This window comes from Acartia tonsa, chromosome 5 (assembly GCF_053477335.1).
Source record: "Acartia tonsa isolate MP-2025a chromosome 5, ASM5347733v1, whole genome shotgun sequence".
Classification (NCBI taxonomy): Eukaryota; Metazoa; Arthropoda; class Copepoda; order Calanoida; family Acartiidae; genus Acartia; species Acartia tonsa.
Genome location: NC_137264.1, coordinates 50456097 through 50585747, shown reverse-complemented (window position 1 = coordinate 50585747; position 129651 = coordinate 50456097). Strand labels below are relative to the sequence as shown.

Below are 129651 nucleotides of genomic sequence, written 5' to 3'. Positions count from 1 at the left end.
CTAGCGGCTTCACCCCAAGCCTCAAGAGGTTTGATCAAACTAATTTTTCGTGTTTTAGTTTTTAAAGAAATTTTTAAAAAAATTTGGGAAGGATTTTTTTTTGGGGGGGGGGGTTGTCGACCCCACTATTTTATTTTTGGTTTTAAAAAAATCTTTTGGGGGGGGGGGGGTGGGTAATTTCAAGAAAAAAGTTATAAACCTTCCTAGAACCTATGAAAATCTACCCTGCTAAGGAGAACCCGATCGGTTCAGCGGTTAGCGAGATCCTTCGCTACAAACAAACAGACAGACAAACAAACAGACAAACAATCAGACAGACATCGTTCTACTTTGTATTATAGATTACTTAGAAGGGGCTTCGATATCTTTATTGGTATGTAATAGTCTATAATTATAATTAAAAATCTCCTAAACTCATTACTTATATGTTTTAAAGTATACAAAAAAAATACATAACTTATCTGGGATGATTTACATGCATTACGTTTTCAAATCTACCCTAAACATATTTAATGATTCACATCCTAACAAGGATGACAACATCCATAAAAGCGAAGCACTGAAACGGTAGGACAAACGGACATGAACACTTATTTAGTGTCAGAACTGAATAATCAGAATATAAATGTATAACAGTCGAAGCGAAACTGTAAGTAAATTTGATGAAAAACTGCTTTATACAGGATAATGTTTTTGGACATACTTACATATTTAGGACTTGAATATAGAGTTGCTTCGCTTATAACATTATACTTTGTTAACCCAGGAATCAATATACCAAAAATCACATCAATCGGATTATTAGATCATATAAAATTTTTTTGTTAAAAAGGTAAAAAAATCAACATGTTTAAAATGGACGTACGGAAATTATGGTAATGATTATAGAGTTGCTACGCTTTCTAAATCGTACCTAACTATTAAAGGAATTACCATACAAAATTTGAAAGCGATAGGACAATTCTAACATGCCTAAATTAACGAAAAAAGCTATCCTTTACGGACGGACGGACCTACCCTAATTATAGAAAAGCTTCGCTTTTAAAAACTAAACTAAAGATTTTATCTTGTCAATTATGTATGACAATTTTTTTGTTGTAACGAAGCCACTCCATAATTCATTTTGTCTGTCCGTAACGCTATCGGTTAAATGTGATTTTTTGTGAATATTCCCCTTAACATTAATCATCCATTATATTTATCTAGTCTGCAATAAAACAACTAAAATAAAAACAATAGCATTGCCTAGAAACACAAAAAGTCCTTTGTTTGTCACAGGTTTTAAGTCAGTCTTGATTTGATACACATCTATGTTAAAAGCGAAGCTTTTCTATAATTAGGATCGGTCCGTCCGTCCGTAACGGATAGCTTTTGTCCGTTAATTTAAGCATTTTAGAATTGTCCCACGATTTCAAACTTTGCATGGTGATTCCTTTAGTAGTTAGGTACGATTTAGAAAGTTGAGCAACTCTATAATCAAGTCCGTACGTCCATTAAAAACATGTTGATTTTTCTACTTTTTAACAAGCAATTTTTATGTGATCTAATCATCCGATCGATCTGATTTTTGGTATAATAATTCATGGGACAACAAAGTCCTAAAAATGTAAGTATGTTCATAAATATTATCCTGTATCCAGCAGTTTTTCAACAAATTTACTTGCAATTTTGGTTCGACTATTATACATTTGTATTTTGATTATTTAGTTCTGACATTATACAAATGTTAATGTCCGTTTGTCCTACTGTTTCAGTGCTTCGCTTTTATGGATGTTGTCACCCTTGTTTTTCTAGTTTTTACAGGGGGTGAAGGACAACACTCGTATTTTTCACAACAAATTCCCCGTCAATTCTTATTTTTCTTTATAATAATATTATATATAAAGTTTTTGGGTGGATTTTAGGATAAAAATGTCCAAAATAAGCGTAAAAATAACAATACATTACTTTCCCTCATGAGAACCGATTAATATCCACTTGATTAAAGCCGGTTCTCAGCCATACTGAAAAATCGAGTATTGCATAGTATTGAAGACAATTTTCCACAAATATTAAATAAAAATCATAAAATGAATATCAGTTTCGTTAGCCAGTGGCTTTGGCTCTTCGGGGCTACGAAAGTGTTTTTAAGCTTTTAAGTTTTTACGTGGTAAATTGCCTAACTAACTTGGACGGAGTTAAAGAGAAGCTGCGCTTTAAAAGATGAATTTATGGACTATGAAATTGATGTGAAGCATTCTCTAGGTTAACTTTAGGAATTATGTCATTTTATATCAGAGAAAGGACTAGGTAATAATTATAAAAATTATATTCTTGTATTTTAAAAGATTTAAACACACAATAAAAAAATTTTATTTCAAACTTAGATTTTTTCATAAAACCAGTGGTGTGCGGAAAAGTTTAGGGGTTTTAATGGTTCTAGGACAAACGCAGGTGTCCCAAACGTCGGAGTGGACAAACGCAGGAGTGTTAAAATATTAATTCTATTTAGTATTTCTATACAGATTAGGTTAGGTTAAGATATGAATGAACAAATAAGCCCCTCGCAGGAGATAGGTATTTAAAAAACCTATAAGATGGTCTAAAATAGGTTAGGTTAGGTTAAGTGTCCACTCCGACGTTTGGGACTCCTGCGTTTGTCGTAGGACCGTTTTAATACCTCCCTAAATCAAGATGCACGAATTTTAATTGTTTCACAACCCCTAGTGAATCGCTGTACACCTCCGACAATACATAAATGATTTTAATATTTGAATAAAACATGGTAAACCTTGTACCCTTTATTTTTGTAGTTTTTGTGTAAGATAAAGAATAAGAAAATATGAAGAAAAAAATATCAATCGACCCATTCCTAGACTTAACAACTATGGAATTTCCGAAAAAATGAGATTTAAAAAACAATCTTATTTATGACGTCGGTATAAAGTGACGTTATCATACTTTATTTTAGTACATTTTTCATTTAACATGTGTCTTATCGTTAGAGGATTCAACGTTTCAAATTCATTTAAAGGCAAAGTTTAATTCAAAGTTTTATGTCTATCTAATGAATATCATGTATATATTTAGTTGGGGACTTTCGACTTATGATTTTTGAATTACTACACTTTTAAAATTTTACCTAGTTTAACATCCCAACTAGTAAAAAACCTTTTCTGGACCTATATGCTTATTCACTGTAAAAAAAACCTTTTGGCCAAGCAGTTAGTACGCACCTTCGCTAAAGAAACACACACAGACAGACATCCTATTACTCTTATATGTGAATTAGTTTCTGTTTAACATTATATATATATTGCTAACTGCGGCTTGCTAAAAAATCTAAGCCCAACTTTGGCGGACGAGAAAGAACACCAGTTAAGTTGCGCGTAAAATTCATGAAATTGAACCGTCCTCTGTGCGCCGTAGCTACGGTCAACACAGTGATAATATCTCCGGTCAACCCAACAATATTATAGGGTGTGTATCTGCAGCTACAAGGGTTAGTCTTTCATTAAATCCCTTAGAATTCGGAGGTAAGCGGAATTAGATATTCTTCAAGTATAAAATCATTATAATAATGTAGTTTTCTAGTTTTAACAGCGAAGCTTGAGGGTCGGTCCGTACGTCCGTCACAGAGAGTTAGCTCTTTTCGTTAATTTAAACAGGTTAGAATTGTCCTATCGATTCTAAACTTTGCATGATGATTTCTATAGTAGTTAGGTACAATTTAGAAAGCGTAGCAACTCTATAAACAATACCAGAATGTCCGTACGTCCATTTTAAACATGTCGATTTTTAACTTTTTTGACAACAAATTTTTGTATGTTAAAATTATCCGATTCTTCTGATTTTTTGAAAACTGATTCCTATTACAACAAGGTACAATGTTATAAGCGAAGCATCTCTATAAACAAGTCCCAAAAATGTAAGTATGTCCTTAAACAGTATCATCTATTTATGCAGTTTTGCAACAAATTTTCTTAAAATATTGTTTGTACTGATGCATATATTCTGCTAATTCAGTTCTGACAATCTACAAGTGTTAATTTTCGTTTGTCCTTCCATTTCAGAGCTTCGCTTTTATGGATGTTGTCATCCTTGTTATTACTATAAAGATTCCATCGATATGTTAATAGTTTGTAGTAAATCAATTTTTCATAGCTAATTTCAAATTAAACACAGAAAAAAAGAAAAAATGATAACAAACAAGTGATTTAATTATTTTTAGGTGAATATTATATAGTTGTTTTTAATCTGAGGTGAATTCTGAAAAAACTTTTGCCTCACTAAAAATTCTTTGCCTCACTAAAATTAGTGGGGCTTGCTAAAAATTTAGAGGGATAATTTAGTGAGGCAGTGAGCCAAAAAAGTTTTTTAAGAATTCACCTCTGTTTTTGGATAAAATTAATTATTATTAATTTCATCAAATAAATGATTATTAACAAATCTAAAATCACAAATCTGATGAAGTTTTTTTTTATTGTTTTTACAATAATATTATTAAGCTTCTCATCGAAATACTAATAAGCTGTCTTTAACGTAGCTCTTTATAGTGCCTATAAAAAAATGACGTCATACAATACAAATAACCAATGAGAGGCCAATACAAAGATTAAATTATAAATGACATGCTTCTTCTTTAATATTTTATATTAGATGTATTTTCTAACCACTTTCTCTCTCAAACATCCAATTTAGATTATAATTAACTTTCCTTTTTCTCACTTTGCTTTTATTGTGCACTTTTTAACAAACAAAAACTGTTTGTAAATGAAATTTAATTATGTGAACTTCGGAAAATAAAAAATTAAGTTTTAATGTGGCTTCATTTTCGACATCATTATTTAATTGAATTTTTAAAAACATTTTATTTAAAAGACGAAATATCAGGGAGTAAGGGAGGGGACAATGGGCAATTAATTCAAATTAAGAGTTTTCTCTGAAAAGCAATGAAAACCAGATTTTTCAGAAAACTTGACAAAAATTGTAAAGGGATCATGGTAATATGATTTAGAACCAAAAATCGTTCTAAGAAAAAAATCATTTACTTGAAAATTAAATTACCAATACATCACAATGTAGTAAACATGCTGTAAATAATCACTAGAAAAATCACCCTTAGAACTTCATCAACCCTTCTCATATATTTTTAACTGCCACCTAAATTCAAGGAGTTCTTAGATTGTTTAATACATAAATATCACAGTAGAGTTTCTATACATGAATTGACATTTTCTTGGAAAAAATGTTTGTTAAAATCAGTCATTTACTACAAATTTTTTCTGTCTGCTATATTCAACACTAACTCAGCTAGTTAACAGGGCATTGGTGTGCTAGTACTCAAAGTCAGTCAGAACCTGCTGAATTCTTGCACATTCCCTTTAAGCCGGAACCCAAAGTCTGAGACTCTTAAAAATTGAATATTCGATTCTTTGTCCCCTCCCTTACTCCCTGCGAAATATAAAAGGGTAAATATCCTCTTATAAATTTTTTTTTCAATTTTGAAAATTTGAGTCCCCCCCCCCCCGACATAATTCTGGCCGCAGCGCTCGGCTCCCTAGCCTGCAAACCGCAGCGCTCGGCCCCCTTGCCTGCCTGCCATTAATAAGTTTATATATCTAGGTACTCACAAAGACTAGTGTAGAGGCACACAAGACCACTATTCAAGCTGGATACTATTAATAAGTTTATATATCTAGGTACTCACAAAGACTAGTGTAGAGACACACAAGACCACTATTCAAGATGGATACTATTAATAAGTTTATATATCTAGGTACTCACAAAGACTAGTGTAGAGGCACACAAGACCACTATTCAAGCTGGATACTATTAATAAGTTTATATATCTAGGTACTCACAAAGACTAGTGTAGAGACACACAAGACCACTATTCAAGATGGATACTATTAATAAGTTTATATATCTAGGTACTCACAAAGACTAGTGTAGAGGCACACAAGACCACTATTCAAGATGCATACTATTAATAAGTTTATATATCTAGGTACTCACAAAGACTAGTGTAGAAGCACACAAGACCACTATTCAAGATGCATACTATTAATAAGTTTATATATCTAGGTACTCACAAAGACTAGTGTAGAGGCACACAAGACCACTATTCAAGATGGATACTATTAATAAGTTTATATATCTAGGTACTCACAAAGACTAGTGTAGAGGCACACAAGACCACTATCCAAGATGGATACTATTAATAAGTTTATATATCTAGGTACTCACAAAGACTAGTGTAGAGGCACACAAGACCACTATCCAAGATGGATACTATTAATAAGTTTATATATCTAGGTACTCACAAAGACTAGTGTAGAGGCACACAAGACCACTATCCAAGATGGATACTATTAATAAGTTTATATATCTAGGTACTCACAAAGACTAGTGTAGAGGCACTCAAGACCACTATTCAAGATGGATACTATTAATAAGTTTATATATATATCTAGGTACTCACAAAGACTAGTGTAGAGGCACACAAGACCACTATTCAAGATGGATGCCATTAATAAGTTTATATAACTAGGTACTCACAAAGACTAGAGTAGAAGCACACAAGACCACTATCCAAGATGGATACTATTAATAAGTTTATATATCTAGGTACTGACAAAGACTAGTGTAGAGGCACACAAGACCACTATTCAAGATGGATACTATTAATAAGATTATATATCTAGGTACTCACAAAGACTAGTGTAGAGGCACACAAGACCACTATTCAAGATGGATGCTATTAATAAGTTTATATATCTAGGTACTCACAAAGACTAGTGTAGAGGCACACAAGACCACTATCCAAGATGGATGCCATTAAAAAGTTTATATATCTAGGTACTCACAAAGACTAGTGTAGAGGCACACAAGACCACTATCCAAGATGGATGCCATTAAAAAGAAGATGCAGGCTATGAAGGTGGAGAAGGACAATGCCATGGACAGGTAAACACAGTTTATGTGTGTGTTGTATAGTTACCAATTTTTGCTTTTGCCATTAATTTAGATTTAAATCAGTTATATCACTTTAACAGGTATTGTATAGGTAAGGAAAGTGATTTTTGCCTAATTTTGTTAATGGCCAATTTTTATCGCTTAATTTATACCTATACCTCTTTATAAAGGGGAAATAAAAATGCTGTTTTTAGCTTTCATTTATAAGCAGAACCTAATCAGTCAAGTAGTTAGGTATTAGATTCTTATTTAACAGATAGACAGAAAGACATCTTACCTCTTTTTACTAGAATAACTACTCAACAGTTATAGATAAGTTAAACTTAGCAATGTAGTTAAATATATGAGACTTGTACTTCTTCTTTTGTAAACTAATTTCTTGCTACTACGACAGATGCGTGTAAGCTGGAATAACTATAATTACTGCTACTAAGAGCTGAGAATTATAATGATAATAATAATAATCACTGCTACTAGGTCAGATGCATGTGAACAGGCAGCTAAGGAGGCCAAGCTAAGAGCTGAGAAGGCTGAAGAAGAGGTTACAGAACTTCTCAAGAAAGCCACACAACTAGAGGTAGGTTAACAATAATGGACAGACAGACTGACAAAGTAAGTTATCCTATTTCTTCAGTGATTATACCTACTGGTCCTGTGGTGGATTTAAGCTATTTTCTTAGGGGGTGGGACACCCCCACCCCCCCCCCACAAAAAAAATTCTTTTTAAAACTAAAATTAAAATAGTGGGATCAACTACCCCCCCCCCAAAAAAAAAAAAAAAAAAAAAATTTTTTTTTTTAATTTTTCTTTTAAATCTAAAATACGAAAAATTGGTTTGATCAAACCTCTTGGGGCAAAGCCCCTAGAGGTTAGGGGCGAAGCCGCTAGTATTATATAAAGTAATAAGCTTTTTTGTCTGTAGCGAAAGATCTCGCTAACCGCTGAACCGAAATGGTTCTCCTTTACAGTGAGGCTTCGTATATGTTCTGAGATGGTTTTAGTCTATTTTATTTCTATCCATAAGTCTGGGTATGGTTTGAGGCTATTTTTTCTAATGATCCAAATCCCTTCGTGTTAAAGCCCGTAGATGCTAGGGGCGCAGCCGCTAGTAGAATTATAAAGTAGATGATAATTTGACAAGAAAATATAAGAATATAAGAATTATATCAATGAATTATAGCAACCAAATAAATCACATTTTCCTCCAAAAAACTCAATTTTTCACAAATATCGTTCAAAATTACGTTCTTAAAAACGTCTTTTTGTAATATATATTTGTACTTTTAGATTCTTTATATAGTATCTCGACTACTCAAAATCTACTTGTATTTGGTTTGTTAGATAGTTAGCTTATTGATATAAAATTTACTCAAAAGCTTTCAATTTGGAGGTTTTAAAGTCAAACTTTTGACTATTTATATGTTTACTTTTAAACAGAACAAGGATGACAACATCCATAAAAGCGAAGCACTGAAACGGTAGGACAAACGGACATTAACACTTGTACAGTATCTGAACTAGAAAATCGGAACATAAATGTATAAATGTCGAATCAAAATTGTAAGTAAATTTGTTGAAAAACTGCTTAAAAACAGGATAATGCTTATGGACATACTTACATTTTGGACTTGATTATAGAGTTGCTTCGCTTATAATATTGTTCTTTGTTGTCCCAGGAATCAATTTACCAAAAATCAGATCAAACGGATAAATAGAACACTTGAAAATTTGTTGTTAAGAAAGTAAAAAAATCAACATGTTTAAAATGGACGTACGGACATTCTGGTAATGATTATAGAGTTGCTACGCTTTCTAAATCGTACCCAACTACTACGGGAATCATCATGCAAAGTTTGAAATCGATAGGACAATTCTAACATGCCTAAATTAACGAATAAAAGCTATCTATCTCGGACGGACGGACGTACGGACGGACGTACGGACCGACCCTAATTATAGAAAAGCTTCGCTTTTAAAAAATATTTTTGTGTTTTCTGTTTCATTTGGGTTCAAAGTAAATTAGGTCATTTTAAAGAATAAAAACAACAATATCATCATCTCTATTTTTTAACAACTTTATTACGTTACATTTTTAATATGACAGCTATAGATGCATTTTAAGGCTAACAAGGATGAAAACATCCATAAAAGCGAAGCACTGAAACGGTAGGACAAACGGACATTAACACTTGTATGGTGTCTAAACTGAGTAATCATAATATAAAAGTATAAGAGTCGACGCAAAATTGTAAGTAAGTATGTTGAAAAACTGCATGATACAGGATAATGTTTATGGACATACTTACATTTTTAGGACTTGATTATAGAGTTGCTTCGCTTCTAATATTTTTTTTGTTGTCCCAGGAATCGCAATACCAAAAATCAGATCAAACTGAAAATTACATCACATAAAAATTTGTTGTAAAAAAATGTTTAAAATGGACGTACGGACATTCTGGTAATGATTATAGAGTTGCTACGCTTTCTAAATCGTACCTAACTACTACAGGAATCATCGTGCAAAGTTTGAAATCGATAGGACAATTCTAACATGCCTAAATTAACGAATAAAAGCAATTCTTTACGGACGGACGTACGGACAGACCGTCCTAATTATAGAAAAGCTTCGCTTTTAAAAATATAGATTTTTATTATTAAATTTGACTGTTTAGTTGTGATTTATTACAGTTCATGCATCAAAGCTACTTTATAGATATTTCATTGTTATGCAATTTTGAATTTATTATAAGTCTGATTATATTAGAGCTTTTTTGGTTGCTACTCTAGAACATGCAGACCTTTAATCTTTAATTTGTTGCCATTCAAGTAAGATTTAATATTTAAATTGTATTTTTAAAATTTTAATGTCCTCATTTCAGTAGCGAAGCTACTCTGTAAGACTTAAAATTGTTCGTGTGTAAAAACGTGTGTAAAAAACGGAATGTGGGAAATGTGAATCTGTCAGTTGCTGTTCAAGATAAACAAGGATGACAACATCCATAAAAGCGAAGCACTGAAACGATAGGACAAACGGACATTAACACTTGTATAGTGTCTGAACTAAATGATCAGCATATAAAAGTATCGAAAGAGTCGAATCAAAATTGTAAGTAAATTTGTTGAAAAACTGCTTGATACAGGATAATGTTTTGGACATACTTACATTTTTAGGACTTGATTATAGAGTTGCTTTGCTTATACTATTGTTCTTTGTTGTCCCAGGAATCAATATACCAAAAATCAGATCAACGGATAATTAGATCACATAAAAATTTGTTGTTAAAAAAGTAGAAAAATCAACATGTTTAAAATGGACATACGGACATTCTGGCAATGATTATAGAGTTGCTACGCTTTCTAAATCGTACCTAACTACTACAGAAATCATTATGCAAAGTTTGAAATCGATAGGACAATTCTAACATGCCTAAATTAACGAATAAAAGCTATCTATCTCGGACGGACGGACGGACGGACGTACGGACCGACCCTAATTATAGAAAAGCTTTGCTTTTGAAAAAAATTGCATAATTTGTCGGTCTGTAAGTCATGATAAAAAGACGATAACATATTTTATATGTATGTAAAGTTTTAATGTTTTTTTATATTTTCTAGCTAGAGCAATATCTATTTTTTAACAGTGAACTTCTGCACTACAACTGATTTAATCCGTTTATCCACTTTTTTCTTCGATATTAATGCATATTTTCCTTCTTGTTGGACTTCAAATTCTGTTGAAATTATGATGACGTATATTTTGAATTATTTAAATACTGGTAAAATCTCGTATTTTGAATAACCCTAATAATATTTCAAAATTTTTAGTTGGGGGAAATCCTTATCCCTAATAAACAAGAAATAGCCAGTTTTAGATTGTCAAGTCAATATCTAAGCCAGAAATGTCTAGCACTCCGTTATTTTATCTATGGTAAAATAAATTATTGACATAAAGCACGATACCTAATACATAAATATGTACTTATCCAAAGATATTTTATGAATCATGACAAAAAATCTTTTATTTTCATTTACTGACTTCTTATTGAAAATGGATGTCAACAATTGCAGCATCTTACAGCCAAGCAGCGTTATTTCATCAACAATTTAAAGTTTTTGGGTAATATTAAAATATCGTCCAGTGTTATATCCCTGGCAATAAATTTAGATATATCTTATATTTTATATTGTTTCAAATACTTTACTAAGGTCCAATAAACATTATCTTTTTAGGTTATTAATAAAAATTTAAAAGAACAAGGATGACAACATCCATAAAAGCGAAGCACTGTAACGGTAGGACAAACGGACATTAACACTTGTATAGTATCTGAACTGAATAATCAGAATTTTAAAGTATAAGAGCCGAAGCAAAATTGTAAGTAAATTTGTTGAAAAACTGCTTGAAGCAGGATAATGTTTATGGACATACTTAAATTTTTGGACTTGATTATAGAGTTGCTTCGCTTATAATATTGTTCTTTGTTGTCCCAGGAATCAATATACCAAAAATCAGATCAAACGGATAATTAGAACACTTGAAAATTTGTTGTTAAAAAAGTAAAAAAATCAACATGTTTAAAATGGACGTACGGACATTCTGGTAATGATTATAGAGTTGCTACGCTTTCTAAATCGTACCCAACTACTACAGGAATCATCATGCAAAGTTTGAAATCGATAGGACAATTCTAACATGCCTAAATTAACGAATAAAAGCTATCTATCTCGGACGGACGTACGGACGGACGGACCGACCCTAATTATAGAAAAGCTTCGCTTTTAAAAACTTTCTGTTAGAGTTCAAATTCAGATGGTTTTAGGCCAATTTACTGCCTTCCCTCCCCTAGATGCTAGCGGTGCAGAAGCTAATCGAATATGAATCACTTATCTTTAAAATAATCGTTAGTTTTTTTCTCATTTAAATGTTTATCAGATTTTTAAAAGCATTCAAAAATTGACAGCAGTGTTTCCCAAAATAAAAATATATTTGTATTCCAAATATCTAAAGCGCAGCTACTCTACAATTTAAATAAAAATTGTAATGTGATATTTTTTGATTAATATTCAAGAGAGATGCTGCTCTATAACTCTTGCCCAATCAATCATTTTTAATTTTGGAGCCTTGCTTTCTAGAGAAATTATGCGGTATTACACGAATACTAATTTTAGGGATAAAACACAGGAATCTAAAGGGATAGGACATTGGACGATACATTGATCTACATATCCAATGATGTTACACAAGATTACCTTTAATGTATATTACAACTAGTGGTTGAAACGTATGGACCTTAACTTAATAAACCAACCAATCAAAATTAATTAAAACCCCCCAAAATTGTTGAGCCAACGAATAAAAAACGTTATTATAAAACTTTGGGGAGTAGTGTAATAAACAGCCACCAATTGTCCCCTCCCTCCCTCCCTGACTTTTAGGGATAAAACGTCCGTCATTATTTTGTTGTGAGTGAGTTTGACCTGTTACGCTCTGACTATTCATTCTAATGAATTACCTCTCTTCACATTAACAGAGGGGACACAAAATAACAAAATATACATCCTCTCATATGAGCTTTATAAATGTCGAGGTGGGTGGTTTTAGGCTATTTTCATATTTTCTCCACCCTCCCCAAAAGGTTAAGAGCGGAGCAACTGTTTTTTTAAAGGTAAAATGCGGCTGGAGCTAATCTAAAGAAATGCAACTATCTATAGAAAAATAATTAGCTATCAGCAAATGATGCGGGCTACTATAAGAAGAGGTTCACTTCTTTGCATTTTATTGCCTAATATAAAATTTATTAAACTTTCCTAAAAAGCAGTATTTTTTTGTCTGTAGCTTATAATTTCGATAACTACTGAATAATTTGAGTTCTTTATTTGAGAGATCAAAGCTTTACATTGGTCTCATAATGTTTTTGGGCTATTCATTTTCTAGATATAAGTCTTGAGATGGTTATATGCTATTTTTCTGCTCTTTCCTACCATTTCGAATACAGCGCTCCTTCAGATGCTATGAGCGCAGCTACTTTTTTATGATATAGCATTAGTTTTTATTAGTTTTAAAATGTTTAATTATTGCTAAATTTGTACCCCTCCCATACTTCTAAAATTACATGAATTTTGGCAAGTCAAAGGTTACCTTGTTATTTCTTACTTACAAAATTACGAGGGAAAAAAAACAATTATAAAAAAACGAAAATCTTTTAAAAAGGTTTAAAAAATGTTGATTTATTGAAGACTTTTTATCTCAATTATCATAAGAATATGACAGCCGAGTAAGAAATATTTTCCATACCTCCTTCATTATGGCATGGACTTTCGGATGAACACACAACCTGAGTTATAGTTTAGTTTTTCAATAGAATCTTATATCGAAAGCATTTCATTTCACAGTACGACAGTGTTTACCTGTCCGGGATTAATATTTTTTAGAATATATATCTCAACACCCTCCTATAACAAAAAACATGTATATACACTCAAAGTTCTTATTAAAGGAATTAAAATATTTGCCAACATGTTTCAACAAAGTGAAACATATTTTTGATTAGAACGACATTTTATTTTCTAAATTATGCATTTTAATACAAAAAAATATTTAACAGAATTAAAATCGGCAGCCGGAACCGTGGCTAGTGCACTGTTTTAGCAAGATGCATCCACTAAAACGTCATTATTTGAAAAGTCTCAAGGTGACTAATCACGTATGAAAGTTGCATGTTGAACCATTTTTTTGTACCAGTATCAAAAGTAGTACTGCAAGTCAATCAACCGTTATGTAATCGATATTTTAAACCCATAACAGTTCTTCCGGACCCCTGTTATCTTAGCTTCTTATAAAGTTAGAGAGCTGGAATATTTTTTTGTGTGTCAATCGTCCCCCTCCCCCCTCCATACCCATCGGACTATTAACTTGTTAAGGGTTAAAAGAGAAGACTTTCTAAAATCAATTGTTTAGATTGATCTTGACAAAGCATCCGAACAGTTGGGCACCACGACCCAGCAGCTGGAAGAAAAAGAAAAGGCTTTGCTTGCAGCAGAACTTGAAGTTAATTCTCTTAATAGAAGGATCCAGGTATGATTGATAGATAGCCAAACAGACAGGTAGACAGATAGATAACGAGCTGGAAGAAAAAGAGAGGGCCTTGTTGGCGCCAGAACTTTAAGTTATCCTTCTAAATAAAAGGATACAGGTATGAAAGACAGATATATTATACATAGATAGAGACAGACTGAGAGATAGATAGACAAACAGACAGATAGACAGACAAACAACCAGTTTGCTGGCGGCAGAACTTGAAGTTTAAGACAGACAGACAACCAGTTTAAAAAATGTGAGATATCGTTGGGGATAAACTTAAAGTGAACTCTTACCCGATTTTAATTGTTGACTTATAACAAGTCGGTCAGTTAAATATAGAGCAAGCATATAGGCCACAGTCATATGATCAATGATCATATGATTTTACATTCAAAAATCTAAAAATAGGATCTGTAAGATCCGATTACTCACCCGGGTAGGGGGGGGGGGGGGTATATAGTGCTTTACAAAAACTTACACCATTTTTAATTTTAATTTTACTTTATCTTATATATTTATATTCATACTCATTATATTCATTAATATTTCTCCAAGACTCTTTTCTCCGTCAATCATTATTTTCATCATTCCATCATCATTTATTTTTACCACCTTTATCCGAACATGCCATACCATTATCTCTGTCTCTGCCAGCAAAAAATCGTATAATTAAACACGGAAACATTCAGTTATAGAGTAGCATTGACGTCATTAAGTCATTAAGTTATTAAGTTATTGAGTTATTGAGTTATTGTGATGTTAAGATATTCCTCGACACAAAGACACAAGGTATCTTCAACCGCAATTACGAGAAGTTGTTAACATATTTAATTAAATTTATTAAATTAGATTGATTATTTATTTAAACAATTTTTCACAAAAAATCAAAATTTCAAGCACTCTTTATTTATTTATTAATGCGGTTACATAGGTACTAAGCAGTGGGGTGAATGACTCTAGTAGATTCTAACTAAAAATTGTTTAAGGAACGATTGGTTGATACATTTTTCTTTTGTTTTTTTATATTCATCACTACAAACTAGGCTATAACATAAACAAGTGTTCAATCTAACTTAATCCATTCACTCATTCTCTAGCCTCTAGCTCACTCTCTCTTTAATTTTTCTTTCATTCTTCTCAATCAATCTTCGGCTAAATTGTCGGTCAGTTTCTCCTCAGATCACTTAATCATTTAATCCTCATTAGCGTCAATCATTTCTGGTAGGTAGGGCGATCGGCGCCGCGCACTAAGAGTCTGAGCGCATCTTTCCGCGCACACAGCAAGTCTTCCTTCGATGATAAGGATGGCGGCCTGTGTGCGCCGTAAAGAGCACAGCCCGGACAGGTGGCCAGTCAAGCTGCGGGGTTGCCCGACAAAGATAAATGAGCGCAGCTCATTTATCTCGTCATAAATCCCAGCCAATTCGAGGTAAACTTCATCCTCAATTTGAACCTCCCAGAGATAAAACTCTGCTAACGAAGAAGCGTTTGTTAAACGCTCAGATAAGATACGCCAAGGACTGGCCGCCGCGGTCAGAACTCTGGTGCGCAGCCGCTCGAGCGTCGTAGTTGCCATCCCTGTCCTCGTCCTTGTCCTCCTTGTCCTTACTCTCTTTCTCCTCAAAAATCACCGTCTACGGTCAAAAAACTTCTCTACGGTCAAAAAACTTCTCTTCTTAACATCTTAATAATCTTTATACAAGAATCTTCACTTGAAGAACAATAGTAGTAAACTGATGTGTTTCTAAAATAATAGTTTTCATCCTCCTTTAAATTGAATTATACAAAAAACACAATCTTAATATCAAACTTAAATAAAAAATTACATCCCAAAGTCAACAAAGCCACTCTATAACTTACCTAGCCAAAGATATTTCCACACGATATAAAAAACTGTCAATGCACGTCGCCACTTAAACAAAAAATTCTTCTTAAGTCAGTTTTTCTCTAATATTCTCTAATATTCATAATCTTTTTTACTTCCTTTTCAATTAACTTTTCAAATATTTTCTTCATTTTTCTTCATACTAGGTACATACACACGCCCATCGTGAATATGTAATCCTTGTTATTGCAATCCAATGTTTGAATGTGGCTAAAAATCCATCAAGCCCTCAAGTTTTTACTTAACGTAAAACATAAATATGCAAATTTATTCTTATATAATAACGCCACCAGGGATGTAGGAATAAAGTGTCAGTTCGGAAATAAGTTAGCAGGTATCAAAGAAGTGTGGGATTAAATCCCACGGGATCAAAATACTCAGTTCTTAAAATCATTTAATCTGGGAACGATAGGGCGGTGGGGGTCGCAGTTTATAACGGGAATAAAAACATGGTTAACTTCCATGGCACCGATAACCTAATTGTATTGGTCTTATTTTTGGAAACCCCGTAAGGATTCCAGTGGAACGAATGTTAGATGGTATATTCAGCATACCTTAGTATAGTAGTTTATATATGTCTTATATATGTTTTAGTTATGTAACTTAATCTGATTGTTACAACTATTTCTTAAGCTCAGAAACGACTTGGTAAGCGCCGCGCAGAACTGCGGTTCAACAACCCCGGCCGGGGTTAAGCCATCCACTCGCTTCTCAGCTTGCTCAGTGTTCAATTATATATTAATTGTATAGTAAAAAGTAAAATGTAGGTGAACGGGGAAGGAGAAGTTCACTACAACCCTGAGCTAGGTACATAAATAGTAAATGTACTTTAGAAACTTAAAATGCTAATAAATTACAATGGATATTTATTACTGTAATGAAAGATATGTTCTATAATATGTATTTATTATCTTACCTGCAATCTCTTTCAGGAAGAAACTTAGTACCTTATTAATATGCATTCTCTTTCAGGAAGAAATCAATTAGTCAAACAATTGTAACTTTTATTAGTAACTCGCCCTAATTATATGCACCTTAGAGGAAATAAAATCTTATCTTATCTTACTCTTAAACCCTTAATGGTCGGGAAGAGGGGGGGGGGGGAGAACAAGGGGCCCGACTGTTAAGGGTTAATTTGAGCCTGTTGATAGGGATATAAAGACAAGACAAGACAAGACAGGGATATACAAGACAATGGCCGCCAAATTGATATACACAAAATTACCACTTCTTTAGATTACAATTATTGGTTGACATTCAACTTAATGAACCAACCTATCAAAATTCAATTCAAGTCCCCAGCCATTAAGAAACGTTATTAACAAACTTTGAGGACTAGTGCAATAAACAGCCTAATGTTTCCTCCCTCCTTCGTATGTTGGACACTATAAGGGGAAATGTGGAGATGCTTCGCAGAAAATTTTTGAAAACAAATCATTGTGGGTCAAAAGTGAGGGATTATAAACATTTAGTTTGTTTTTGACATTTGATGGAATATGAAATAAAAGTGTCCCAAACAATCTTTTAAAAACAAGGATGACAACATCCATAAAAGCAAAGCACTGAAACGGTAGGACAAACGGACATTAACACTTGTATAGTGTCAGAACTGAATAATCATAATATAAATGTATAAGAGTAAAAGCAAAATTGTAAGTAAATTTGTTGAAAAACTGCTTGATTCAGGATAATGTTTATGAACATACTTACATTTTTAGGACTTGATTATAGACTAACAATTCTAACATGCCTAAATTACGGACGGACATACGGACGGACAGACCGACCCTAATTATAGAAAAGCTTCGCCTTGAAAAAAATCTAGACTGTTCAATATTACTGAAGCATGACAAACTTAGAGAAAGGGAAAATATTCTGAATAATTCTTAACCACGTATGCATTTGAATACAAGCAAAGTTTTATTGGCCTTAGCTACAAAAACTTTAAGAATAAAATAAAAGAATAAAAAAGCTATAAAAGCACATAAAATTATTTTTATTACTTTAAACAAAACAAAAATAAAATCCGATGAAAAGATTCAATGAAAAAAAAAGGAATCGTAAGAGGTTAAAATTATATTTCCTTTTAAAGGCTTACAATCTGTATTCATATTTAATCAATGCCTTAATTCTAATTTAATATATTTTAACAAATAAATTTAGTTTTTCGAAAATCTTACTCACAAAACAATAATATCTATGATAAAATAACTATTCAGAGTCTTGAGGAGGATCTTGAGAAGAGCGAGGACAAGCTGTTGATGGCCTCGCAGAAGCTGGACAAAGCTGCCACAGCTGCTGACGATGCTGACAGAATGAGGAAGGTTCTAGAAAATAGGGCTATCCAGGTAATCTTAAATTAAGATAACAAAATTTGAAACTTGGGGAATTTTGGTAAAGCTTTGTATTAGTTTGAGCTTTTTTAGTAGTTAGGCAATTCTCTGTAAGAAAAATACCTTACATTCCCTCTGTGTCCTATCTATCTATCTATCTATCTATCTATCTATCTATCTATCTATCTATCTATCTATCTATCTATCTATCTATCTATCTATCTATCTATCTATCTATCTATCTATCTATCTATCTATCTATCTATCTATCTATCTATCTATCTATCTATCTATCTATCTATCTATCTATCTATCTATCTATCTATCTATCTATCTATCTATCTATCTATCTATCTATCTATATATCTATATATCTATCTATCTATCTATCTATCTATCTATCTATCTATCTATCTATCTATCTATATATCTATCTATCTATCTATGTAGTTTTAAAAGCTATTGATCCATCTCAACCCAAGACTACTTTATCAAACTAACATCTTTGTACAGGCCATATATATATTTCAATAACTAAGGTTATCATTCTCAATCGTCCTGTAAAGGAAAAAAACACAAATCAGTAAATAATACATACAAAAAGTCTATTTTTGAAGAATCTGAATAAGATATTTAACGTTTCTTTTTTTCTTTTTGATTTGAAGAATTGTAGAGATGCATCGCATCTTTATAAAAGGTTATGTAATTAGAAATGCTGTTAAAATTAAATTTTCATAATTCATATTAATAAAAACACATACCTATAAACTTTTTTGACATTTTAAACATATTTACACTCCCGCTACATATCTATTTATGGTCTAACAGCAGACCATTTCAAAACAAACAAACAAAAACAGCTGAAAGAAAGAGTTGAAGATTTTGAATGGGCGTAGCAAGAGGGGATTGTGGTGTGGTTGTTATTTTCATTTTTAAAAAAAAACATTGCAACTGCATTTTACATTTTAATATTTAATACAGGGTCAAATTTACGAATATAATATTTTTCTCTAGATAACAAAATCCAAGGGTCATTACTCTGCACTTGCTCTAATGGCACCATTTAAAAATCATTGGGCTGGTGTCCATTAGAAGAAAAATGAATACCTACAGCTTTGGTTGAATTTTTAATGGAACTGTTATGGGCATTAAATCTATCACAAATACGATTTTTTGTTTTGCCAATGTACTGTGGTTTTAGTCTACAATTGCCAGATTGTTTAACACATGTTATACAATAAATTACATTAGAAGATAAACAATTCATACTAGAGAGAATAGGAAATTTTTCATTTGTTGTTGATGATGTTAAATAATTTGCAAATCTGGGTGAATGTTTACAAAGATTACAATTTCTATTACAACAGTTAGGGAGTTGAATCCATTTTTATAGAAGCAGAAATATAATTTATGATTATGGTTTGGACCCTCTAAAACTGTAATCTACCCTTCCACTTTCCCCTCTCTTGGTGAAGATATCTTCAACGCCGATACGATTTTTGAAATATAAGATTCCACTTTTGTCTCTCTTGTTAAAGATATCTTCACCAAGAGAGGCAAAAGTGGAATCTTAAATTTCAAAAATCGTATCGGCGTTGAAGATATCTTCACCAAGAGAGGGGAAAGTGGAATCTTACATTTCAAAAATCGTATCAGTGTTGAAGATATCTTCACCAAGAGAGGGGAAAGTAGAATCTTACATTTCAAAAATCGTATTGGCGTTGAAGATATCTTCACCAAGAGAGGGGAAAGTGGAAAGGTAGATTACAGTTTAAGAGTGTCCAAACCATAATCATAGATTATATTTCTGCTTCTATTAAATGGATTCAACTCCCTAACTGTACAATGTTTAAACCAATCTTTTTTCTCTCTGATTTTCGATTATTTAAAACAGGAAGTTTGGCTCGAATCAAAAATTCTCTGAGATTTTTTGGCCTAGTCCAAGTAATCATTGGTGGGTGGGGAAAACTTCTTTTTAGTCTAGGATTTTTTACCATAACTTTCCAAAATCTAAAAATTATATTTGAAATAGAGGGTAAACGGGGGTCATATTGTAAAGATAAAACTGGGCGTTTTATTTCAGATTGCTTAGCAACTTTTTGTAAAGCAACATTTCTATCAATAATTTTCACTTTATCAAAAGCTTTTGTTATATAATTAACTTTATAACCACGTGATAAAAGCTTTATTTTCAAACAATCTAATTTGTTTAAAAAATCTAAATTTTCACTGCAAATACGTTTTAGCCTTAATGCTAATGAGTAAGGTATATTTTCTGTAATGTGTGAGGGGTGACAGGATAAGGGCGAAAGATAGTTGCATTTTTGCCCCGGTTTCTCGTAAAGACCAGTTTTGATAAAGTTATCCTTTGTCACAGAAATAACTGTATCCAAAAAAAACAACGGTTTTCTTGGTGAAATCATAACTGGCTGTAAACTTAAGATATGGATGGAAATCATTTAAATGTTTAATAAATTTTAAAAGCTCATTTTCACTACCATTCCATAAGAAAAATATATCGTCAATACATCTGCGAAAATGTCGGGGTTGTAGGCCTTTCCATCTTTTTAGAGCCAATTGCTCTACACCAGCCATAAATAGACACGCGAATGTCGGGGCGACTCTTGAGCCCATCACGGTGCCTATAGTCTGTAGGTAGAAAGTATTATTAAATACTAAAATATTACACGTAAGGACAAATGTAAGAAGTATAATCAGGAACGATGTTGGTACAGATTTATCTTGTCTCTGGTTCAAAAAGTAGCGGAAAGTCTCTATACCTTGTTGAATTGGTTTATTTGTATATAGAGACTGTACGTCTAAGGTGACCGGAATTGTGCCAGGCGGCTGCGGTCCGGCATCGTTCTCTGACTTAAAAAAACGCAGCATGTCAGGTGTATCTTGCCAGTATGACAGCAGGCTTTTAACAATGTCGTTACTGTGCATGTCAACAAAGTGTGAACAGTTTTCAAAAGTGGTAACAGATGTACTTTCTACAGGTCGCAGGGGGGGAATTTTGCTATTCTGTGGCCACTTCTCTTTGGCCACGTGATCTTTAACAAGACCATAAAGGCGGCCCTCTTTAGGTTCGTCTGGGACCAGACAATTAGCCTGCTCTTTATCGATCCATTGCATATTAAGAGCATTATTAACTTCACTCTTGAGGTTATCCAAGTCATTAAATAACATCTGGCTAGCTACATTTGGATCTAACTGCTCAAAATACTTGTGCTCTGTACCATCAGGGTCTTTGTGTGTGGCATTCAAAATTGTGTTCATTGAATCCACGTAGTCACAGGTATTCATAACTGCAGAGCCACCTGTTTTATCACAAGCCTTGATAACAATTTTGCGATCTTTTTGCAAAGAAATCAATTGCTTCATGGCTCTCTGTTCACGTTCAGGTAGATTTACATGTATCTTGTTGAGATCAGATCCAAGCACGCAGTTAAGAGACCCATTAATGAAGGTGTTGAGTTCAGGTGCTGCAGCATTTGTGGGAAGGTTGGTACTAACAGGTTACCAAGGTTTTTTCACGTAAGTTTTATCAGGGACAAATTCAGGGTCAGTTTTGTAAAATTCTTCAGTCCATGCCATGGTTCTACGTAGCTTATCAAACCCAGCTATAACATTTGTTGTATTAACTGTTTTTGGGGTGACACTATAGTTAAGGCCCCTATTAAGCAAACTCTGCATGTCTCTAGACAGAGGAATATCACTAAAATTTGTAACAAGAGAATTTCTGAGGCTTTTGTCAATTTTAACTTTTTTGCGTCTATATTTATTTCTCTTAACAAATTTACGAGATTTTTTTGCTGTAGAATCATTATGGCTACAATCTCGCTGTAAAAAGTTTGGTATTTGTCTATTTTCTTTACTTAGGAGGTGACATAATTTCTGTCTATGTTTGTTAGCTACTTGTTTATGTAATCTTGATTTATCACTAGAAATGCGCTCCTCAACAAAAAGGTGTAATTGAGGCTCGCTAATTAAACTATGCAAAGACACTTTTTCCGCCCTTAACTCGTTTTTAAATGTTTGTAAGTGTACTTTTTCATCTTGCAAGCCTAATTTTAAGTTTTCCAAGCTAATAACTTCTAAAGAAGGTGTATCAACTTTTTTTTTTATAGCTAGCCGGTTCTTTTAGTAAGTAGTAGATGTAAAATTTTTCATACAATTCAGATATGCAATCGGTTTTTTTGTAGACCTCTTATTTTTTAAGTAATTTAAGTTTTTTAAAAAAATAATTAAGTCGGTTTTAAGGTACTAAAACGCAACAAAATAAAAGAAGAAAATGGCCAGTAAGAACAAAAATAGTAAGATCTTTAATTTGACACCTTACTTTTAAAATTCTGTTGAGTAATTATTGAAAAAATCTATTTTTTTAACCTCGGTTTAATAAAAACTTTAGACCTAAATATTTTCTCAAACAGACATAAAAAACATGGGTTCATATATACCTTTAGAATCAGAAAAATATTACGAATCCATTGTAAGCAAAATTGAAAAAAAGTAAAAAAATTAAAAAATTAAAAAATGGCCAATTGTATTTTTTGTTCTGGCAACACTATCGTCTTCCCTTTTTTACCCCCTCTTTACCCCCTCTATACCCCCTTCCCATTTTTATACTCAATTAAAGAGTTAAGACGTTGCCTGTACAATATAATATGATATTTTCATATAATTCCTTTTATTGTAGTTTATATACTATATTGTAAACTTTTTTTTTCAATTTTGCTTACAATGGATTTGTAATATTTTTCTGATTCTAAAGGTATATATGAACCCATATTTTTTTACTTGTGAAATAATAAAATTGAGTTCAAAGTTTTTATTCTCGTGGGTTTAAAAAAATCGATTTTTTCAATAATTACCTGACAGAATTGAAAAAGTAAGGTGTCAAATTAAAGATCTTACTATTTTTGTTCATAATGGCCATTTTCTTTCTTTTTTTTGTTGCATTTTAGTACCTTAAAATCGACTTAATTTTTTTTTTTTAAACTTAAATTACTTAAAAAATAAGAGGTCTACAAAAAAACCGATTGCATATCTGAATTCTATGAAAAATTTTACATCTACAACTTACTAAAAGGACCGGCTAGCTATAAAAAAAAAGTTGATACAACTTCTTTTCACTTATTTGTCTTTGTGTATTAACTTGTATTCGCTCATTTAAATTGATCTTAACTTTTGAGTAGTTAGGTACAATTTTTAACTTTATGCAATTTTGAAGGAACCAGATTCTTGACTCCGATTTCACAACTTTATTGATCACTTTATATGTAGAAAAATAACACTTTTTATAGTTCAAGTTTTTAAAGAAAATAGACTCGTCACTATTTATGGCAATTATTATTTCTATAGGATGAAGAAAGGATGACAAAACTGGAAGAAGAGTTGAAGGAGGCCAGAAACCAAGCGGAGGAGGCTGATAAAAAATATGATGAAGTTGCCAAGAAACTGGCTCAGGTTCACAACATTGTTTCATTGCCATTGAATGAATATTCTGTTCTAATCTTTACACCTTTTCTTACAATTACAATATTTAAAAAAAATTATGATTACTTCATTTATTGCAATTTAGAATATTTAATAAATTAATTTATTTTGTAATGTCAGGTTGAAGGTGACTTGGAAAGAGCTGAAGAAAGGGCAGAAACAGGTAACATTCTCACATTTTTGTCTTGTATTGTATGTTTTGTCTTAGGGTAGCTGCAGTATTTAATATGTATACAATTTGTCATGAGGTCTAGTTATATATCTAATTGTTTGTGTCTTAGTTGCAGTTGTGAATTATCCATCGAACAAGCGGTATTTTAATTACTAGAACTATTTTTGTCAACGCCCCTAGTTATGAATATTTTCCTTCACTTTCTAATTTAGTTTTTAAATTAAAGTAAGTAAAATCTGTTATGGGAAGGGGGTATATTTTAGGAGCAATCTGGCTTATTATCCCCAAAATAATTAAGTAACTTCCTTAGACCCAATCTATAAGTGACTTCACTGAACTATAGGCGAGGCCAAGATTATGGAGCTTGAGGAAGAATTGAGAGTTGTAGGCAATAACCTCAAGTCTCTAGAGGTATCAGAAGAAAAGGCCAATCAGGTATAAACTATATCCTAATTCTCATAAAGGGATGGGATATTGGACTGTAAATTACATTGGTACTCAAAGTTGAAGCAGCATATAGTGCAATTCAGATGACCAATTACAGGCCAGTATGCAATGTAATTGACCAATATGGTAAAATTGGTCATTTGTATTGTATGGCGTCATTCTTTTTATCGGCACCATAAGCTGCTTTCTAAAGGTTTTATAACCATTTTATGTTATTCTTTGCCTCAAAAACTAAAGATAATTTTATTGCCTTTTGATTGCTTAATTCCTAGTAGTGTCCATCCTTTTCAAACAATAATTTTAATCTACAGAATGAATAATCTTTTTTACCATCATTTGGGATCATAGTCGTCCAAGGGGGGGGGGGGGGTAATGGGGCGATTACCCCCCCCAAACGATTTTGAGGGTGCCGTAGGCACCCTCAAAATTTTTTCCATTTTACCCCCCCATTTAAAATTTACCCCTACCCTGGGGGTGCCGTAGGCACCCCCAACCATTTAGGAGGGGGTATTTACCCCCCCCAAACAATTTTGGGGGGGTAAATACCCCCCCCAAAATAAAAAATCTCTAATAAAAAAAATATTTGCGCGCTTCGCGCGCATTTTTAATACTATATATTTAATGAAATTTAAATTACCCCCCCCAAAAATTTTACCCCGGGGGTAAATTTTGGGGGGGGGTAAACTAAATTTACCCCTGCCAACAGATTTCAGGGGGGGTAATTACCCCCCCCCCAAGCAAATTTTACCCCCGGGGTAAAAATTTTGGGGGGGGTAAAAAAAAATTGCGGCGCGCTTCGCGCGCCATTTTACCCCTCCCAAACAAGAATTACCCCCCCCCTAAAAATTTTTTACCCCCCCCAAAATAAAAAGCTTGGACGCCCCTGTTTGGGATGTATGTAATTTTATCGTCAAATGCATTCTAAGTTCTTCCGGATAGAGATATGAGCTTGCAAAAATGGCAGAAAACCATTGATTGATATATCAATATATAAGCTTTTCTGTATAATATAGAGAGAAGAGTCGTACAAGGAGCAGATCAAGACCCTGACAGCCAGGTTGAAACAGGCGGAGGCCAGAGCTGAGTTTGCTGAAAGATCTGTACAGAAATTACAGAAAGAGGTAAACTTATAAATCATAAATGGTTTTTTGCCATCTCAACAAGTTTAACATTTTTACTACTTTGAATTGTTCTATGAATGTCATTGTCTATCTTTAAAATAAGTAAGATGCATATATGTGTCTATCTAAATAAAATTTTGCTTATCTTTGGTTTCAGAAAAAAAAATTCTCTGGGTTTTGTATGGGTAACACGAAATTCCAACAAGGATGACAACATCCATAAAATCGAAGCACTGAAACGGTAGGACAAACGGACATTAACACTTGTATACTGTCAGAACTGAATAATCATAATACAATGTATAAGGGTCAAAGTAAAATTGTAGGTAAATTGTTAAAAAACTGCTTGGTTTGGGATAATGTTTAGGACTTGATTATAGAGTTGCTTCGCTTATTACATTATACTTTGTTGTTCCAGGAATCAATATACCAAAAATCAGATCAATCAGATGATTAGTTCACATAAAATTTGTTGTTAAAAAAGTAAAAAAATCAACATGTTTAAAATGGACGTACGGACATTTTGGTAATGATTATAGAGTTGCTACGCTTTCTAAATCGTTCCTAATTACTACAGAAATCACAATGTAAAGTTTGAACTCCATAGGACAATTCTTACATGCCTAAATTAACGAAAAAAGCTATCCGTTACGGACGGACGACTTTAATTATAGAAAAGCTTCGCTTTTAAAAATGGCAACAGATGGTGTGATAACTTCATGTTGTTAAGAACCAAAATTACTTTAGGTTGATAGATTAGAGGATGAGCTGTACCAAGAACAAGAAAAGTTCAAAGCCATCGGAGAAGAGATGGAACAAACATTTGCTGAAATGTCTGGATACTAACTCTAGCACTTTTTATCTTTATTTTATAAGGTAATTATTTCTTTTGGCCATTTGGCAAACATAGAGTGACACATTTTTTTATCTATAATACAAAGTAGAACGATGTCTGTCTGTTTGTTTGTTTGTCAGTAGCGAAGGATCTCGCTAACCGCTGAACCGATCGGGTTCTCCTTTACAGGGTAGCTTTTTATAGGTCCCGGGAAGGTTTATAACTATTTTCTTGGAGGGTGGGACACCCCTAACCCACCAAAAAATGAAAATTACCCCTCCCCCAAAAAAAAAATTCTTTTTACAAATAAAATTGAAATCGTGGGGTCGACTACCCCCCCCCCCAAAAAAAAAAAAAATTCCTCCCCCCAAATTTTTTATTTTATTTTTCTTTTAAATCTAAGATACGAAAAATAAGTTTGATTAAACATCTTGAGGCAAAGCCCCTAGAGGCTATGGGCGAAGCCGCTAGTAGAAATATATAACTTTTAAAAATGTAGGTATCTAATTAAATGGCACACATTACGAACAAAATTACCTATTACCTAACTCTAGAAAAGCTTCTGTTTAAGGGATAATACAATGGATGCTAAATTAATAAACATCCCAAATCATGTTAAGCAAAATCTTGTACATTAGAATTATTGGTTAAAAAATTTGGACACCGCTAGTTAGCAAACCAACAAATCAAATTTTAAAAAAAAGTTTTGGATCTACTGCAGGTCACGGTAAAATATTGCTGGTAACGAATATTGCCAAAAATCTATGAATTTTAAAGGCTGCTAGCTGCCAAACGACTGAACGTACATATCATACCCGCACACCATTTTAAGCGGTATAAGAAGGCCTACAAATAATCTGGAATAGCCAAGATCCAATGATGCACAGGGAAAGCTTCACTGAAGATAAAACGCGTAAAATAGGCCTTTTTCGCGCATTTCTCTGCACTGCTAGATAATTATGCATTATTGATTTATGGATATTCCCGATTATTTGTAGGCCTTCTTATGCCGCTTAAAACAGTGTGCGTGCATGATCTGTACATTCAGCCGTTTGGCAGCTAGCAGCCTTTAAAATTCATAGATTTTTGGCAATATTTGTTACCAGCAATATTTTACCGTGAACTGCAGTAGATCTTAAGTTGGATACAAAATTTGGGTACCAGTGTAATTTACTGTCAAACGTCCCATACCTCCCTTGACATTTAGCAAATATATTTTATTTTTTCAGATGCTAAAACATTATTTACCGTACAGTATGCTGGTGCACAAATAATTAATCTGTACACAAATTGTATGTGTACACAAAACATTGTGTACACCATGTACCTAAAGCCACAAGAATGAATGCCAAATATATTTCTTATGTGATTCTAATTCTAATGATAAAAGCTGCTATTAAAATAACTTGGCCCTCTGCATTTTTATATTTATCTCATCCCTGTTTTTTTGGTTATGTTGTTCATACGATATTATTTTTTGTTAACACTTTTTTTGTTTTACTTTACTGTTATAATCATTTTGTTAAAAATATACATTAATAAATTTATATGCAACATGTAATGGTATTTATTTTAAACATGGAAGACATCATCTATAAAAGCGAAGCATAGAAATAACAAGGATGACAACATCTATAAAAGCGAAGCACTAAAAACGGTAGGACAAACGGACATTAACACTTGTATAGTGTCAGAACTGGATAATCATACCAAAACTCAGATCAATCGGATGATTAGACCACATGAAAATTTGTTGTTAAAAAAGTAAAAAAAATCAACATGTTTAAAATGAACGTACGGTCATTTTAGTTGATTATAGAGTTGCTACGCTTTCTAAATCGTACCTAACTATTAAATGAATCACCATGCAAAATTTGAAATCGATAGGACAATTCTAACATGCCTAAATTAACAAAAAAAACTATCCGTTACGGACGGACGTACGAACGGACCTACCCTAATTATAGAAAAGCTTCGCTTTTAAAAAATTATCTGACTTGTGTAACACTTTTCCTAAATTAGGGAATCTTCACACGAAATTTCAGATTCCCGTAAACAGGAATGGTTGTCTAACTCTCTATCTGTCTATTTTGTCTGTGAGTCTGTATGTAGCAAAGGATCTACCTAACTGCAGAACAGCTATGCTTCTGATATACAGTTAAGCCATGGAAATTTGCAAGAGAAAACAGTCCCATTACATTTGAAAGTGGATTTTTTTCAAGAGCCCCGGGAATCCTCTAAGTAGTTGATAGTAAGTTTAGGTTGTGATATCTATGAATTTGTAAGCTGACCTAAAATAAAAAAAAGTGAAATTGAAAGAAATTTCCCTGTAAAGTTTTTTCTCTGAAAAGGGTAATATTTAAAGAGCCATCAAAGTAAATGTCGTCTTAATTTGTTATCTTTTTTATAGCTATTTCATTTATAGAGTAAAAATTGAACAGGTTATTATTAACTACAACTTTATACAAATTAATTTAAATTTTAGAATAGCAATATTTATAATTTGTTGAAGCATTGAACTCAACTCAACGGAAAAACACATATAGGTTTCGTGATTTTTCCCGAATTAATTTCATTATTGGTATAAGCTGCTTTAGATTACTAAATATTTGACTATTTCATATATTTATATTTACAGCAAGAAATTCATGGTTTTAGACCAATCTTAAGTTGAACCCATCTTATGAGAACTATTATAAAAGCTCAATGTATAATTTTTCTCATGGGAGGCAGGGCGAGATGGTACATTGAGCAGTTTATTACACTAGTCCCCAAAGTTTTATGATTTGTTGGCATAACAACTTTTTTTAGATTGTTTGTTTCATTGAGTTCAGTGTCCAAACGTATCAACAACTAATTCAAATCTACAGAAGGGGAAATTTTGTGTATCAACATTGGGTATATTCATCAATTTATCGGCCACTGTCTTATCTCTTAATGTCCCACCCTGCATGTATAAGGGGCATGTGACACTGGTTCAAAACTTCATAAAAGATTGGTATCTGTCTAGGGCAGGTTTATAACATCAAAAAGCTTTTCTTCTTATTATTTCATAACAAAATTTACTATTGATAAGATCGCTATTTCCCTCTGAATATAGCACAATGTCAATAGTTAATTTGCGGTTGTTTTGGTTATATTTCACCAAAAGCTACTAAAATAATTTTATTTTATTTTTCAGGGAAGTTTCATTTTGTGTATTAAATCTAGGTATAGTCCCATTCCTACATTTTCACATGGCCATAAATTCTTGTTAAGATTATCCCATATTTTGGTTTCATGTTGTTATTCTAAAGATTTATGACCAAAGAAAATAATGGAAGCATTTCAGAAGAAGGCTCGAACAATTGCTACAAAAATATAATTTTAAAACATTGGGAAAATGGATATTTCATTACTTGGATATTGCACCAAATATTCATGTTCTCGTGTTTTTTAATAAAGAGAAACCAGCAGCGGTCTAAATGTTACCCTCATCCCTTTACCCTTTACCACAAGCCCCCCTTAGATTCAAGATGATAATAACATGTTTAAAAATATAAGAAGCAATCTTAGAATAAACTAATATTCTAGTTCTGTGATTTTGAAGTAAAATCTTTAAAATTTAAATTTAAAAAATCTAGATACATAAATGACGTGAGTATGCATAGGAAGAAAAGTAATAGTTATTTCTCGCATAGTATTATAAACGGCTTTCCGCGGATATAGAATGTACAATTATGATATAAAAACTAGTTTTTTAGCCCCGAGGTGCCGAAGGCACCGGCTAAAAAACTGCTTTTAATCTTATTATTGTACATTTTTATATTCGTAGAAAGCTGGATTTAATACGATGCTAGACATAGTTTTTTCGTATGGATGAGAACCGGTTCCTATCCACCAGATTCGAATGAATACGAGAAAAACTTTTACTGATTTAGACGTACATTAACAAGGACGATTTGACAATTGCAAAGGGCCTAACCGTGTAACACAAAACAAGGCACAGTAAAATTTAAGAAAAGATAGATAGTGACATACACTTATGAAGTAGCCATGCTCCGAAAAAAAACGTTATTCAAAACACGTTTACTGCCTAAGAAAAATTGGGAAAAATATGAGGAAATGTAGTTTTTTTTGGAATAATCCTTTAATCGCCACGGGCAAACAAATATACCCCCTCCCTTCATATATATATATATATATATATATATATCTGAAATACTAGTTTTTATACTATTTTGTAGATCAAATAATGGATGAGGTTTTTTCACTAGCAATTAGACGAATATTGCAAAATGTATTTATTGTTGTGTTGACAGAAATCTAGAGGAAATGCAATTTTATGATATGCAAGCCATACGCCTATGCTCTCAACCTGGGACAGAGATAATGATCCTGGCATACACTCATACTCTCAACCTGGGACAGAGATAATGACCCTAGCATACACTCATACTCTCAACCTGGGACATGGATAATGATCCTGGCATACACTCATACTCTTAACCTGGGACAGAGATAATGATCCTGGTATATACTCATACTCTCAGCCTAGGACAGAGATAATGATCCTGGCATACACTCATACTCTTAACCTGGGACAGAGATAATGATCCTGGCATACACTCATACTCTCAGCCTAGGACAGAGATAATGATCCTTGTATACACTCATACTCTCAACCTGGGACTGAGATAATCATCCTGGCATACACGCATACTCTCAATCTGGGACAGAGATATGATCCTTGTATACACTCATACTCTCAACCTGGGACTGAGATAATGATCCTGGCATACACTCGTACTCTCAACCTGGGACAGAGATAATGATCCTGGCATACACTCATACTCTCAACCTGGGACAGAGATAATGATCCTGGCATACACTCATACTCTCAGCCTAGGACAGAGATAATGATCCTGGTATATACTCATACTCTCAACCTAGGACATGGATAATGATCCTGGCATACACTCATACTCTCAACCTGGGACAGAGATAATGATCCTGGCATACACTCATACTCTCAACCTGGAAAAGAGATAATAATCCTGGCATACACTCATACTCTCAACCTGGGACATGGATAATGATCCTGGCATACACTCATACTCTCAACATGGGATATGGATAATGATCCTGTCATGCACGCATACACTTAACTGGGACAGGGAACTAATCCTCGTATCCAATAATTTTTTAAAGGAAATATGAAGTTTTTTTGGTTTTTTAGGATTTAATTTTGCAAATATGTGTTCTCAGCTGAGCTGGATCTTTAAATGTGTAGCCGTTGGCGTGGCTGTAGCCGTGGCCGTAGTCATGGCTGTGGCTTTAGCAACGCTTTAGCCACACTAACGGACTGTGGTCACTTTTAGCGTGGTTAACCACGCTACGACTACGACCACGCGTTGCCAATATGATTTAAAGATCGCATTTTTTTTTGTGGCCACGGCAACGCGTGGTTAATATGATTTAAAGATCGCTATTAGGTTGGTGGCTGTAACTCTGACCACGACTACGGCAACGGCTACGCTTTTAAAGATCCAGCTCTGGTATCAAAGATAGACTGTTATGCTTTTTTTAGTATTTGCTTGTTTTTTACTTTAAAATTAAATTCAACTGATTTGTTACTCATGGATATTTGTTTATTGTTTTTCTGACATGCCTATTATTTCTCAAATAAAATTTTTTCTAGTGTATGAAAGAAATGTGTAAGCATATTTTATAATAAATGTTTAATTTTGAATATAAAAGGATTAATTTAAACAATTTTCTTATAATTTTTCCTGCAATGCAGGTATTGTGTATAAAGAGTTGCATGTTCCTCTGGGGGCTATTTATCATGTTTCTATGTGTTATTTATGGTGAAATTATATAATGTAATCATGAAATTAACAACACTAAAGATTACGGGTATCGCTACAAAACCTGATAATTTTCCGTCTGATTGAATTATTGTATGTTTTTTTTTCAGCAAGGTTTTTCTACTTAATTTAGTCTGTAAGTAACATACAGGTTCAGAGTCAATTTCTTCGATAAATTTATCTGACTTCGAGATAAATAAAATTTTGACAGCAAAGCATGTATTTATTGCTATTTTTAAAAAGTATGTTATAAAAATATTTTATATTTTTAGCATCTCATTAATCCCAGCTTTATAAGTTAGTACGTCTGACTTCGTCCATGTTTGAAATAATTTTGCAACGAATAAATAATGAATTAATTATTCTCTATTTAAGTGGTGCCTCCATAAAATAGATTATTTCTTAGTCTTACGTTTTACTTTAATGGATTTTACCATTTTATGTTTTATCCTTCAACCAAATTGATTTAATTTTATTATTCATTTTTAAAAGCAGTATTTAAGCAGTTTTTCAGCAGATTTACTTACGATTTAGTTTCGTTCGACTTTTACACATTTATATTCTGTTTATACAGTTCCGACACTATGAAAGTGTTAATGTGTTTCTCCTAAAATTGTGAGCTTCGCTTTTAAGGATGTTGTCATCCTTGTTTAGAAGTGCACTCATTTAAAATAAAATAATCGGAGTTTTATGAAAATGATCCATTGGCATGCAATTGAATATGTGGCGTCTTCATAAAGATATTTCTTGAATTTTTTTTTCAAAGAGCTTTGAAAATAAATTGTTACTAATTGTTTAAATAGTTAGCATGGTGCTCCTTGTATTACATTTTTATCACACTATTGTTTCTAAATAAAAAAGTTGTTGATCTTCTTATTTTTGGCTTTTGAAGCTTTTTATCTGCTTAAAGATAATATAAAATCCTTGAGTAGTTTTTAGGTTCATTTAGAATTGTAGAAATAAACATTATGCTTCATACTACCACTAGATTAGTTGGTATACTCAATGCAAATAAAGAGTAAGGCCTTATAAAATCAATTTAAGTATCAAAGGTTTTTGCAAAAATTAAGCAAAGAAAACTAAAATGTATATAGATGTAAGTGAAGTAATGTAATGTGTTAAAGGTTGTTAATGCATAATAATAAAGCGACCTAAAACGAACTTTTTGAAAAAGCGCATATTAATGCCAAATTGTTTTATTTTAAGTTAGGAAAAGTAAAGGTTAGAAGAGATGGAACCCAATAGTGACATGCAGCCTCCTACTTGACGGTTAGATTACCCCTCAGGAGCTCGGAAAAGATTTTTCCTTAATTGAAAATAAAATAAGGGGCTTTCGGTGGTCAAGTTATAGGTTAAAGTAAAACCACCAAAGCTTTAAAGAAAAGCACATCTAGTTAAAATAGAGTATGTTAACTTTTTAATGTTTATTTCTTAATGGTCCAATTTACTAATAATGGATCTAGATCTACTTTATCTATTGGGATATAAAATATTACATTTTTTTGGTTATATTATATGGACATAAGTGTGGCTAAATGACAAATGCAAATGTAATCAAATCCTAGTAAAAGTGTGTTACACTCTAGATGTGTATCAAGGAATATTCACATAATATATTAAAATTTAATAAACTGCGTAAAACTATCATTAATTAAAAGTAACAGGATCTGTCTCTGTCTATTTGTTTGTCTTTTTGTACCGATATATCTCGCTAATCACTGAAACGTTTTACAATAAAGGTCCTGGAAATATTTATAACTAAACCCCGAACCACTTCATTATGCAATCTACATTTTCCTGGATATTTTGTCTACGGTAGACCATAAGTGTACAGCTCTACAGTACATTGTTTCTATTTATTAAAGCAACACGTATGATAAAAGAAAAAGATTCTGTTCAAAGTAAAATGCTTATATTTCAATCAAAATCTATATTTTTGTATTTTTTACCGATCCACGTCATTATGCAAATCAAAAGAAAATCAATGAGAAAACGTTTGTTTTGCCCTTTTCTCCACTTTTAAAAATTAATTCTGATAAAATAACAATTTTTTAAGGGAATTATGCATTAATTATAATGAAAAACAGTTTAAGGTAGTTCTTATTGATTATTCTAAATAAGAAATAATTGAAAAAAAATAAATTCTATCCCTATCACTTTAGAGGACAGCTGCCGACCCACAGTCTTATGGATGAAGCTAAATACATGTAAAAAATAAAAATTTGCCTGAAAAGTATACAAAAATGTTTTTTGATGTGTTAAAAAAATCCATTTTAAAATCTTGATTTTGAGGATGATGGCCTTTAAGATGCTCTTACTGGTGGTGATGGTGAGCTAAATGTTATCAAACTGCATGCCCTTGAAGAAAACTTATATATTGAACTATGGTCCAATTTTTGTAGTCATAGCAGCCTCCAGCCAAGCAATATTAAAAAAGAAAAAAATTGAAATTTTAATTACTAAAATTCATAAAGTAAATAATGTAGTTTTTAGATAAAGGTTATATTTCATGTCGAGAGGCTCCACTGGAGGCTGCTATGACTACAAAAAATGGTACATAGGTTAATAGACAAGTTGTTGTAATGGTCATGTACTTAGATAACATTTAGCTCACCTTCACCACCAGTAAGAGCATCTTAAAGGCCATCTTCCTCAAAATCAAGATTTTAAAATGGATTTTTTTAACACATCAAAAAACATTTTTGTATACTTTTCAGGGTAATTTTTATCTTTAACATGTATTTAGCTTCATCCATAAGACTGGGGGTCAGCAGCTGTCCTCTAAAGTGATAAGGATAGAATTTCTTTTTTTTCAATTATTTCCTATTTAGGAAAATCATTAAAATCTACCTTAAACTGTTTTTCATTATAATTAATGCATAAATCCCTTAAAAAAGTGTTATATTATCAAAATCATTTTTTAAAAGTGGAGAAAAGTGCAAAACAAACGTTTTCTCATTGATTTTCTTTTGATTTGCATAATGACGTGGATCGGTAAAAAATAAAAAATATAGATTTTGATTGAAATATAAGCATTTTACTTTAAAAAGATTTTTTTTCTTTTATCATACGTGTTGCTTTAACAAATAGAAACAATGTACTGTAAAGCTGTACACTTATGGACTACCGTAGACAAAATATCCAGGAAAATGTAGATTGCATAATGAAGTGGTTCGGGGTTTATTTTGGGAGATCGTACAACCACCATAGATAAATTACCCCTAGAAAAAAAATTACTACCCACCGATTTTTTTTTTGAAAATAAAAACAAGACGTGGTTGAGAAATATGCCCTACCTCCTACAACAGATATTTTTTCTCTCTACTTTTTCTTTATATAACTAAAACTATAAATAAGTAAGTCAAATTCAATCCATTCTAGGTGATAACATATAGCATTAATCCATTCAAATGGACCCTGTCAAAGTGAAATTTTTGCAAACTCCTGTATATCAACTTGAATGAACCTATTAGAAAAACCACCTTGCTAATGTGTATGAAGTGTTACAGAAACTTTATATCTTCGCAACAATTTTTCCCCAGAAACTAAAGTTCACATTTCTTCAAAAATCTGTCCCTATTCTATGGTTGTATAAGAGTACATTGGACGCCAAAAACGTTTTCTAATTCAAAATTATTTTTGCCCTTTCATAGTAGTTCTAATCTACTATACTATTACGAATGTTTTGTTTTGCAAAAACCCAACTTGCGACAAAGCCCAATCTGTACTACTTTTGCACCACATTTGATTCCTCTGACGTCATATGATGAGTGAGATGAGAGGAAAAGTGGGAAAGAAAACCCCTAAAAAAGAAATGATTAGTCCCTCATTTTTATTACCTCACAGGAATCAAAAGTGGTACAGATTGGACTTCGTTACAATTTGCTATGTAATCTTTAATTCATAACAATACCTCCACCCCCCCCCCAAAAAAAAAAAAATTCAAATCCCACATTTTTCCCCTACCCGGACCCCCCTTTTTTTCCAAAAAAAACAAATTTTGTGAAACAAATCTTTACATTAAAATCATTCTTGTTTTGATATATATTTTAATTTTGCAAATAAATGAAGAATTAACATGCGCCCAAAATACATATTTCTGTTTTCCTCATTAAAATAAATGTAGGCTTTATGTAAATGTTTGAATATTTGATATTTTTAGCAATAAAGTCTAATTGTTATGTTCTGTGCAATTAAACAGTGATATTAACAAACATTTACATTTCACAAATAGATAAGTTTTGATAATGGGTAAAGGATATACGTGGATATATTGAAAACAGAGGACAATTTGTCTTCAATGATATGGTAATATGAACCTCATTTATTGGTCAGTTAGTTTATCTAGTATTAATGAAGGGGATGCGGTAAAGGGGTGGATGAGGGTATTGTTATTTAACCATCTGCGAGCATCAATTTATCAGAGTACATGAAAATCTGGTGCAACGTCCAAGTAATAATATATCGATTATTTTGAGATGCATAGCATCTCTATACGTTTTGTGGTTCCCTTTCTCACAGATGAATTTAATATCATGGGGGAAAGTCTTGCACAATAAGAATGATTTGTGACAATTTATACTATAATTCTCTTTGTCCATCAGTCCGTCTGACACTATGGATTTCCTTAGCTTCAACATTTTGATAAATGCTTTGTGATTTTTCCCTTTTTTATGACCATTTGTCCGTTAGTTGATCCAATGTTTCTTTGAGCTTCGCTACTTATGGATGTTGTCATCCTTGTTTGAATTTGTAAGCTGCATTACTTTTAATCAACAATACTTTATTGTACATTTTATCCATTTTTTTAAGAAAATTTAAATACAATACAATGAAAGATACTCTACTACAGCACTTAAAGTGTTTAATTTCTAGTCTAAAAAGTATGATTAATATAACTTTTTACGCATTTTGTGCGTACTGAAATATTCTTTTTTTTTCTAGCTGCTTTCAAAATAAGTAAATATAACAGAAATTTTATGTTTAATTTCCAATGGACCTTTTTTTTTGGGGGGGGGGGCGGGGGGGGGGGGGGGGTAGGGAGATAATTGTTAGCAAGCACCCCACCAAAAAATCTTTGAAATTAAATGAACGAAGAGAAGGGTTTGTGGTTAAAGAAAATTAATGGATACTTTGCATTAAAGTTTTTTTTTTGAAGTGGGATAAATCGAAATTTAGGGTATGAATGTCTAAAATACACCCAATTTTAAAAAGCTTTTAAAACATAGCCAAAAAAAAGTTATAGGCAAATCAATAAAATCGTTTTTGATTTTTAGTGGGCATATAGACACACATCCTGCTAATTCAGTATACAATAGAGTTGATTAAAGAATATATATATTGTGCTTGCCATAAATTTAAATTGACACTGAATTCTGTTTAAAAATTGTGTTTTTTTTTTAATAATGCATGCGATATAGAGCATAATTTTTGTGCGTATAATGTAAACAGTTTGATTAAAAGTTAAAGGTATGTGACTAAGCTGAGGCGATTTTTATCAATTTTAAATTGATGATAATTTGAAGTACTTGATTTTAAACTCTTACATTCTAACAAATAGTCCTATAGTTATGAAACCTGGTATACCTGTTTATTTTACATAATACTTTAAAAGAATTCTTCGTCTGTTTAGCTGATATTTTTTATGCAATTTTGTCTTGGGTCAATTTTTTTTGATTTTTTAGTGTTGAAATTATGTTTTTATTATTTATATGGAGATGGTTGTATACTATAACCCTAAAAAAAACTCCATTTTAATCAAAATAAGTTTAAATTAGATTTACTAACTAATTAATTGTCAAATACTGATAAAATTTTCATTTTCTTAGAGATCAGAGTTTGCTAAAATTCTTGTGTTTTCTCATTTTTTATTTTGTATCAACAAATAAATTATGTTTGCTGCTGATAAAGTAAAGAAAGTGTCCATTCGCTTCCACTAAATTTTACATGATGATACATATTTGCAAAATATAAAGTCAATAAACTTGAATATTGATATGATACAAAGATGATTTGTACAGTTTTGACGCAATTATCATGTTTAAAGCAAATTTTTTCTTCATTTTGGTTCGGTCTGTGACGAAGCCCAATCTGCAGGGGCGTCCAAGCTTTTTTATTTGGGGGGGGGGGGTAAAATTTTGAAAATAAAAAATTTGGGGGGGGGGGTTAATCCACAGTGGGATCTTTTGCCAAAAAACGGGACATTAAGGGTAAACAAAAGTAAACATCAATAAAAAAGCTTGTATTTGACGAAATGATGTAATTTCTTTTGCTTTAACTCAAAAATAACATAAATTTTGCTCCTGTTAACTTCTAATGTGCATTTGGTAAGTACGTCTGTCGGTTTTGGAGGAGCGAAGTTACCCTATTTTTAAAAAATCTATAAACCTTCATAACTTTAGTTAGGATAGGAATATTTTAACAAAATAAACGTCTATGTAAATATTTCTTCAATGCAAACAATGTTTGTGAACATGAATATAGCGTCAGGTGCACCCAGTTCGAGTCCCAGCATTTTTAGGTAGGTCCAGTATAAGTAAAATAGGACACTAATAAGGCATGTTTTCTAATGTTTTTTTTTACAGATATAAACAACAATAACATAATTTTCAAAACACTTTTGATTTTGTGTTAATACCTTTATTCTAAGTCTAGCTATCTTCATTTAAAGTTTGTATAAGAATATAAACATAATTGCTTCTATTATATTCTCTCTCAAACGTATATTTCTTTCTCTCTCTCAGACGCATATATAATGTTTTTGCAATATTATAATTAATCCCCGAATTTGAATTTCTGCTGAACCAAAACCAGTTAGAAATACAATTTTTTTCAGAACACATGAAATTTAGCAAATTTAATTGCTAAGATAAAAGTATTTATAAGTCATCTTTTTTTAAGGACTCCTTGTTCCCTTAAATGTCCATTAAAACCGCGAGAACGGCAAAAATCGTTAAAAATCACGCCAACGGCGGCAAATAACGGCGTAACGGTTGGCCGGAGGCAAATAATGCAGAAGTAAAGAAAGATCCGCCTCAAAAAGTTTGAAAACATTGCAGAGATGACTTTGGGCTCTAAATTGACTCCTTCCCCCTCTAACGGGGGAAAATTTGAAATTAACAAGAACGAAATTGTTCAAACCATGCAATGTAAAATGCTCAATTACTCAAAAACGGACAAGAGGCCCCAGGTTGTGAAAACTATTTAATACACAATACATGTTGTATATTGGTATTATTATTGCAAAACCCGGGGCCTCCTGTCCGTTTTTGTGTAAAATGGAGAAAACTGATTTTTTGGGGTTAAAAATCTTAATATTTTTGGTGAAATTTTCTCACAAAATGTCAATTTACACCACCAAAAAAATAATTTTTTAAAATTTTTCTTTAATTAGACATTGGTACAGGTATCTAAAAGTACCTCAATCAAAAATTATTTTCATAAGATGGACATAAATGTATTTTTTGATGCTTTGAAAAAATTGTGTAAAAAAATCTTGAAAATCATCAAAACTGAAAAGAATTTTTTCACTACCTTTTTTAAAAATGGCATAAATCCGCCAAAAATGAATATTTTTTAAAAATTTCTTTTCTAGCTGTCTACTTACAGCCATTATTAATTCCTAGGATAGATAAAAGTCGATTTTAAATTTTTTGGATGTCCATTTTTTTCCAAAAGATCTCACTGTGTAATCTTTATTTTATAGAGGCATTTTTTTGGGGGGGTGACTACGGCACCCCAAATTCATTTGGGGGAGGTAATCACCCCTTTACCCCCCCCCCTTGGACGTATATGCCAATCTGTACCACTTTTGATGAGGGATTCTCCATCTCTTTTTTTAGGGGTTTACTTTCCCCCTTCTCCTCTCATCTTCCTCATTTTATGACGTCACATGAATCAAAAGTGGTGCAAAAGTAGTACAGATTGGGCTTCGTCCGGTCTGTCCGTTATATGTCCTTAAAGAATAGCTCGTATTGTTAATTTAAACATATTTGACTTGTCTTTTCGATATCAAGCTTGGCATGAAGATTCCTGTTGAGGTTAGGTATAATTGAGATAATGTATCAACTCATTACCCATAAGTACCTGATAATTTTTTTCTTTTTTTAAAACCAACCCGACGAACCCCAAACTGTCCCAGTTTTGAGCAAGACGATTCCTGTGACGTCATTTAAAAAGGGAAGGGGGGAAGAATATCTCTTCCCTTTTCTCCCATCTCTTTTGAAGAGATTTTCTTCCCCCCTTCCCTTTTTCTTTCCCGAATCTTATATGACGTAACTGGAATCGTCTTGCTCAAAACTGGGACAGTTTGGGGTTCGTCCCAAGGACCAGTAGGTGCAATGTTAAAAGCGAAGCATCTCTATAATCAAGTCTTAAAATATAAGTATGTCTATGTTAAGAATTCTGTAGTTAAGTAAATTTGTAATAGATTTAAACAGATTTTTTTGATTTCTAAATAATGTTGAATATTTAGTAAATATAAGTGACTGTACCATTGTATGACTTTTTAATTTGTAAAGTTTCAATATTATGTATGTTGTAATCCTTGTTTTATTTGAGACGTCATAGTTACATATGTGGCATTGAAAGAACACTAGGTAAAATAATAGCTTCATTAATATTTAAACAGAAATATAATATGAACATTATAAGATATTTATTTGTTTTCTTTCATTATTTTGCTCTTTAAGTGATTAGTTTTTATCTTTAATTATTATTTATTTTATAACAAATATTATCTTACAAAATTATATATATGCAAGGTTTTAAAAAATTTTTTAAATGTTTATAATAAATTATAAATTATGATTAAATAATAAGAAACAGCTGAGGGTGTAAAAATTTGCAACAAAAAAAATTGATGTCAGTCAGTTTGTGTCAGGTCGTTGTCATATTGACTTTGTTCAGAGTTTATTTTTTTTAAAAAATAATTTGTAACAAATTTGGTGAAAAGATTTTGACGAATGCGCGACCACTCAATGATTTATATTTTCCGCCGGTATAAATGTATTTGTTTAAGCCGCATCCACGGAAAAGTTATATATAGTATCGTATTTCAGACAATTTTCCACGAATATTAAATATAAAATTAATCCAGTTTTGTAGCCTGGGCCTTCGACCTCTTCGACCTCTCCTTCCTTGGCGAAGCCGTTAGTAATCATATAAACATCTTAAAAGAACATATTAGATGTACTATCATTAAGAATTTATTATTAAAAAAAATCCCCAATTTTGTTAATCTTGTGACAATTGATTAGTATGATATTACATAAGGGAATTAAGTCAAATATAATAAGACAAAGAATTTAATTTAAATTTTTTTACACTAATATATATTTTGTTCTTTCCCACAAATTTCCTTGTTAAGCACTAATAACCCCCCCCCCCCCCAACCGTATTTTCAAATATTTTTTTTTCAAATTTTCAAAAAGCAGAGGGGGGGGGGTGTAGTGTTTGTTTATTACTTTAGGTCATTAAAGGTTAGGTTATATTGGGTTCTGTGTATTACCACAGGGTTAGGGACTAGAAAAAACTATCCCTTCCCTATTATTTTTAGTTTTTTCAAAAATAATTGAGGGGGGGGGGGAGGTAAAGGTGAGATATTTAACTTCACAACCGTTCTGGGTGTTTTATGGGGGTGTATTAGATGATAGAATTCTGAAGGGGGTGAATAGCTAGGGGTTTTATCACTATCCATCACCCATAATTTTGCTAGGGGGTGGGATAAACCCATACACCCTTCTTCTGCACGTCTCTGAAAGTCAGGGATCGGCAGCCGCGCGTAAGCCGCGTGTAAGCCTCAGTGAAATCGTCATTTTATGACTACAAAATTCAGCTGGGTCTATAAAACTGCTCTTTAGCAGACAATCCTTCTTTCTGAAATTTCTTTTTCTGCTCACAAGCAGGTTTAAAACTGAGGCTTATGCGCGGCTGAGACGCGGCTGCCGAACCCTGCTAAAAGTAACTGCGGTAATAAAGTAAAATTTAGTTTTTAAACAATAATGCTTTGATCAAGCTGCGTCTTATACATCTGAAATCCATTTAGAAATATGACAAAAACTTGGAATAAAATAAAATATTTGACACTTAAAAATTATTTCCTTCACATTTTCTATTTCATACATTTAAATTAAACAATTGACAGTCAGGGAAAAGGAAGGACGAGGAAATTTCTTGAGATATAAGATTCTTATATCCAGGCCTAGCTATTCTAACAATCAATTCTACAAAAAATCACGAAACCTTTGAAAGTAAGGTAGGGGTATATCTTTTTATGTAACTGAAGAGGGGTGGGTAAAAAGGGGAGGAAAGGGGGAAGGGGGTTGTGGGGAAATTTTCCTTTAGAATTGTTTGTCAGAATCCCATTCCCTTTTCCCTGCTTATATCCAATTATATATAGTAGTAAGGATTTTGTTTTTGTTTAAAGCTTACAATTTTAATAACTATTGCGGCGATTGGGTTTTCTTCATTAGGTAAGCTTTACATAGCTATTGTAAGTAAGATTCATTGGCATTCCAGTAATCCCTGTCATATATTTAAAGACAGATAAGGGGAATATTATTAAATAGTACATTAGAGTTGGACAATACAACATATTTGAAAGCTATAAAAGACTGACATAGCAAAATATATATGCTAAATATATTTATCTTCCAGTGTTACTTAAGATAACAAATTGGGTAAATATAGTTTTTTTTTTAATTTTAAGAATTTTCAGTTATGAAATCGAGTGGTAAGGTTGTTTGCTTGCAGTTTTTTCTCTGAGCTGGATCTTTAAATCATTTCAATGGTGCGCCAAATCGGGGTGAGCCAACTTTCCACCAATGAGAGCACATCATTTTACGAAATGCCGCGCTATGATTGGCTGAAATTCGGCGCACCCCGATTTGGCGCACCATTGAAATGATTTAAAGATCCATCTCTGGTTAGAACACGAAGGGATAGGACATTAGACTGTAAATTAATCTGGCTCCCAAAGTTTTACATCTGCGTTATCTTATTTGTTAAAAAACTTTGGGAACTTTAAAATATTGGTTAAAAACTAGCAGTTTCCAACGCTTTAAACCTTTTACTCAATTTATCGTCCATTGTCTTATCCCTTAAGATCCCTAGCTAGTCAGGGATTTAAAGGGATAAGATAATGGCCGATAAATTGATGCACAACCCCAATGAGTATACACAAAACCTACCATTCTGTAGGCTACAATGAGAGGTTGAAACGTTTGGGTACTATGACAAATAACTTTAGTTATCAATTAATAAAAATTCAATAAAAGTCCCCAAACGTTAAAAGTCCCAAAACTTTATTTAAAAACGTTGGGGATCATTATCCCCTCCCTCCCTAATAGCTAGTCAAGACAACAATTATCAGTATTTTGTAATTCAAATATGAATATATTGTCCACATCTAATATACATATCTAACATATGCAAAGGTAAAACAAACTAAACTCAATGTGTTAGGGGGGATAATGTAGTAACAGCTTGGCTTTCCAAACTTAAATCTCTTTCACATGTCCGCAAATACGCTTTCTATGTCAAAATATTATTCAAATATTTTAGTTCTTTTTAGGATTCCTCATAAATTAGAGGTTTAAAGCACAAGTGCGTGATAACATCCATAAAAGCAAAGCTTATTGCATTAAGTTACTAACATTTTTATCATTGCATTGTAGAGTAGCCTCACATACAATTAAAATTTTTGGTGGAAAAGTTTGGACACTGGAGGTTTATACATCCCAAATAAGATTTAACCATGGTTCCCATAGTTTTAGGTCAATTAATATATATCTTTAGGTACAAGCAAATTTTTTTTCTCCATTTTCCTATGAGTTTAACTTTTTTTGCTAAGCTTAAAATATTGTGACTTAAACTAATTTTATATAGGTTGATCATAGAAACTTATGAATTTTGCTAATCTTGTATAGTATTTTATGAATGAAATATCAGATCATCAGATTTTAAAATTAATAAAGTGTTAAATTATGTAATAGGCTAGTGATACAAAGTTAAAAAAAAATATCTTTATATATTTTTTTACCACATTAGATATTTAGAAAATTGGATATTTTTGCTTCTCAATTTTTTTATTTTAATTTATTACTACATTTTTCACAACAGCTTTGGGCTTGAGAATCAGCGAATAAGACAGGTTGAGTCAGTAAACTGTACATTGAATAGTAATATATGTCCTTGGGTAATATATAATATTAGCGGCTACGCCCCTAGAGGCCTCTAGTGGCATTTAAATGTTTTTGTTTTATTTTAAATATCTAATTTGAGAAATAATTTGTCTATGGTCAATCAGCTGTTAAATTCATGTCTCTACGCAGCGCCACTACGCTACGTAGAGACATTCATACGCTAGCGAAACTATGCGGCAGGAATATTTCAACTTTTTTCGATTTTATTGTGATTTCTCTTGGGAGGGTGGTGGTATCCTCCCCCAAAATATTTATAAACCTTCCCAGGACCTATGAGAATCTACCCTGTTAAGAAGAACCCGATCGGTTGAGCGGTTAGCGAGATCCTTTGGTACAGACACACAGACACACAAACAAACATCCTGTTACTTTAGTATATGGATACTTGTGTGTCCATCTATTCTAAAAATCAATTATAATTAGTGATTTCAATGGATAAGAGAATGAATTATAGATTTATGTACATCCCCAATATTGATAAAATTAATAAAATAATTATCTGTAGATTAAAAATATCGACTGGAACGTTTGAACACACAAAATTTAATTAAATTCCCAAAGTTTTTAAGCTATTTAAAAAGAAAACTTTGGGTACAAGTGTTATTACCAGTCCATAGTCCATGATTATGCTAAAGTTTGAAAGTACATTGACACAACTACTAAAGTATGGGAGGCTCCTAGTTATAATATAACTAACTACATATACAACAATGTGGTTGCATTTGAATTATTTTTGTTTTATTTTGGGTAAAAATTCAGTTAAATGGTTGGTTTAGTATTGGTATTCATTTTAAACATAGATCTTGTATGGTGTGTAATAATGTTGACATTATCAAATTATTACTATTGTTTCTAAATGTCATCCTTGATTGGTAAACAACAATAGGAATAATCCTTTGATTTGTATTGAATTCTTTATGGATCATTTACATTAAATCATACTAAATATGGTTTTTCAACAAAATTCAAAACAGTAACACTGACATTCACTGAACTTTGCCAGAGAGGTGTATTTCTTAAGGGGTTTAAAAATGAAAGATGATTTTCTACTACCTTCTTCTGCATACCTGAGATTTAGAACAATTTTTATCCAGCAAAAATGAATAGGATTCGGAACCATTCAAAACTGAACAACCAACATTAAGCATGTAAAACCCTATTATATAAAATACCTTTTTTAAAAGCGAAGCTTTTCTATAATTAAGGTCAGTCCGTCCGTCCGTCACAGAGAGTTAGCTCTTTTCGTTAATTTAAACAGGTTAGAATTGTCCTATCGATTCCAAACTTTGCATGATGATTCCTATAGTAGATATGTACAATTAAGAAAGCGTAGCAACTCTATAAACAATACCAGAATGTCCGTACGTCCATTTTAAACATGTAGTTTTTTATTATAAGATAAAAATGAAGAAGTGGAAAGTATCTTTGTGGATAAGAGAATGTCTGGCAGAAATTCTTGGAACAGGAAAAGATGATATTAATTATCTCCAAAAATTTTTTTTCAAAATCTTTACTATTGTTCATTGATTATTTACGTAAAGATAAATGGGTCTTTAACATTTTCTTTAAAATTTATCTTAAATAAATCAGGGCTCGGCAGCCGCGGCGAAGCTAGCCTACAATTTTGCTGTTAAGCTGCTTTATAAATTTTGTTTTAAAAAGAGAGATTGTCATATATGGGTCAAGTATAGACTTTCAAATTATTTTTATATTAGTAAAAAGTTGATTTCTCTAAGGCTTACAGTAAGGAAACACGCGGCTGCCGAGCCTTGCCTTCAATGACTAAGCATTTGAAAAAATAAAATTCAAATACCCAGTATTCTTAATATGTAAGGAATTACTTGAAAATACAAAACCTATTTTTTCGTCTTGATTCTAACATCCATAATTTAAATCAAATAATTTTATATTTTAATGTAATTATCTTCCAAACCAGGAATACTGCTGGCCTTTGGAACTGGAAGTGTAGCACAGGAAATCATTATAGATGCAGACTTATAGATTATTGCAAATCTCATTTTTATGCGATTTTTTTAGAAAGGATAGGGAGCTATAGAGTTTACACTTTTTCTATAATAACAAAAAAATTATTAGTTGATTGACTCAAATGAAATCCCTCCCTTATCCTTAATTATTTTGAACATATTATCAAATTAAAATTTTTGATCTAACAAAAAGTTATTTATAATGATAAATAACCAGGCTGTACTATCTGGCCGCCAGCCTCTTGACATGTTATCAATAAACATTGGGTGGGCAGCAGGAGTTATTCTTGGTATTCTCTCATCCGCGGCTGTTTCAGGTAAACTATGCAAGGATCTTAAAAAAAATAATGCCGAAAGTTGGGAAGCTTTAAAGAGTAACATATTTAACTAAAAATCATTTTTGCCATTGGTCATTTTCTTTTTAAAAAAAATACCATTTACCTTTGAGGAGTAATCCAAGTATATTGACAGAGCCCCTGGACAGGGCAAATTTGTCGTCAGTTTACCTTCCTAATATGGGCCTCATTTATTGGTCATTTTTTCATCCAGTGGTATGAGATGGGTTGGGTAAAAGGGGATGGATACGGACAAAGCCCAAATTGTTCCGAATTTGTATCACTTTTGAAAAGTGCGACTCCAGTTACGTCATATTTTTCTTTCCCGAAAAAGGGAAGGGGGAAAGAAAAAAAAGGGAAGGGGGGAAGAAAAAAGAGATGAGAGAAAAGGGGGTTTTCCCCATCTCTTTTGAAGAGATTTTCTTCCCCCCTTCCCTTTTTCGGGAAAGAAAAATGTGACGTAACTGGAGTCGCACTTTTCAAAAGTGATACAAATTCGGAACAATTTGGGCTTTGTCATGGATACGAGGTATAAATTATTACTTTATAAGGCTACATGAAATGCTGTTGCTACATCCAAATAATAATATATCGACTCCTGCAGGCTGCAGGGGTCAAACTCTAAATTCTTCTTTACCACATTTGTTTTCTTCTAAAAGAACAAAAGATTTAAAAAATATTTTGAAACATGTAGCTAAGCACTAAAATATAAGTGTATTAGAAATATACAACATGCAATTTACATAACCATTTCCTCTAGTCTTAAAAATTAGCATAAACACTAACTATCTATTTATATTTATTTTTAAAGTACCTCATTTAAGGAAAATGCGGTCTTAGGTGGGTTAAAAACTGGATATAATACGATGCTAGACATAGTTTTTTCGTATGGATGAGAACCGGTTCCTATCCACCGGATTCAAATGAATACGAGAAAACAAATTTTAAACATGGAAAACAATTGTAATAACCCTTTCAATGACAATTCTAAATATTTCAAAAGTTGAATATACCTATTTATTTGAAAATGATAATAAATTTTTCAAGAAAAAAAGTATACGTTCCTTTTTCTATACTTAATGTTTAAAACATAATTTAAATAATCATGTTTATATTTTAGGAGCTCATTTAAATCCTGCAGTAACCATTGCTCAAGCTGTTATGGGCCAGTTTCCATGGAAAAAGGTAGGAAATTATTTTTCTCGTATTCATTCGAATCCGGTGGATAGGAACCGGTTCTCATCCATACGAAAAAAAACTATGTCTAGCATCGTATTATATCCAGCTTTCTACGAAGATAAAAATGTACAATCATAAGAATAAAACCAGTTTTTTTAGCCGGTGCCTTTGGCACCTCGGGGCTAAAAAAACTAGTTTTAATCTTATAATTGTACATTTTATATCCGCGGAAAGCCGTTTATAATACGATGCGAGAAATAACTATTAAGTGTTTACTTAATAAATTTTTCCTTTAAACAAATTTTAACACAATGTAAATAAGTTAAAATGGAGGTCAAGGGTTAAACCATACAACCCCGTAATTATCGGTATCCTTATATAGTAACAGGATGAATGTTTGTCTGTTTGTACCGAAGGATCTGGCTAACAACTGAATCGATCGGATTCTCCTTAACAATGTAGCTTCTTATACGTCCCTGAAAGGTTCATAACTATTTTGGGGGAGTTTACCACCACACACCCCAGAGAAATCGACAAGATTTAAAAAATAAACTAAAAACGCCACCCTTCGGACATTTTTGCAATTAGGTAAAAACAGAACTAACACCATATATCGGCGAATAAAATATTTTTAATAAATAGTTGATCTTAAAATATATTTAAAAGAAACAATTTTACGTGTCCCTAGAGGCCTCTGGGGGCATATCCGCTAGTGAGTAAGTAAATAAACCATTAAAATATGACTTTGATCTCCCCTCCCACCAGAAGTAATATCTTGTGCATGCTCTTAAGGAGAGCAGGATTTTCTTTATATATGAGCATAGGAATGTTTACTGGTAATCTGGCTGCTTTTAAAACTAACTTTTTTAATGTAGCAAAGCTACTCTACAATTCACTTTATCTGTCTGTCAGTCAGCCCGTAATGCTATAGAGGGAATTATATTTTCCCAACTGTTATTCAATATAGACGGCTCTGTATCATTTTGTAAAGATTTCTGTAACAATAAGCATCCAGTATATAATTTACTTTGTCCGTCGGTCTGTCAGACATGCTAAAAATAAAGATATTAGAAAATATAAAATACTTGAAAAAGGTTTCGTGATTCTTGATTTGAGAAAATGCTCTTTAAACCTTCTTGTCTGTATTACCATACATGATTTTTTTGCTTCGCTACCTAAAGAAATTGTCACCCTTTTTAATTTCAGGTGCCACACTATCTGTTGTCTCAGTATCTTGGAGCCTTCTTGGGTAGGATTAATATAAAGTAGGATTTAGTTTCAACAAGGAAATATTTTGTTTTGGTTAATTGGAGAGAAGCAGATCAAGCGTTCTGGTCTAGAATTAAAGTGGATCACACGCATAGAATTTTTGGGACAAAAAGTATTCTTAAATCAATTATACCATATTTTTCGCGGTAAATTAATCTTTTATATGTTGGGAAAAATCAAGGTTCGGCATCCGCAAAACTACCTTAGCCCCAAATATATATCAACTAAATGAAATAGCTTGTGATTACAGCCGCAGTTAAGCCACCCACTTTTACATCAACAAGTATTCGAGTCGATTCTATTTACCCTTTTCAAATGACAAACTTCCGTTCTTGTTACTAATCTTGAGTAACCCAAAAAAAGACGGTTGCTCAATAGCCAGCACTGGTATTGATGACAAAGCCCAAATTGTGTTAAAATTGTGTCAAAAATCTTCCGTAATGTGACGTAATAAAAATGAGGGATTATCTATCTCTTTTTTTTTTAAGGGTTTTCTTTCCCACTTCTCCTCTTATCTCCCTTATTTTTTACGTCACATGGATCTTTTTTGACACATTTTAACACAATTTGGACTTAGTCGTATTGATTATAATTCATATTTCTAGGCGCAGGAGTTACACTTTTAACCTACAGGGAAAATATTCTTGACTTTGCTGGCGGTGAATTTCAGGTAGAGTATTTATTTGTGCTTTACCACAAAGGACCTGGCGAGCTCTGAAACCCCTCCATTGTTTAGAAATAAATTGAAAGTATGGGTGATTAACCTTGCAGAAATCAATAAGGGCACATCATATTCCTAACCAACAGCAAGAACATTTTTAAATAAAACGTAAAAGGCTAATAAAATTTTGCAGGTTTCAGGTGAAAATGGAACAGCTGGCATTTTTGTAACTTCACCTAAACCTGGACTATCAAATTTTTCTGGAGCTATTGATCAGGTTCATCTAATTATTGTTAAACCAATAAACCAAGCAATTTAATTTAAAAACAGGGGACTTTTTTTGAGAGGGGTAAATACAAAGTTTTAATAGTTATACAAAATTCAAAGTATAAATATCTTTGTATCAAAATACCTCAAAGTTACATATTGTATCATATGTTTTACTTATGTATAATTAATTTTTTTTAAATTGTACTCTAGAAATTCTAAGCAGATCTGGCCTTGGATTTGTTTATTTCATGGCAATGAATAATCTGCTGATCATATAATTGTTATTCAATAAATTTTGATTAATTGAAAATTGATAAATTCATTGTAATATTTAAAGGTTGTTGGTACAGCATTACTTACTCTGTGTCTTGCAATTCTAGGTATCTTTTTCATATCATGGCTTGATCTTTTTTTTAGCTCTCCTTTCCAAATTTGAGGGACAGAGCATCTATGTGAAACTAATTTAAAGAGACTCCTATTTAAGATTAGTGACCTAATGTAAATTATTTTCTCGTATTCATTCAAATCCGGTGAATAGGAACCGGTTCTCATCCATACGAAAAAACTATGTCTAGCATCGAATTATATCCAGCTTTCTACGAATATAAAAATGCACCTCGGGGCTAAAAAAACTGGTTTTAATTTCATAATTGTACATTCTATATCCGCAGAAAGCCGATTATAATACGATGCGAGAAATAACTATTACTTTTTCTGATTCACAATAGCAACTGGAAAATCTTCAAAAATATTTTCAGGAAATCCACGAAATGAGAAGTTGGTTGGTAATCTTGGACCTTTTCTAGTTGGCCTAATTGTTCTTGCCATTGGGGTTTGCTTTGGTGATAACACAGGGTATGTGTTTTATAGGAGCTTTGTTCTTATATATTGAAGATTATTAGCAGGGGCAGTGATTCAGAAAATTAATTCTGTTTGGAATTGTTACAAATTTAAATATTTGTAAAACTTGTTTTGGGTTGTAACTAAAGGGATGTGGGTAAGAAGTGAGGAAAAGTAATTGAGTTTTGGGGAAATGTTCAACTAGAAAAATGGCCCATTGTCCCTGATATTTGAATGTCAACCTAATTTTATGACTATAGTGTAATTATTCTAGCTGCAAAAATTAAATTTTGCAATCTTGCAGACATAAAAAAAGCTTTTAGGAACAGGAATTTTTATAGTTTTATTGACAATGCATGTACATTTTAAAATACAATTAAGATATCTACTTAATAGATATAAAATTTTGGAAGGCAAGATGAATTATTAAAAATTTTTTGTTTCTTTCAAAGCATTATGAAGATAATTAAAACAATGTCTTGGAACGCAATCTTTATGATTTTTTAAAAAATTTCTTTATGTTTCAGGTATGCTATAAATCCAGCTCGGGACCTTGGACCAAGAATCTTGTTACTCATAACTGGCTATGGAACTGAGGCATTCTCTGTCAGTTATTACTGGTAATCTTTAATTGATTAGAAAATTTTAATTTAAAATATTTCTCAACTTTTCAAAAAAAAAATTGTTTTTCAATTTGGAAGCCTGAGGCAATACAGCTTTTCTACTATTTAAAAAAATGTTCAATGTTAATAAGGGGTGCTTCGATTTCTACAATTAGTAAAATTACTTCTATCTAGATTTTTTTTAATACAGTTTTACTTAAAGTAGCAGAGATACATTTAGAAATGTCATTTATAATTGTTATCAGTTGGAAAATTGTTATAAAAAAAACATCATCTGTTGTAAAAATGCCATGTATCCGTTAAATGTTTAAGTCACTTTTTAAAAATACAAAACTGTCAGCGGCTGCCAAGCTCTGAAAAATGCTTATAATCTTAGAAGAGCAAAATATTTTCTCAAATAGAGACCTTGACTTCCACCTATATGTATCTAGGTTTTGGATTCCTGTAGTTTGTTGTCATATTGGAGGAATACTTGGTTCTCTCATCCATTTTCTTTTTATTGATGGATTTCATCAGGTACTAATTATATTAAAAGTAATGCAGTGCTTGTTTGTGTGTCAGACTATTTGTAGGTTTTTTTATTGCACAATCTTTGACAATATTTTCCTTTAAATAAGGTAACAAAGGAAATTGTAGAACAGTTTAATTTACGTAGTTATTGTGGATTAGGTCTGAATTTTGTCTATATTAGTTGTGCGCTCTAACCATGCGGGGCCAATTGCCTAACCCTGTCGGGCAATCACATAACTCAATAAAACAAAACCTAACCTAAAATAACCTATAAAAAGCCATTTTAAAAATACGACGAATCGCCCTTTAAGGGGCGTTACCACGAAAAGAACTATTCCAAAAATTTATACTATTTTACTTATATTACCAAAACTAATATAGCCAGGATGGAAGGGGACATTGGTATGTAAATTACACTGGTTGGCTAAAAAAAACTTTGGCTATTTGTAATGGAATTTTTGTATTGTTAAAAGCGAAGCTTTTCTATAATTAGGGTCGGTCCGTCCGTCTGTCTGTCCGTCTGTCTGTCCGTCCGTCCGTCTGTCAGTCCGCCCGTCCGTACGTCACAGTTAGCTCTTTTTGTTAATTTAAACAGGTTAGAATTGTCCTGTCGATTCCAAACTTTGCATGATGATTCCTGTAGTAGTTAGGTGCAATTTAGAAAGCGTAGCAACTCTATAATCAATACCAGAATGTTCGTATTTCCACTTTAAAAATGTCGATTCTTAACTTTTTTGACAACAAATTTTAAGTTAAGTTTATCCGATTCTTCTGATTTTTTGAAAACTGATTTCTATTAAAACAAGGTACAATGTTATAAGCAAAGCATCTCTATAAACAAGTCCCAAAAATGTTAGTATGTCCTTAAACAGTATCATCTATTTATGCAGTTTTGCAACAAATTTACTCACAATATTGTTTGTACTGATGCATTGATATTCTGCTAATGCAGTTCTGACAATCTACAAGTGTTAATGTTCGTTTGTCCTTCCATTGCAGAGCTTCGCTTTTATGAATGTTGTCATCCTTGTTTGTACGAAATTAGTTGTGTCCAACCATCAATTGTAATCCAAGAAAGGGTTCCAAGACAAACGCAGGAGTGTTAAAATATTTGTTTGTAAGTGTACAGATTAGGTTAGGTTAATATATTAATGTTATACGATTAAGCCCCCCGCAATAGTTAGGCATTTAAAATACATAAAAGATGGTCTAAAATAGGTTAGGTTTGTCCACTCCGACGTTAAGGACTCCTGCGTTTGTCCTAGGACCCACGAAAAGAATACTGTTGCGTTTCATCATTCCGCTGAAATGCAGGGTCAACAAATTTAATGACACTATAGCTTTAAATATACGACTAATAACTAATGCTAAAAATTATGCGTTGCTGATTGACATAATCGTTCTTGTTGTTTTACTTCTAACCTGCTAGACGAAGAGTAGAAGAGTAAAAACTTGTTTTCTCTGAAAAAGTTAAGTTTTATATTTTTCTTGTTCAAGTTGAAGTGTGTTTCTTTAATTTTCGTTTCCCTAACTCGTTGTGTATCGTTATGTCGTTAGGCGTTATGTCAGTAGCGGCGACAAATCAATGTCTTCAATGCATTCTTTTATACTATTTAATTATACTAGAAGCTTCGCCCCTAGCTTCTAATGGCTTTACCCTAAGAGGTAATAATTCCCTACTTTTATTTAGGATGGGGTAGGAAAGGGAAAAATAGCCTAAAACCAATAGTTTAGATATTCCTAAAGTAGAGAACTCAATCGACTAGTAATTAACGAAATCATGAGTTCAAACAAAAAGCTTAATACTTTATATAATACTAGCGGCTACGCCTCTAGAGGCCACTAGGGGCACTTGAGGAGTAGAGAGTCGAATTTAATAAACCAATTTCTTATTTTAGATTTAAAAGAAAAAGTAAAAAAAAATTGGGGGGGGCGAAATTTTTTTGGGGGGGGGTTGCCCCTTCCCCTCTCATTTTTAATTTTAATTAAACAAAACAAATTTCTGGGGGGGGGGATTTTTCATTTTTTTTGGGGGGGGGGGGTTGGGGGTGTCCCACCCCCGAGAAAAAAGTTATAAACCTTCCCGGGACCTATGAGAAGCTACCCTGTTAAGGAGAACCCGATCGGTTTAGCGGTTAGCGAGATCCTTCGGTACAGACACACAGACACCCAAACAGACATCCTGTTACTTTAGTATAAGGATGATCAAATCCTATACTAATATAAAAGATTTTAATTCGATTTTATTTCATCTTTACCTTCTACGACCGTGCGTAATCTTGTTTTTTAGTAGCGAAGCTACTCTATAATTCACAATGTCCGTCCGTCTGTCCGTCTGTCCGTCTGTCTGTCCGTCCGTCCGTAATTAATGAATTGGGGGAAACGTGATTTTCTCGGCTCCTATATAAGATAGAGAGCTGAAATTTTTTGACAACATTCCCATTATTAAGGAGCACAATTAACTATTAAACATCAATGGCGGTCGGACTGCTTTTTAGCAGGTTTTAGGCTATTTTTTATATTTTCCAAATTTTCCCCATATCTTTGGTGTTTATGGTCCGATTTTCAAAATTTTTTAAGTTAAAGATATCAAAATTAAATTTCCCGTCATTTGAAGAAAACAACAATGAAGGACAGACTTTCTTTTTGCAGGTTTTTGGCTATTTTTATATTTTTCACATTTTCCCCATATCTTTGGTGTTTATGGTCCGATTTTCGAAATTTTTTCAGTTAAAGATATCAAAATAAAATTTCCTGTCGTTTATAGAAACCAACAATGACAGTCAGACTGTCTTTTTGCAGGTTTTTGGCTATTTTTATATTTTTCACATTTTTACCCATATCTTTGGTGTTTACGGTCCAATTTTCAAAAAATATTCAGTTAAAGATATTAAAATTAAATTTCTGGTGTTTTAATAAAAGAAACAATGGCGGCCAAACTGCCTTTTAGCAGGTTTTTGGCTATTTTTATATATTTGACATATTTCCCCATATCTTTGGTATTTTTGATCCAATTTCAAAACTTTTTTGCATTAACAGTTTCAAAATATTTTCCCCAATGTTATGTGCATCTAGTATGTAATTTACTTTAACCGTTTTCATTATACAAAATAAAACAAGGTTTCGTGTTTTTTTTCTCCAATAAATCTATTCTTGATTTTAATAAATACACTTTAAATCTACTTCTACGTATTCCAATCCACAATTTTTGTGCTTCGCTACTTATGGATGTTGTCATCCTTGTTTTTCTGTCAAATGTTATATTTTACTTCCTTATTGCTTTTAGTTGTTGTTTATTTACTTTTCCTTAAAATAATATACATATATTATATTTGTACACATTGAAAGGTGTTGTCTTTCTGACTTTATTGTCCTTGTTATTCTAGATTTTTAGGAGACCTTCTGTTCTAAAATAAGCATGTCCATACGCTTATTTTATTGTGTTTTTAGTCCCACTAATCAACAAAGATGACAAATAGGTGGGGGTAAAGGGTTGATTACTCTATATGGATGTAAGGACAGACAAGCCCTTAATGTATAAAAGAATAGGTAATTTCAACTCACTTTTTGTATTTCAGAATGATAGCTAGAAGATATAAAATTGAACTTATGAGCTTTAGAAAATGACTCTTAATTTTTACAATAATATGATATGGATTGTTATGACATTATTTAATTAATTAATTGTTTTTAACTTTTTAATAAAATGTTTTAGTCTTCAATAACTTACAAACAAACTAACTGAGTTATATAGCTTCGCAACTGAAACATAATTTTTACTTTTTCAATGTTTTATTTATAAATGAAACAAATGATATAATATAATACAAAGAATCTAAAATACAAAATAAAGCTACACACGTAATTATAATTATTGCTTTTCAGTCAATTTATCTTTTTCGTTAACAGTTCCTCGTCTAATAATATCAAGCATTGGCTAAACAGTATTTAAAGGTACAGAGATGTATGAAAAGCCAGGGAGTAAGGAAGGGGACAATGGATCGATTATTCAATTTTTAGGAGTGTTAAACTTTGGGTACTGGCTTAAAGGGAATGTGCAGGGATTTAGCAGGTTCTGACTGACTTTGGGTACTAGCGCATCAAATGCCGCTAACTCACAACGTTAGTTTTGAATATAGCAGACGTTTTGGGGGGCATTTTGGTTGCTAGAAGGGGGGGGGGGGAGATTGCCCAAAATGCCCCCTTCGGTTCGCACGCCACTGATTGAGTTCTCCATTTCAGAGAAATTTTACATAGGTCCCAGGATGGATTTAGACTATTAAAGTTTTAGTTATAAGTCTTAATATGATTTTAGGCTATTTTTCTAATATTTCCTATCACTTCGAATACAGAGACCCTGAACGTCAATTTATCGCCTTCCATTACTAACCAATCGAAGGAGAGGTAATCACCTAGAAATATTTTACTCAATGCTATGCCTAATGTATTCAGGTTTAAGTTCCACCGCCTGTGTTGTGGTTGTGGTTGTAGTTGTTGTGGTTGTAGCCTCTGTTGTTTTGCCATCATAGCTGGGCTTCTGGTTCTCTCTCATTTTATCAAATGCTTCTCCCAATCTAAAAATATTTAAGACTATGACATTCTTATAGTCAAAAATATCACATACCGCTGAACCTAGTTTTTCTTCACATGGAAGCTTCTATAATTCCATGGACGGTTTGTAGCTATTTGGGAAAAATTAGAAACAATTAGAACCCCCCCCCCCCTCCCCTCCCTTCTCTAAATTTTTAAAACTACGGGTCTCTTGGGGCGTAGCCACTTTTTGAGATGGAGAGTACTTACGTTGTAAAAATTCTTTCTCCCGCTTCTACTTTATAATCAACAGCCTAAAATAAAAACAACAATCATCAATTTGTAGATAATTTTTAGTAAATACATGGTTTTCTTTAATTAAACATTCTATTTTTAGATCTTATATTTTTTAAGAATAGAATGTTAGGTTACATTGAGCAATGCAAAGCCCCACATGGTTAGGGTACTGAAGATAAAGGCCCCGTAGTGTTAGAACAACGTGTAGGAGTTAGGCATGGGAAAAAATTAACACCCCTTCCCCTAATTTTAAATACATTTTAAAACTAGGGGTGGGGGGGGGAGGGAAGGGTTATTAGTCTGAAATCAGAACCCAGTAAAAGTGTCGGACTGATTATGACGTAAAAAAAATAATTAGCTAATGAGAGGCCACTATAAATTTTATTATTGGTCAATAATGGCCCCTCATTGGCTAATTTTTTTTTACGTCATAATCAGTCCGACACTATTACTGGGTTCCTGAAATCACTGTAATTGTATTCATAAAACCAAGTAAGTTGGTAGTCTATTAAAGAACCTTCTGAATACTAACGTTTATACTACTCTTATTATAGAGGGCACTACTGAGCTGGATCTTTAAATCGTTTAGTGGTGCGCTAAAACGGGGCGATCCAGTTTGGCACACCTAGATATTATTAAATTTCAATCTTTAAATCAAAATGGAATGGGCAAACCAGCGCGCCCAGTGGCGCGGTACTGGCGTGGCAATGGCACTCAACGAGTGTCGTTGCCACGCCTAACTGGGGTGAACTGGATCGCCCCGATCTAGCGCACCACTAAAACAAAGATCCAGCTCTGAAAAACATTAAACTTACCGTTTTAATTAATCCAGCACCATCGATTACTAAATTTCCAACGCTCCTAAAAACAAAAATTCAATGATTGAAATTAAAACTAACAAACCTAAATGTAAACAACACCCATATATATTCTACTTTATAGTGCTTCTTATATGTACGTAAACATTGTGTTTTACTGAATTAATTAGTTATATGTTTGTCTAGTAAGATCTAGTAAACATCTGAACCATTCGGTCGATATTTACTATTTATTAATGTTTTTCTTGTAAAAAGATAACTTTAAAGAAAATCAAACAAGTTTAAAGTTTTGTTGCAAATACTTTGGCTATATTGCAGAGCAATATAATTAAAAACAAGAATGATTACATACATAAAAGCCAATCTCGACTAAGGCGAATAATGAAAAGCAGCAGGACTTGATTTTATTCCGAGGGAAAAATTATATAAAGAAAAAAAATCATAATTGTATTAGGAATTACCATATACAATATTATACTTATGAACTGCTAATTTTTCAAAATCATAATTGCCCCGCTTTCAAGATTATACATAAATGTTACAAAAAAGTGCATGCGATGTATGGAATTGATAGGATGATTCTAACATGCCATAGCTGACCGTTAAGAACGGACACACCCCTGATTTAGAAAGCTGCGTGTTTAACAACTCACTCTTCCGCTAAAAACAAGTAAGCCTCTTAAAACTTTGCTTTATTTTATGTTCAAGTTTCTTATTATAAAAAGTATGCTGTGGTTTGGGAATCTTAGTTAGCTAAAAGTTACTCATAGGAGGATAAAAAGTTTACTAGTGTTTGACGGATCGTTGCTTTTGATAAATAAAATAATCATTCGATCGAAAACTTGATTAATTTTTCTAAAATTAATGAAAACATAAAAATTATTTCCTCATAGAATTTTTTGCCATTACTGTTGTTTTGACTTTAGCAAAGTATCTTTCTTACTCTCTAACTCACGTGGACACAGACTTAAGTGTTAAAATTCTCATGAAGGGAAATAATATAACGATTTAGATATTTTCTACAACTATATTATTATAATTTTTTAATATAAACTTGCCCGTAGCGATAACTGTAAGCTCTTGTAATTCACTTTTACATTACATAAACCGTTAAAAATGAGTTATAATCTTTAATCGGAAGTTCATCTAAAACCATTTACGGTTCTGTTTTAGCGGGCCTGTTTTATACATTAAAATCTATAGTCCTATCACTGAAACCCATGAAAGTATGCGACCACACTTGGAAAGATAAATGAGAAGTGAGAAATATAAAACCTAATTCCAAATCAGATCTAGAAGTTACAAATGACTGCACAGCCTTGCAAAGTCACTTTGACGAGCAAACACATACACGCACACACACAAACATACACACACCCACACTGACACACAAACACATACACGCACACACAAACATACACACACCCACACTGACACACAAACACATACACGCACACACAAACATACACAACCCCACACTGACACACAAAAAAACATACATATCACATAAAATGAATTTTATAGAAAAATGGGGGAAAATCAATTTATAATTTTGAATGATAAAAAAAATAAATAAAAAAAGGTGGCAATAGATCTCAAATAAAAACTAAAATTTCTGGTAGTATGTAAATAAATCACTAAATATGATTAATTCTGATTGGATAAACAGACAATCTTAATTGTAGAGTTGAAATAACCCCATCAAACTCTGAAACCTCTAAACTTACCCACCCTTAACATTTCAAAAAATACATGAGATTACCCCCTCAAACCATTACAACACTTCATTTTACCCCCTTAAAATAAAAAGCTTGGACGTCCTTGTCAATATCTGTTTTTTCATGACGGACAGACTGACGTTCAAAGAAATCCAAATACTTTGGTAAACCATTTATAAAATAGTCATAAGTCTTTCTAAAATAGCACTCAAGGAAATCAAATTTCCACTATAGTTTTACGGACGGACGGACAGACAGATAAAGTAAATTTTAAAGTAGCTTCGCTTCTAAACAGATATTGGTGACCTGGAAACATTGGCTAATTGTTTATCTGCCCCAACCTAAAAAGAAACACATTTTATTAAGTGCTTAATGATCATTAGTTGAAATCAAAAATCAAATTTGTTACAACTACTGCTATAATTTAAATTATTAAAAAATATATAAATGATTTAACTCAAGAAACATTTCTGCCTACAATTACGGTTGCTATCACTCAAAGAGCCTTTAAAAAAATGCCACCTCCCCCCCCCCCTTTTATTTTTTAAACAAATTGAAAGGGGGAGGGGTAGTTTTCCCAATGAGTAACCCCTATCACGAGCCCTAAACCTACGGGGCCACCAAGTACCTAATCTGAGCGAAAATTATACAAAAAAAATATTATAAAATATGAGGGAGGGGTTCTGTGCTCTACCAGCCACTTTGAGGGAAACCGTCTTACTACCATGTATAGTAGGATATATAAGTTGGAAGGAATTTTTAATGTTAGGGGGAGATTTGAAATCTGCATCAAATTTTGAGGATTTTTTTTATAAAATTCGTTTTTTTGTATGATTCTTTATCTAAAAGCGGAAATACATTTAAGTTAATTAATTTTGACGTCTGTGATTGGTGGATTGAAAACTTTCTGCACTCTGATTGGAGAAGCTTAAGTGACGTACATCATTCACCCAATTAGAGCGCAGGTAGTTTCTAATCCACCTATCCTATTGGTCAAAATTAATTAACCTAATTGTATTTCCGCTTTTAGATAACTAATTATACAAAAAGCGAATTTTATGAAAAATCCTTAAACATTGATCCAGATTTCAAATCTCCCCCTAACATTAAAATTCCTTCCAACTTATATATCCTAATGTATAGGCAGGACATTCAGAAAAATGTTGTGCACAAAAGATGTTCTTTACCTCTCTTGCAATATCAACAGATTCATTAACAACAGCTCCAACTGTATTAGCTACTGCACCAAAAAGACCTCCAAAGAAACCTAAATGTATTGGACTAAAAAGTTAATGTTTAGGTGCTTCTTAAAACTTCTTGGGTGTGTCGGCCAGTCATTTGGTCATTTTAGAATATTTCTATCGGTTTCAAACCTCGTATTAGGGTTTAGTAAAAGTTAAGATAAAATCTTGACTTTGTAGCAACTATGTAATGTTCAATGTACGATTTCTTATAGTTTAAAGAAATTTTGACATTATGATTAATAATTCATACGATGGTGATTCATTGTGCGAAAATCATCCGTATGTTCACAGTCAACAGAAGGTGTATTCAAGCACTTTTACAACAATTTAAAAGCCGTATTGTATGATTTTTTATCTAAATAATTGTATGTCTAAAGGGTGTTAAAAAATAACCGATCGCTCACAATTTGAACCACCATAAGTACTTCAAATCTTGGAGATAGACCCCATAATGTTTAGAATTTTTGATGGGGCATGACGGCTCTGTCTATTTCTAGTTCTTAATGATTGCCAGGTCTTTCTTTTTGATACCAAATTGGCTAAGATTGTGTTAGAAACCTTGTTAGGGTGTCTAAAGAAAGGTCTTACATCAAAAACTCCAAACATTATGTGGTCTATCTACAAGATTTTAAGTACTTATGGTGGTTTAAATTGTGAGCGATTGGTTTTTAAAAAGACAACTTTGTAATAAAATATGCACTTTCGGTGTAGGGCAAATTTCTCTGCAAGGGCTAGGTATTAAGCTCTAGGAATCTGGAAGGGTGAGTAGATTCAAAATTCAATATTGTTTTCTCATTGTCATTGCTTGGGCATGAATTGTATTATTTTTATTAATTTTGGACCAAAACTGTAAGGTTTATATTGAAAAAAGTGAAGCGATTGGTTTTTATTTTAACACCCTTTATATGACGCATAAATTATTATTGCAGGTCTGATTTTGTTTCCGATTGTTTACAACTTAGAAATAAATACTTTACCTACTACTGCTTTGACAGGCGACACAACTGTGTAATGTTCATTATAATGCACCTTCTTAGGTTTGTCATCTTTATACTTTGTCTAAACAAACATAATAAAGTTATTCATGTATAGGAACAAATAAATGTAACCTATTATGATTGATATATATTTAAAAGCGAAGCTTTCCTATAATTAGGGTTGGTCAGTCCGTTAGTTAATTAATGCATGTTAGAATTGTCCTATCGATTTCAAACTTTGTATGATGATTCCTGTAGTAGTTAAGTACGATTTAGAAAGCGTATCAACTCTATAATCGTAACCAGAATATCCATACGTCCGTTTTAAATATGTTGATTTTTTTACTTTTTTAGCAACAATCTTTTTATGTGATAAAATCATCCGATTGATCTGATTTTTATATTACTGATTCCTATTACAATGAGGTACAATATTTTCTATAATCTCTATAATTACACCAAAAAAATGTCAGTATGTCCTTAAACAGAATTCTGTATCTAAGAAGTTTTGCAATAAATTTACTTATAATTTTGTCAAAACTTATACATTCATATTTTGTATATTCAGTTTTGACACTTTACAAGAGTTAATGTGTCATACTGTTTCTTAGCTTTGCTTTTATAGATGTTGTTTTCCAATAATTTGTATGTCCCTCAGTCTATATCGCTCTTGGGGAAATGTGATTTTATCGTCTGGTATTGAAGATAGGTTTTTTAAATTGACTTTAAAGATTCCAAAGACATATAAGCATCGAGTCTATATTTTGTTTTGGCCGTCTGTCTATTAGTCAAGATTACAAACATAAACTTTATTTTGAAATTTTCCTGATTTTCTTTGAATTTTAGCTTCCTCTCTCTCTCTGTCTTTCTTTTCTTTGTTATTAACATCTGAGCTGGATCTTTAAATCATTTTAGTGGTGAGCCAGATCGGGGTGAGCCAACTTTCCACAAATGAGAGCACAGTATTTTATGAAATGCCGCGCTGTGATTAGCTGAAATTCGGCTCACACCGATCTGGCTCACCACTAAAATGATTTAAAGATCCAGCTCTGATTAATATCTCACTTTGTCCATTTGTAACCTCCATTTTTGTGCTTTGCTACTTATGAGTATTAACATCCTTGTTAGGTGAAACATTTTCTACCAGAACGAAAGAATAATTACAGTCTAAAACATGCTCAAAATCTTAAATTTTGTTTGGATTTAATGTATTTTTAAATTCATTCTATTTTTATAAATTTAAATGTTAAGATTTTGTTAAGTTTAGTGTATATGCAAATGATTATTCAAATGTAAATTGTGGTATAATGAGATGGAAACTTTGTTAATGTGGTATTTAATTCTTTGTACACTATGCTGCATATTTGCACACAGATTAAGGAATGAAACAATGGCCGATAAATTGATGTACATCACCAATGATGATACACAAAATTACCTCTTCAATAGATTACAATTAGTGATTAGAACGCTGGACACTTAATTTAATGAAGCAACCAATAAAAATTAAATAAAAGTCCCCAAAGTTGTAGAGCCAACGAATAAGAAGATGTTATTTGGGGACTAGTGTAATAAACATCTCAATGTCCCTTCCCTCCTTGTATTTATACAAAGATTAATTTTTTTAAATTTAGCAAGAAGGCTAAAAGAGCCCAAATTCAAAACAATTTTAAACCTTTGTAGCTATACTTTATAAATCCGACAATTTCATTTAATATAATTGAAATATTCAAGTAAACTATGTGCGTTAGAAATGGAAATTATTAAAATTAACACATTGGGCATTTTAAAGTTTTGTTGACAAAAAGCTATTTTTCTATTTCAGAGGCATTTTTTTAATACCCGGAAACGACTTTAATTCAGCGGTAATTAATTAAATTTGGATACTTGATCATAATACTTATTTCCTTCTCCATGATATATACAATTTAAAGAACTTTTTGCTTTAGAACAAAATTTAAACTTAAATTTAACATAAACTGAAAAGCTTTGTTTTACTGCAAGATACATTTTAACATTATTTATCTTAATCTGCAAATAAGATTTTACAAGGAGGACAAAATTTTTAAAAGCCAAGCTCTGAAATGGAAGGACAAACGAACATTAACACTTGCAGAGTGTCATAACTAAATAATCAGAATAAAAATGTATAAAAGTCTGAACAAAAATTGACATGTTAAAATTGGACGTACTGCATTCTGGTAACGATTTTAAAGTTGCTAGACTTTCTAAATCATACCTAACTACTACAGGAATCACAAAGCAAAGTTTGAAATCCATAAGACAATTCTAACATGTATAAATTAACGAAAAGGGCTATTTGTTCCGGAACTACGGACGGACCGGCCCTAATTATAGAAAAGCTTCGCTTCTAAGAGGCATTTTCTCAAAGAATAAGACAATTCAGAATACTAAAGGGTATTTAAAAAAAAACCAATTACTTTACTCTTTTCAACATAAACCCTACAGTTTTAGTCAAAAACTAACAAAAAATGACACAAATCATGTCCAAGCAATGACAATGAGAAAGCGCTATTGAATTTTGATTTCTACTCACCTCTCCTGAGCACTACAGCTCGAGTCCTAGCCCTTGTGTATAATTTTTCCTTACATGGAGATAAAAAATCAACAAATCGTCTTAAGTACTTAAAATCTTGTAGATAGACCCCATAATGTTTAGAATTTTTGATGGAGCATGTAAAGACCTTTCTATAGACATCTTAACCAGGTTTCTAACTCAATCCTAGCCAATTTGGCATTAAACAGACAGACCCATCAAACATTTAGACATGACGGGTCTCTCCAGTTCTTGATGTGTGACAGATCTTTCTTTTTGATGTCAAAATGGCTAAGATTGTGTTAGAAACCTAAGTAAGGTGTCTATAGAAAGATATTGACATGCCCCATCAAAAATTCTAAACATTATGGGGCCTATCTACAAGATTTTAAGTACTTAAGACGGTTTGTTCTTTTTTTTTAAAGACAGAGCAGTCATGTCTCAATGTTTGATGGGTCTGTCTTTTGGATGCCAAATTGGCTAGGATTGGGTCAGAAATCTGATTAAGGCGTCTATAGAAAGGTCTTAATAAGCTCCATCAAAAACTCTAAACATTATGGGGTCTATCTACAAGATTTTAAGTACTTAAGACGATTAGTTGATTTTTTATCTCCATGTAAGGAAAAATTATACACAAGGGCTAGGACTCGAGCTGTAGTGCTCAGGAGAGGTGAGTGGGGTCTATCTACAAGATTTCAAGTACTTTAGACAGTTTATTCTTTTTAAAAAAAGATAAAACTGTCTTAATTTGTAATGAAATATGCACTCTCCGCGTAGAGAAAAATTTTCCACAAGGGCTAGGACTCGAGCTGTAGTGCTCAGAAGAGGTGAAAAGAAATCAAAATTCAATAGTGCTATCTCGTTGACATTGCTTGGACATGATTTTGGTCATTTTTTGTTAGTTTTTGACTAAAACTGTAGGGTTTATGTTGAAAAGAGTAAAGCGATTGGTTTTTTTTAAACACCCTTTATCTGTGGTCCCATATTGTCTATGGAATCTACATAAATAATAATAACCTTGTGTTGATCTGAATGATGATGATCTACACTGTCTGATTTGTCTATGGAATCCTCAGAAAGTTCCACTTTGTAGGTAGAGTCTAAAAATATAAAGATAATTATATAAGTGCCTCAATTTTAAATCATGTTTTTTTCTAAAAAATTAAATTCCTAAAGATCGATTGTCTGTTTAGAAACAGGTTTAGAAATTCAACTGAATTTTAATGTTATAAAATGACGTTTTCACTGAGTCTTATAAGCGGCCTCCGAACCCTGGAAAATCGTGTTTTATTTGTCTAAAAATCACAAAACCTGTTTCTGAAAATTGGTATTTCCAAAGGTAAAAGTTATGGTAGAAAATTTCGAATCACTGAGAATTTCGCCATGGAGAAATCTTAAAAGAAGCTAGACATTTTTATAAGCAAGATTCAAATTGTCTCAATTTTAAAATGTGTAAATTAAAGTTTTAAGTGATAGATTTCAATGATCAAATTAACAAATTAAAAAAGAAATACATCATAAATAGTACCCCCCACAAAAAAAAGAAATTTAAAGGCAAGGAGCAAGCAATGCAGATTTAGCTAAGAGGAGAAAAAGATATTTTGTGGGTGAAATATCAATTCCTCATACTGCCTTTTTCATATTGTCAAAACATCGAAAAAATTTTACAATGAGAGAGGGGATACTTGACTGTAAATTACACTGGTACCTAACCTTACTACTGCGTTATCTTTTTTGTTGGGTAAAAAAAACTTTGAATATTTTCTTTGAATTTAAATTGGTTGGTTCAAAACTAGGAGTTTCCAAACTTTTTGACCAATAATTTAATAATATTAACCATGGAGATCCATGTGAAACAACCCTCCTTATTTACATCTCCTATATCAAAAATAAATAAAAGATTAATTATCTACTATTGTGTCTTTTTGCGAATATAAAAACGATGCGCAAGTGAATGCCCGGTATGTGTGAAAATGCATAATTCTGGATAATACTGGAACCTACTAAAACTGGACAGATGATGGAAATTATTATTAAAAAGGCAAGGATTCTAAAGGATAAGACGATGATGATGATAAACAAAACCTACCCCTAACTGATGGTTGAAAAGTTGGGAATTCAGATTCAATTAAAGTACCCAATGTTTTTTGGTCAAACGAATTGAAATACTGGCTTATAAAACTTTGGTTACAAATGTAATTTATATACATATGTCCCATTCCTTTAAAGTTAATAGATTTTTGTATATAATCGATTCTATTTTACCGTAAACGGCACTCAATCCGAAATTTTGAAACTAAAAGAATAATTTGTTCTATTAATAGTGGGTACACCACTAAAGGACTCTATAAAAGTTTTTTTATGGTCATTTTCTAGGTTCGATTTATATTAGGGATGTGATGATACTCTCCCTCAAAATAGTTATAAAACATTCCAGAAATAAAAAAAGCTACACTATAAAAGAGAACCATATCGGTTCAGTGGTTAACTAGAATCTTGGGTACAAACTGACAGACAAACATTTATTACTTTTTGCTTAAGAATTTGTTGCACTTTAGACAGACAAGATAAAGAAATATTAAGAAATTATATATTAACAAGGATGACAACATTTATAAAAGCGAAGCGCTGACACGGTAGGACAAACGGACATTAACACTTGTATAGTGTCAGAACTGAATAATCAGAATATAAATGTATAAGAGTCGATGCAAAATTGTAAGTAAATTTGTTGAAAAACTGCTTGAAACGGAATAATGTTTATGGACATACTTACATTTTAAAGACTTAATTATAGAGTTGCTTCGCTTATAATATTGTACTTTGATGTCCCAGGAATCAGTACACAAAAAATCAGATCAATTGGATAATTAGATCATATAAAAATTTGTTGTTAAAAAAGTAAAAAAATCAACATGTTTAAAATGGACGTACGAACATTTTGGTAATGATTTAGAGTTGCTACGCTTTCTAAATCGTACCTAACTACTACAGGAATCACCATGCAAAGTTTGAAATCGATAGGACAATTCTAACATGCCTAAATTAACGAAAAAAGCTATCCGTTACGGACGGACGTACGGACGGACCGACCCTAATTATAGAAAAGCTTCGCTTTTAAAAAACAATCATTATAGAAATTTAAATCTAGCCAGAAATATGTAAATGGAATTGACATATATGTATTTGTAACTACCTACCAGCTAAGCTACTAGTTGTAGTTTTCTGTGTCGTGGTAGTTGTGCTTGCTGAGGTGATAAGTTCGTTTCCTTCTATTTCATTCTCAGATGGTCTCACATTGGCTATCTAAAAGAAATTTTTAAGTGACGCAGCTAATAAACAATTAAGGTTTGTGTTAGAATGATCCTTGACATTTAAAACCTACTTTAAGTCTTAAAGAAGTAAATCAAGCAATTTTACCATAAATTTAAATCGATTTACAGTATAATTGTATGTTATCAACATTTAATTTATTAAGTTTAATTTTTTTTCTAATGTTGTCATCCTTGATCTAATTATTGTTTAACAATCACAATTAAAAAACTTAATTAATCGTATTTGCCATGTTCATGAAAATAATGTTACCCTAACAAGGATGACAACATCCATAAAAGCGAAGCACTGAAACGGTAGGACAAACGGACATGAACACTTATATAGTGTCAGAACTGAATAATCAAATTATAAATGTATAAAAGTCGAAGCAAAATTGTAAGTAAATTTGTTGAAAACTGCTTTATACAGGATAATGTTTATGGACATACTTACATATTTAGGACTTGATTATAGAGTTGCTTCGCTTATAACATTATACTTTGTTGTCCCAGGAATCAATATACCAAAAATCAGATCAATCGGATGATTAGATCACATAAAAATTTGTTGTTAAAAAAGTAAAAAAAATCAACATGTTTAAAATGGACGTACGGACATTTTTGTAATGATTATAGAGTTGCTACGCTTTCTAAATCGTACTACTACAGGAATCACCATGCAAAATTTGAAATCGATAGGACAATTCTAACATGCCTAAATTAACGAAAATAGCTATCCGTTACGGACCGAATCTAATTATAGAAAAGCTTCGCTTTTAAAAATGACGCACTAGTAAAACTATATTTAACACAACATTTTTAATATTCAGGAATACAGGAATAGAACAATCAATAAAGTATAATTCATCGAACTTATAAATTCTCTTTAAGGTAAATATTGTAAATCTGAGATCCTAACCTTAAAGTTAGTACGTCCATTTAAACATTGTGATTTGTTCTACCCTATAAAAAATGTGTTACATAAAATAGTTAAGATAAATTAAATCTTAAATTGTGAATTCAGAACTATTAGGCATAATGTTATAGCTGTAATCAAGCCTGCATTATAGATATTATTAGATATAAATCTTTAGCTTAGACTGCTTCATCTTTTCTGTTATTTTATTTGAATAGATTTAGTCAACCTTGTTTTATTTTTCCATTGTCATAACACTGTATTCATGTGAATTCTTAATCTGAATATGATTATATGTATATAATGTTATATATTTTCAAAGGACAAATATTTGCTTTGCCACATTTTGGTATTCAAATAAATATACCAAAATAAATTTCTTTAGCTCGGCAGCCTATTCTGCATTCACGCTTTGTAAGCCACCCAATAATAAGCCTCACTGTTAGCCACAGCCACCAAATTTTAAATCATCCAAACCAAGTCTCATATGTCAAAGCCAACCTTAGTTGCACCCACCTCATACGCGGCATTTTAGCAGATGTGACCGCTTTAATACTTATAAAACGGCTTATGAAACAAAAGATAGTAGCTGGATTCGAGAATGCTGAGTGGCTTGCAGAAAGAACCAGCCAACCTCAGCCACTTACCCATATCCTTCAAATTGAAATTCAACCAAATTCAGTCTAATCCACCATAAGATCCTAACGAATGTTCATATCAACGTAAAATTTTATTTACTACATATTAAAAACACCACTAGAAAATTACACTTACATACATGAAATGTTTTCATTAAGAGGTTTTTGGAAGTTATGTGTATTATAAGAAACGAAGCTACTATGGGTTTTCCTTCCCACTTCTCCTCTCATCTCCCTCATTTTATGACGTCACATGGCTAAGTTTTGCGACACTTTGTCGAGTTACAAGTTGTCAGCTTGTTACTTGATTTTAAAAATAAAAGATTTGTAAATTTTTACCAGTTTTTATAATAATTTGAATTGCATAATGGTTTTAAATACAACTTTTTATTTAATCCTAAATAACTGGGACCATTTCTGTATCTTTTTTTTGCGGAGGGAGGGATGGGGGGTGATTAATTTCTGGTAGAGCTAGATGTCGTTTATGCTTTTAACAAATTATTAAAGGAGTCTCGGTCATTATAAGAAACAAAGCGGATTCTCAGGCACCATTTAAAGTTTGCTAAAAAAACATTCAGGACCAGGACTAGCAGGATCATACCTGGAACCTGGAAATCTTTATTGTTGCGCACTATCATACGATATTTTAGTGTTTTTGACCATTTTTGAGTATGTGTTATAGTATCAAAGTGTTTATACCTAGATGAACAGGCAGGTTTGCTGGTGTCCTATGCCAGCCAATATATGATTTCAAAGATATATAAATTCACAAGTTTTGCAATACTCTATCTGAAAAGTCAGTTAAGAAAAAATCGGAGCGGTTGCGTGCAAACATCCACCCCCCCACCCACACACACACACGACCGTAAAGGGTTAAAATTAATTAGAATAAAAATTTTTGAATATTGAAGATCATCCAAAATATTAATTCGCTGTTTATGAAGTATATCCTCAATATTAAGTTTTAAGCAAAAAAATTTACTGTTTGAATTTGTATTTTTTATGAATTATGACATGTATTAAGGCATATTTGTGTTTACATACTAGGTCAGGAGCAGCTTATGTGCTTTAAATAATTCGTCATGCTAGAAAAATGACCGATGATAGGCCACTATACATTTTGCCATTGGTCAATTGCAAAGTATGTTGGCCTATCATTGCTCATTTGTATTGTATGACGTCACTTTTATTAGACACTATAATTGGTTACAAAACAATGTAATTATTAACTAAAAGGGATAATCAAATCTCATGTCTAGAGCAAACAAAAAAACGTAAAAAATATGCATTTATTTCTTTCACAGATTAATCAATTGCAAAAAATAAAATTGCAAAGTTTGAAATAGGTTTTTCTTCTCTCATAAAGCTGTAAAACTTTACATGGATAAACATCCTTATTTTACCGTCAAATATTTACTTTTTTTATAAGAAGCGCACAGCTACTCTATGACTGAGGTATGTCTTATCATTACTACATAAGCATCTGCAAATGCATTACTATTGATGTATGTAATCATCCTTGTTTGTGTGTGAATATTTAGTGTCTGTCTTTGCAGTTTAACAGTGGGGGAAATGTTTAGACAATTTATATACTTGAGCAGGGAGGGAGAAGACATTGAACTGTAAATTACAATGGTACCCAAATTTTTATTACAATCGTATACATATAAACTTTATTGATTGGTTGGTTCAAATCTTTAAAGCACTAATAGTAATTGTAATTTAGATAAGGGGTAATTTTGCTTATTATCATTTGGAAAGCACACCAAAATATCGTTTATTGTCTTATCCCTCAAATCACTGATTCTTGAGTGCTGCTTTGTTTCAAAATATATTTAGTTTGTTTCTATTCCTTATCACATTGTTTTTGAAAATAGCATAATTTGATTTAAATTTACACAGAAGACTTATATAAGGTAGACTTTTAATTTCATCTAATTGGAGAGTTTTCATAAGTCAAGACTAGATTTCAAGAAAAGCACTTTGGGATTGATTAAAAGCAAATTGCAGAAAATTGTCGTCAGTAAACAAAAATCCACTCATTTGCCACATTATTATAAGATTTAGTTTTGGCTTTGCTTGGCTGAACCCGGAATATTTCCCGTCACTGATCTTAAACAATTGTGCTGGTTCCCAGATAAATTTCTCTGCGGGGTGTGCATTCATTACCGCAAGGAGTATCACATAAGCATATCATAAGAACTGTAAATTGCCAATAAACTAAAAACTGCACCTATATCTTTGCTATCCCCTTATTATAAGACTAGCGGCTACGCCCCCTAGAGTCATCTAGGGGCACTAGAGGAGGAGAGTCAAATCTGATAACCCAATTTATTATTTTAGATTTTTTTTTTGGAGGGGTGCCCCCCCATTTCTAAATTTTGTAGAAAAAATATATAAAAAATTTGGTGGGGAGGGGGGGGGTAATTTTTTTCTGATGGCGATTTCTCTTGAGAGGGTGGTGGCACCCTCCCCCAAAATAGTTGTAAACCTTCCTAGGACCTATGAGAAGCTACTCTGTTAAAGAGAACCCGATCGGTTCAGCGTTTGGCGAGATCCTTCGGTACAGACACACAGACAAACACATAGACAAACACAGAGATAAACACACATCCTGTTACTTTATTATTAGATTAATCTTATTTATTTGCTATTGGAACACTTTGTTATAATATGCAGAATTGATTGCACTTAATTTCTCGGATATGCCACCTTTTTAATGTCTGTTTTCACAATTTAAAAAGACTGTCTTTGATTTTTTATGTATTTTTAAAACTTCAAGACAGTGGCGTGCACATCAATTAACCAGGCTGAAGTGAACTCATAATTGAGTAATAAAAGGTGAAAAATCTACACAAATAAGATAAACCAGGTTGACAACATCCATTTAAACCAAGTTCAAAAGACAAACAATCTTTTAAAAGAATATAAATAAAGAGTAAAAGAGAGTAGAAATGCTGAAAAAGGATGATACTTTTAGCATTGATACTAATGCTTATAGGAATCCCCATTCAAAAACCAACTAAAAATCAATCGTAGTGTTTTAGGGAATCTCATAAAAAAGGGGCTAAAAACGATAAGACGGGTACAACGTCATACTCTTAATGTTAAAAACCTTTACAATTAAAAAAAATTAAACCTTACCCTTAATGGTAATTCATCTTCTAAAGTTTGTCTTGTATGCAACCGATGTGGAATAGATGAACTTAACCCAACCAAAGCAGTCACGACCAACAATTTCTATAAAAAAATATACAAATAATAAGCTTTCAGTATTGGGCATACGTTTCTATAATGTTTAAATCATTGGGTCATAGAATATGTCATTCTTTCTATAAGGTTCATAAGTTGGAAAGAATTTTATTGTTAGAGGGAGATTTGAAATCTGCATCAAAGTTTAAGATTTTTTTTTATAGAATTCGTTTTTTGTATAATTCTTTATCTAAAAGCGGAAATACAATTTAAGTTAATTAATTTTGACATCTGTGATTGGTGGATTGAAAATTATCTGCGCTCTGATAGGAGAAGCTTAAGTGTCACACATCATTAGAGCGCAGGTAGTTTCCAATCCACCTATCCTATTGGTCAAAATTTATGAACTTAAATTGTATTTCCACTTTTAGATAAAGAATTATACAAAAAACGACTTTTATAAAAAAAAATCCTTAAAATTTTATGCAGATTTCAAATCTCCCTCTAACATTAAAATTCCTTCAAAACTTATATATCCTAATGGTCAATTGATTATCTATTGACATTAGTCATTAATTATAAAAATTACTATTAAAAAGTGCATCTATTCCATAGGTAGATTAGTTCCTACTTTTTAACCATGGACAATAAGATCTGCACACACAAAATTAACCCCTGTTATGATTCTCCGTTACAGGGTAGCTTCTCTTAGCTCCTGGGAAGGTTTAAAACTATTTTTGAAGAAGGTACCACCAAATCATCCTCCCAAAAGAAATCACAAAAAAAATCAAAAGTTTTTACCTATAGAGATTTGAACGCAATATAGCAAGGTATCGTAGAGACTTAAAAGCAAAATAGATAGGTAGCATATTTTTAAAAAAACAACATTTATAGTGTCAATAGAGACCTCTAGGGGCGTAGCCGCTAGTCTATTATAAAGTAACGGAAGGATCTCACTAACCGCTAAACCGACATGGTTCTCTTTTAAAGGGAGCTTCTCTTAGTTCTTGGGAAGGTTCATAACTATTTTGGGGGAGGGTACCACCATTCCCCAAAGAGAAATCGCCACTAGAAAAATTACCCTACCCCCCCCCCCCCCCTCAAGAAAAATATAATTTAACTCTCCCCTCTTCAAGTGCCCCTAGAGGGTTCTAGGGGTGCAACCGCTAGTATCTATATATGTATATGCTTAAATAAAAATTAAACAAAATCACGCTCAGCTTTATTTAATGTTATTATATATATTTTATAGTTAAGTATTTGTTTCTTTTTTGTTGCTGCGCTATTTATGGATATATTTATCCATGTTTCCTCTTGAATAAGTTTCTCATTTGGAATTTTGGTTTTTATATTTGAAGATATAATTATTTATTGTTTGTAATAAAATGCTTCAAGAATTTTAATTATCTCTTCTGGTTTTTTAACTTTTTCTTTTTATAACTGAAATTGAAACTGGGGGGGGGGGTCGGCTTTTCACAATCTTCTATAACAACATTATGAGTTCCCCTTTAAGATTAATTAGATTCATTTAAGCATAATACAGCTTTAAATAATTTGCACATGAAAAAAATTATTGCTACATTTTCCTTCATCATTATTTAAACAAGGATAACAAAAATCATGAACTTTAAATATATGCTAGGCCATTGTAAAAATAGACAATTATTAAATCTTACAAAATAATTAAATAATTATGCATTTTTAAATTATCTTTTATGTAAAAGCCTTAAAAGTCTACAATTACTTAAGGCTTTTAAAATTACATATGAGATTAAAATAACATATTCAATTTAAAGAAGCTGTGCCACTAAAAACAGTTTTATTGGGGACGTTCAGCAGTTGGGGAGTTGAATCCATTTTTATAGAAGCAGAAATATAATCTATAATTACGGTTTTGACCCTCACTCCAGTTTCGCCTCTATTGAAAGTGGAATGGTACATTTCAAAAATCGTATCGGCGTTGATGATATCATCACCAAGAAAGGGGAAAGTGGAATGGTAGATTACGTTTTTTAGATGGTCAAAACCGTAATCACAGATTATATTTCTGCTTCTATAAAAATGGATTCAACTCCCAAACTGTTTAGGGCTTACCAAAATAAGGAAATGGCCTGTAGGTATAAGTTAATATGTACAGGGTGCTTTAGCTAAATTGTCTCAATTTTTTTTAATAAGTGAATCATGAAAAATACAGAAAATTACTTATCAGCTTTTTATTTGAAGAAACGTTTAGATTTTGTCTTTTTTATTTGCTTAGAATTGAAATAAAAAAATAACACATTTTTTTTGTTTTCGCAAACCTAAAATTGGTGCAATATTTTACAAGCGAATTACAAAATAATACAATTGTGATGCCTAAAACAATATGAATTAAATCCTGTTGTTACAGACTAAATAAATTATTGCCTTATTCATAAATGATTTTCTAAATTTTTTTTCCACTTTTAATGTATTAGTGTATGAATTTAAGCTTTTTGGTTAATAATTTATAATGTTTTTCTTAATTTCATGCATTACTTAAAGTTTTAAAAATTGGACAATTCGTATGAAACATCCTGTACACATATATAAAACAAGATATTCAAAAGATGAGACTAAGATAAGTTAAACTAATTTATTACAATTTTGTGGCCACATTCTATCATTAAGATCTTTGAACGGTTTTATGTTATCTTTTAAACTGTAATTTTGGGTCAAACAAAATTAAAGAATGTTTAATTATTAAATTAATTAATTTTTTGTTTGTTTGAAAAATAATAATTAGTTTAACTAAGACCGATAATAAATGGACCAAATTAAACTTATTTTTCAAACCAACTTAGTTGACCTATTTTACAACAGCAACTTTTAATTTTTCACTGTAATCACTGCACCGTTTTTTGACCCGTTTTCTTCATTCAAATTATTCTTTTTAGCGCATAACAAAAAAGATTTTTAAATCTTATTTTTTAATGACATTAAATTTCACCGTTTATTTTACATATTATGAATGCTTTTGTTGGTTAATAAGAAGTACAAAAAAATATAAAAAAAAGAAAGGAAATCTAGCACTACCATTTCCAAATCCAGTTTGTTCTTAACTGCAAGAAGAGAAGCGAAGACGAAGCCTAAAAATTGTTCACAGGGGCTTTGGAGCTCTTCAAAAACAGATAATTTTGTATTTTAGCAAATATCAAAATCGATAAAGCAAGTTAAAAGAGCAAATTTATTAATTTAATATTTCTTTTAATAAAATAATTATGAAAATAGTTTTTGGTAAACGCAATCATATCATTGCAATCGATGTCTGTCGGCTAAGATCAAGCTAATCACCCGCTAATTAAAGTATCAAATAGGGCCTGGGTATGTTTTTTTTTCTGCCTTTAGGAGGAGCGTAGCTTAATGTTTCGAAGAAAAATTATACCATTAAAATAGAACTCTTCCCGACTGATTTATTAAACAATTTATTTTCTTCAACATTTCATAATTTGTTGATTTTTTTTACACCACTATACCCCTCTCTCTCTCTTTCCTATCATATCCTATTATATAAAGTAGTAAGCTTTTTTGTCTGTAGCGAAGGATCTCGCTAACCGCTGAACCGAAATGGTTCTACTTTACAGTGAAGCTTCTGGTAAGTTCTAAGATAGTTTAAAGCTTCGAATAAAAAAGCCCCTAGATGCTAAGGGCGCAGCAGCTAGTATTTAATTATCTATCATTCTAAAGAAGCGAAATAATAAAAAAATCTTCTTTCTATTTTTAAGACTTGGTCATACAAAAAAGCCCCATGAAGAAATGTTGCTAAATTTGATCAAACCATTCGCTGTAAATCACAAACTTTGATTTGTTGGTCTCTCTTGACAGTACTACGTAACTACTACGCCGCTAGGGTGGTGGTGGTGGTGATGCTACACTACCCCCTCCCCATCCCCAACCCCCTGAACTGTTAACACCAGCGCAGCCCTGTCATCAGGACAGGGACATTTAATCTAAAAAATGATTATAATAAGTAGCACAGCAATAGCATGCTTAAGATAATTAAATTTAATTTAAGACATTGTCTACCAATCAATCATAAAATATGTAATGTCACCTAAACTTTAACAATTGTTCTTTTAAAATTAATCAAAAAACACGGTATATAAATTTTTGCAATACAGTCGAAGAAATGTACAGACATAAGTTCATTTTTCAGATTAACTATTCCTTGCCCCCTATGGTCTGCAAGTCTGGTCAATACATAAGCATCTTGTAAATGTTTTTTACGTGCACATAAAATTACATTTGAGATTAAAATTTTTCTAATATTTTGCATAACAAAAATCCGCTTTGTTTTATAGTTTACATAGTTGCTTCGCTCCTAGCCTCTAGAGGAGTGTGTGGGAAGTCAGAATAGTTATTTCTTTCATCGTATTATAAACGGCTTTCCGCGGATATAGAATGTACAATTATAAGATTAAAACTAGTTTTTTTAGCCCCGAGATGCCGAAGGCACGGGCTAAAAAAACTGGGTTTAATCTTATGATTGTACATTTCTATATTCGTAGAAAACTGGATATAATACGATGCAAGACATAGTTTTTTCGTACGGATGAGAACCGGTTCCTATCCACCGGATTCGAATGAATACGAGAAAATATATCAAAACCACCTCAAGACCTTTATTTAGCTGCCCTGAAATGAACATTCTATGTGGACCAGCAGAGATCCTAAGCTTCAGACAAAAAAACTCACTACTTTAAATTCTAGGATAAGGTGTTTGTGAATGTCTGTGCCAGTGTATATACACTAAGATCTCGGTAAATGTCAATATTATTTTAACATTTGTCAAGATGTAATTGAAAAAGCATTATGTCGACTATTTGAAACCAAATGAACATGGCGACATTTCATTTCACTCATAGTCAAGATTTATGCTATTTTCATAGGATTGTCGAACACACCAAAAGAAACAGCTTGAGGAATATTAGTATTAAAAATTAAATTCAAAATAAAGAAATTTTTTTTAAAAAGTCTAACTTATATAAAATTTTTGTATTAATGTAAGAACTCTTTATGATGTACAATTTTCCAAAAATATCCCGACCCCCCCCCCCTCCAAGAAATGAAAATACCCCCTCCCCCCCAAAAAAATATTTCTTTTTAAAACTAAAATTAAAATAGTTGGGTCGACTACTCCCCCCCCCCAAAAAAAATTATCACCCTCCCACAGTAACTTATAGAGTTGTTTTACAAGAAATTAAGGTGTGCTTCTTTTAGAAACTATTTTAGGGTTTAACTTTTAGTACACAACAAAAACTAGAAACTTTTGCGAAATTTTTTGCATGGCGACCTTTGTATTCAGCCACACCAAGGGTTAGTGCGCAAAAAATGAGGCATGCCAATTTTAAAAAAAGAACAGAAAAATGTGGAACAAGTTGGTTTCGTTGCGTTGGCCTTATTTAGTGTTCTTAGCAATGTTTTCTTCTAAATATGAAGTTAAATATTTTTAAATGTAAATTACGTAAGTAAAACTTTGTCCGCTAGACGTCTCATTTAATAAAATTAAATTCCAAAAATTACCTAAAATTTACTATAAACTTTTTAAAAAGTTAGTTTATCAATGAAGTTTTTTTTTCATATTGAATTAAAAAGATAATTTCATTTTCATTAAAGTTATTATTTTTTGAGTGAAGTTTTTATATTTTGTTTTACCCAGGACGGAATTAATACCATAAAAAAACCTAGTTTTTACCACTTTTACGGTAAAATTTTACCAGCCTATACGATTTAAAAGGTGGTAAAATTTTACCGTAATCGTGGTAAAAACACTTTTAGTGGTACTTTCTCACGCTTTTTACCATCGATTTTTACCACAATTATCGGTAAAATTTTACCAGATTTCCGGTAAAATATTACCATTTTAGGACGCAAATTTATACCAGATTTTGACCAATTTTTACCACTTTTTTGGTAAAATTTACCAGAAATTTGCGGTAAATTTTACCAAAAAAGTGGTAAAACTGTTCAACACCTGGTAATATTTTTGCCCTAAACTGGTAAAATTTTACCAGAAATAGGGTAAATATGGTAAAAATTTACCAATAATTGTGGTAAAAACGGGTGGTAAAAATCACGAGAAAGTGGTAAAAAACGACCTTAATTATAGAAAAACCTCGCTTGTACACAAAACGCAAAAATAAAAAAAAAATTGTTTTCATTATTAACTTTATTGATTGAAACACTTAAACATATTTTTTTACATAATGATTTACATAGGTACGATAGCGCGATACTATATAGGTATATATTCACAGAAATTTTCTTAATTAGTCTATAATTCTAGACGTGGTTTAAATGACCAAATATTACATAGTTTTACAGATAATATAACTGCATGTTTAATCGGTTTAAGCTGAGAAATTAACACAAATATACATAGGTTTTAATTGCTGAGATCTGGATTCTAATTGTACTTTATACTAGAACATTTTTATACAAGAAAAATATATTACGAAGTTACTTTCCATTATTAAATTTTCAAAAATTTTGCTATATAGGAATAGCGGTTTCAAATATAATATTATATGAATATTTTCATCGTCAGAACAAAACTGTCAAACTGTCATATAGATTAATGTACGTACAAATTAAAGGTGGTTAAACATATTTTTGACTCAAGATATCTTGATATATATCACTTTTTTATCACAAATAGTTTATATATGATCTGACTGGAAGGACTATTATACATCAGCTTACTTTTGTCCTTCTTTTCTTTGTTTTTGCCTCTTGTGAAAGAAGACGCGGCAGTCTGGGCACATATAGGTGCATTCGATGAGTCTCGTGTTCAATGGCAGCTCGCTTCGGGGACTGCGTCCATGGGCGCAGGTCTTGATTTTCCCCGGTGTTGCACTTCTTTTGCGCCTACTCAGTTTTGATGCTGGCGTGATTGTAGGAGGGGGTGGTTCAAACATCTCCTGCTCATCATCTGACACCCCATACACTGAAATTAAAATATTTTTTAAAATTACTTTTTTTTACAAAAAAATACTTCAATTTTACAATAGTTTTTTTTTCTAGCCTAACCTAACCTAGTGTATTAATAGAAAGAGTAATATTTCTAGTTTTAACCTAGCCTAGCCTAGCCTAGCCTAGCCTAGCCTAGCCTAGCCTAGCCTAGCCTAGCCTATTCTAACCTAACCTAACCTAACCTAACCTAACCTAACCTAACCTAACCTAACCTAACCTAACCTAACCTAACCTAACCTAACCTAGTGTAATAATACAATGTAGTACAGAAATGTTTCACTATATGCTTTGGGCACAGTCGCTAGTATAAATATTGTACTATACCTGGGCTTTTTGGTCCTGGATTCTTTATGTTCTCATAAATTATATCAAAATCCGGTTGGTCTTTCATCCTGAAATTAAACAATCTATACTACAAAGTAAAACGATTTTTGTTTGTATGTAGCGAAGGATCTTGTTAACCGCTGAACCGATCGGGTTCTTCTCATAGGTACCGGCAAGGGAAGGGAGTGGCAAAAGAAACTTTAAGGATATACTTCATATTAGAGGGTTTAGCGTACAGAAAAATCATTTACAACACAGTCGCCAGGATAAAGTAGTAAAAACAATTTTTTAAAAATCTTACTTTGCTGGTGTTTCCATAACAGTGACTTCCTTAACCTCGTTCTCATCCGAATTTTCTGGAGAGCCAGCTGCAGCTGTTTTGTTCCTGAATTAAACAATATATATATAATAATCTATTTAAATTAAGTAGTTAACTTTTTGGTTCCACATTTACCCCTTCCACCTTACCCAGCTAGAGGCGTACTTGCTAGTACTCGCTTTTAATAAATAAAGGAACACGTTGAATTTGTCTTTACAGAAAAATCATTTACAACACTGTCGCCCGGATAAAGTATGAAAAAATAATATTAAAAGAAATATCTTACTTTGCTTCTCCTTCCATAACAGAGGCTTGTCCGACCTTCTGGTCATCCTTTTGTGCCGCCGGACATTTCTCGGATTGCTCCCTGAATTAAGCAATCATATTATTATTAAATAGTAAACTTTTTATGGTCCACATTTACCACTCCCACCTTACCCCTAGAGGCATACTTGCTATAGTTTTGTAATATATAAAGGTGAATTTGTCTGTACCGAAAAATCATTTACAACACAGTCGCCCGGATAAAGTATGAAAAAAGATTATTAAAAGAAACTAGTGGCTACGCCCCTAGAAACCTCTAGGGGCACTTAAGGTTGGAAGGGGAAAAATCAACATCTTCCCATTTTCAATTTCAGTTTCAGAAGAGTAAAAATATTTTTTGGGGGAGGGGGTGAAGACACCCTGCACAAAAATAGTTTAAAACCTTTCCAGGACCTATAAGAAGCTTCACTTTAAAGGAGAACAATATCGGTTTAGCGGTTATCCTTCGGGACAGACAAAAAACGCTTACTACTTTATATAATAGGATATCTTACTTTGCTTCTCCTTCCATAACAGAGGCTTGTCCGACCTTCTGATCATCATTTTGTGCCGCCGGACATTTCTCGGATTGCTCCCTGAATTAAGCAATCATATTATTATTAAATAGTAAACTTTTTATGGTCCACATTTACCACTCCCACCTTACCCCTAGAGGCATACTTGCTATAGTTTTGTAATATATTAAGGTGAATTTGTCTGTACCGAAAAATCATTTACAACACAGTCGCCCGGATAAAGTATGAAAAAAGATTATTAAAAGAAACTAGTGGCTACGCCCCTAGAAACCTCTAGGGGCACTTAAGGTTGGAAGGGGAAAAATCTACATCTTCCCATTTTCAATTTCAGTTTCAGAAGAGTAAAAATATTTTTTGGGGGAGGGGGTGAAGACACCCTGCACAAAAATAGTTTAAAACCTTTCTAGGACCTATAAGAAGCTTCACTTTAAAGGAGAACAATATCGGTTTAGCGGTTATCCTTTGGGACAGACAAAAAACGCTTACTACTTTATATAACAGGATATCTTACTTTGCTTCTCCTTCCATAACAGAGGCTTGTCCGACCTTCTGGTCATCCTTTTGTGCCGCCGGACATTTCTCGGATTGCTCCCTGAATTAAGCAATCATATTATTATTAAATAGTAAACTTTTTATGGTCCACATTTACCACTCCCACCTTACCCCTAGAGGCATACTTCCTATAGTTTTGTAATATATAAAGGTGAATTTGTCTGTACCGAAAAATCATTTACAACACAGTCGCCCGGATAAAGTATGAAAAAAGATTATTAAAAGAAACTAGTGGCTACGCCCCTAGAAACCTCTAGGGGCACTTAAGGTTGGAAGGGGAAAAATCAACATCTTCCCATTTTCAATTTCAGTTTCAGAAGAGTAAAAATATTTTTTGGGGAAGGGGGTGAAGACACCCTGCACAAAAATAGTTTAAAACCTTTCTAGGACCTATAAGAAGCTTCACTTTAAAGGAGAACAATATCGGTTTAGCGGTTATCCTTTGGGACAGACAAAAAACGCTTACTACTTTATATAACAGGATATCTTACTTTGCTTCTCCTTCCATAACAGAGGCTTGTCCGACCTTCTGGTCATCCTTTTGTGCCGCCGGACATTTCTCGGATTGCTCCCTGAATTAAGCAATCATATTATTATTAAATAGTAAACTTTTTATGGTCCACATTTACCACTCCCACCTTACCCCTAGAGGCATACTTCCTATAGTTTTGTAATATATAAAGGTGAATTTGTCTGTACCGAAAAATCATTTACAACACAGTCGCCCGGATAAAGTATGAAAAAAGATTATTAAAAGAAACTAGTGGCTACGCCCCTAGAAACCTCTAGGGGCACTTAAGGTTGGAAGGGGAAAAATCAACATCTTCCCATTTTCAATTTCAGTTTCAGAAGAGTCAAAATATTTTTTGGGGAAGGGGGTGAAGACACCCTGCACAAAAATAGTTTAAAACCTTTCCAGGACCTATAAGAAGCTTCACTTTAAAGGAGAACAATATCGGTTTAGCGGTTATCCTTCGGGACAAACAAAAAACGCTTACTACTTTATATAATAGGATATCTTACTTTGCTTCTCCTTCCATAACAGAGGCTTGTCCGACCTTCTGGTCATCCTTTGGTGCCGCCGGACATCTCTTGGATTGCTCCCTGAATTAAGCAATCATATTATAATTAAATAGTAAACTTTTTTTTTGGTCCACATTTACCCCTCCCACCTTACCCCTAGAGGCATACTTGCTAGTTTTGTAATATATAAAGGTGAATTTGTCTGTACCGAAAAATCATTTACAACACAGTCGCCCGGATTAAATACCAAAAAAAGAAGTGAAAAAAATTTCTTACTTTGTTTGTGTTTCCAAACAAGCGATCTCCTCTTCCAAAGAAGCAATTTTTTGCTTTGCTGCCCTAAGGTCTTGTTTTATTTTCTGCATTGTCTCCCATCCATCGTCGTCCCTGAAAAATAAAAAAAAATAATACTAAAGTAACAGGATGTCCGTGTTTATGTACCGAAGGATCTCGATAACCACTGAACAGATCGGGTTCTTCTCATAGGTACCGGCAAGGGAAGGGAGTGGCAAAAGAAACTTTAAGAGATATACTTCATATTAGAGGGTTTAGCGTAGCTGCTAATTTGAAATATCAGGGGTGTATATCCTATATGGGATCCCCTGTTCAGGTGGTGGGGGGAAAATAACTAAAATATGTGTGGTAGGACCAAAAATTTTAGTTCTTTCAATATTTCTCCATTTCCGTCCCTACTTGGTGAGATAAAAATAGGTGGGAAAAAAATACAAAATTTTGTACCACGGGAACAAAATAAATCTTGTGCGTAATGTACACCCCTGAATGAAACTATAATTATTCGCCATAACAATAATGTTTATCCTACTCTTTTCAATCCGGCTACTACCACCTTCCGAACAGAAATAGAATGGTAACAAAAATAAATAAACTTACGTAGTGCAATCCAAAGTTAGGTTCAAATCTTCTGTATCAGACGATTTAGGAGGGGTATCAGGCAGGTCATCCAGCTTAGCAGGCAGCTCAGGCTCAGACACACTCATTTCGTTCTTCTGTTTTTCGCTATCACTGAAATATATAAATATATATTATATATCCCAGGTAATCGGACCTTTGCCCAAAGAAGTAATTACCAAAAAATATGTAATATGTATTTATGTAATTATGTTGTGATGGATTGTCGAATCCGATTCGATGAATGGTTACCAAAATATAGCTAGGGACGGACGGACGGACAGACAGACAGACAGACATCATTCTACTTCGTTTTATACATATTAAAATATTACTCACCCACTTGTGGTTTCCGGCTTCTGTTCTTCGTGCTGTTCGTCTCTCTCTAAGTCGGCTGCTGCTGTGGCTGTCATGTCGGACATTCTATATTAAATTTGAAAAGAAACAAATTATCACTGGTATTAAATTTTCATTAATAAATGTCCAAAAAACTGACGTAGGGAATTTTAATATAATAGGGTGGCCAGCAAGATCACATATTGGTATATCTTATATTGTAAACAAGTATATAGACAAATTTAACATTTACAAAAAGTTTATACAAATTTGAAACGTTCTCTTTTTTAATTACAGCACATAAACATTACGCATTTTACCATGGAAATCTACCACCGTATTAATTAAAACATTCCCTACGATAACTGTCATATATATAATATTTTTATACAAAATTAAACAAATATATAAAATTAACAAAAGCTAGTTCTGAATACTTTTTTTCCTTAGTTTAGGGGGTAAACTACAACTGCTATATACTGAATTACAAAAAATCGCGACAGATTATACAACAAAAAATTTTCAGTTTAAGCTCTTAACTTTAAGCTCATTAAACTTAATTGGTGGAAAGGGGTAGTTTCACAAAATGCATTTGAACTTAATTTTGTGAATTGCATATTTTTCTTTGTTAAGATGGTAAAAGTACGTGGTAGAAAATTTAACTTTCTTCAAATTTATGCCATATAAATAGAGTTTAAACACATTTAAACAGGTTCAAATATACGGTTCACTAAATTAACTTCAAATGCATTTTGGGAAAAGACTCCTTTCTAGATATTATAAAAAAAAATTGAAGATGAAACTTATGAAATCAAAAAAAATTACATATAAATATATATATACGTAAAGTCCTGGAATTATTGGGATTGACTGCGACCTATAATCAGGTCTTCGTCTTGTTCTTCGTCTTGTTCTTCGTCTTGTTCTTCGTCTTGTTCTTCGTCTTGTTCTTCGTTTTCAGACGAAAGTTCCGACGGATAATACTTGTCTCCATTCTGCCAGGGATGTATATTCTACATGGATCGGATGTATAATATTTTTTCCAAGTCTGCTCAGGGATGTATATTATATTTCATTAAATATAAATAGATGGAGGTAAGAAAAAAAGGTAATAATTAAGAAAACTGAAAACATTTGTAAATTTTAAAAATTTTTAGCCGTGGACAAACAATATTTCTTGTGCAGAATATACACCCCTTTCCCGAATCAGCTGTAATGTAGCTGCCAAAGATACCGTAATTGTTTATGTTTTGAGAACATTGTTGAGAACTTGCTCTCTGTGGTGGTCTGGAGCTTGATCTTTTCTTCTTCTCTAACTCATCATCTTCAGGCCTGTGTCCCTGTTCCCACAATCTTTGCTTCTTCATGTTGTCCTTTACTCGTTTGTTGGCATCTCTTCTTGTCCGAGCCTCACCACGCTGGCCGAAATCGGGCAAATGTGTATTTGTTCTGTTCAACATTTGCTGCAGCTTAATTTGGTTAGGTTGCTCACTGAGTTGACTATTACTACAACCTTGCTCTGGACTGAGTTGACTATAACTACAACCTGGTTCTGGGTTTACGTCTTCATCAGGATTTGATGTGCCTGCGCTTTCAGCATATTCCCGGCTTGAATTAATTTGTGCTGTGCTCGTGCTTGCTCTGCTCTGGTTTCTGTACAACACCGCATCAATTTGATTCGTTGATGGAAATGTTGTTTGTTTTCTGGGACGTTTAGGAGCTTCTTTGGTAGGCTTTGGCTTTTGGGCCACTTTTGCTTTTGGCCTGCGTTCTTCTTCTTCTTCTTCACTACTACTACTACTGCCAGTTCCAGTGTCTGGGTCTGATTGATGACCTTCATCTGTATCATCACTCTCTGGTGCTTCTTCTTTGATGTCAGAAAGTAATTCACCTTCTTCTCCATCTTTTTTCCACTTTGCTTTTTCTCCTACAAAGAAATAAAAAATGTTAAAGCAAATGTACATAATTGTAGCTTCAATATTATTTCCATACCTATATGAACATTAGTTACTATTAATCAGATTCAAATGAAAACAAGCAATATTTTTTACCCTATATTAATATGCCAATCAAAGATAAAAGGGGGAATTTTGCATTGGCAGTTGCTTTATAGGGGTACAATATGGAACTGTGAAGAAACGGCGTCGCCACCGCCGAGAACCGCCAATAAAAGCCCCAAAAAAGTGTCACTTTCGCCCACCCCCCCCCCCCATTTATTACATTAAGACCTGTAACTTACCGTCAATGTTGATGAGTTCTAAAATTTCCATTTGGTTGTATATAGAAACATTTGAGCCTACTGCAACAACCTCATAATGACCCGTGTGGTTGTGAATTATAATGCCAAGTTTGGGTAATATTATTCCACATGGATGTATCCGAATTTCCTTACTTGCATTGCCGTCATTCTTGCCCTCATTGTCCTCAACCTCCACAATTTCGTCACTCTGGTTTCCGTCATCTTCGTTATCCACCTCGAATGATGGTTCATTGTCCAGCTGTAAACTTTTCTTGGTTTTTGCTTCGGCTTCCAATGCGGTTTGCCTTCGCTCCCGGTTCTTTGGAATGATCGCCACATCATCTAAATAATTATTATAGTCATTATTTCAAATAGTATAAATGTTACCCCCCCCCCCCCCCCCCTCCAAGGAAATAGCTTAAAATCACCGCAGGACCAATACACAGAAGAGTAGAATCCGATCTCCAGGATACAATTAATACCATAAAAAACCTAGTTTTTACCACTTTTATGGTAAAATTTTACCAGCCTATACGATTTAAAAGGTGGTAAAATTTTACCGTAACCTCGATCGATTCAGTGGTTACTGAGATCTTAAGCTTCTGACGGCCGGACAGACATTAAGCTACTTAGTATTATAGATAGCGGCTGCGCCCATACAAATTTTAGCCTAAAACCCTGTCAGGGCCTGTACGAAGTTTCCCTTAAAACAAAATTAATCCACAGGGTTTTTATCTAAGACTACTTCTCAACTAAAATATTAATAAACTTAAATTTAGGTGATACAGTTCCTACGTTTTTCAAACTATAAATAACAATACCTTCGGCATCCTCATCATTCTCATCACTGCTGCTTTCCTCCACGACACTTGTTGCCTTTCCAGTCACCTGTCTCTCGTTACTGTTGCCTGTAAATAATTAATTTATACATTAATTTTATACGTTTCCAAACAAAAAGCAAGTACTGAAAACATTTTTTCCACCCCCCCACCCCCCCTACTTGGTTGAAAAAAAAATTTTAAAAGGAAATGTGTTGTAGGAGGGATAGAATAAATAAATCATAGAGTTCTTTAAATATTTTTCAATTTTCCCCCTACTTGGTGAAAAAAAACTAGGGGGGGGGGGGAAGAAAAATTTAAAAAAAATTAGTAGCAGAGGAAAAAAAATCTTGTGCAGTATATACACAATACGAGGAAAGATAAAACTTATAAATAATAATTAATGTTCAACAAATATGTACCTGTGATTGAATTATTTCGTCCATAAAATTCTTTCTGTCTTTGCAGTGGTGGAAAGTTTGGTGGTTGTTCATCATCTTGCATTGGGACTGTATCATCAAGATTTCCCACATTTTGGCCCTCATCGTCTGTTTCAGAAATAATTATCTTCTTCGACTTTTTCGAGCCCTTTCCATGCTTCTTCCTTTTGGAGCTTGTGATGTTTTTAAATACATTTACTTTGGGTTTATTATTGGACTGGCTGTTGACAATTGGATCTTCATATAACCTACGTGGCTTTACTGGGTGCTTTACTGGTTCTGGAGTTACTGCTGGATTCTCCGCGGGTAGTATGCGTAAGTCATTCCCAATCTGATCATCATTTGAATTCATTTCAACGTCGTCGCCTCCGTCATCAATTACAAGCTCCTCACCATTGTTGCTTTCTTCATCAGCAATGTTTTCCATACCATTTTCTTCAACAGCATTGCCTTCAGCTTCATTGTCTTCAACAGCATTGCCTCCATTGTCTTCACCATCAGTGGATACATCAGCAGTGGAATCATCAGCAGTGGAATCATCAGCAGTGCAATCATCAGCAGTGGATTCATCAGCAGCATTCATCTTTCTATTTTTTGAAATTCTAGTTGCTTTCTCACTGGCATTGTGAATCTTTGTCTGTTCTTCACTCATTTCTGGTTTCAAATTGGTTGTGGCGTACGAATAATACATTACAGCTCTTTGTATAACCTTCTTATTACTATGGACTGTCTTGAAAAATTGCTTGGGGTTCTTTGCCATGTCTGCATAATTTTTGATCTGAAATGAATTTCTCGACCCGTCATTGTTTATTCTCAAGTAAATCGGGTTCTTTCCTTGAACTTCGTGGGGTAAGCAACCCATTGAGTGGGCACCTAACATGTGGTAAAATTTCTTGTCTTCGGCTGTAACACCTGGTGTTGAAGTTGTGATTGTCTTCGGTTTAACACGCCGCTTAATTCTTTGTATCTCTGCAGGGGCCAGATAAAATTCACACATCTGTAAGGCTGATCGTTTCTGTGCCTTTTCCTTCTTGTCTTTCTTGTCTTTCTTGTCTTTCTTGTCTTTCTTGCCTTTCTTATTGCTTGTCTCCTTCCTTGGCTTGATTTCAAAAACCGGTTCATACTTGTAGTTTGGGGTTGACAATGCGCGTTCTTGTTTTCGCGTTACCATCCCTCGAAATAGCCTCCAGCAGACAGGATCCTCATTAGCAAGCATATAATCTTCGGCCCTCTTCTTATTTTCACAAAAACCAGTCGCGTCCTCTTGAAAAGTGTGTTCGAAATTGCGCAAGAACCTAGATAAAAAAAGGGTTTATATCAAAACAGTCTCAATATATAACATATAACATATATCAAGAAAAGATGAACTAAAAGTCTTGCCACATAAAAAAATACATGGTACAAAATTGAAATTCTTTGAAACATATGCCATAGAAATGTAGTTTAACAATTTAACAAGAATACAATATGCAGTTAACATTTCGTGAAACTACTTTTTTAACTAAAGAACATTGAAATGCATTTTGTAAAACTACCACTTTCACATTTAATAGACGCGGAATAGATGCGATAAATAATTGAATTACCTACAAGCTTGTATGTGGTTCCTCACTAGAAAAAGGTCGCTTGAAGACACATAGGTTCCTGTTCTCCACAAATTTGGTGGGATAGCTTCATGTAGGTACGTCTCGTTAAGCACTAACTTACAATGATCCAAGAAACGTTCCACTGAAATAATAATGAAATTTTCAATTAACTCTGCATAGGTACATGTTTATTATTGTACCAGGGGTGTATATTCTGCACAAGATTTATTTTAACAAATAAAATATATATATAAAAAGATTATTGTACATGGTCACCTGCTAGCAAGAATAGGAATGCCCCTTTTATTCGGTTTATTTCCCTTGCCCCCACCTCCCTTCTCCCTGTTTTAAACGTTTTCTCATCATGTCAAATTTACAAAATAATATTTACTTACCAGTTTCGTCATCAATAACTTCCGGAGCAGTCCAAAAGGCAGCTGTGATGCGGGCGTCAAAGGTGAACTGCTCGAACACGACATACAAAAAGGTTATGATGTCTCGGCATACTTTCAGTAAGGTTTGCCAGCCTATATCCACTTTCCGTGAGTCTTCGAAATTTTCGATGAAAAAGATAATTTCTTCTCTTCTCATATAACCATCTTTTTCCAAGGGGTCATGGTTCTTTATTCTTTCTCTGTAAAAATCTGGTGAGAAAATCTGGTCCACGACAACATCCTGATTCTCACTAGGCCCTTTATTCGCCTCCTCCTCATCAAGCTCATCCACATTGGTCAGTCTTCTTAGATCAGTCACCAAGGTTTCCACAATTTGGCCGGTTTTCTTCATTTCTGTTTTCAGGGTTTTAGTATTTTCAGCCATATCTCTTGATACACTGTCTTGCAGGTCTTTGATTTCATTCTTCACTAACTCATGGTTTGTGGACGTTTTGTTTACCAAGTTTCTGATGGACGCATTAATGGGCTCTAGTTGATTTTTCATTTGTGAGGTCAAGAAAGTACGTAGCTGCTGAAATTGGTTCTGAATTTGGTTCATAACGGCCCCGGTGAACAAATCCTTAAAATGAAACATATTAAACCACATATTTTCAAGTCTTGGTATTTTAAAAACTACGTGGTAGAAAAGAAGACTATCCACAAACAAGAGCAAGTGATCCTAAGCATCTTCGATCATTTTTGGACTTTGACAAACAAAAAAACTTGGTAAAATTTGACCAACTTTTTGGTAAAAATTGACAAGGTAAATTTTTAGGCTAAGTCCAGATTTTTGGACTTTGACCAAAAAATCAACTTGGTAAAATTTGACCAACTTGTTTGTAAAAATTTACAAGGTAAATTTTTATTGGTCAATGTTTACCAAAAATTTAGTCAAATCTTACAAGTTATTTTTTCCAGGCTAAGTCGATATATATCCTAAATAATTGTAATTTGTATCCTCTGGATGACAAAATGAAATAAAAATAATACCTCGCTTTCTTCCATCTCACCAGAAGGGCCAGATGATCCCTGGGGTCGTGATGACTGGGACTGGGATCGTGATGATGTTGCAGGAGGAACTACAACTCTCGCGGTCCGTTGACTCGCGGAGTGGTGCCGTGCCCGTGGAGATGGAGGTGGGGTAATATTTATTGGCCTCATTGGAGATGTTGTGGTTCTAGTTGTGTTCTAAAAATAATATAGATAATTATTGTAAAGCATTACTTACCGAGGATTATAGTTTTAAACAACACCGGCATTATCCTAATTTTTTTCTTCTATTTTTTAAAACTTTACCCTCCCCCCCCCCCTCTCCCGACAAAATGACTGTGTTAGGTTAGGCTAGGTTAAGTTATATGGTTAGAGGGACCCAATTTGTTCAACGGTTAACGAGATTTGTTGGTACAAACCCACAAACAGACATCATGTTAGTAAGTTTAGTTTAACAACAAAACACCAACAAACCAAAAACCGATAACAATAAAACTTAAAACCCTACCTTTGCTGTTGTACCTTTGCCACCTCCAGTAGATTTGTTGCTTCCAGTTTTGGCACTTGGAGCTTTGGCACTTCCACCTCTGGCAATTCCATTAGGTTTGCCACCTCCAGTAGGCTTGTTGTTCTAAAACAAGAAATAATTGTTGTATTTACAATGCATAAAAAGATATTAGATAGCAGTGGCTACGCCCCTAGAATTTTAATTACTAATATCAAATGTTAAACACACTGTGGAAAATTAATAAATAATTATACTTGGTCAATAATCTTTTGTGGTCTGTTAAGCATGAACCGATAAGGTTTTCCTTTCGATCCGGTAACATGCGAATGTATAAGTTTTTTGAGCGAAGGGTAGCAGCAATTTGTACAATAGTAAATTAGGCCTTAAATATAATTTTTACCTTTACAGAACTAGCACTCTTTCCAGTCCTCGTCATTTTGGGATCTAGCTTGATCAATTGCCAGTCGAAATTACGCTGTTGGATCCAGGTCGTTGGCATGGGCAATTTGCATAGTTTTAAATCTGAAATGTGTAGACAGAAATTAAAATTTTATGTAAAATTAAATTAAATTGCAAACATGTACTCTTTCAAATTACAGACTAGACTTATAACACTTTAACTTCATACCCATCGATGGCCAAAAAGGTAGGGTTTTGCTAAATTTAGTTGAAATGCCTTTTTTAAAATTAGCTATAAAAAATAATTTTAATGAAAAAAATATTTTAAAGTACATTTCACATAAATTCCAAATAAAGAGGGAAGGGCCTTCAGTTGAATTTTACAACATTTTACATACATATTATAACAAAAGGGGGGGGGGGGGGGGGAAAGTGACACTTTTTGAAACCAAAACTAAAAGTCAAAGGAACTGAACTAAAGAAACAGTTACAGATCTGTCATTTTGCATGGCAGTTGTTTTATAAGGGTACAATATGGAACTTTTAGTTTTGGTTTCAAAAAGTGTCATTTCCCCCCCCCCCCTTCTCTGCTTTCAATGTACAAAATTAAATTCCGATAGGAATTACGATGGAGACATCTTGATGCAACAGGTGTACGGAGATATGTGCTACTCTGTACTTCAGTAGGTTGGAGGCTAGTTGTGTTGGAGGATGGCTATAGTCTTCGGGATCGTCAGTCTTGCCTACTCCTAATACCAGGGGTGTATATTTTCAGTGTTTAAAACCATAAAACTTAATTCATATTTCCTAGACCCCCCCTTTACCACACTCTCCTCCTGGCATGATAAGAGAATTACAAATAAATTGTGGTAGGTTAAAAAGGAATTAGATGAAATGTATAGTTCATGAAATATTTCTATACAACAATTAATCATGTGCAAAATATACACCCCTACCTATTATTCTGGAATCTTCAGGAAAGGTGTATGCCGGAAAAAATGTCCTCACTTTGTGGACCAACCATACTGTTTTATCACGACGGCAGTCTGGGACAAAGTAGAGGTCTTGGCAGTCTGTATAGAATTGATTACTTTCGAACTTTCGTTTGTTGGCATTCCTTTTTCCCCTGACAGCCAGCTTTTCATTTATGTACGGTTTCACTGTGTGAAATATCAACAATCTAAATATGTCATTTATGTCATTAATGGCTGTTAAACGGAAAGGTATGTTGCTGGTGAAATCGTTATAGCTTAAGTGTTTGATCAGCAATACACGGAAAGAAAGTTATGTTACATTTTTAAAAATTACATTAAAATTTGTAAAGAGTGGGGGGGGGGGGGAGAAGTGACACTTCTTGAAACCAAAACTAAAAGTCAAAGGAACTCAACTAAAAAAAAATAGTATTACCTGTTTGAAACCTCTTTAAGGCCAAAATTATATCCTCGGATGTAAGTTGATATCACATGATTGGCACTTTTGAAAGCATAACAACTGAACGCCATGGATGGTCCAAATCGGCGGACATGTTCCGGCATATGGTAAAGCATGTGAGTATTGTAACTCAAGCACGATTCGCCGTACATCTCCGCCAATTTTGAGTTCAGGACCATTATCATGGTCTTGAGCTCAGCCACACGTTCAGTTGTTATATGCTCTTCGAGACTGCGCAATATGTGGAATAAAAACTTGCATATCAGACGTTGTTCATCTTTAAGATTTGCCAACTGGAAAAAAAAAACATTGTAATAATTTAAGGGAAAACTAGCTCTTTCGCCCCTAGCCTCTAGGGGCTTCGCCCTATATACTTATTGGAAGTCCACCCTCCTCAATAGAAATATATATATAATATAGCACACGTGCGCAAATTTAAAAAGAATGTTATTGCTATACAATATAATGAAACTGAAATAAGCTTTAAATTCTAAAAAGATTATAATATGGTAAAAACCTACCTCTGCATAAAATATCATATGGTAAAAGCCCAGTACTTTGAATTCAGAACTTTTCAAATTGAGGGCTAGCTTCTTCTCTGTCAGGCGCATGATGGACGTACGGGGAACGCGATCAAAATCGCCAACAAGCTTCAATTGATCGTTGATTTCATCTATAATTGGAGTTACTGCAGTTCATGGTAAAATATGGGTGATAAGGAGAAAATTTTCAAAATTTAAGTTCTTTAAACTTTTCAAACTAACACTCTTTTAAGCGGCATAACAAGGCGTACAAATAATGTGTAATAGACATAAATCTAAAAATGCAGAATTTTATCGCAGTGCCGAGAAATGCGCGAAGAAAACACCTATTTTACGCGTCATTTCTTTAGTCAAATGCAGTACATCCCTGTAATTCTCTCCATTTGAACTAAGTCTTCTTCTTCCAATTCTGGATAACTATTACGTCCTTTCTTCAGGTACGTCATCACTTTCTTTACATAGCCCAGGTGCAACGCGTGCATCGGATCACTGGGGGTATCTTGTATTAAATCCAAGCTCGGGTCAAGCTCAGAAAAACTGGTTTTCATGTTCTGATTATTTTCCTCTAACTTGCGGAATTTCTCGTCAGACCTCGGCGTACCCATATTTTGACTGTCACTGGGGTAAAATACATTCATTGATTCGAACAATACCAAGTTCTTTTGACGGAGATAAGTCTGTGAAAAAGTCATCCCTGGAAGGTCACAGTGTGGGCATCCATTTTTTGATCCATGGCCAAGAATGCCGAATACATCGGCTCTCGCAACGGCATCGTGGATGATGGTTCTACATTGAAAGGTATGTCCAGGTAATCCTTCTTGAATTAGTTTGTTGATGAATCGGGTAACATTATCCAGAAAGTTGTAACTGTAGGGACGCCTCCTCGTCTTCTCAAATATGCTGACTGGCAATATAACACTGAAATCCTTGTTGAAGAATAACCTGAAATAATAAAGAAGAATTAATAATAATAGCATTTAATACCTTAGACTTAAAATTGTAGTCACTGATTTATAAAACGTAAAGGCTGGTAAAATTTTACCGTAAAAGTGGTAAAAACTAGGTTTACTTATGGTATTAATTAAGTCCTGGTATACAGTAAGACAGATTTTTATATATGTATGCAATAGAAAAAAGTATCAATTGTAAACTTAGTTTTCTTTCTTATTTGTTTATTGAATGGTTTCCTAAACTTTGGCTTTAAAAATCTGGGCTGTCAATTGATGTAAAACAAATATTTTGATATCCTTTGAAATATAGGCTGCCAATCCTAAAAAATATTTTTTCGAGGGTCATGCTGTATATGAAAAGAACTTTATCCCAACCCAACCCTTTCAAATCCACAATATATTAATTACTTACCTAATCCAGACAGTATAATAGGAGATATGAGATCCCTGAGCTGCTTTCACTCCGTCGCCCGAGATGTCAAAAGTTATATGATCATCAACGGCCTGTTGTCCATTCAACCGTTTAAAGTCTGTGATGGCGTCTTGGAGGATCTCATAGGTAGGGAATCTGGAAAAAGAAATATATTTTTAACTAATAATAGCTTATAATATTGTTCTCAAGTTGTCGCAGGAAGCAATATACCAAAGAATGATCAAACTGATAATTAGAACACTTGAAAGTTTGTTGTTAAAAAAGGAGAAAAATCGACATGTTTAAAATGGACGTACGGAAATTCTGGTAATGATTATAGAAATGCTACGCTTTCTAAATCGTATATAAACATACCTGCACTCAATCAGTGAACCAGGAGCATTTGTAGGATTATATTTGTTTTCTTTGATTTCAACTTTGTATTTGGGTTTGAATAATGTATTATATGACGGAAATTTGAAAATACACGAGCGTTTCAGAATTGCCAGGATGATTCTAACTTTGTTGTGAGAGATGGGGTTGTCTAGAACACAAACGCTTCTGAAATCATTAACAATTTCTTTCTCAAGTTCTGTAAGATGTTTGAAGGGATCCCCGTCATGATCGCCATCAGGTTCGCCATCAGGTTCGTCATCAGGGTCATCGTCATCATCTGGGTCAAAATCATCTTCAGGTATATCAAACAATTCGACGTGTTCCCAGTCCTCGGCATCTTGAATGCTGTCATTGTCTGCATCATTATTATCGTTGGTATTATTGTTGTTAATATTGTCTACAACAATATTAATGTAGTTTGTTTCTTCAGGATTGTTATTTAATCGCTCCAAAACTTGGTTTGCGTAGCATTGATAACATATACTTTCGGTTTCCTTTGTGAAGTTGGTATTGCAGCCTGTACAAACTTTACCTAAAAAAATACGATGTTAAACATGGTGTTTTATAGTTATAAACCTTCCCGGGACCTATGTGAAGGTACCCTGTAAAGGAGAACCCAATCGGTTCAGCGGTTAGCAAGATCCTTTTGAACAGACACACAGACATCCTGTTACTTTAGTAAAAGGATAATGCCGTAAAGAAAAACTAGTCAAATTAGAAAGTTAAAAAATTAAAAATTCCAGAAAAAGTAGATAAATGTAGAGAGTGGGTGAAGGTGGGTTAGGTTAAGGGATCCCATGTAGAATATACACCCCTGGAACAAGGATATCTTGAGACAAACTTAACTAACGTTTGATCAAACCAATTGTTTGAAATTTAGATTGAAAGGAAAATAAAAAACAAAAATTGGGAGACAATGTTTGTGGGAATTTGGACAAACAAACAACAAACAGACAGACCGACATCGTTCTACTTTATATTACAGATATTGTAGGTTACCTTTTGACGATGCAGTTTCGTTCTCATATTCCACATCCATCAAATCCTCCTGCTGTTCTTCTTCTAGTAATGGCTGACTGTCTTCACTTTGTTTATGTTTCTTGCGCCAGTATTTACTTCTGGCTCTCGTTGCATTACAGAAGAGTTTTCTTATGGACCTCAGTTTATGCTGCAACTGGAAAAAGATTACATAATTAGTGAATTACTTATTTAAAATAATATAGGGGAGTTGTTATGGATCGTTATTTGGGCAAGCTACACGTGTCAATTGATTACAGTAAATATGACTATACTGGTGTAAGAGCAAGCATGTTTATAGTGCGCTGACTGCAAGTGAAAAATAGAAATTAAAGTCGAGCATAGATTATACTTTAAGTACAGTAATGAAAAGTAAGGTCTCATCTTAAATATGTAGAAATAATTAGTTGTAAAAAGTCACCTGTACATTTTTCGTCTTATCTCCACTTCTTATACGCTTCAGTAGAGCTTTAGAGAGTGTACCAATCAAATTGTCTCCCATTGCAATAACGTCTAACAGGGGTGTATAGGTAACTCCTGAAATAAGAAGTATATGTTATAATCAGGGATGTATATTCTGCATGGGATCCCCTGCTCAGGGGGGGGGGGGGGTGGAAATAAAAAATAAGTGGTTGGAGGAAAAAAAAATGTAAAAATTAAGAAAACTGAAAACATTTTTTCCATTTCCCCCCCCCCCCCTCCTTGGTGAAAAAAAACTAAAGAAATGTGTGGTAGGAGGGATAAAATAAATGAAGTATAGAGTTCTTTAAATATTTTTCTATTTCCCCCCCTACTTTTTCAGAAAAATCTAGGGGGGAAAAAAAATAAAAAAATTTGTAGCAGGGGAAAAAAAATAAATCTTGTGCAGAATATACACCCCTGGTTATAATAATAAGGTTATTACTTGTTTACATATAACGAAAGAAGGAGAAAGTAAGAAAGGGGGGGGGGGGAGTGACACTTTTTGAAACCAAAATTAAATGTCAAAGGAACTCACAAAATAAAGAGTTAGAGTTACAAACAAGAAAATACCCTTATTTATTCTTTGATTGTCTATAAAATTAATTAAACTTACCTATCAAAATTGTGATCCAATTATACATACGTCATCCAGCGTTGGTCTGACATTTTTTTACTTTGAAAAAAATAACTATATACAATATATACATAAAATTTTGTTTGTTCCAGTCCTGACCTGGATAATACCTATATAAATTTCCTGCCTTCCCTGAAAAGCCGACGAACGCATATATAATCGAGCCCCACTGGTCGTGACTTTTGCAGAATTCTGCAGTTGCATGGAGTTTTATTATAACAACAATGTTGAACCCAGAAAATTTGTTAATTTGCTATAAAATAAATAATAATAAATAATAAAAAACAACATAACAAAAATATCAAAAAACAAAAACAAAAAATAAAACATATCAATTAAGATCTCCTAGAGAGCTATAGCCAGAAGCTTAAAAAACTGTACACGTGCATACGTAATCGTCGGCTTTAGGGGTAAATAATGTTTATTAATGTTTATATGCAGGAAATTATATATCTGCACGACCAGTGGGGCTCGATCACTGTCACCATGGGTACTTAATTATAAAATATATGGGCGCTGCAATCAAAGAGAGGTTAACGTAAATGTTCTGAAAGAACAAATTGATGTTATCCTCTTAGGAAATACCCCCCCCCCCCTAGAAAAACGGCCCCTGGCCTCTACCTAGCCGTATAACTTAACCTAGCCTAACCTAACCCAGCAATTTAGTTTGGGGGGGGGGGGATGGGGAGTTAAATAATACAAACAAAATTTTCTAAGAGGATAACGCCACAAATTACAATTAAAATTCGCTTTCAGCATGGATATCCGGAGGCTGGATGAAATCGCCGGCGGCGAGCTCGGCTTCTCCTAGCTTCTCCTTTCTCTTCCCTGAAAGGAAAGAACATTGAATTAAAAATGAGAAAACTAAAGCGTTTTTTAATGAAGAAACTCAAAGAATTCTGAAACATTTTTTGGTTAAAAACAATTTTTTCCCCTGCTACAAAAGACAACTAGCCATGAACAAGAGCATGTGATTTGAAGCAACTTCCATCATTGATCCACTTATTTCTTTTTTCCCCCTCCCCTCCCCCCCCCCCCCCGGAGCAGAATATACACCCCTGCAATAATTTCGTAGTTTTTACCTTGTTACTCTGGGTTTTATTTAGAAAAAAGGGCTGACGTTGGTGAGGAAAGGTGCACAGTCGGCTTCATGGTCAATGACACGTCTCTCGGTATCATCCAGGCGGGGTCTCTCGTTCTCGTAGAGATTCTCGGGCATAGGTTCAATCTTCTTTAAGTGTGTCTCTACCCAACCGTGATGGTATAAGAGTTTTACTATTTCAACAGCGTCATCAATGCCACATGATTCTTCTTGAACTCGAATATTTAGCTTGGAGAAGAGTCTCAACATCCTAACCATGAGGGCGTCCCATCTGTCATGCAGCTCGTGGTATTGGTATGGATCCATCCTAATTTGAGGAATGATTATTTTGTTTGTCTTGTTTATTTTTGGGAGGGGTGTGATTAATGTTTTTTAACTTTCCGGTATTTTATTTGTCCTTAAACAAGGGGGGGGGGGGAGAAGGCCTGGAGCTCCGGAACCTGGAGGCCTATCCAAAAAATATTAAAACTTGGGAAAATTCATCATATAAGAATGATTTTATCCCTAATAACCTATACTCTCAGTCCAAAGATAAAGCCTATACTCCCTGTTTACGCAAATGTGTCAAAACTTCCCCCCCCCCCCCCCCCCCTATTTATTTAGAACAAATTTTGTAGCAGGAGAAAAAAAATAAATCTTATACAGCTAATATACACCCATACCTGTTATTATGATGTACGCGTACCCAGGTGATTAACTTGAATAGCCTGTTATTCAGAACTATCTGAAAAGGTAGAATATTTAAGAAATAAAAAATTACAAAATAAAAATAGCTCGTATTCATTCGAATCCGGTGGATAGGAACAGGTGTTCTCATTCATACGCCAAAAAACTAGGTAACTAGCATATCGTATTATATGCATGGTTTTCTACGAATATAAAAATCTAAAAGCATAAGATTAAAAACAGTTATTTTTAGCCAGTGCCTCCGGCACCTCTGGGCCAAAAAAGTAGTTTCATTCTTATAATTGTACTCCTATATTTGCGACAATCCGTTTATACTACGGTGCAAGACATATATTTATTAATTTTACATTTAAAAAAGTCCTGTATATTACGTAAGCTAAAAAGAGTCCCAAAAATGGGAGAAAAAACGAATACGAAGAATATTTTAGAAAGAATTTTCAATAATTAATGATAAAATTTGAATTATAAAACAGAATGATACATATTAACGTCTTAATTCACTGTAATTTCACTAAAAATGATTACTAAAATACAAAAATGCACCGTAGTCATATAGTCCAGTTGAATTATTGCGCCGATGGAAAGTTACGGTTGCCAACATACAGATTGAATAGGTGGCAAAACACTTTGCAAGACAGTTATATTTTTAATCGTAAAATTGCAACGAATAATAACATTTCATGAATTATATAAGTTATGCAGTTTTAATTAATTAACCGGTAAAATATTAAAATGATATTATATACATAAGGTGTTTTTTAAAGTTTGGCAACTTTGTCCAGCACGTTGATTTTATCATCTGAAAACAGGGTTACGAAAATTAAATAAATGTAAATTTTTTTTAATGTGAATGTAATATATTTTTGGCAATGACTTAAATGAAATATCATCGATAAAATATAAAAAAATATATTGCAATGGATATAAAAGAAATATTTTTCAATATAAAGTTGTATACCTGTACAGAGCATGTGCATGAATGCCGCTATACCGATTGAAAACTATTGTAAACAATGAGTGTTATAGTTCAAGTCTCTTAGAGAAAATACGTGTTATATCCAAGTATGATTGACAGGAGATGGTCCATGTCACAAGATTTATATGAATGTCAGTTAAGAACTCCTAGAGAGCTATATATTCAGAAGTTTAAAAAAGTACTTGTCTACCAGTCTTGGCTGTTAGTGTTGATATATGGACCCTGCAATCAAAGAGATGATAGTCAGATGTTTAAAAAAGTACGTGTCCACCTTCAGTCTTGGCTGTTAGTATATGGACCCTGCAATCAAAGAGTGGTTTGCGTAAAAGTAAGTGTTTAAATAATTTTAATATAAAAACATTAATAATATAGGACCTTGAGCGTACGGTTTTAGGCTGCCTTCGATTAACGGTTTAAGTTTTACTAGCGGCTATGCCCCTTAGAAGCCTCTAGGGGCACTTAAAGTAGGAAGAGAAAAGTCGAGGCCTCATCCTATTTTTAATTTGAGTTTCAGCTATAGATTAAAATAAATAAAAAGCTTCGTTGTAAAAGAGAACAATATTAATATATATAATAGGATAATTGTTTTAAGCCTTTTTTAAACCTTTTTGATTTGATCTAAGAAACACTTTTTATCCTATTCTTAATATTAAATAATCCGGGTTTAATATATATGAATGTAAGAAATATTAATAAATTATATTTAAATTGAATATTGTTTTTCAGGTTCAGCAACACTGATTCATCAGAAATAACTATTTGGGCGCTGCAATTAAAGAAGGGCTCACTTAGTAGTAAGTTTTAAATAATGTAATAAAAAAATCAATATAATTTAGGACCTTACGCATGGTTTTAAGCTACTTCGATAAACTGTTTGTTTTATAATTTTTTAAACCTTTTTGATATATGATATAAGAACGACTTTTTATCCTATTCTTAATATTTAAAGTATTCTACTATTAATATATATAAATAATAATAGAAATATTAACAAATTATATTTCAATTAATATTGTTTTTCAGACTTAACCAGGAATCAGATTCGTGAGAAAATATATGGGCGCTGCAATTAGTGAATGGTTTACATAGAAGTAAGTGTTAAAATAATTTTAATAAGAACATGGATATTTTAGGCCATGTTATTAAGACTATCCTTTAACGAAACCTTTTTAATTCAACCTTGCTACGAAGCCTTGTGTGATACCGGTAGAGTGTTTGAGTTCTTAGGGAACCACACTAATTACATAATATTATCTTGAGTTAGACAGGTTTTATAAGCTGTAAACAGACTAATACAATTAGATATGTCATTATCTTTAAATTATTTATTATAATTTATATAATAGCACCTTTGAAATAAGCTCATATTATATCCAACCTATATTCGCCCTTTAAGGTTTATGATTGTTTTAAGCGTAACGAAGTTTTATACCCTTAATAGAAAGATATTATAAGATGTGTTTTGTAAAATAATATTAAAAATATATATAAATTATATTTCAATTAATATTCTTTTTCAGGTTTAGCTTCGCACACAGCTGGGTGTATTCTCTGATTATAAGCTGACCGCAATTCGACCGTGGAACATTTCTTAAGCACCAACATGAAGCTGTTGCCATCAGAAATTCATCCGTTAAAAGTAAGTGTTTAATTATTTGTAATAAAAGATAGTTGGAATAATCCTACACGCAACTACGGCAACACCTCGGCCCCAAAAGGTAGTTTCCATGTATACAAGCATAACAAATATGAAGTTAATATACACAGACACACATCGAACTACCTTTATGAAACTGTATACTAAATTATATTAACAATTAAGCTATTATTAAATTTATTAGATAGATATTAAACTGGTTAGACAAAAGTTAATACATAAAAATAATGTACTAGATAGGTAGCTATTTAAAATTAGATTTTACTACTTTATATTATTGAAACAGTACATTCAGGATATTATTAAAATCTAAACAGCATTACATTCATCCTCGTGCATGTTTACTTCGTGAAGAACAGCTGCCAGTTCGGCAGCCTGGGCAGCGGCGGGCAGCAGAGGGGAAGGACGGCAGCGATTAAGATGTGTAGTAATCCATCCATGTTGATATAACCTCTTACAAACCTCCCTCTGGATCTCGACATTGTCAGTTCTGGCTCTAATCTCTAGACTCTCTCTTAGTACTAACATACGACTATTTAATTCATACCATAACTCCAAATTCCCGTTATAAGACATTCTTAGTTTCTCTCAGTCTGGTTATGTATTGATAACTGAATTAAACTTTCTCTAATAAGCAGGCACATACACAAGCTGTATCTACTTTCTCCATGAAATTTTCCCAAAACCGTTAACTTTCCTTTTTGTAAGGCCTTTTTGATTTGTTAATCCTTTAATTGCTTAATTTAAAAATGAATATTCTTTTTCAGGATTTTGGAGTTGAACCAGTTTTGAAGTACGTGGAGCTTTGCAGTTCCATGGAGAACAACGAGAGTTCCATCTCAACATGTAACAGTCACAGATTATACAAAAAATTTCATTATTTATTATAACGACAATGTTGAACCGAGAAAATATGTTAAAATATGTTAGTCAGTTAAAATTAACAAATAATTTACAGAACGATACTAATAAGTTTTATTATGACGATCAATGTTGAACAGAGAATATTCTGTTAGTCAGTTAAAATTAACTTAAATAAAGCGTATTGATTACAATCAGTGTTTATTATGACGACAATGTTGACACCTAACATTCCACAGCTAAAATTCTAAAAAATATTGACTTTAACATATAAAGCGTATTGATTACAATCCGCCCAATCGGTGTTTATTAATTAAGTTCTACTCGAGAGCTCCAAACATTCCACAAGCTAAAATTCTAAAAAATGTTATTTACAGAAACGATACTAGTAAGTTTTGTAGTTTCAGTATTGACCTGGATAATATCTATATGACCTGTTATGTTATAATATGAAATAAATTCTAAATAAAATCATTATCATCATTATATTTTATTTGCGATTTTTATCATTAAGTAGAAGGATGTTTGTTTGGAAAAATCTGGACTTAGCCTAAAAATTTACCTAAAAATATTGACAAGAATTTAATTAACAAGTAAGAATGGAAAAACCTACCTTAAATACTGGAGATCTTGAGGCAAGTATAAACTTGTGCACTTTTAATTTGGAGGTACTAGTTTCTATCAAACAATCAGTAAACTCTGGATCCTCAAAACAATTCTCCAGGTCACCAGAGAGACAGGATACTGCACTTTCAGGTCCAGGTTTTATAACTTCCAGCCAAATAGTCAGAGTACCTCCAGGTAGGAGACTTGCCTGATTGTTCTTCAGTACATTAATCTCCATAAAAGCAGCATTACAATTTACCTCTCCAGGTGGCACTGTTATCAATCGACATTTAGGCATCAGTAGTAGACTGTTGTTATCTTGGATGCCAATCTTTTGTAGTTTCAGTATTGACCTGGATAATATCTATATGACCTGTTATGTTATAATATGAAATAAATTCTAAATAAAATCATTATCATCATATTTTATTAATTTCATATTCCATATAACGAAAGCAAATAGTGCTGAGTAAAAGGATGCTTTGTTTGGAAAGTATTAGGTCTGAATATTTCCTCATTATATTTTATTTGCGATGTTTATCATTAAGTAGAAGGATGTTTGTTTGGAAAAATCTGGACTTAGCCAAAAAATTTACCTTGTCAATTTTTACCAAAAAGTTGGTCAAATTTTACCAAGTTTTTTTTTTTGGCAGAGTCCAAAAATCTGGACTTAGCCTAAAAATTTACCTTGTCAATTTTTACCAAAAAGTTGGTCAAATTTTACCAAGTTTTTTTTTTTGGCAAAGTCCAAAAATTTGGACTTAGCCTAAAAATTTACCTTGTCAATTTTTACCAAAAAGTTGGTCAAATTTTACCAAGTTTTTTTTTTTGGCAAAGTCCAAAAATTTGGACTTAGCCTAAAAATTTACCTTGTCAATTTTTACCAAAAAGTTGGTCAAATTTTACCAAGTTTTTTTTTTTGGCAAAGTCCAAAAATTTGGACTTAGCCTAAAAATTTACCTTGTCAATTTTTACCAAAAAGTTGGTCAAATTTTACCAAGTTTTTTTTTTTGGCAAAGTCCAAAAATTTGGACTTAGCCTAAAAATTTACCTTGTCAATTTTTACCAAAAAGTTGGTCAAATTTTACCAAGTTCATTTTTTTTGGCAAAGTCCAAAAATCTGGACTTAGCCTAAAAAAATACCTTGTCAAATTTTACCAACTTTTTGGTAAAAATTGACCAAATTGTGTTTTTTTGTCTAAGTCCGAAAATTCGGACTTAACCTGAAAAATAGAGTTGTAAAATTGACCACATTTTTGGTAAAACTTCCAAAAGTGGTAAAATTGAAAAAAAAAAAAAAAATTTAAATTTAGGCTTCATTGTATAAAAGTCATTATTTTAAAGTACTACAACTGATTATGAAGAGCTGTTTTTTATTTAAAACACAAAAAACGGGTTTTTTTGTTTCGTCAAATTTTACAAAAAAAATGGTAAAATTTGACTAATTTTTTGGCTAAAATTTTTCCTGGTAAAATTTACCACGAAACTGGTATATTATACCAGGTTGACCAGCTTTACCACTTTTCTGGTAAAACGACTCTTTTTTTATGGTATTTCGTAGAACCTGGGTACAATAAGTACATACAATCCCAGCTTCACGCTGTGACCTATAAATCTATATGAAATTTCTCCTTTTGTCCATCGGTGATTTTTGAGGAAGTTCTAAGCTTCTAATTCCGTCTGAGTTCAAAAATTTTGAGTGTTCTAGAATGGTCATAAATCGATTAATATCCGCTGGACTAGAACAGGTTCTCAGCCAAACTGAAAAATCATATATAGCATCGTATTACAGACAATCTTCCATGAATATTCAAAAAAAATTGAATTAATATCAATTTTGTTACCCCGGGCCTTAAGCCCCTTGAAGGTAAACTAATTTTTTTTCATATATGCGGAAAACTGTTTATAATACGATGCGTTAAATAACTAGTAATATGTTCATAGCTTCAAAGGAAATATTTATTACAAAAAAATATAAAACCTATAATTAAAGCTTACCTAAAAAATAGAAAACTCATTCAAAGGATTCTGGGGACACTTTTGAAGCTTCCCTGTAAAGGAAAGTATCAATAGTCGATTAATTAACAAGATCTCTCTGTACACGTAGACATCCTCTTACTTTAATAAAATGATACATACTTGATAAAATAGACCTTAACATGAAAAGTTGTTGGTAAAAAGTGACACAGTATGAGAAAGTATTGACTTGGTCAAGCAGTTGCAATCAGGACTCGACATCCGCAGCCGCTCGTCTTATCCTGCTTACCAGCCGCCAATTTTGAAATGGCCGCATGAGTTTATACGTCATCATAATCATTAATACGGGGCTAATCGACTTTTACAGCTAACAGCAAAGCAAATAAGCCCTACAAAATATAAAATGCACTAATGAAATTTCCAATAATAAGCACATAGTAAAAGAAAGTGTAATAGTTTTAGCAATAATGATTAAAATTTATTTTATTTTTAAGACTGCTAATAGGTGGTTCAAAGTAATGTAAAAAAGAATGTTACAGGGCTAAAATATTTGTTTTAAATTTGTTGAAAATAAAACCTTTATTATTACTTTGTAATAAACCTCTAATTAAGATTTAATCCTAAAATTAAAATTAAGAGTCTGTCTGTGTGTCTGGCTGTCTGTCTGTAGCTTAAGATCTCGCTAACCTCTGATTACCGATATGGTTCTCTGCTGTAAAGCTTCTTATAAGTCCGGCGGTGTCTTATATCTTCACTCTCCATAGATAAATCAAAAAATTAACACCCCTCCGCATCTTTCCTATAAGCTTCTAGGGACTAATAACCGTCCAATTATGAAGCAATATTATTTTCCGTATATTTTTTGAGGTTGCGAACAATTAATAGACTTGAATTTAAACTTGTTTAAACATTATGACTGTAACAAAGAGGACCATGGGTATTTGAATATTTGGTTGCCTAAGGCTATTCAACATACCATAGTGGTACCGCGCTGCAGCTAAATCTTAATCTATAGCCATAAGATTTTAACCTTTCATGTTTAATATGACCAATTTTCTATAAAATCACTAACAGTAGTTTTGCTTAATGAAAGAAACACTTAAAAAGATATTCTTCAAGTAAATCATTTTACAATTTTACAAACAATTCCTTACAACTTATAATCAACTTATAATAAACGAGAAAACAAAATCAAACCATATTGCATTTTTAAAAAAATCCATTTTCTTAAATAACTAGCGGCATCGCCCCTAGCCTCTAGGGGCTTTGCCCCAAGGGGTATGGTCAACTATTTTTGTGTTATTCAAATAGAAAAATTTTAAAAAATTAGGGGGGGGGATTTTTTTTTGAGGGCGGGGTAGTCGACCCCTTTTTAATTTTTTTTTGGGGGGAGGGGTAATTTTCGTTTTTTTGGGGTGTCCCCCCCCCAAAAAAAAATAGCTTAAAATCATCACAGAACCAGTAGGTATATTCCCTGAAGAGTAGAGCCCAATCGGTCCAATGGTTACTGAGATCTTCAGACAGACAGACAGACAGACATCGTACTACTTTGTATTATAGATAGCCTGAAAAACAAACGAATTGAAAAAATTGAGAGTAGACGCTCATTTATAGTTCAAGAAGTGTAGATTAGTTTCGCTTCTACTATGTTATTCTATAATACAAAGTAGAACGATGTTTGTCTGTCTGTCTGTCTGTCCAAAGCCTAAGATCTCAGTAACCACTGAACAGATTGGGTTCTACTCTTTGGGGAATATACCTTTCTGTTCCTTGATGGTTTTAAGCTATTTTCTTGACGGGGTGGGACATCCCAAACCTCGAAAAAAAAGACAATTTCTAGTACTGTTTTGTTTGTCTGTTAGGATCTCGCCAACCACTGAACCAATTTTTAAGTCATTAGGAGGGTTTGAGAGGCCCGCTCTCTTCTGCATACCAGAGAGCAGCTGCAAGTTGAATTATTAAAAGCAAACCTTTTCTATAATTAGGGTCGGTCCGTCCGTACGTCCGTCCGTAACGGATACATTCTTTTGTTAATTTAGGCATGTTAGAATTGTCCCATCGATTTGAAACGTTGCATGGTGATTCCTGTAGTAGTTAGGTACGATTTAGAAAGCGTAGCAACTCTATAATCATTACAAGAATGTTCGTACGTCCATTTTAAACATGTTGATTTATCCGATTAATCTGATTTTTGGTCTACTGATTCCTGGGACAACAAAGTACAATATTATAAGCGAAGCAACTCTATAATCAAGTCCTAAAAATGTAAGCATGTCCATAAACATTATTCTTTATCAAGCAGTTTTTCAACAAATTTACTTACAATTTTGCTTCGAATATTATACATTTATACTGTGATTTTTCAGTTCTGACATTATACAAGTGTTAATGTACGTTTGTCCAACCGTTCCAGTGCTTCGCTGTTATGGATGTTGTCATCCTTGTATTTTTACAAATCCATTATATTCTTAATTGTAATTAGATTAGATTATATAGATATTAATAATTTTGTTCTTTGTTGATTTAGTATTATAAAATAATTAGATATATAATTGAAACTATAATTAAATTAACCTACGCTGTAAATTAAAATCCAACAAGGATGACAACATCCATAAAAGCGATGTACTGAAACGGTAGGACAAACGGACACTAACACTTGTTATAGTGTCAGAACTGAATAATCAGAATATAAATGTATAAATGTCGAAGCAAAATTGTAAGTAAAATTGTTGAAAAACATTTTTAGGACCTGATTATAGAGTTGCTTCGCTTATAATATTGTACTTTGTTGTCCCAGGAATCAGTATACCAAAAATCAGATCAATCGGATTATTAGATCACATAAAAATTTGTTGTTAAAAAATTAAAAAATTAACATGTTTAAAATGGACGTACGGACATTCTGGTAATGATTATAGAGTTGCTACGCTTTCTAAATCGTACTTAACTACTACAGGAATCACTATGCAAAGTTTGAAATCAATATGACAATTCTAACATGCCTAAATTAGCGAAAAAAGCTATCCGTTACGGACGTACGGACGGACGGACCGACACTAATTATAGAAAAGCTTCGCTTTTAAAAATCAAAGGAATAGAATATTTATATAGAATATTGTGGTCAAACAGTTTTTGTTTTATAAATGATAAATATGTTCGTACACAATTTTTTAGAAAGGAAGATAATGTGAAAATCAATTTGTTTTATAGCCGACAATCTAGTAATGCAATGCTTCTTTATACAAATAAGTAGGTTACTTATCAAAAGTATCAAGTTTTAGTTTCAAAGTGAATAGAAGCGAAGCTACAACTTCATTATGTCTGCCCGTTCGTCAGTTCGGTAATCTGGGGGCAAAACCTGCATAGACGATTAGCTTATTCGTCTCATTGATCTGACATGACCCATTACACAATTCTTTACTAGATCTATGTGCCTTGTGTTTCGTGCCCCCAGCCTTTTGATTGCCCACTTTGTGGTACTAGATCACCAACTATTGGATTACCTGATTCTAGTGTCAGGCATATCCGGCGACAGTTGATGTCTCTAGGGTGGGTGGGTGTTTGTTTTAAAATAATTATTCTGAAAATAAAAGAATATTTCAAAATTTGATTACACTCTACTTAACCTAAAAAGGTTAGTCGTTGTAATTTTTTTAACCCTACCCCTGATGGCTTAGTGGCACCCTTGCCGAATAAGGTCTTGGATGATCAGTCCTGTTAGCCGCTTCTTCTGATATCTTCTTGCTTCTTTCTTCCGTTGACTGAAGAAGCTTCAAGATTTTAGTCTATTTATATGCAGGATTCTTACTGTATTGTTTACCCCTTCCCTCTCCCATTTTGATTTTGTAGACTGCCGTTTTTGGTGCAAAAATTTCCTTAACAAATTCAAATTCCCCTGGGCCGTCAGACTGTCGGTCAGGCTAAAAAAAACATTATTTATAAAGGTTTTGTGATACATTTTCCTAGTGGGTGATTTCTATAAAAACGTTTATTGGACCTATAGGAATAAAAATTACATATTTATAGATTTACAACATTCACAAAATTCATGAACATTTTTTATTTCTAAATAAAATTTAGTGAATTTTATCTATTTGTTTGATTTGTAAAAAATTGGAAAAGTTGTTGCAATTTGATAGAAATAAGATTATACTAGTTGGGTGAAGGAGTAGCAGCTGTTTCCTTGTATGGTTAAGAGAGTTAAGACTCTAGGGGGCTAAGTGTCGCTTCGGGTACTAGACCTCTCTCTAATCACCTTGGAACATACATACAATACTTATGATTGCGGTATAAAGCATCCATTCACCCATCAGACAACCAACTCTCTGAGATGCACGACCTTTGTCTGAGAAGTCCCAACTGTGCATGGTAGCAAGTTGCGCCTGTTTTGGGCCAATACATTCCCCCCACTCTAGCTATTTACATCGCGCATCTGACATAGTAGCAGTGGGAACCATTTTTAACGTCTTTTTATTTATGATGCGGTGTCGGACCGAGATTCGAACCTATCACCTTCCTGACAACGAGCTGATGCGCTACGTGTTGAGCCACGGTCGCGGGTAGTATGGTTAGTAGTTACAGGGATTTTTGAAACCAACCAAATAAAATTCAACAGAAGTACCCAAAGTTTCTGAGCAAATAAGTGGGATAACGTGCTGTGTTACCTGACTCTTGAATTAGCATTATTAAGTCTAGAGCCACTTTACCTGTTACCTAACTATAGAATTATAATTATAAAGTTTAGAGCCACTTTATCTGCTACTGAACTCTTAAGTTATAATTTTTGTTAAGTCTAGAGCCAATTTATTTGTTACCCAACTCTAGAATTATAATTATTAAGTCTAGAGCCAGTTTATCTGCTACTTAACTCTTAAATTATAAATATTGTTAAGTCTAGAGCCACTTTATCTGCTACTGAACTCTTAAGTTATAATTTTTGTTAAGTCTAGAGCCAATTTATTTGTTACCCAACTCTAGAATTATAATTATTAAGTTTAGAGCCACTTTATCTGCTACTGAACTCCTAAATTATAAATATTGTTAAGTCTAGAGCCACTTTAACTGCTACCCAACTCTAGAAATATAATTCTTGTTGAGTCTAGAGCAACTTTTTCTGCTACTCAACTCTAGAATTAGCATTATTAAGTCTAGAGCCACTTTATTTGCTACCCAACTCTAAAATTGTAATTATTGTTAAGTCTGGAGCCACTTTCTCTGCTACCCAACTGTAGAATTATAATTATTGATAAGTGTGGACCCACTTTCTCTGCTACACAACTCTAGAATTAGTATTGTTAAGTCTAGAGCCAATTTCTTTGCTACCCAACTCTAGAATTAGTATTGTTAAGTCTAGACCCACTTTCTCTGCTACCCAATTCTAGAATTATAATTATTGTTAAGTCTAGACCACCTTTCTATGCTACCTAACTCTAGAATTAAAATTACTGTTAAGTGTAGAGCCACTTTATCTGTTTCCCAACTCTAGAATTATAATTCTTGTTAAGTTTAGAGCCACTTTCTCTGCAACCTAACTCTAGAATTAGAATTTTTGTTAAGTCTATAGCAACTTTCTCTGCTACCGAACTCTAGAATTAAAATCATTGTTAAGTGTAAAGCCACTTTATCTGCTTCCCAACTCTAGAATTAGAATTCGTGTTAAGTCTAGAGCCACTTTCTCTGCTACACAACTCTAGAATTAGCATTATTAAGTCTAGATCCACTTTATTTGCTACCAAACTATAAAATTATAATTATTGTTAAGTGTAGACCCACTTTCTCTGCTACTCAACTCTAGAAGTAGCATTATCAAGTCTAGAGCCTCTTTATTTGCTACCCAACTCTAAAATTATAATTATTGTTAAGTCTAGAGCCACTTTCTGTTGAAGTTTTATTCTTAGAATTTTTTATCCGGAACTACGCTTGTAATATCATAAAAAACGGTTTCGTTCGGCCTGGTGATCGTTCTTTCTCCTGATAACTTTTTTTATTGGTCTTAGGACCAATAAATTGTATTAACCTGTTTTTTTAGTATGCATCTGGTGACATTTCACGGTGGTAAGGGGATATCCGAAGGCGGCGGTTGACCGAGAAAGCTGGGGGTATAGGGATCTCGCTAAAGCACAACAGCGGATTTTTATTGATTGATAACAACGAACAATCAAATCAAGTAGTAGTTGGGATAATTGGCCAGCAATAGCACCCTAGCACCATCAAGGGCGTGCACCAGCCTTAGGGCTAAGCTCTGCACCTGGTTATCTTGACAGGGCATTATCCGCAAAATTGATTATTAATCACAATGTTTTTAAACAATTATAATGATATATGGATGGGTAATAAAAAATAAACCATCATGTTTTAAAATTTAATTATAAATATATAGTGTATATGATATTTATTTATTTATGCCCTGATGGCGGCAAATTGTCCAAGATCAGTGGAATGTTGGATCTGTGTGGTTAACAATAAATTTGATTTGATTTGATTTGATTTATCTGCTACCCAACTCTAGAATTATAATTGTTGTTAAGTCTAGAGCCACTTTCCCTGCTACCCAACTCTAAAATTATAATTATTGTTAAGTCTAGAGCCACTTTATCAGCTACCCAACTCTAGAATTAGAATTGCACTTTCCTTTCTTGTAACAGATATTGTCAATTTACAAAACTTATTTCTAATCCCTTTCTCTATCATAAAATATCAATTTCATTCTTTTTTCAACAAAGTTTTCCAATTTTTTTGTTTGAAAATACGCATAAAAGTACAAAAGCAGTACATTTTTCATTTTCATTTAGTTTTGAAGTTGTAAGGAGACATTTTAAGCATTTGTACAGTATGAACTTTAGGAAATTAAAAGAAATCAAAAACCTTGACTACCCCTTCCCTATTTATAGATGTCATTATGTCAAGAACATATATGAGGTTCCCCAAATAGGATAACTTAATTTTAAGACTTACAGAAACAATTTAAATCCTCCTAGAATTATCAAAAAAAGTTATATAATAATATGGACAAATTTATCTTGTATTTTTAAAATTAGCAGTCACATTAATAAGGATGACAACATCCATAAGTAGCAAAGCATATAAAATACATTGATTAACAAACGAACAATCTAAAATGTAGAGAAGATGTTCTGTTTATATAAAAAATATAAAAAGGAGAATATGCAAAAAAATCGTTAAAATCACGAAACCTTTTAACAGGGAACCTTCTCGAAAAATGGCATCTGTCTATCTTAAATAGCAGATGACTGACTGACGGACAGACAAAGTAAATTGTTGAGTAGATTAGCTACTACAAAAGTGAAATAAAAATAGATTCTGGTATTGATACAAATACAATGGATTGAATCCTTTTTATTATGTATAAATCCTGTGTCGGATAAGGAGGGGTATTAAACCTGACTTTCAATAATCCATTCTTTTTTCTCTCCATAGTTTACAATGCAATGAATATTTTATTAAAATTTAGGATTGCGTATGTAGGTTTGTGTATTTAGGATTGCGTATTTATGCTTGCGTATTTAGGCATGCGTATTTAGGATTGTGTATTTAGTTTTGCATATTTAGGTTTGTGTATTTAAGTTTGCGTATTTAGGTATGCAAATTTAGGTTTGCGTATTCAGGTTTGCAAATTTAGGTTTGCGTATTTAGGATTGCATATTTAGGATTGTATATTTAGGATTGCATATTAGGATTGCATCTTTAGGATTACATATTTAGGATTGCGTATTTATGATTTTATATTTAGGATTGCGTATTTAGGTTTACGTATTTAGGTTTACGTATTTAGGTTTACGTATTTAGGTTTGAGTATTTAAGTTTGCGTATTTAGGTTTGCGTATTTAAAATTGCATATTAGGATTGCATACTAAGATTCCATATTAGGATTGCATATTAGGATTGCATATTAGGATTGTATATCTAGAATTGCGTATTTAGGATTGCATATTTAGGATTGTGTATCTAGTTTTGCATATTTAGGTTTGTGTATTTAAGTTTGCGTATTTAGGTTTGCACATTTAGGATTGTATAATAGGATTGCATCTTTAGGTTTGCGAATTTAGGTTTGCGTATTTAGGATTGCATATTTAGGATAATATATCTAGGATTGCGTATTTAGGTTTGCGTATTTAGGATTGTATATTTAGGATTGCATATTTAGGTTTGCGTATTTAGGATTGTATATTTTGGATTGCATATTTAGGTTTGCGTATTTAGGATTGTATATATTTAGGATTGCATATTTAGGATTGTATAATTAGGATAGTATATTTATAATTGCGTATTTAGGATTGCATATTTAGGATAGTATATTTAGTATTGTATATTTAGGATGTAGTAGTTATTTAAAATTGTCGAACAAATTATTAAAAACAACATACAAAGAAGATATTATTTCCGCCACGACCACTTTTATAACGCCATATATTTTGACAGGGAGCATCCGGCGTGCTTTGCAAACTCTGGCGCAGGCTGTGATTTGAATGATATAAATTATACAATCGTTATACTAAAGTAACAGGATGTTTGTTTGTTTGTCTGTACCGAAGGATCTCGTTAACCGCTGAATCGATCTGGTTCTCCTTAACAAGGTAGCTTCTCATAGGTCTCGGGAAGGTTAATAACTATTTTTGGGGGAGGGTACCACCACTCCACTTAGATAAATCGACTAAAATACGCCGTCCTGCGGACATTTTGCTATTATCTAAAAACATAACTAGAGGCCTCTAGGGGCGTAACCGCTAGTATATATAATAAGGTAACAATATTCATATATTGAAAAGCACAAAAAATCAATGATGGACAAACGGACAAAATAAGTCTCAGAGTAGATGTCCAGTGGCCATAAAAAACCTTACAATATATTAATGACTTTTTTAGCATGAATGACATACAGCCGGATAAAGTAAGTTGCATATTGGATGATCTTTGGTAGTGAGTATCTTCATAAAAAAAATCAGCAGTCTATCTTAACTCTCAGCCGGAAAAAATCACATTTACCTTATATTATTACAGACTGACGGACATACAATGTGATATATAGAAGAGCTTCGGTACTAATAGCGCTAATATATTTTAATAAATATCTTAGGGAAATAACAATGATATGTTAGGTTGATGTATCTGCACCACATGTTAATGTCCTTGTTTCCCGAAATTCATGAAAAAAGTTTACAAAGTGTAGTTAAGCATCTTTAGACTTTACTCATGTAATTTTCTGCACAATTTATCACGCAATTATAGCTAACAAGGAAATGTATGTCCATAGAGAATGCAGCATTAAAATTTTAGATGAAAGGAGAAAAAGGTGAGGAAGGAAAGGCAGAGGGAGAAGGACTGAAAGAGAGAAAGAAAAAAAGGAAGAAAACGAAAAATACAGATAAAGAGACAGATAGAGAGAGAGAAGGGATGTGAAAAAGAGGAGGAAAAGGAGGAGGAGAAGGAGAAAGAGAGAGAGAGAGAGAGAGGGGGGGAAGGAGAAAGAGATAGAGAGAAAGAAAGAAAAGGATGAAAAGGAAAAATACAGAAAGAGAGACAGATAGAGAGAGAGAAAGAGGAGGAGAAGGAGGAGGAGAAGGAGGACGAGAGAGAGAGAGAGGGGGAAAGAAAAGGAAATAAAGAAAAGGAAAGAAAGAAAATGAGAGAAGGAAATAGAAAAAGAAAGAAAGACAGACAGTGGGAAAGACATAAAGTATTATAGAAAAGCTCATATTCGGATAAATTTTAAAGGGACTTTTAATTTCAGTAGAGTGGTATGAATAAAGTTTTAATAAGGCATCAAAGAAACCATAAGCTAAAAAAACAACTTTTATTCATTATCAGACTACAGAAACTACTCAGGGATATTAAGGGATAGGAAAATGAAGATTTTGTAAAACTAATCACAAATTAGAATGAATAAAATTGCACTAGAAAAGATTAAATAATTGGTTCTGAAACCCTTATTACTTTATATCATAGAATACAGGATGCATCACTAGCAATTAGGATCTCGAAATTTGTTGGAGTTAGTAAAATAACATAAAACTATCCCAATATTTATCTTTTTAAAATCTAAAAAAAATCCAGGGTATCACGATCAGGAATAAGGTATAACCAACTAACAAAATAAATCAAAAATGATATTTTGGGGCAAATGTAAAGGTCGTCAATTTTACTATGTGTTGACCCCAAACAACAGCTGAAACTTACGTATGAGTTTCATGATTTTTTTAGAATAAATTTCGTTGATTGTATAAACTGACTCATACTAAGCTTAAAAGGAGAATACTATCGGTTCAAATGTTACAAAGATCTTAGCGAACAATTATATAAACCTTACTACTCTAAATTATACTTTCTGCTACGCCCCTAGAGGCCTCTTGTCATTAAGCGTTACCTCTAATCTATCTTCTGTTAGTTGGACGGTCATGCTACAAAAGACTTTTTACATTTTTTTAAGTTTCGTGATTTTCCATCAATCAGTAAGTCCGTCAATCAGTCCATAAAACTATGGCCGGGGGAAATGTGATTTATTCAGATGCTATTCAAGATAGATGGCTGATTCTTTTTGGAAAGATTCCCTATACTAAGGAGCATCCAGTCATGCTTCAAAACATAAATATTAGAAATATAAAAATATGTAGGAAAGGTTTCGTGATTTTTTTTTTATCTATTGTGATCCTATTCTTGATTTTAACACTCTTTAAATCTCCTTGATTGTGTTCCCATACATGATTTTTGTACTTCGCTACTTATGGATGGTGTCATCCTTGTTTTATGAATGATGCTAATAAGGTTGTAGTCATGCTTAGTGTAACTAATAGAAATTTAAGAATTCTGAACCCTTTTTTCGTCAAATCTAAGAAGGACCATTTCTATCAGACAAAAGTATTGTTTACTTTCGACTCAAGCTGATGTGGATTCTTAAAAATTGATAGACTCGCTACTCGATAGTGAGGAAAAATTATTTTTGTGAAATATCATCCAAAAGCACATTAAAAATCTACAAAAATTAAACAAAATCACATGTTAATAATCCTTTTAGGATTTTATTTAGTTTTTGTAAATTTTTTAATGCGATTTTTGAGGATTTTTCACATAAAAAAATAATTTTGCCTCACCAGCGAGTAGCTAGCCTAACTTTTTTTTAAAGAATCCACCTCTGATTGAAGCTTTCAAATTTAAGACGAAATCTTTGTGCAATTAAGTCTAATTCCGCAAAGCTTTCTACTAAGAAAATATACTGTTTCAGCTGATTTTTATCTATGTATGAAATGAAAAAAAACATGCGTTCCTAACAAATGTGTACACAATTTCAACCAATGAGATTAAATTTATGTACTGATGCGATTCTCCTATTAGCTCAATCAGACATTACCTCTCTTTCTTAGAACCTTTATTGTTTAACTATGGGGTATTCCTGTCCAGTTTTTTGTTTAGGAATGAATATTTCTTACCCGAGGGAATAAATGATGGACCGATAGGTCATCATTTATTCACAAGGGTAAGAAATATTCATTCCTAAACAAAAAACTGGACAGGAATATCATTCTCATTTAAACAAAAACTCATTTTTATGCTAGTAAAATGTAATTTAATTTTGGTTTTTAAATTTCATTTATTTCCATGGTATAATTTTTCTCTCTTTTAGTAATTAATAAAAATTATAAAATCTTCCAAAAAAATTTAAAATCTTCTAAAATCATACCAGGGAAATAAATGAATATTTACATCCACTATTTAAGGGGTTGTTTATATGGGAATGAGTTATTTAAGCAAACAAAATTTTGCATAAATGGATATTTAAATCCCAAGGTATTAAATGATCGAGCGTTATCATTTTTTTCACTGTTGTGTTTTTATTTGACATTAAAAATAAAAATCATAAAAAATCTTCCAAATCAAAGAGAAAAAATCTTTGAATTATTGGTCAATTTAAGTTCAAAGATTTTTTTTATTGTAAAAAGTTAATTTTTTAAAAATATTTTAGAAAAAAATCTTCTAACAAAAAAAAATTATCATAATCCAAGATGGCGTCAATACATGTAAAATAATATTTTCAAAACAAAAAATTAAAACTTGAATATCTTTTTTCACAGATTGAATTTTAAAAATCGGTCTGACAGTTTTTCCAAAGTCAGTATGATCTATCGAATGAAAAAGGTTTGAAACTGATAGAACATTTCTTTATATTAAAACATATTTTTTCTCCCATTTTTTCCCACACTTCCAAAAAATGAAATTCAATGAAAATTAAATGGTTCTCACGTTAAAAAAATTTTCTCACGGGTCCAAAAAATGAATTTAAATGAAAATCATATGTACCATTTAAATCAAATTAAATGGTTCCCACACTCGAAAAATTTTCCCACGCTTGACATTCTTGAAAAATGCCAAATAAATGGATATTTTAACAAACCCAATATCGCGTTTTTTGCAATGGAATGAACATTTACAGATGTGAAAATGTGCGGAAGTGAGAGGACACCAAAGTTAAGAGGCAGGTATAATTTTGGCAGCACTAAGGAAATACAATTTCCTCTCAGAGATAAATCATAAAGGTTTACAAAAATTATCTCTGTCTTTATGGTGTGTATGGGTGTGTGTATTTGTGGGTGGGTGTGTGTGGGGTGGTGTGTATTTTGTGTGTGTAAAATTGCATGTGTGAGTAGGTGGGTGTATGGTGTGTTTTTTTTTTGTATGTGTTGTTTCTATTTTTATTTGTTAAGTTTTATTAAATTTATGTTTTTAAACCTATAAAATTGAGGATTTTATTCACCTTTTAAGTATACAAGGGGAAACACAAAAATTTGTCTTAACAAAAAATGACTTTAAAAGACATGCACATTAGTGGCTTAGCATAAGTGGCACAGCTGCTTTACAATTCGATTGTTTCCAATCCATACGTCCTACTGCTTTATCAAAACGCCAATCTAATCTATTATTAGTAATGCAGCTATTTTACCCAAAGTTTTATTAAAACAAGGATGACAACATCCATAAAAGCGAAGCTCTGAAACGGTATGACAGAGTGTCAGAACTGAATATACAACATTTTAATAGATAGATTTTGACAAAATTGTAGAGATGCTTTGCTCAAAATATTGTACCTTATTGTAATAGGAATCAGTAATCCAAAAATCAGAAAATGATTTTAACACATAAAAATTGTTGTTAAAAAAGTAAAAAAAATCAAGATGTTTAAAATGGACGTACGGACATTCTGAACACGATTATAGAGTTGCTACGCTTTCTAAATCGTACCTAACTAGTACAGGAGTCATCATGCAAAGTTTAAAATCGATAGGAAAATTCTAACATGCCTAAATTAGTTTTAAAAGTTATCCGTTCTGGACGGACTGACCGACCCTAATTATAGAAAAGCTTCTTTTTTAAAAAAGTGTTATCATTGGTTAGCTTAAACATTTTCGGATACTTTTATTGAATCTTGTTTGGTTAGTTAAATTTAACAATATTCAACATTTTTACATTAGGTAAATTTGTTTATCTTAATTGGAATGTACATCGCGTATTATCAATCAGTCTTTATTTTTCAAAAAAAAGGGTAATTGTCGCAACTGTGTAACATAATTGTCCTTGTTTATAGCAAAACAGTATGTAACTGTATACAACTGTATTATGGTCAAGTCCTAAGGTTTTCCCAAAGAAAATAAAGTATGGATGAGAATCCAGGTAAACATTTGACCATTAATTAAAATCCTATACTTCTAAAATACTTTTAGTAGTTTGATCGATATTTAGGGATGTAATTCTATCTGACAGTGACTGTAATGAAATATATCGCAAGCCATTAAGTCTCTTCTTTAAAGTGAAGCCTTTTATAGGTTTATATTTATATTTTTTTGTAAGGTTATGTGCTGGGTGTTAAACTTCTATTTTTTATTATTCTGTGGATTTTCCTTGAAATCTGCCACAATAAATCAAAGCCTAGGTAAGCTGCCAGTGGCTGCCACTATCCAAAAAAATAAACCTGAAATCTTAGCGCAGGTGTCTTTTGAACAAAATATTGTGAACAAATAGAAAGAAAGAGAGAAAAAAGGGAAGATAGTAAAAAAATAATACTGAAACATAATTGCACCCAGAAGAGGGTTTTTTAGTATGGTATCTACCTACATGTTCACCCTACCTCTAAGACTAAAATCCACTTGAACAGCCAATTTAAACGACACTCTGTGCACACACCTGCTTGAACTTTTTTCAACTGCGTGTCTGTGTGTACCGTTTAATCTAACTGTGGTGGTATCATTCATTATTTAATACTTATATTTGGGGAAACTTTTGTTTAATGAAATCTTCCAATTTTTAACATTTACAAAGCAGCCTACTTTATTTCATCAAGATCCATGACAGATCTATGTAGGAAATAAATGTCTATATATGAGCTCAAGTTTTCCAAGCAATAAATGTTTAAAACTCATAGTTCTCCAAAAATCCGTAAAAAAATCTCATTGACCAGAACGATAAGACCCATTATTTTACTGTATGAAGAATAAATTCATTTTTTTATTTCATGTTGCTATTTGAATTATATTGAAGTATTACATTTCTATCCATGAAACAGAAAATTTAAATTCATAATATAGTAAATAAAAGAAAACTTAGTTTTAAAATAATTTGATACTAGCGATATGTGCGTAATGTGGTCAGATATTGAACTAAAATTTAACAGTTTAACCCTTTCAGGACAATAAATTGAAATGAAAAATATTAAGATCTTAAAATAGTTTTAAAAAGAAATCGTCAGGGAGAAGACAATGGAAGAATAGGGTTAATAGTCAGAATTCAGATAACCAAAAGAAATAAAACATTGAATAAACCTAGCCAATAGCGAGATAATTATATTGAGCCCAACTCTAGTTATAACATAGACTTCACTATAGTCTACTTCCATTACCAGGAATAAAGAACACATTTCAAATTTAGGTTTAGATAAAAAAATAAGACAGCATCCATAACAGCGGAGATTAATAAATCAAAATGACAATTTTAACAGAGTATTATAAATATTGAGAATCACCTGAGCTGGATCTTTAAATCGTTTAGTAGTGCGCTAAATCGGGGCGATCCAGTTCAACCCGGTTTGGCGCTGTTTCGCCCATTCCATTTTGATTTGAAATCTAATAATATCTAGGTGCGCCGAACTGGATCGCCCCGATTTAGCGCACCACTAAACGATTTAAAGATCCAGCTCTGTTTACGTGTTGTGAAGTTGCTTAAATTAAAAGACATTTACTTAAAATGCAGATGCTGCTGTTAAAACATTGTCCAAGATTGTCATAGTATATAATCATCACGTAAAATATTAGATCAATATGATAAAAATGAAATTTTTCATGTGGACACATTCTGATTTTTTCTTTTTAATATTTCAAAACTTTTTTATTTTATAAATTCGACTTATATATTATAATTGTATAGGGACTTATTTAAACAATTTGTGTTATATTACACGATCCTAACTATATCTGTGTAATGTATTTACTCCAAAATAATGTACAGACATTATTATTTTACACTTATTATGAGTATAATAAAACCATGGTTTAGCTGAAACTATATTCTGTTAAGTTCAGCCGCAATTTTGGTAATTCTTTTTTTAGTTTGGGTAGGTCTTTTTTTATACTGACGGCTGCGGTGTTTTATCTTTAATTAACATTTATATATTTCTTTTCTTTCTCTAGTGTTCTAACAAGATGGTTTCCCTAAAAGGCAAGGTACAAAGAATACCAAGAAATGAAAGTGTAATTCTAACAATGAAACTAGGTTCTTGGTCATTAAGTTACTTTCCCTTTTTTTGTTTGACAAAAAATTGGTACATTAAACAATAATTTTAAATATCTTACTAAATGGATGTACTATTACTTGGATCTTACACCAGATTTTCATATACTATAATAAAGTGTTCTCTGTAATTGGCTAATTTAACGCTCTCCTTTATCCCTACCCTTTCCTCCTACTAGTTAAAGACCTGACCAATTAAAACGGGGGAAATTGCAAACTAAATTGACAATAATTTTTCTCTTTTTATGTCATCCACGTCATTTCTAACTATTAATTTTTACTTTCTGATACATATAATTATATATTTATTCTCCTTTATTTTTGTGCATAATGCTTTGTAACCTATGATATGAATTTCCTTGGTAAATGTTTAGCAATCATAATAACATTTCAAACCAAAAAAAGCAATTACTTTTCCTGAATTAATAATGACGAACAAAAACAAATAAAGCATTATTTACTCAATTTTTTGTTAAGATTAACTTCAAAGTTATAATGAGTTAATGACAGGTTAATTAACAATTTTATTTGTTCTTTTAAAATAAAGGTATACAATTAATATAAAAAGCAATAATGTTAATACAAGTTTACTTCTCTTGTTCTATATTTTTATCTTACCTCTGACAATAAATTCTTGCCATTTTCCATGTTTTTGGCATTGCAATAAACAATTATTGAAAACTACTTTTAAGGTAAATAAATAAAGATAAAGAAGCTTTATATATTTTGTATCGTTTTTCTATTGCTTCTTATCTTTTTTCATCGTTATTTTAAACGATACACCATGGTAAAATTAAAATTTAATGAAAGTTTTCAGAAATTCCCTTAAGTATGAATTAAGTTTTAATAAAAAGACAAAATTATGTTGAAACTTATTTTTATTTAATAGCTCAAATTATTTTGTCATTGTGTTGACAAAAGACTTGAGTTCGTGATTCTCAGGGCATAGACACAAATTCTACTACAGGGGAGCTCCGATTTTTATTCCTCCCATCCTCAAAATTTTCCATCCCCCCCCCAAAAAAAAAAAAAAAATTCAGCTTATGTTATGCTGATCTTCCCTTACCCTTTTTTCATTGACTGCTTTAGATGTGTGAAGTTAAACCTCCCTCGGTGAAAGAGGGGGAAGGGGAGGGGGCGGGGGAACCCACATACACCCCATTTCAACGCCCTCATGTGAGTCTCCAGACTTTCTTTGTGACCACTTGAAATTCAATTAAGCTTTAATTTCTTTAATAACAGGATTGGAAAATTATTTTTTGATTAAACAAAGATGACAACATCCATAAAAGCGAAGCACTGAAACGGTAGGACAAACGGACATTAACACTTATATAGTGTCAGAATTGAATAATCATAATATAGATGTATAAGAATCGGAGCAAAATTGTAAGTAAATTTGTTGAAAAACTGCTTGATACAGGATAATGTTTATGGACTTACTTACATTTTTAGTACTTGATTACAGAGTTGATTTGCTTATAACATTATACTTTGTTGTCCCAGAAATCAACATACCAAAAATCAGATCAATCGGATGATTAGATCACATAATATTTGTTGTTAGAAAAGTAAAAATATCAACATGTTTAAAATGGACGTACGGACATTCTTGTCATGATTATAGAGTTGCTACGCTTTCTAAATCGTACCTAACTACTAAAGGAATCACCATGCAAAGTTTGAAATTGATAGGACAATTCTAACATGCCTAAATTAACGGAAAAAACTATCCGTTTGTGACGGACGTACGGACGGACCTACCCTAATTATAAAAAAGCTCCGATTTTAAAAAAGTATTTCCTTTCTGTTGACAATTGATTTTGCTGTAAATTGATATTTTGACACACTTACCAAATTAAAATGTAGAAAAAAAGCTATTAATCAAGGACAAGTTTTTTAGGGCTTGGTAGCCGCAACAGATTGCATTACTATTTTCGCAGCCAGCAGCCGAATCATTAATCACAAATGGATCTTTATCCGCACGCAAGTTTAAAACTAAAAAATGTGGCAGTGGCACCAGCATAAGGGATGTATAAGAATATTTCTCGTATTCATTCGAATCCGTTGGATAGGAACCCGTTCTCATCCATACGAAAAAACTATGTCTAGTATCGTATTATATCCAGCTTTCTACGAATATAAAAATGTACAATCGTAAGATTAAAACCAGTTCTTTTAGCCGGTGCCTTCGGCACCTCGGGGCTAAAAAAACTAGTTTTAATCTCATAATTGTACTTTCTATATCTGCGGAAAGCCGTTTATAATACGATGCGAAAAATAACTATTAAACTTCCCTAAATGTTAGTTTACTCATTAGCAAACAAAACTTATTTTTTTAATAAAAAAGAAAAACACCATTACACTTTAGAAATTCTTGACGAAATTGATTTTGCTTTCTGTAACAAATTCTTTGCACAATATCCGTTGGATAAGAAAAATAAAAGAACGTTCAATATAAATTTTGGATCTACTGCAGTTCACGGTAAAATATTATTGGTAAGCAATATTTCCAAAAATCTATAACGTACAGATCATACCCGCACACCATCTTGAACGGCATAAGAAGGCCTACAAATAACACAGGGAAAGCTTCACTGAAGAAAAAACGCATAAAATAGGTCTTTTTCGCGCATTTATCTGCACTGCGAGATAATTATGCATTATTGACTTACGGCTATTCCAGATTATTTGTAGGCTTTCTTATGCCGCTTAAAACAGTGTGCGGGCATGATCTGTACGTTCAGCCGTTTGGCAGCTAGCAGCCTTTAAAATTCATAGATTTTTGGAAATATTGCTTACCAGCAATATTTTACCGTGAACTGCAGTAGATCCTAAATTTTAGTATCGAAGCTACTAAATGATAATGACACAGTAGCTAAAATATGAAAAAAAAGAACTGAGATTTAAAGACAAATGTTGAACTAATCTGACGGAAAAAGTATTATACGGAGTAGCTTTGATGTTGAAATTTCAATTTAATCTTTAAAATCAAACTTTAGTTTTACTAATCTGTTTGAAACTACAGTATTTAAAAACCAGAATGATTACATCCATAAGTAGCGAAGCTCAAAATTATAAATGAATATCGGAAAACAATCTACTATAGAGCAGTGTCATACAATAATCATTAAACTTGATAAAATAGGGAAATCACAAAGCCATTAAAATCACGCATTCTTTTAATCACCTTTAAACCTTTAAACTTGATGGACAAAGACAAAGTATAGAATAGATGAACATATGTCATAGGAATCTTCACTAAAAATTTCAGCTGTCTATCATGAAAAGGAGCCGAGAAAATCACGTGTCCACCATAGCGTTACGGACGGACTGACTGACTGACAGACGGACGGACAAAGTGAATTATAGAGTAGCTTCGCTTAGTATAAAGATTTTATATATATTTAACTAGCGGATACGCCCCTAGCATCTAGGAGCTTTATATTCGAAGGCCAGAAAAATAGCATAAAACCATACCCACACTTATCTATAAAAAGAATTAATATCCTAAAACCATCTCAATTCTATAAGAAGCTGCACTGTAAATGAGAACAATATCTGTTCAGCGGTTAGCGAGATCCTTCGCTACAAAAGAAAGGGCCAAGGCTACTACTTTATATTATAGGATTATGTTTCTTACATTTAAAACTATTTTAACAACATTATCTGGTGTAATTTGGATTAAATCGAAAACAAATCTATCAAATTAAAATTACTATAAACAGATTATTTAGATTATTACAGTTGAAATCATACAAAAAATATGACCAATTAGATATAAGTATTTAACAACAAGTTATAACAATTTATCAAGTACTAGCGGCTTCGCCCCTGGGAGCCCTGGAGGTGAGGGAGGGGGGGTTGAGGGTGAAGTTGACCCCCCCCCCCGTTGAATTATAACTTTAAAAAGAAAAAAAATATTCAAAATTTTTCCCAAAACCTATGAGAAGCTACCCTGTAAAGGAGAAACATATAGGTTCAGTGGTTAGCGAGAATTTTCGGTACACACAGAGATCATGTTTCTTTATTATAAGGATTTAACTTACAACCAGTATTAAAATATAAAATATGAAGGCATTTTTATGTGATTTCCATAATCATAATTATATACATATTTACCATGAAAAAAAAAAAAAAAAAAAAATATGATAAATGCAAAACTGCAGCAGTTATGGCATTTACACCCTTTTCTTCCCCCCTAATTTTGTTATCATATTTTCCCCCATTATCAAATGCTTTCTCCCAACTGCATTTCCAATTTTTACCCCCGAAACTTTGCTTGGGTGTCAGGGATTAGGGATGGATTCTATCAAAATGGTTGAGGGATTACCTTTGTGAATTCCTCTTAAACAAAGTTAGCCACATTTTCCATCAAAGTGGCTATTTGACTTATAAGCCCCCCCCCCCTCTTTATTTTAAAGAAAAATTAAAGGGATTATATTTTCTTGTTTGTTTGTTTATTATTTTAGGTTATGCCAGGTTATGAAACCCCTTGTGTTAGGCATAGGTAAAATCAAATATTGCTCCTCCCCTATATTTTATTTTATTTCATAATAAGGAAGCCTTTGGGGGAAATCACTAAGTCAGCTTTTCTGTAACTCACTTTGGTTATCCTTGTGTTTATAATTGTAAATATATGTAAATATCAAATTTTGATAAGAAAATTAAATTTATGCTTCTTTTATAAAATTCTTCGATTTTGTGTGAAGTTTTCGCGAGATAATGGTTACTTTGCTATAGTGTAGCTACATCGTTTTTGTCTATCTGCAATGAATGATTATCATTTAATAATGATATTGATGGATTATGATAATCTCTTGTTTTGTATTGTAAGATTTTTACCATTTTGGTAGAAATTCTACGAACCATTCAGCATCTGTGCTCTATAGCTCATTATTTTTACCGTTTGTATGTCTATTCATGATTCATGTTTTAATGAAATTGGTACTTATTTTTCATTAGGTAACGAGAAATAAGTGATTAACGTTTTTTTAGTTTGGGTCAATTTATTCAAATTTTTCAGGTATGGCTTCACTTTATCCCTGCTTTGATGATATAGTTTTCCTTCTTGCTAGGCTGGTCCTATCTCACTTCTCAGGGATGTAGGAAAAAGTCTATGAAATGAAAAATAGCTCTACTCCAAAATATTATTTTCCGTTTTGACAAAGGTAGAGTTTGATATCAAGTGTTTATTTATCTTGCATGTATCTCTCCCTCTTCCCTCTCTCTTCTCCTCAATTTTTTTGGTATTTGATATTCTGGTCGTGTAATATAGTGCATCCTAGGGGTGAAACAATTTTACAAAAAATAATTACATGATATGCATATGACTCATCAAGAATCATTGATGTACAAGTTAGTGTAAGGTAAAAACCCAGGGAAAAAAATATCTTTAGGCCATGCAAGTCTGTTACAGGTCCTTATTGAGCTGGTTAAAATGTAGGTTGTGCTGTCGGCCGTTTGGAAATTAGTCGCATTAAAAACTATTTGAAACTATTAAGCAAATTTTGAATCCACCCATAGAGGTGGCTACAGAAGTCATTCTTAATCCAGGTATATTTTTAAAGGTGATTTTAAAAAATGTCAAAACAAAGGAACATAGATATTGAGCTTCCTAAAGCCGGTATTGGCCTTAAAAAAGCAGTTGGCATATTAACTGGCACCAGAAGTACCTGGTACCTGAGCTGGATCTTTAATTCGTTTAGAGGTGCGCTGAACTGGGGGCGATTCATTTCAGCGCACCATCAGATTATTAATACCAATCTTTAAATCGAATTGGCATGGGCGATTTAGCGCGGCCATTGGCGCGGTACCAGCGCGCCAATGGTACTCAACTAGTGGCATTGTCGTGCTAAATCGGGGTGAATCATATTTAATAAATAAATATTTTTTAAAAATTAGTTTAATATTTTATTGCAAAACTATCGTGAAAACGTTTTTATAGTTATTTTTAAAATAAATTATATATTGTTTTATATAAAACCCAGCTTAAGTTATAAAATTGTACCGGCATGTATGGATATGTTATCGAGTGTCGCCAGCGATCTAGCAACACCGCGCCGAAAATCTTTTTAAAGATCCATGTAAAATAGCAGTAGCTGTGGCGCACCATCAGCGCACATCCGGTTCACCTCAAAACGATTTAAAGATCCAGCTCTGGATTATCCTGCTGACTATAAACAGCCAAATAGCTCTATTTTTAGGTACATCAATTTTGATCAAAACTTAGATATTTTTAAATATGTATTAAATATTTTTTTCCTGTTGTTATTTTAGGATTTAAGATATTTGTTAATTTGAAGGTCCACCAAGCGGATAAGTTTAACTATCTTACTACCACAACTATATGAAAGATAGCAGGGATGGGACAATAATCAATAAATATTAATATCAAAAAATTATAATAAACAAAACTATACCCCTTATAGATTATAAAAATTGGTGGAAAAGTTTAAGCACTTTTTTTGACAAATTCAAAATTGAAAATTACTCCATACTCCAAGTTTTTAAGGGGACGAATGGCAGAATATAAACTTTACGGGCCAGTTGATTGCCGCCTCTGTCCCTGAAAGATAGAAAGCTTAGTAAAGAATGAATAATACTTGCATGTATCTACACCCTACAAATACTGCAAGGTTAAATGCTTGTTTATCATTTCTGTGTGGTAGCAAGGCTACTTAATAAATCCATGTCTATTCCTAACGTATTTCTTTTCTTTACAATTTCAAGTGAAATGCTTAGTTCTCTTCTCCTTTGAAAGAAGGGAGGTTATCAATCGTAGAAAGTATATAACTCTATTAATTGCTTTTTTGGGGGGGGGTAGGTGTGCCCCCATTTGAATTTTAGTAAAAAAAAATTTTGAAGGGGGGGGGGGTAATTATTTTCTAGGGGCGATTTCTCTTGGGAGGGTGGTGGTACCCTCCCCCAAAATAGATATAAACCTTCCCGGGACCTATAAGAAGCTACCCTGTTAAGGAAAAAGATCCTTCGTTACAAAAAGACAAACAAATAGACAGACATACATCGTTCTACTTTGTATTATAGATATCATATTGTACTAATAAAAAGGATACCTACAAATCCTATATAGCTTTCAAAGACACCTCATTCATTATTGTTTGTTTGTGTGTCTGTTTGTCCGTCTGTGTATAGTGTCTGTAACTCTGTGAGGATCAAATGCCTCGCTTTCTTCTAAACCTTATATTATCTCTTTAACAATGAAGTCTGTCATAGATGCCAAATAGAGTTGTAATCATTTACTAGGAGGGTAACTCCACCCTTATAGGTAAATTATAAATTTACAATTTTTAAAATCTTTTTTAAGGAGGTTGGATCTCTTTAAATCTTTTTTTCTGAGTGTGAAAGATAAAGAGCCCAAACTGCGTGACTTTATAAGTATGGGTATGACACATAACTGAGAGTTGGAATTTTTTGAATATCTCCATCCTGGCGGGCACAGGATGCCAGCAAACCTGGCAAGGTCATCCAGGTAAAGAGCAAAAATATTTTTTTGACTAAAACAAAGCATTTTATCATACCAAAACACTAAAATATCCTCTAGTAGTACATCCTTATATGAAATACAGGTGTTCAAGTCACTTTCAGGTTCCAGGTATGATCCTGCAGGTCTCCAGAAATCTTTAAAAGGCTCCTGTGGCCGCAGTTTTTGACTCAGATACTTCAAATTTAAACTTAAGCTTTTCTTACATGTCTACATGACGTATTAAAATTTCATTAAGATCCGCCGCCGTTTTCCCGCCGACCGCCGACTGTCGCGGCTGGCAGCTGTACAGCTGCGGCCGCTGAAATTTATATTTTGATATTTCTGAAATAAAAATTTAAATAAAGATATACATTTTCTGGGAAAAAAATTGTTCTTCTAGCTTCAAAAATAAGAAAATTACAGCCGTTTGAAATTTTTAAGTAAAAAAAGACCTAAAAACAAAAGTTGTTAAATAAAAGGGTGAAGGAAGCGAAAATTGACTTAGACTTATAAAAGGTCGGAAATTCATTATCAAACAGGGGACTTGCACAAAAAAGTTGCCCTCTAGCTCTAATAGGAACTGAGATAATAGGGCCGATAGGACCGATCAAGGTGCGGCAAGGGGCCCGACTGTAAGGGGTTAAAGGGCTATACCTATCCTATCTTAGAGAACTAATTACCTTGCAGTCATGTCGTCGGCCAAACTTCTGTTTCTCTTAATATTCTCAATGTTTAACAACTTTGGATTAAGGCTCATGTGTAGTGTTTCTACATTTAAAAAACTAAAAGGATGAAATGGACTTTTTCAAGGTATAACAAGGATGACAACATCCATCAAAGCGAAGCACTGAAACGGTAAAACAAACGGACATTACACTTGTATAGTGTCAGAACTGAATAATCAGAATATAAATGTATAAGAGTCGAAGCAAAATTGTAATTAAATTTGTTGATAAACTGCTTGATACAGAAATCAGTTCCAGGAATCAGTATACCAAAAGTCAGACCAATCGGATTATTAGATCACATAAAAATTTGTTGTTAAAAAAGTAAAAAAATCAACATGTTTAAAATGGACGTACGGACATTCTGATAATGATTATAGAGTTGCTACGCTTTCTAAATCGTTCCTAACTAATAGAGGAATCACCATGAAAGTTTAAAATCAATAGGACAATTTTAACATGCCTAAATTAACGAAAAAAGCTATCCGTTACGGACGGACGGACCAACCCTAATTATAGAAAAGCTTCGCTTTTAAAAAGACTGTAAGAAGCGTAACTGTATATGATAACGATATCGGTTCAGCAGTTAGCGAGATCCTGTTACACAAAAAAACATCTTTTTTCTTTTATAAAAGGGTATTCTATATTTTATTTTTGGCATGATAAACTATTATCAATCCTTTTCAATTGGTTGATATGTGTGGCTTGGGGGGGGGGGTCAGGTTAGTCGACCCTACTATTTTAAATTTTGGTTTTAAAAAGAAAAGAAAATTGCGGATTTTTTGTGTTTTTGTGTAAACCTTGTGTTGTACAAGGAAGCAAAACTTGGGCAGAATACACAAATGTAACTTTTAGCTTGACTTAAGCTGGGTTCTAACAATATTAAAACATATTAGTAAAACCATTGCTTTATAAAAATTATACATATCTTTTATAGTTGCAAGATCTTAAGGGATAAGACAATGATGATAAACAAAATG

General features: G+C 32.7%; 8 protein-coding genes and 1 long non-coding RNA gene across 11 annotated transcripts; 3 read left to right on the top strand and 6 right to left on the bottom strand.

The window, feature by feature from the left end:
• Positions 1-3516: 3516 nt before the first annotated feature.
• On the top strand, positions 3517-27884 carry LOC145319753 (uncharacterized). The gene is made up of 11 exons (XM_080162088.1): positions 3517-3561; positions 6841-6948; positions 7435-7534; positions 13916-14032; positions 18143-18271; positions 23621-23725; positions 23876-23918; positions 24271-24362; positions 25388-25495; positions 26243-26371; positions 27560-27884. Exons 2-10 carry the CDS (start codon positions 6887-6889, stop codon positions 26339-26341), a joined length of 855 nt encoding a protein of 284 aa, XP_080018214.1. The 5' UTR covers positions 3517-3561; positions 6841-6886; the 3' UTR covers positions 26342-26371; positions 27560-27884.
• A 17806-nt stretch (positions 27885-45690) lies between these two features.
• Positions 45691-55791, top strand: LOC145319755 (aquaporin-3-like). Its single transcript, XM_080162089.1, has 12 exons — positions 45691-45850; positions 46322-46357; positions 46586-46684; positions 47823-47887; positions 49088-49130; positions 49756-49820; positions 50005-50088; positions 50419-50461; positions 50840-50936; positions 51449-51541; positions 51976-52060; positions 55633-55791. Exons 1-12 carry the CDS (start codon positions 45787-45789, stop codon positions 55642-55644), a joined length of 786 nt encoding a protein of 261 aa, XP_080018215.1. The 5' UTR covers positions 45691-45786; the 3' UTR covers positions 55645-55791.
• A 36-nt stretch (positions 55792-55827) lies between these two features.
• On the bottom strand, positions 55828-76103 carry LOC145319756 (uncharacterized). The gene is made up of 11 exons (XM_080162090.1): positions 75310-76103; positions 72208-72303; positions 67396-67501; positions 65213-65295; positions 61639-61720; positions 60605-60684; positions 59724-59758; positions 57697-57742; positions 56855-56898; positions 56494-56628; positions 55828-55971 (listed from the first exon to the last, which is right to left on the bottom strand). The coding sequence occupies exons 1-11, from the start codon at positions 75310-75312 to the stop codon at positions 55926-55928; spliced, it is 756 nt and encodes a 251-aa protein (XP_080018216.1). The 5' UTR covers positions 75313-76103; the 3' UTR covers positions 55828-55925.
• Positions 76104-77930: 1827 nt separating this feature from the next.
• Positions 77931-84639, bottom strand: LOC145320192 (uncharacterized). The gene is made up of 9 exons (XM_080162631.1): positions 83551-84639; positions 83194-83325; positions 82579-82689; positions 82303-82383; positions 80707-80787; positions 80175-80255; positions 79871-79954; positions 79570-79637; positions 77931-79219 (listed from the first exon to the last, which is right to left on the bottom strand). The coding sequence occupies exons 1-9, from the start codon at positions 83631-83633 to the stop codon at positions 78972-78974; spliced, it is 969 nt and encodes a 322-aa protein (XP_080018757.1). The 5' UTR covers positions 83634-84639; the 3' UTR covers positions 77931-78971.
• A 23-nt stretch (positions 84640-84662) lies between these two features.
• On the bottom strand, positions 84663-88842 carry LOC145320190 (uncharacterized). The gene is made up of 4 exons (XM_080162630.1): positions 87027-88842; positions 86608-86694; positions 85787-86128; positions 84663-85474 (listed from the first exon to the last, which is right to left on the bottom strand). Exons 1-4 carry the CDS (start codon positions 88258-88260, stop codon positions 84663-84665), a joined length of 2475 nt encoding a protein of 824 aa, XP_080018756.1. The 5' UTR covers positions 88261-88842.
• Positions 88843-88984: 142 nt separating this feature from the next.
• On the bottom strand, positions 88985-91369 carry LOC145319751 (uncharacterized). 2 transcript variants are annotated; one of them, XM_080162086.1, is made up of 3 exons: positions 90563-91369; positions 90055-90252; positions 88985-89644 (listed from the first exon to the last, which is right to left on the bottom strand). In XM_080162086.1, the coding sequence occupies exons 2-3, from the start codon at positions 90223-90225 to the stop codon at positions 89018-89020; spliced, it is 798 nt and encodes a 265-aa protein (XP_080018212.1). In that variant the 5' UTR covers positions 90226-90252; positions 90563-91369; the 3' UTR covers positions 88985-89017. The 2 variants fall into 2 exon arrangements, with proteins under 2 accessions (XP_080018212.1, XP_080018211.1); XM_080162085.1 differs by having other exon boundaries at positions 90055-91369.
• A 5-nt stretch (positions 91370-91374) lies between these two features.
• Positions 91375-92983, bottom strand: LOC145319752 (uncharacterized). Its single transcript, XM_080162087.1, has 3 exons — positions 92369-92983; positions 91918-92141; positions 91375-91710 (listed from the first exon to the last, which is right to left on the bottom strand). Exons 1-3 carry the CDS (start codon positions 92575-92577, stop codon positions 91568-91570), a joined length of 576 nt encoding a protein of 191 aa, XP_080018213.1. The 5' UTR covers positions 92578-92983; the 3' UTR covers positions 91375-91567.
• A 184-nt stretch (positions 92984-93167) lies between these two features.
• LOC145319750 (uncharacterized) lies at positions 93168-99383 on the bottom strand. The gene is made up of 8 exons (XM_080162084.1): positions 98570-99383; positions 97888-98214; positions 96785-97633; positions 96131-96246; positions 95692-95866; positions 94672-95224; positions 94297-94452; positions 93168-93876 (listed from the first exon to the last, which is right to left on the bottom strand). The coding sequence occupies exons 3-8, from the start codon at positions 96810-96812 to the stop codon at positions 93285-93287; spliced, it is 1620 nt and encodes a 539-aa protein (XP_080018210.1). The 5' UTR covers positions 96813-97633; positions 97888-98214; positions 98570-99383; the 3' UTR covers positions 93168-93284.
• A 47-nt stretch (positions 99384-99430) lies between these two features.
• Positions 99431-103400, top strand: LOC145319747 (uncharacterized). Of its 2 annotated transcripts, XR_013880013.1 has the most exons (5): positions 99431-99898; positions 100297-100364; positions 100594-100661; positions 101091-101209; positions 101995-103400. It is a non-coding gene; the product is annotated as an uncharacterized LOC145319747 (long non-coding RNA). The 2 variants fall into 2 exon arrangements; XR_013880012.1 differs by having other exon boundaries at positions 101091-103398.
• Positions 103401-129651: the final 26251 nt, after the last annotated feature.

Bases quoted from the DNA above. Each gene is read 5' to 3' on its own strand.
- LOC145319753 (XM_080162088.1), top strand. From the start codon at position 6,887: ATGGATGCCATTAAAAAGAAGATGCAGGCTATGAAGGTGGAGAAGGAC. The intron at 6,949-7,434 runs GTAAACACAGTT...CACTGCTACTAG, and splicing joins AAGGACAATGCCATGGACAG to GTCAGATGCATGTGAACAGG. The intron at 7,535-13,915 runs GTAGGTTAACAA...TCAATTGTTTAG, and splicing joins AGAAAGCCACACAACTAGAG to ATTGATCTTGACAAAGCATC.
- LOC145319755 (XM_080162089.1), top strand. From the start codon at position 45,787: ATGAAGAAGTGGAAAGTATCTTTGTGGATAAGAGAATGTCTGGCAGAA. The intron at 47,888-49,087 runs GTAGGAAATTAT...TTTTAATTTCAG, and splicing joins GCCAGTTTCCATGGAAAAAG to GTGCCACACTATCTGTTGTC. The intron at 51,542-51,975 runs GTAATCTTTAAT...ATATGTATCTAG, and splicing joins TTCTCTGTCAGTTATTACTG to GTTTTGGATTCCTGTAGTTT.
- LOC145319756 (XM_080162090.1), bottom strand. The intron at 59,759-60,604 runs GTAAAGAACATC...GTTTCTTTTTAG, and splicing joins CTGTTGATATTGCAAGAGAG to GTTGGGGCAGATAAACAATT. The intron at 56,899-57,696 runs GTAAGTTTAATG...TTTTTATTTTAG, and splicing joins GTGCTGGATTAATTAAAACG to GCTGTTGATTATAAAGTAGA.
- LOC145320192 (XM_080162631.1), bottom strand. From the start codon at position 83,633: ATGTCCGACATGACAGCCACAGCAGCAGCCGACTTAGAGAGAGACGAA. The intron at 83,326-83,550 runs GTGAGTAATATT...TATATATTTCAG, and splicing joins AAGCCGGAAACCACAAGTGG to TGATAGCGAAAAACAGAAGA. The intron at 79,955-80,174 runs GTAAGATATTTC...TGTTTAATTCAG, and splicing joins GTTATGGAAGGAGAAGCAAA to GAACAAAACAGCTGCAGCTG.
- LOC145320190 (XM_080162630.1), bottom strand. From the start codon at position 88,260: ATGCTTGCTAATGAGGATCCTGTCTGCTGGAGGCTATTTCGAGGGATG. The intron at 86,695-87,026 runs GTACATATTTGT...AATTATTTACAG, and splicing joins ACGAAATAATTCAATCACAG to GCAACAGTAACGAGAGACAG. The intron at 86,129-86,607 runs GTATTGTTATTT...ATAATTATTTAG, and splicing joins GAATGATGAGGATGCCGAAG to ATGATGTGGCGATCATTCCA.
- LOC145319751 (XM_080162085.1), bottom strand. From the start codon at position 90,225: ATGAGGCCAATAAATATTACCCCACCTCCATCTCCACGGGCACGGCAC. The intron at 89,645-90,054 runs GTATTATTTTTA...TTTCATTTTAAG, and splicing joins GTGAGATGGAAGAAAGCGAG to GATTTGTTCACCGGGGCCGT.
- LOC145319752 (XM_080162087.1), bottom strand. From the start codon at position 92,577: ATGATAATGGTCCTGAACTCAAAATTGGCGGAGATGTACGGCGAATCG. The intron at 92,142-92,368 runs GTAATACTATTT...TGACATATTTAG, and splicing joins CTTAAAGAGGTTTCAAACAG to ATTGTTGATATTTCACACAG. The intron at 91,711-91,917 runs GTAGGGGTGTAT...CCCTGGTATTAG, and splicing joins TGAAGATTCCAGAATAATAG to GAGTAGGCAAGACTGACGAT.
- LOC145319750 (XM_080162084.1), bottom strand. From the start codon at position 96,812: ATGTATAATTGGATCACAATTTTGATAG. The intron at 95,225-95,691 runs GTAACCTACAAT...GTATTTTTTTAG, and splicing joins CGAAACTGCATCGTCAAAAG to GTAAAGTTTGTACAGGCTGC. The intron at 93,877-94,296 runs GTAAGTAATTAA...TTATTATTTCAG, and splicing joins TATTATACTGTCTGGATTAG to GTTATTCTTCAACAAGGATT.